Source organism: Cetorhinus maximus, chromosome 1, assembly GCF_964194155.1.
Source record: "Cetorhinus maximus chromosome 1, sCetMax3.hap1.1, whole genome shotgun sequence".
In the NCBI taxonomy this organism is placed as follows: Eukaryota; Metazoa; Chordata; class Chondrichthyes; order Lamniformes; family Cetorhinidae; genus Cetorhinus; species Cetorhinus maximus.
Window position 1 is genome coordinate 101,635,478 of NC_135879.1, and position 144,179 is coordinate 101,779,656.

Sequence of the window (144,179 nt, forward strand, 5' to 3'; positions counted from 1 at the left end):
GCTGTTTGGAAAAGCTGCCTGTTAAAATATGTCCAGTGAAGTCTGCTCAACTGTAGAAATGCATTGTATACAAGAAGTAGACAGTATAAAGTCAGGTCAATTTCTCAAGGGAAAACTGGGCCAGTGCAGTTACAATTCATCACAATGAGTATTCTGATGGGAAGATTGTGTTTGCACTCATCTTCTGGTGTCCTGAGACTGCCCTGGTTGCACAGCGCTACAAATGAATCTGAAAGATGACGTAGGAGGAAGAAACATTGAACTGGGTTCTAAAGAGAACACCTTATGGTTAACATCGCTATGTAGAAATCCATCATGTTTCGTCAGTTGTCAAGGTTTACTCATGTCTCACAAGATTGCACATGAAGAGCCAGACATCAATGCACCAAATAGGGTAACATTTTAGAGTCTTTCTTTCAAGAACCTGTGGGTACCACTGTTGAGATGACTTCACATATCACATCGCACATGCAAGTGCCAGTTTGCGTACAGGTAAGGAGAGACTTCAGGACAGTGAAATCTAAAGAGGAAATAGTGCATTTAGAACATAGGGCTTCAGTCATTACAGGCAATCATAAAATAAAGATTGCAGGATGAACAGGCAAAACCAACAATTTAGCAACGAGTGGTTATAGAAGGCAAACAAATCTGACCCCAGCTGGCTAGTTGCTACCTGGAAGGGAAAATTAAAATGTGTTATTGTAAGCTCATGTTATGCCAGAAAAGATGTGTTAGTGTAAGTTCATATTATACCAGAACACATGGTCAGCAAAAAGACGGGTAATGGCGAAAAATGAACAAAATTAACCAAATCCACTCATCCTTTTGAAACAAATCATCGCACCTACTGCCTCTTACACATCCCCAATCAAATCTGCTCTGGTACAGAAATGCATTGCAATGAAGAGATAAAGGTAAAGACAGACTTCAAGACAGTGAAATAAAGAAGAAATAATGCATTTAGAGTTTAGGACTTCAGTCAATACAGGCAACAATGAAATAATGATTGCAGGATCAACAAGCAAAATGAACAAATTCACAACAGGTGGTTTAAGAAGCAAGACAAATCTCACCCCAGTCGGTTAGATGTTATCTTGCAGGGAAAATTAAGATGTGTTTGGGTAAGGTCATGACATTCCAGAAAAGATGTTCACCAAAACGATGGGCAGTGGTTGAGAATGAAAAAAAGTCACCAATTCCACTCATCATTTGAAGCAAGCTCTTTGAAAGTGCTGCCTGCAATATGTGCTCAGGTGCAGAAAAGCAACACAAACAAGAGGTATACAGTGTAAAGTCACAACAATTTCACAACAGTGATCTAGGCCATTGCAATCAAAACTCCCCACAACAAGCAGAATGTACAGGGTTTTGAAGGGAACAATCTGTTTGCACTCTTGTTGTGGTGACTTTAGACTGGATAGGTTACACAGCACCGTGACAGGTAGCCCTCAGAAAAGAATCCTTTCTGAAAGTTGGAATATATTGGAAAGACAGATTGTTTTGGGAAGAATGCAGAGCACATTATAATGAGTCGAAGGAGATTAAAATCCATCATGACCTGTCAGTTGTCAAGAGTTCCAGTTTCCTCGCTAGTTTGTTCGTGAAGAACCGGACATTTATGCCCTTTTGAAACAAAACATAGCGCCTTCTGCCTCTTTAGATATCTGCAGTGAAATCTGTTCAGGTTCAGAAATACACCTAACTGCCCTAAACACCAGTCATATTGTATAAAATCATGTCCATTTCTCAATACAAAACTTGACCAGTGCTGTAACAATTCACCACAACAGGAATTTTGATGGGGAGAAACCGTTTAACTACTGTCCTGGTGTCCTGGGACTGCCCTGGATGCTCAGTGTTACAGAAGCGCCTGAAAAGTGATTAAGGCAGGAAAAAGGACTTGAACTGGGAAGAAAAGAGCGCACATTCTTGTTAGCATCACCGTGTAGAGATCCAACGTGACATGTCAGTTGTCAACGGTTCCAGGTTACTCACAAAGTTGCAAGTCAAGAGACAGACATCTATGACCCAAACATGGTTGCACTTACCAAAGCAATGAAAAAGCAAATGCTAATGTTCAGGCGACAATTGTCTGTATGGTGAAATGACCAGCCTAAATCGGACAGAAATGATATCAATGAAACATGTTCGAGCCCTAGTCAGTAGCTTAATCTACTTTGCTGACTTCATTAACTGCAAAATCAATGATGTTACAAAGTTAAGATCACAAATTTGCAAACTTACAGCTCCTGCACATTTCTTACTTTGCTCCTCCTTCCATTTCACTTCCAGACTGCAGTTGACTGCTTGCATGTAGCACCAATCCTTTATAATGCTTCAAAACTCAAGATTTAAATGCTGCAATTAACACTGCATTATGTGACCTTGGAATAGGTAACAATGAGTGTCTTTGATACCGTGTTGCCCGGATTTCAGTTCCTGACGCGCTAATCTCAGCGATTCAGTACAAATTAAATCCATGCTATTGCTAAAAAGGTCTGTTAGAACTTGGTGGCCAGACACATTTTGAAAATGGAAATTCAACCAAGTCAGGTATATATCGCTCCAACAAGAATGCACTTTCAAATATCAGAAAGGGAATGTGACCATTAGAGTCAAGTTTGCCACTCAGAGTCAGCATTACAGAAAAACTGAACTGTAATGTGTGATGATGATATGACAACCAAGGCACCACAACAAGCTGCACTTAGAGCCTGTGTTTTCAAGATGCTTTGAGTACCCCTGTTGAGCTGACTTCACAGTGCACATTTCATAGCAGTTCTCACAAAGGCAAACACAGACTTCAGGAAAGTGGAATAAGTGAAATAAAGCACAATTAGCTTGGTTAGAGCTTAGGACTGCACCTGTTACAGGCAATTATAATAAAAAAAGATTGCAGGATGAGGAGGCAAAATGAAAAAGGCAGACACATCTCACACACAATAATTTTGGCTGTTAACTGTGGGGAAAAGTAAGGTGTACTATTGTAAGATCATGTTATTCCAGAAACGTTAGTCACTGAAACAATGGGCAGTCGTTGGGAATGAAAAGAATTCACCACTTCCGTTCATTTTCTTGAAGCAAGCTGTTTGGAAAAGCTGCCTGTTAAAATATCTCCAGTGAAGTCTGCTCAACTGTAGAAATGCATTGTAAACAAGAGGTATACAGTATAAAGTCAGGTCAATTTCTCAATGGAAATCTGGGCCAGTGCCGTTACAATTCACCACAATGAGTATTCTGATGGGAAGATTGTGTTTGCACTCATGTTCTGGTGCCCTGAGACTGCCCTGGTTGCACAGTGCTACAAATGAATCTGAAAGGTGACGTAGGGGGAAGAAAGTTTAAACTGGGTTCTAAAGAGAAAACCTTATTGTTAGCATCACTATGTTGAGATCCATCATGTTACGTCAGGTGTCAAGGTTTACTAATGTCTCGCAAGATTGCACATGAAGAGCCAGACATCAATGCACCAAACAGGGTAACATTTTAGAGTCTACCTTTCAAGAACCTGTGGGTACCACTGTTGAGATGACTTCACATATCACATCGCACATGCAAGTGCCAGTTTGCGTACAGGTAAGGAAAGACATCAGGACAGTGAAATCAAAAGAGGAAATAGTGCATTTGGAACATAGGGCTTCAGTCATTACAGGCAATAATAAAATACAGATTGCAGGATGAACAGGCAAAACGAACAATTTAGCAACGAGTGGTTATAGAAGGCAAACAAATCTGACCCCAGCTGGCTAGTTCCTACCAGGCGGGGAAAATTAAAATGCGTTATTGTAAGGTCATGCTATGACAGAAAAGATGTGTTAGTGTAAGTTCATATTATTCCAGAACACATGGTCAGCAAAAAGACGGGTAATGGCGAAGAATTAATAAAATTAACCAAATCCACTCATCCTTTTGAAACAAATCATATCACATTCTGCCTCTTACACCTCCGCAGTCAAATCTGCTCTGGTACAGAAATGCATTGCACAGAAGAGATAAAGGTAAAGTCAGACTTCAAGACAGTGAAATAATGAAGAAATAATGCATTTAGAGATTAGGACTTCAGTCAATATAGGCAACAATGAAATAATGATTGCAGGATCAACAAGCAAAATGAACTAATTCACAAAATGTTGTTTAAGAAGGCAGACAAATCTCACGCCAGTCGGTTAGATGTTATCTTGCAGGGAAAATTTAGATGTGCTTGTGTAAGGTTATGACATTCCACAAAACATGTTCACCAAAATGATGGGCAGTGGTTGAGAATGAACGAAAGTCACCAATTCCACTCATCATTTGATGCAAGCTCTTTCGAAGTGCTGCCTGCAAAATGTGCTCAGGTGTAGAAAAGCAACACAAATGAGATGTATACAGTGTAAAGTCACAACAATTTCACAACGGAGATCTAGACCATTGCAATCAAAAGTCACCACAACAAGCAGAACGTACATGGTTTTGAAGGGAACAAGCAGTTTGCACTGCTATTGTGGAGTCTTTAGATTGGATAGGTTGCACAGGAACTTGACTGGTAGCCCTCAGAAAAGAATCCTTTCTGAAAGTTGGAATATATTGGAAAGACAGATTGTTTTGAGAAGAATGCAGAGCACATTACAATGAGTATAAGGAGATTGAAATCCATCATGACCTGTCAGTTGTCAAGAGTTCCAGTTTACTCACTACTTTGCACGTGAAGAGCCGGACATTTATGACCTTTTTGAAACAACACAAAGCGCCTTCTGCCTCTAAAGATATCTGCAGTGAAATCTGTTCAGGTTCAGAAATACACCTAAATGCAATAAACAGGGGGCATATTGTATAAAATCATGTCAATTTCTCAATACAAAATTTGACCAGTGCTGTAACAATTCACCACAACACGAATTTTGGTGGGAAGATGCCGTTTCACTACTCTTCCGATGCCCTGAGACTGCCCCGGATGCTCAGTGTTACGGAAGTGCCTAAAAAGTGATGAAGGCAGGAAAAAGAGCTTGTACTGGGATGAAAAGAGAGCACATTCTTGTTAGCATCACCGTGAAGAGATCCAACGTGACATGTCAGTTGTCAACAGTTCCAGGTTACTCACAAAGTTGCAAGTCAAGAGACACACATCTATGACCCAAACATGGTAGCACTTACCAAAGCAATGAAAAAGCAAATGCTAATGTTCGGGCGACAATTGTCTGTATTGTGAAATGACAAGACTAATTCGGACAGAAATGATATCAATGAAACATGTTCCAGCCCTAGTCAGTAGCTTAATTTACTTTGCTGTCATCATTAACTGCAAAATCAATGATGTTACAAAGTTAAGATCACAAACTTGCAAACTTACATCTCCTGCACATTTTTTTCTTTGCTCCTCATTCCATTTCACTTCCTGACTGCGGGCGACTGCTTGAATGTAGCACCAATCCTTTATAATGCTTCAAAACTCAAGATTTAAATGCTGCAATGAACACAGCATTATGTGACCTTGGAATAGGTAACAATGAGTGTCTTTGATACCGTGTTGCCCGGATTTCAGTTCCTGACGCGTTAATCTCAGCGATGCAGCACAAGTTAAATCCATGCTGTTGCTAAAAAGGTCAGTTAGAACTTGGTGGCCAGACAAATTTTGAAAATGGAAATTCAACCAAGTCAGGTATATATCGCACCAACAAGAATGCACTTTCAAATATCAGAAAGGGAATGTGACCATTAGAGTCATGTTTGCCACTCATAGTTAGCATTACAGAAAAACTAAAATGTAATGTGTGATGATGATATGACAACCAAGGCACCACAACAAGCTGCACTTAAAGCCTGTGTTTTCAAGATGCTTTGAGTACCCCTGTTGAGCTGACTTCACTGTGCACATTTCATATGAAACTAGCAGTTCTCACAAAGGCAAACACAGACTTCAGAAAAGTGGAATAAGTGAAATAAAGTACAATTAGCTTGGTTAGAACTTAGGGCTGCACTTGTTACAGGCAATTATAATAAAAAAAGATTGCAGGATGAGGAGGCAAAATGAAGAAGGCAGTCACATCTCACACCAACAGGTTGGCTGTTAACTGTAGGGAAAAGTAAGGTGTACTATTGTAAGATCATGTTATTCCAGAAACGTTAGTCAATGAAACAATGGGCAGTCGTTGGGAATGAAAAGAATTCACCACTTCCGTTCATTTTCTTGAAGCAAGCTGTTTGGAAAAGCTGCCTGTTAAAATATCTCCAGTGAAGTCTGCTCAACTGTAGAAATGCATTGTAAACAAGAGGTATACAGTATAAATTCAGGTCAATTTCGCAATGGAAATCTGGGCTAGTGCAGTTACAATTCACTGCAATGAGTATTTTGATGGGAAGATTCTGTTTGCACTCATGTACTGGTGTACTGAGACTGCCCTGGTTGCACAGTGCTACAAATAGATCTGAATGGTGACGTAGGGGGAAGAATGTTTGAATTGGGTTCTAAAGAGAATACCTTATTTTTAGCATCACTATGTAGAGATCCATCATGTTACGTCAGTTGTCAAGGTTTACTAATGTCTCACAAGATTGCACATGAAGAGGCAGACATCAATGCACCAAACAGGGTAACATTTTAGAGTCTTTCTTTCAAGAACCTGTGGGTACCACAGTTGAGATGAATTCACATATCACATCGCACATGCACGTGCCAGTTTGCGTACTGGTAAGGAGAGGCTTCAGGACAGTGAAATCAAAAGAGGAAATATTGTATTTAGAACATAGGGCTTCAGTCATTACAGGCAAAAATAAAATAAAGATTGCAGGATGAACAGGCAAAACGAACAATTTAGCAACGAGTGGTTATAGAAGGCAAACAAATCTGACCCCATCTGGCTAGTTTCTACCTGGCAGGGAAAATTAAAATGCGTTATTGTAAGGTCATGTTATACCAGAAAAGATGTGTTAGTGTAAGTTCATATTATTCCAGAACACATGGTCAGCAAAAAGACGGGTAATGGCGAAGAAAGAACAAAATTAACCAAATCCACTCATCCTTTTGAAACAAATCATAGCATCTTCTGCCTCTGACACATCCCCAGTCAAATCTACTCTGGTACAGAAATGCATTGCAAAGAAGAGATAAAGGTAAAGACAGACTTCAAGACAGTGAAATAAAGAAGAAATAATGCATTTAGAGATTAGGACTTCAGTCAATACAGGCAACAATGAAATAATGATTGCAGGATCAACAAGCAAAATGAACAAATTCACAACAGGTGGTTTAAGAAGGCAGGCAAATCTCACCCCATTCGGTTAGATATTATCTTGCAGGGAAAATTAAGATGTGTTTGTGTAAGGTCATGACTTTCCAGAAAAGATGTTCACCAAAACGATGGGCAGTGGTTGAGAATGAAAAAAAGTCACCAATTCCACTCATCATTTGAAGCAAGCTCTTTGGAAGTGCTGCCTGCAAAATGTGCTCAGGTGCAGAAAAGCAACACAAACAAGAGGTATACAGTGTAAAGTCACAACAATTTCACAACAGAGATCTAGGCCTTTGCAATCAAAACTCCCCACAACAAGCAGAATGTAAAGGGTTTTGAAGTGAACAAGCTGTTTGCACTCTTGTTGTGGTGACTTTAGACTGGATAGGTTACACAGCACCTTGACTGGTAGCCCTCAGAAAAGAATCCTTTCTGAAAGTTGGAATATATTGGAAAGACAGATTTTTTTGAGAAGATTGCAGAGCACATTACAATGAATATAAGGAGATTGAAATCCATCATGATATGTCAGTTGTCAAGAGTTCTAGTTCACTCACAAGTTTACACGTGAAGAGCTGGACATTTATGACCCTTTTGAAACAACACATAGCGCCTTCTGCCTCTGAAGATATCTGCAGTGAAATCTGTTCAGTTTCAGAAATACACTTAAATGCACTAAACAGGAGGCATATTGTATAAAATCATGTCCATTTCTCAATACAAAACTTGACCAGTGCTGTAACAATTCACCACAACAGGAATTTTGATGGGAAGATGCCGTTTCACTACTGTTCTGGTGTCCTGAGTCTGCCCCGGATGCTCCGTGTTACGGAAGTGCCTGAAAAGTGATGAAGGCAGGAAAAAGAGCTTGTACTGGGATGAAAAGAGAGCACATTCTTGTTAGCATCACCGTGTAGAGATCCAACGTGACATGTCAGTTGTCAACGGTTCCAGGTTACTCACAAAGTTGCAAGTCAAGAGACAGACATCTATGACCCAAACATGGTAGCACTTACCAATGCAATGAAAAAGCAAATGCTAATGTTCAGGCGACAATTGTCTGTATTGTGAAATGACCAGCCTAAATCGGACAGATATGATATCAATGAAACCTGTTCGAGCCCTAGTCAGTAGCTTAATCTACTTTGCTGACTTCATTAAATGCAAAATCTATGATGTTACAAAGTTAAGACAAACTTACATCTCCTGCACTTTTCTTTCTTTGCTCCTCCTTCCATTTCACTTCCAGACTGCGGGTGACTGCTTCCATTTAGCACCAATTCTTTATAATGCTTCAAAACTCAAGATTTAAATGCTGCAATTTACACAGCATTATGTGACCTTTGAATAGGTAACAATGAGTGTCTTTGATACCATGTTGCCTGGATTTCAGTTCCTGGCGCCTTAATCTCAGCGATGCAGCAGTAGTTAAATCCATGCTGTTGCTAAAAAGGTCTGTTAGAACTTGGTGGCCAGACACATTTTGAAAATGGAAATTCATCCAAGTCAGGTATATATCGCTCCAACAAGAATGCACTTTCAAATATCAGAAAGGGAATGTGACCATTAGAGTCATGTTTGCCACTCATAGTCAGCATTACAGAAAAACTGAACTGTAATGTGTGATGATGATATGACAACCAAGGCACCACAACAAGCTGCACTTAGAGCCTGTGTTTTCAAGATGCTCTGAGTACCCCTGTTGAGCTGACTTCACAGTGCACATTTCATATGAAACTAGCAATTCTCACAAAGGCAAACACAGACTTCAAGAAAGTGGAATAATTGAAATAAAGTACAATTATTGTGGTTAAAGCTTAGGACTTCACTTGTTACAGGCAATTATAATAAAAAAAGATTGCAGGATAATGAGGCAAAATGAAGAAGGCAGACACATCTCACACCAATAGATTGGCTGTTAACTGTAGGGAAAAGTAAGATGTGCTTTTGTAAGTTCATGTTATTCCAGAAATGTTGGGCACCAAAACAATGGGCAGTAGTTGGGAATGAATAGAATTCACCACTTCCGCTCATCTTTTTGAAGCAATCTGTTTGGAAAAGCTGCCTGTTAAAATATCGCCAGTGAAATGTGCTCAGGTGCAGAAAAGCAAGATAAACAGGAAGTCCCCTGTATAAAGTCAAGTCAATTTCACAACAGACATCTTGGCTATTGCAGTCAAAAGACACCACAACAAGTAGAAATTACAGTGTTTTGATGGGAACAAGCTGTTTGCACTCAGGTTGAGGTGACTTTAGACTGGACAGGTTGCACAGTGTCATGATTGGTAGCTGTAACAAAAGAATCCTTTCTGAAAGCTTGAGTATATTGGAAAGAGAACTTGTTTTGGCAAGAAAGTAGAGCATATTATTATTAGTATAACCATATAGAGATCAATCGTGACATGTCATGTGTCATGGGTTCCAGATTACTCACAAGGTTGTATGTGAAGAGCCAAGCACCTCTGACCCAAACAGGATAGCATTTAACACAGCAAAGAAAAAGCAAATGCTAATGTTCAGGTAACAGTTTTGTGTAATGCGAAATGGCAAGGTGAAGACAGATAGAGATGACATCAATGCAACATGTTCTAGTCTTAGCTACTAGCTGGATGTATGTTGCTGAGTCCATTAATTACAAAATCAATCAAGTTACAAAGTAAAGATCAAATACTTGCAAACTTAGATCTCTGGCACATTTCTTTTGTTGCACCTCTCTCTATTTCACTTTCAGTCTGTTGGTCACTGGCTGCATGTCACACCAATCCTTTATACTGCTTCAAAACTGAAGATTTAAGCTTTGCAATTCACACGTGATTGCTTTACCTTTAAGTAGGTAACAATGAATGTGTCATTCGGATTTCAGTTGCTGACATGTCAACCTGCAGCAGAAACTAGATGTATGGTATTGCTAAAAAGGTCTGTTAGAATTTGCTGTTTAGATTAGTTTAGGGAATATGGAGCTTCAATCAACATGTCATCAGTCAGGTATTTATTTATTTATTGCACCAACAAGAACGTACTTTCACAAATATCACATAGGAAATGTTAACATTAGGGTCACATTTGCCAGACATAGGCAACATTACAGAAAAATTGTGAACTGAATGATGATATATTGCTATGAGGAACAAGGCACCATAACAGGCTGCACTTCAAGTCTTTGTTTTCAGGAAACTCTGAGTACCACTGTTGGGGTGACTTCACATTGCAGTTCTCGTATGAAACTGCAAAATACCGTGAAGGTAAAGAAAGGCTTATGTGAAGTGAAATAAAGTACAAATAGTGCTGTTGGAGGTGAGGAATTCAGTCGTTAGAGGCAACATCCAAGCATGATTCCAGGATGAACATGCAAAATGTATAGATTGACACCAGGTGTTAAAGCAGGCCGACAAATCTCACCCCAATAGTTTAGCCCTAACTCGTAGAAAAAATAGGATGTGTAATTGTAAGTTCATATTTTTCTAGAATAGATGGTCACTATCAAGTCCAGGCATCTTTTTGAGGAAATTTGTAGCATGTTCTGCCTGTTAAAATATCTCCACTGAAGGAAACTAAGGTGCAGAAATGCATTGCAAAAACCAGAGGTACACTGTATAAAGCCATGTCAATTTCTAAATGGACATCTTGGCCATTGCAGTCAAAAGTCACCACAAGTTACACTTACAGTGTGTTGATGGACAGAAGCTGTTTGCACTCATGTTGTGATATCATTGGACTGCACTGGTTGCCCAGTGTTACAAATGGAAGCCTAAAATTAAGAATCTTTCTGAAAGGTGAAGTATAAGAGGTAACGGCAGGTGGGTGAATCGTTGCCCACCCCGCCACATGATTTGGCAAGCAGCTCATCAATGCAAACTTCATCAGCTTTCAAGCAGGACATCAGATGTGAGAATCCTCTCTGCTGATTAATGGGAAACTCGCCGTCTATCCTGCCCATCACTACACTTAGTCTGCCCTCCTTCTCTAAAATACATCTTGTTGTGGTCAGCCAAGAGTTGAGAAAAGGGGGAAAAATATCCCACAACTCTGTCTCCACTCGTAACACCCCATATTCGTGCCATCACGAAGGCCACCTATTTCCACCTCTGTAACATGGCCCAACTTTGTCCCTGTCACAGCTCACCTGCTGTTGAAACCCTCATTCATTCCTTTGTTATTTCTAGACTTGATTATTCCAATGGACTGCTTGCTGGCCTCTCATGTTCTATTCTCCATAAACTTGAGGTCACACAAAACTCTGCTGCCCATGTCTTGACTTACAACAGGGCTAAATCCCCTATCACCCTTGTGCTCGCTGACCTGCTTTGGCTCTTGGTCAAGTAATGTCTTGATTTTAAAATTCCCATCCTCATTTTTAAATTGCTCCATAGGTTCCCCCATTCCTGTATCTGTGATTTTGTCTGGCCTCACAAACCTCCGAGATACCTGTGCTCCTCTAATTCTTGCCTCTTGAACAGAAGAACATAGGAAATAGGAGCAGGAGTAGGAGCATCCCCGATTTTAATCACTTCACCATTGCCTGCCATGCCTTCAGTTGCCTGGCATATAAGTTCTGGTATTTCCTCCCTACGCCTTTCCACCTGTTCACCTCACTTTCCTCCATCAAGACACCCCTTAAAGCATAACTCTTTGGCCAAGCTTTTGGTCAACTGACGTAATATCTCCTTATGAGGATCAGTCCCATGATTTGTTTTATAATGCTCCTGTGAAGCTCCTTCGGATGTTTTATTATTCAGAAGTTGTTTCTTTGTATTCATCCATGGGATGTGGGCATCACTGGCTAGGTCAGCGTTTATTGGTGGTGGTGAGCTGTCTTCTTGAACCGTTGCAGTCCATATGGTGTAAGTACACCTACAGTGCTGTTAGGGAGGGAGTTCCAGGATTTTGACCCAGTGACAGTGAAGGAATGGTGATATATTTCCAAGTCAGGATAGTGAGTGTCATGGAGGGGGACTTCCAGGTGGTGGGTATTCCCATGTGTCTGCTGCCCTCATCCTTCTAGGTGGTAGTGTTCATGGGTTTGGAAAGTACTGTCTAAGAAGCCTTGTGAATTCCTACAGTGCACCTTGTAGATGGTACACACAGCTGCTACTGTGCATCGGTGGTGGAGGGAGTGAATGTTTGTGGGTGGGGTGCCAAACAAGTGGGCTGCTTTGTCCTGAATTGTGTCAAGCTTCTTGAGGACTGCTTTGTCCTGGATGATGTCAAGCTTCTTGAGTGCTGTTGGAGCTGCACTCATCCAGGCAAGAGTGGAGAGTATTCCATCACACTCCTGACTTCTGCCTAGTAGATGGTGGACAGGCTTTGGGGAGTCAGGAGGTAACCCCCAGGATGTTGATAGGGGGGGGATTCAGTGATGGAAATGCCATTGACTGTCATGGGGTGATGGTTAGATTCTCTCTTGTTGGAGATGGTCATTGCCTGGCACTTGAGAGCTGCAAATGTTAATTGACACTTGTCAGTCCAAGCCTGGACACTGTCCAGGTCATGTTGCATTTGGACATGGGCTGCTTCAATATCTGAGGAGTCACAAATGGTGCTGAACTTTGCGCAATCATCAGTGAACATCCCCACTTCTGATGGAGGAAAGGTAATTGATGAAGCAGTTGGAGATGGTTGTGCCGAGGACACTATCCTGAGGAATCCTGCAGTGATGCCCTGGAACTGAGATGATTGACCTCCAAAAACAACCATCTTCCTTTATGCTAGGTGTTGCTGCTAATCTTCCTTTTGTGTGGGAATGCTCCAGAATCTATTAGCAATGTCCAGGTGGAGAATCATTTGGCCTTCTTTGATATTGGTGTCAGAGGTGTGGGACTTCCTGACCACTGGAGCAGCAGCAGGGGTCACAGAATTAATTCCTTGTTATTGATTATTGATCTCCAGCTGCCATTTGGATTCTGCACTGACCAGATTGGTGAATTTATAGTGGAAGTTTTTGCCTTAATCACCCCTTGCTGGAACTCTGCATTTACAGTCTCTTGCAGTATTCCATAACTTTCCATTGAAAGAGGAGGCTTTTTCTGTGATAAGTGGGAAACTCCATCAATCCTCTCCTCTCCTTCTGGATGACCACAATTATGTTTACTTCTTGCGAAGGCACCTGCATACCAATCTAGCATTGTTTTGATCTCAGCATCATGCAAAGGGGCCGTATAGGCGAAAGGATTTAGATAGCTAACACAGCATGGCCATTAAGAACTAAGTGGATTCCCTGTCACAAGATGTGGTAACCACAATAGAGTACTACAGTCTATTTATCTAGAAGTGAAATATCTGTCTGTCTGTTTGTTTGATGGATGGCAAACACCTACAAAATCCCTGGGCCAATCTCAACCAAACTTTGTTAGATGATACCTTGGGCTATACCTTGGACCAAGGGGTATGTCATATGAGAGTTGCTATCTAACCACCTCCACTGGGGGTGGCCTTCTAGCAGGGGACACCATGGTCCTGCCCACACTGTGTCCCTGTTGAAACAATAACTCACACATGTTTTAATCAACCTTAACCATACATTCTAAGAAAGGATGCAACAAATTTATGTTACAATTTCCCGACTTTCTTTCATATTCCATTTGCTTTTTCTCTCATAGTTTATTTGTTTGATGTAAATTATGCTCTGATACACTACATGTTATGACTTGGTAAGGGAGCTATAGGCAGCATGTAGAGTCAGGGAAGATGAAGAGGCCAGAACAAAACAGCAAAAAGTTGACAGAAAGCGACAGGCAGAAATTAGAGAAAGATAAAATGAAGAAGCCAGAGCAAGAAGGCAAGAAGTTGACAGAGAGACAGAATGCAAGAAGAACCAGGTCAGCCATAATCTTATTGAATGGCAGACCAGGCTCGAGGGGCCGAATGGCCTACTACTGCTCCTATTTTGTATGTTCATATGTAACCAGTGCTGCAAGTAAGAGACCAAGGGCAGAATTTTACATCCCGCGGTTGGGAACGCACCTGACCAGATCGGACGTAAAACCATGCGAGATGACGTTGGGCGAGCATCCCAACGTCATTGCGCACTTGCGTGATTTTTTGCTCGGCGGGCACGCACAAAGGTTGGAAGTGCATCCACCGACAATTAAGTGGGCAATTAAACCCATTAATGACGCAATTGTCTCTGATTCATGGACCATCTAACCTAACGGTTGGCGGACAGGTGAATCGGCCAGGCAGCCTAAACATTTTTCATCAAACCTCATCCAAAGGGGGGATGAAATCTCCATTATGAAATAAAATAAAAATAAATATCGGTGGTCAGCATTTTTATGAGGAATGCTTTCAGGTGCCTGATTGTGATGCATGGACATTTTTTTTTTGCAGCTTTTTAAATCTTTATTTCATTATTCATAGGTCTGCAGCTCCCTGAGGCAGCTGTTTGCTTTCAGGGAGCTCTCTCACAGTTCTCACCCTCGCCCGCGGCGATGTCATTGCCCACCCTCTTCCTGCCCCCACCCCGCCAGCGCTGAGGTTTTCAGCACGCATTTCACACCGGCTGGCCTTAAATTGGCCAGTCAGCGAGAAATCGTGATCAGGGCCGATCGCGGTTGGGAGCTTGTTTCCCGGCCGCTCGCGGGCCCACTGATTGCATGTGCCCACCAAGAGTAAAATTCAGGCCCAAGGCTCTTTAAGGAAGCTTTAAGCTTTCACCCTCATCATAATTATGAGTCAAGCTCAGAATATGATATCTGCAGAAGATCAGAGGTACATGAATATCGTGGTGCAGCAAAGTGGAAAAGAGCCACCTTCAATGTGTTGTGGAAATGGTCAAGTATGATTGCCAATGGTAAGTGAGCCATCTGACCCACTGAATGGTCTTCTTATGGGAACAACGGCAAAATCAAAACGCTTCTTGAAAAATTTCAGAAAATATAGGATCACCAAGAAATCTCTTTATTTTAGCTCAAGAGGAAGAACTTCTAATGTGGTTTGTCATGAAATATTTAATGGCCAGGATTTTCTCTTTGGCGTGCGGGGGCTGGACCCACATGCCGAAGCGTAAAATGACCCATGGTGACGTTGGATGAGTATCCCGACGTCACCGTGCGCCATCAGGATATTTCGGTGGGCAGGCGCGCAATGATCTCCGATGCTCGCCTGTCATTAATTAATGACCCTGATAAGGCCCTTGAGGCAGTAGTTGTTGGGGATTTTTCGGGGCCCGTGCGATCTTCAGGTCGTCACACGTGTGCAACGGGCAGGCGGGTAGGACACATTTGTATAAACCTTATCCACTGGCGGGATAAGAGGAGCAAGTGAGGTCACGAATGTTATTTGTTAGATATTTAATGCTTAAACTTACTGCTATTTGCTTTTGTGAGCAGGAATACATCAAAACTCTTCACAGCTGCTTGGACAGGAGTAACAGGCTTCAGTTCAGGACTCTGAGTAAACATCATTTCTGGGGCCTTGCAGGTTTCAGGCAGCCTCCCCTTACCCTGGGAATGGGAGTTGTGCTCTCCACTGGAGGCACCTGCTCTGAGGAGGAAGGGAGGGCCAGAAGGGCGAGAAGGCCAGGAGTCCACATTCAGCCTCTATGGGAACCACCTTTGGCAGGAAAGGCGTAGGCACAAGGGGCGCAGGGCCAACAGGAAGTCCAAGGCGGAAGGGACCACAGAAGACGCCATTATCCTGCTGCCAAGCTTTACAGGCGGAAAAGCAGCTACTTCAATATGTCTGAGGTGCAGTGCTGAAGGAGGTTCCGTCTCTCAAAGGAGACAGTCACATCCACCGGTCAGATGATAGGCCCTGAGATCTGCAACAACTGTGTGAGTGGACATCCCATGCCAGTGGCATTGAAGGTCACAGCTGTCCTCAACTTCTATGCCTCCGGCACTTTCCAAGGGTCAGTTTGTGATCTTTGCGATGTCTCCCAATCAGCTGTCCACACTTGTGTCAAGCAGGTGACAGGCGCTCTGTTCAGGCGTGCATTGACTTTCATCCGCTATCGCTGGGATGAGGCCAGCCAGGCTGAGCGAGCCAGAGGCTTTACAGCGATTGCTGGCTTCCCCCGTGTCTAGGGTGCAATCAACTGTACACATGTGGCCATCAAGGCGCCAGCAGGTGAGCCCAGTGCCTTTGTCAACAGGAAGGGCTTCCACTCCATGAACGTGCAGGTAGTGTGTGATCACAGGATGCTGATTCTGCATGTCTGTGCAAGGTACCCAGGCAGCTCCCATGATGCCTGCATCCTCAGACACTCCCAGGTGCCGGGGCTCTTCAGTGCTCCAGCCCGGCTGGATGGGTGGCTGCTGGGTGACAAGGGCTATCCCTTCAGAAGGTGGCTCATGACGCCTTTCCACCATCCAGGAACAGAAGCTGAGCAGCGGTACAATAGGAGTCATGCCTTTACAAGGGCTGTGGTGGAGACAGCATTGATCTTCTCAAGGTGCGCTTCCGATGCCTGGACTGCTCGGGGGGTGCACTCCAGTACCCCCAGGTCATGTGTTGTTGACAGTGGTTGCATGCTGTGCTCTCCAGAATCTGGCACTGGAAAGGGGGGATGCAGTGGAAGAAGAAGATGTAGATGCAGATGCTCCGGCTGCACACGATGATTCCAGTAGTGGGTCCGAGGATGAGCACGCACAGGAGAATGCTAAGGGGGTAGGTGCTGACCCAGGCATACTCCAGGGAGGCAGGGACACCCGGGAGGTTTTAATCCAATGAACCTTCAGCTAGCCCACCACAGATGGACCTCCAACACAAGCCAGTGCTGCAGGCTCCACACTCGATACCTGAGTGCTAAATCCGTCTGGGTAGGAACATTAACTTAGGTCCTTGTCAATAAAGCCTAATGTCAAACAACTCATTCATTACATCATGGGTAACCATCCACCTGAAGAAATAAGGAATCACCCTGAACCATGCTCACATATCAAAATTTAATGATTTTACAAAATGAAGCACAAAAAAAAAAATTACAAAGGTGTTACACATCACACCAAGTGGTCATGAACTAATAGCAAGGCAACATAAAACCACCAATGAGAAACCCGTGGTGTGCCTAAGGTGCCTTAAGTTTATGCTTGCAGGTGCTACGTCTAGGTGCTGTCCCCTCGCTGGCACTGGCATCTGAGACAGCCTGCTAACTGTGCTGTCCTGTTGGCCCCAATGGCCTTGTTGGACATCCTCTGGCCTGTGGAGCTTTTGATGGCCCCGCCTGGGAGGAAGTGACCAGTTCCACAGCTGGCATCTCCCCAGTTGCCATAGAGGGGCGGAGGATCTGCTGCCCTCATCTGGCGTGCCCTGAGAGGAACCCGCAGAGACGACAGGCAACTGCTGCGCCGACGTGAAGTTGCTTTGGACCTTCCTGCTCACCGTAAATAGATGGGCACTGAGCTGGGAAACTTGGTGCCCAAACCATCTTCCACACTGGCACTTGCCAGCTGATGTCAATGCTGCTGCGAGGGCTTGCAGATCAAAACGCAACCCCAGGAGGCCCTGATTGTTCTCCTGGAGGAGCCTCTCCATGAAAATCGCCACTCTCTCCATGGAGGAAGCATGGCGCTTGGCCATGAGACTCATTGCATCGGCGATGGTCCACGTGGACTTCTCCAGCATTGAGACCATGTCACGCATACCCTCATGTATCTCTGCCAGATGCTCCCGCATACCCTGCAGCACTTCCAGCGTTTGCTGCCTCATGGACGACTCCAGAGGCCATTATCAGCCACCGACTGAGCATGTACCTGGTCCCCTGCAGTCCTCTGACTGTTTGCGCCCTGGGCAATCTCTGTCTCCACCCGCACCTCAAGTGAGTGTGAAGTGCCCTCACCGCTGTGCCCCGAGGCACTAGCCGATGATCTAATTCCCACCAAGGTGCTAGTATCTGCGCTGGTGCCTGCCTGGCAGAGATGGTGTGACGGTGTTCTGGGCCCTCAGGTGTGAGAGGTGGCCCCTCTGCCTCCTCCTCCCAGCCCTGCTCTGGTGATGCTGAAAGGAAGAACAAGGACATTTTATTAGTTAAAGTGGAGACAATGTCAATGTGCATGCCGCTCCCCCGGATCATTATGCGTTCATCCTTCCATAATCAATAGTCAACCCATGTTGCAAACTTCAATCACTGAACATTCAGCAGTGCCATGGCTGCTGGCACACACATGGTGACCTCAGTGCTTGGTAATCTTACCTCCCCGTGGCACCCCAGCCTCACCACCACCGATGGACCTGGGTGCATGGCGCCTCTCCAGATCCATCATCTCCTGCTCGTATCTGATCACGATGGCCAACTGGACCTGGCCCCCGCCAGTCCGCATCCACTCAGTGGCATTGTGTGCAGTTTTCTCCTTAAAAGGAGAGAAGAGCATTGATTAGTCCAGCCTGTATCTGGATTCCCATCACATCCCTGCCAACCCAGCCAGAGTGGGACATTGCAGGGCTCCAGTGCTTCATCACACCGCTGTTGCCGCACACTCACACCAAGGAGCCAGGGCTGATCCCCCCCATGCCCATGGGCTGCCTCCATCACATTTGGCACCACAGGGTCTAACTTTGCAAAACAAGGAGGCACAAGCACGTGGAACACCAAGGGCAGCAGATGGATGGTTGCCCCGTCACGTGGAAGCTCCCCTCCCAGCATGTTAGCACCCTGACTTTGACGTGTTTCGCAGTTCCAGCACTCTGCCTGGGTGCAGATCCTGGAGTTCGGCCCTGAATCTATTCTCTGGGTGTCAGTATCACACATGCTGCAGGTGCAGAACCCCTCTCAGCGCTACCCTCTCAGGGTGAACTAGGCATGGGCAATATCTGCTGGCCTACCCAGTGAGGGAAACATGCCGTGAAGGATTCAATGCTGTAACTACACTCAGAGTTGTGAGGGTGGGGGGTGGTGGGGGGCCTTGGGGGGAAAGGCTACCGGCAGTGTTAAGTGACATCTGCCAACATGGTACTCACCCTTCCTGAGTGCAAGAGGTTGTTGTATCGCTTGCGGCACTGGACCCAGGTGCGTCGCACCACACTCTGGGAGCTGACTGTCTCTGTCACCTCCTCCCAGGCCCGTTTGGTCAGGTGGAGGGGCCTCGGAACGAGGATCTCCTGCCGTGCTGCCACCTCCTCCAGGAGGGCAGCTAGGCATTCATAGGAAAACCGAGGGGCACACTGCCCTGCTGCCCTACCCTCCGGCCTGGCCTGCCCTCCAGCAGCACTCTGGTGAGCCCTTCTACAGGCCATGATGAACTGCCTTTGCAAGACTACCAGTGATTCATTTAAACAGGCCACCGGGTCGCCATTGGACCAGGCGGTAATTGCTCTCCCGCCGCTGCCCGCCCACTCCCAATATCCTCGGGAGCCGCGCTTCACACTGGGCCACCCGTGTAAAATGGCGGCATGGAGCTGATCGTGGGTGGCGATCTGCTCCGCACCTGCCCAGGCCCACTCCAAACCGGCCCGCCCGACAGGGAGAAAATTCTCTCCAGTGTTTCAGCAAAGACTCAAAATTCAGACTGTGACTGAAAATGGAAAGGGTGTTGCTACAGACATTACCTTTGACACTGATGGTGAAACATTGAGGGAATAGGCATAGATGTAAGTTTTGATTCTGAGGAATTTTAGAGTGACACAGAAGATGTACAGAATGATTAGTAGAAATCATATAGTGAAAATTGTAAATCTAATTTAACTAGTCAAATCAAGTAAAGCAAATGAAAGTATACTCATTGTGAAAAAATATTTTGTCAAATAGCTTTGAGCATAATAATTTTGTGTGAAATTAGGTGTTTGTCTTTCATATTTGTGGGATTAAGATGATTAATTAAAATATTTGTGTGAAAGAAAATAACAAATTGAATTGTTGTATGAAATCTGTTGGATATAAGAAATACTTCAAACCAGTTACTTCATTGAAACATTTTCATGGTCTAATTTTCAGTTTTAATAACCATCTCATTCAATTCATATGCCTGTACAGCAAATATCCCAGTTTATTACTTCATAAAAGCACTTTCTTTATCTTATTTTTAAAATCTTGTTTCTTACTTTCATTCCTTTATTTTCCTGACATAGGACGGGTAACCCAGCTTGTCTATTTTAATAATAATCAGTTTTTACCTGACCAGACTGTTTTGATTGGTCAATTTAAAGGGTGTGTCTGTTGGTGGGTTTATTTGGTGGGCAGTGCCTGGTGCACATGGAGGCACACGGGGCATATTGAAAACTGGAGCATGTGATGCACATGTGGCTGCTGTTGTGTGAATTTTCAAGCACCACAGAGATGTGTAGAATATCGAAGTTTATTCAAGCATATGAAGGGGAGAAATACTTAGTGAACTAAGTCCTTTCTCAAAGAATCAATGGCTACGGTAGCCATATTTATACTGCCCCCTAGTGTAACCATATTATTCCGGCTAACCCACTTAACAACTGTGAAATTCAATAAACAAGTCAGAGTTTCCGTGACCATATGATTCTGGCTAACTCAATTAACGACTGCAAAACTCAATCCATTATGATTAGCCAATTAATTGCAAAATCAATAAGCAATTTATTGACCCATAGTTGACCCCCACCAATGCCAATGATGGTGAGGTGAGTGAGTTGGTGGAGAATAAAAGCAGCAGATGGTAAGGGGAGCCCAATAAAAAAGCTACCCTGGCTGGAGAGAGGGATGGGACTGAGCGGAGGGATGGGTTGGCATGGGAGGGTGGATGGAATGGGACAGGGATGGCATGCGAGGGATGATATATGAAGGATGGAAAGGCATGGGAGAGAGGGGATGATATGGGAGGAGTGGATGAGATGATGGAATTGGTTAAGTGTGGCACAAAGGTGGGGACAGATATTTAATACAACTTATTATTTTGAAGTTATTATTTGTGCTAAAGACAAAGTTTCCTTAGATTTGAATGAAAAGGTTTTAGAAAAGCAATCAGGTAAGAAAACAGAAGAGTTAATTCTGTGGACAAAGGAGATGATAACAGTCGATACTCTCCAGAGTTTCCAAACATTCTAATTTCAAGGGCATGCCACAGCACAAACTTAGATTCAAGGAAGGAACAGTTATAATGTTGCAATAAAACTTAAATCCTAAATAACAAGGTTAGTAGTTAGGAAGCTGCTTTCTTCAATGATAGATGCTGGAATTATAACAGACAGATTTCAAGGAAGCACAGTGTTTATTCTTTGAATAGTATTGAGCCTACCAGATGTTAATCTACCTTTTTAACTCAGGAGAAAACAGATCCCGATTAGACTTCCATATTCTGTGACTATAAACAAGTCACAAGACCAGGCTTTTGACAAGATTTGTATTTATATTCCTAGGCCTGTTCTTACACATGGATAGTTTTAGGTAGCTTTTCCTAGCGTGAGAAGTTTTGGTTCAGTTAAAGACATTGATGAAAGAATAATTAGAAATTCTGTATGTGAAGAAGCACTATTGCAATAAAGATATAATTTGACTACAAATGTTTTGCGGTTCTCTACAGATAATCTATTACTACCCTGTGGGCCAATAGAAAGTCGCATGCTTAGATACCCTACTCTCAGTCAGGCACATTGTAACTATTATTCCAATAGCTCCTCTACAATTCCCACTTTTAATTGTTGCATCTTTTATCTTGGAGGCTAATTGTGCAGACCTTGAATCCAGTGGTATGAGCTTTCCCCTTTGCTGTAGGGGGTGGTCAGGAAATGGAGAATGTATGATCATTATCATGAACCCAGTGTCTGTTAAGATCAACTGTTGTTGACGTCCATCAATGACAACAGGGATGATAGTCAGTTACAACAACCACACCAACAATAACTTTCATTTATAAAGCACTTTTATTTCCCAAGGCGGTTTACAAGCATTATCAAATAAAATTTGACACCGAGCTGCATAACGAGATATTAGGACTGATGGCCAAAAGCTTGTTCAAAAATGTGGGTTTTAAGAGACGTCTTAAAAGAAAAGAGAGGTAATGAGGCAGAGAGGTTTAAGGGAGGGAATTCCTGAACATAAGTCCTAGGGAGCTGATGGTGGAGCAATTAAAATATGGGGTGTTTAAGAGGACAGAATTAGAGGAGCTAGGATATTTCAGAGGGCTGTGGGCTGGAGAGGATTACAGAGAAAGGGAGGGGTGAAGACATGGAAAGATTTGAAAACAAAGATGAAAATTTTAAAATCAAAGTGTTATTTGACTGAGAGCCAACATAGGTTGGTGAGCACTGGTGAGATGGATGAATGGGCCTTGGTACGAGTTAGGAAATGGGCAGTAAAGCTTTGAATGAATTCAAGCCTGCAGATGATAAAACATATAAGGCCAGCCAGGAGCACATTGGAATAGTCAAGTCTAGGAGAATCAAAGGCATGGATAAGGGTTTCAGTAGCAGCTGAGCTGAGGCAGAGGCAGTGCCGGGTGATGTTCAGGAGGTGGAAATAGGCAGGCTTAGTGATGGTGTGTCCATGTGGTAGGAAGCTCACCTCAGAATAAAATATGACATTAAGATGGTGAACATTTTTGGTTTAGCCTCAGAGGATAACCAGGGAAATGGATGGAGTTAGTGGCAAGGGAGTGGAGTTGTGACAGCAGTTGAAGACTGTGGCATTTGTCTTCCCACTATTTAGTTGGAGGAAATTTCTGCTCATTCATTACTGGACATTGGACAAGCAACCTGATAATTTAGAGACAGTGGAGGGGTCAAGAGAGGTAGAGGTGAGGCAGAATCAGCTACCATCAGTGTATATGTGAAAATGGATGCCATGTTTTCAGATGATATTGCTGAGGAGCAGCATGTAAATGAGGACTGGAAGGGGACCAAGGATAGATCCTTGGGGATACCAGAAGTAATGTTCTGAAAGCAAGAAGAAAATCCATTGCACTGTTATGATCACAGCTTATTCAAACTTTGCCTTCCACAAACTCTCCCTCAGATACTCATCCATGCCAACAGAACACCACTGCTTCACATGCCTATAATAAGGAGTCACCAACCTTGGATGTCTCCTCAGGTCTTCTGACTTCTTGCAAGCCTATTTGTTTTAAGTCTGCACCCTGCAGTCTTCTCTCTTTAAACTTGGAGCCTTCCTCTCTGCTCCTTACTGTCACTTCCACTGAAAAGGAACTTGTTCAGATTCCTGTTTTCTCCCTTGACTCCACTGTCTTCCTGGGATCTTTCTCTTTTTCTACTCCCTGGTTTTGGGTCTTTTCTTTTCATTCTGTGGAACCTGCTTCCTGCAGTTCCCTCTCCTGTGTCCAGCTTCTCTGGGCACCTGCTTCCAACTGAACTAAAACTACTTATCTGTTTCTCCCAGTCTTTGTGGGTCCCTCTTTCTGGACCCCTGTTTCTAGACAACAGCACAGTTTTTTCTACCTTGTGCTTGCTTTAACTTCCCTACAAGAGTCATAAAACTTCATCAGAATATAGGCATCTTTGAAAGTGAAACCAAAGCTTAAGTTTTACCGCTTTCTTAACACACAAATGCAAAAATACAAATTAAACTTAAACTTAAAGCTAAAACTCATCCTAACACCTGCAAATACAAACATAACTTACTTAAGCTATCTCTAGTTCCTACCAGCAAATATTCCTCTGACTGGCACTAGATAGATAAGAATGGAACCAGGTGGGTGCTGTCCCACCCAGCCTGATAATGGTGGGGAGGCATTGGAACAGAATTTCATGGTCAACTGCATCAAAGGTGACAGACAGGTTGCATATGAACATACAAAATAGGAGCAGAAGTAGGCCATTCAGCCCCTTGAACCTGCTCTGCCATTCAATAAGATCATGGCTGATCTGTTTGCATTTTGAGTTCCACATTCCAAGCTACCCCTGATTACCTTTGATTCCCTTGCTTAACAAGAACCTACCTACCTCCGCCTTTAAAATATTCAATGACCCCCACCTCCATTGCCTTCTGAGCAGAGAGATCCAAAGTCACACAACCCTCTGAGGGAAAGAGTTTCTCCTCATCTATGCCATATAAGGATGACCCCTAATTATCAAACAGTGCCCCTGAGTTCTGGGCTCACCCACAAGAGGAAACATCCTTTCCACATTCACTTTGTCAAGACCATTCAGGATCTTGTATACTTCAATCAAATCACCCCTCACTCTTCTAAACTCCAGTAGAAACAAACTCAGCCTATCCAACCTTTTCTCAGAAGACAAACTGCTCATTCCAGGTATCAATCTAGTAATTGTAGTAGTCGTTTATTCATTGTTTTATCCCTTTTTTTAATCCTTTTTTCCCAACCAACACCCACTCACCCCACCCCACCCCCAAAAAGGCCACCTGTCACTTTTTCAATGTTGCTCTTTCACAGAGTGCTGACCTTTGATCTGCCAATAACACATTCTGCTTTCTCACCTTATGCCACTATCAGCACCATCAGCATCTTCTTTAGTCTTCACCACTACCATTAACACCCCCTTTGTCTTGTGTCCACAACAGCTTTGTCAATCTCTCCTTAGCCCTCATCTATCGCTGACCTTCTACCCAGCTTCACCTGTTCCATCCCCCCTTAAACAGTATAAATGTCATCACATTTCTACTCTTTAGCTCTGAAGAAGAGTCATGTGGACTCAAAACGTTAATTCTGTTTCTCTTTCCACAGATGCTGTTAGACCTGTTGAGTTTTTCCAGCATTTTCTATTTTTATATCAATCTAGTAAACCTCCTCTGAACTGTCTCCAATGCATTTACAGAGGGACAAGGAAGGTTTGTTTACATTTTTAATGCAAGTAGGATGGTATTTGTGACTTTGGTTAGAGCCATTTCGGCACAATGGCGAGAGAAGAAACTTGATTGGAGGAATTGAAACATGAAGTTCTGAGAAAGAGAGGCATGGATTTGGAGAGGGGCAAGATTTTGGAGATGAAAAGGGGTTTGGAGATGGGGTTGGGATGGAGGGGTAAAAGGTTGTTTTTTGAGGAGAGTGATAATGGCGGAACATTTGATAGAAGGGAATAGTACTTGAGGAGAGAGAACCATTAACAAGATGAGCCAATATTGGAGCTAGGAAGAGAGGTTGGGTGGTCAGTAGTTTACTAGGAATAGGGTCTAGAGAGCAGTAGTTTGCTCTTGTCGACAAGATGAGTTAGAAGAGGGCATGAAGAGAGATAGGAGAGAAATGAGAGAAATGCAAATCCAGTGCTAGGATAGGAAGGGCACTTAGAGGAAGCTTGTCTGGGTAGGTTACAAGGAGCAAGGGAACAACCAATTCGGCCCAACCAATCCATCTTGGCGTTTATGCTCCAATTGAGCTTCCTCCCATCTTTCCTCATCTAAATCTATCATTGTGACCCTCTATTTCCTTCCCTCGCATATGCTCGTTTAGCCTCCTCATACATAAATTTATCTTAGTCACTTCAATTGCTCCCTGTAGTAGCGAGTTCCACATTCTTACCACTTTTCAGGTAAAGAAGCCTCTTCTTAATTCCCTATTGGATTTCATGGTGACTATCTTACATTGAGGCCTCTTTCGCACAAGAGTCAACATTCTCTCTGCATTCACTCTTCTCAAAACTTTTCATAAGTTTAAAGACCTCTATTAGGTCATACATTATCCTTCCATTTTCATGAGAAAAGAGATCCAGCCTATCAGTCCTCTCCTGATATATATATCCACCCATTTCTGGTATCATCCTTGTAAATCTTCTCTGCACCCTCTCCAGATGCCATTAAATCCTTTTTATAATATGGCAACCAGAGCTGCCATAGTACTCTAGGTGATTTAACCACAGTTTGATACAGGTTTATCATAACTTCCCTATTTTTCAATTCTGTCCCTTTAGAAATAAAGTTTATTGCTTGGTTTGCTTCTAATGGCCTTGCAAACCTATGGCATCATGTTTAGTGATTGGTGTATTTGTACTTTGAGATCTCTTTGTTCCTCTACCACACCTAGACTAGCAGCTGCCAAGTAATAATTAACATCCCTAAACTTGCTGCCAGAATAAACTACCTCACACGTATCAGTATTGAACTTCACTTGCCAATTATTTGTTCAGTTTGCAAGTTTATTAATGCCCTCCTGTAAATCGTTGCAGTCATACTCAGTGTTGACTGTCTCCCCAATTTGGTGTAATCTGCAAATTTAGAAATTGTGTTTTTGACTCCAAAGTCCAAACTACTTAAGCAAATTGTGAGCAGCAGTGGTCCCAGGACTGATTTGTGTAGAACAGCACTTTATTTAATTTTTTCATGGGGCGTGGGCATTGCTGGCAAGGCCAGCATTTTTGTTGCTTATCCTTAATTGCCCTTGAGAAGGTGGTGGTGAGCTACCTTCTTGAACTGCTGCAGGTCATGTGGTGTAGGAACACCCGCAGTGGAATTGGGGAAGAAATTCCAGGATTATGGCCCAGCGACAGTAAAGGGATGGCGATATAGTTCCAAGTCAGGATGGTGAGTGGCTTGGAGGGGAATTTCCAGGTGGTGGTGTTCCCATGCATCTGCTGCCCTTGTCCTTCTAGGTGGTAGAGGTCACAAGTTTGGAAGGTACAGTTGAAGGAACCCCCGTGAGTTGCTGCAGTGCACCTTGTAGATGGTACACAGTGCTGCCAGTGTGTTTCAGTGTTCGAGGGAGTGAATGTTGAAGGTGATGGATGGGGTGCCAGTCATATGAGCTGTTTTGTCCTGGGCGGTTGAGCTTCTTAAGTGTTGTTGGAGTTGCGCTCATCCAGGCAAGTGAGAGTATTCCAACACACTCCTGATTTGCGAGTTGTTGATGGTGGACAGGCTTAGGGAAGCCAGGAGGTTACTCGCTGCAGAGTTCCCAGCCTCTGACCTGCTCTTGTAGCCACAGTATTTATATGGTTAGTCCAGTTCAGTTTCTGGTCAATGGTCACCTCCTAGGGTTTTGATAGCAGGGGATTCAGCGATGGTAATGCCGCTGAATGTCAAGGAGAGATATTTAGATTCTTTCTTATTGCAGATGGTTATTGACTGGCACTAGTATGGTGTGAATGTTACTTGCCACTTATTAGACCAAGTCTGAATGCTGATCAGGTTTTGCTGCATTTGGACATAGACTGCTTCAGTATCTGAGGAGTCGCGAATGGTGCTGAACATTGTACAATCGTCATCAAATATCCCCACTTCTGACCTTATGATGGAGGGAAGGTGATTGATGAACCAGCTGAAGATGGTTGGGTCAAGGACACGATCCTGAGGAACTCCTGCAGTGATGTCCTGGAACTGAGATAATTGGCCTCCAACAACCACAACCATCTTCCTTTGTGCTAGGTTTGACACCAACCATTGGAGAGTTTTCCCCCTGATTCCCCTTGACTCCAGTTTTGCTGGGGCTCCTTGATGCTACACTCGGCTAAATGCTGCCTTGATGTCAAGGGCAGTGAATCTCATCTTACCTCTTGTGTTCAGCTCTTTTGTCCATGTTGAACTAAGGCTGTAAGAGGTCAGGAGCTGAGTGGCCCTGGGGGTCCCAAACTGAGCATCAGTGAGTAGGTTATTGCTCAGCAAGTGCTGCTTGATGGTACTGTTGATGATCCCTTTCCATCATTTGCTGATGATTGAGAGTAGACTGATGGGGCAGTAATTGACCGGGTTGGATTCAAACTGTTTTTTGTGGATAGGACATACCTGGGCAGTTTTCCACAAAGCCAGGTAGATGCCAGTACTGTAGCTGTACTAAGGGCATAGCTAATTCTGCAGCATGCCTTCAGTGCTATTGCTGGAATGTCGTCAGGGCCCATAGCCTTTGCAATGTCCAGTGCCTCCAGCCATTTCTTGATATCACGTGGAGTGAATTGAATTGGCTGAAGACTGGCATCAGTGGTGCTGGGGACCTCCGGAGGAGGCCGAGATGGATCATCCACTTGGCACTTCTGACTGAAGATTGTTGCAAATGGTTCAGCCTTATGTTTTGCACTGATGTGCTGGGCTCCTCCAACATTGAGGATGGGGATATTTGTGAAGCCTCCTCCTCCAGTGAGTTGTTTAATTGGCCATCACCATTTATAGCTGTATGTGGCAAGACTGCAGAGCTTAGATCTGATCTGTTGGTTGTGGGATCACATAGCCCTGTCTATTGCATACTGATTTGGCTGTTTGGCCTGCAAGTAGTCCTGTGTTGTAGCTCCACCAGGTTGACACCTCATTTTTAGGTATGCATGGTGTTACTCCTGGCATGCCTTCCTGCATTGAACCAGGGCTGATCCATCGGTTAATAGCGATGGTAGAGTGGGGGATATGCCAGACCCTGAGGTTACAGAATGTGGTTGTTTCCAATTCTGCTGCTGCTGATGGCCCACAGCGCGTCATGGTTGCCCAGGTTTGAGTTGCTAGATCTGTTTGACATCTATCCCATTTATCACAGTGATAAGGCCACACATGATGGAGGGTGTCCTCAATGTGAAGACGGGAATTGATCTCCGCAACGGCTGTGCGGTGGTCACTTCTACTGATACTGTCATGGGCAGATGCAACTGCGACAGGCAGGTCGGTGAGGACAAGGTCAAGTAGGTTTTTCCCTCTTGCTTGTTCCCTCACCACTTGGTGCAGACCAAACCTGACTGCTATGTCCTTTAGGATTTGGCCAGATTGAATAGTAGTGGTGCTACCCAGCCACTTTTGGTGATGGACACTCAAGGCCCCCGACCAGAATATATTCTGCATCCTCGGCACTCTCAGTGCTTCCTCCAAATGGTGTTCAAAATGGAGGAGCACTGATTCATCAGCTGGGTGGGTGGGAGGAGGCGGGGACCCGGATGGTGGATCGTAATCAGCAGGAGATTTCCTTTCCTATGTTTGACCTGATGCCATGAGACTTCAAAGGGTCCAGAGTCAATGTTGTGAACTCTCAGGTCAATTCCCTTCCCAATGTGTACCGCTGTGCCGCCACCCCTGGTCCTGTCAGTAGGACAAGACATACCCACGGATGGTGATGGTGGTGTCTGGGACATTGTCTGCAAAGTATGATTCCGTGAATATGACCATGTCAGGCTGTTGCTAGACTAGTTTGTGGAACAGCTCCCCTAATTTTGGCACAAACCCCCAGATGTTAGTAAGGAGGACTTTGCAGGGTCATCAGGGCTGGGTTTGCTGTTGTCTTTTCTGGTGCCTAGTTCAATGCCAGGTTTTCCTCCAGTTTCATTCCTCCTTGTAGACTTTGTATTTGTTTGATACAAATGACTGGCTTGCTCGGCCATTTAAGAGGGTATTTAAGAGTCAACCACATTGCTGTGGGTCCAAAGTCACATGGAGGGCAGACCAGGTAAGGATGGCTGATTTCCTTCCCTGAACTGCATTAGTGAACCAGATGACCTTTTATTCCCACTTTCCGTCGTGAAGTCAGCTAGCAATCCATTCTGCCACTTCTTCCCAGACTCCAAATCCTATCATGGAATATATTATCAAAGGTCATTTGAAAATCCAGATAAATTGCATGTACTGCATTAGTATTGTCTACTCTCTCTCTGTTACTTCAAAAAATTCAATAAGGTTGATAAAGAAAGATTTTTCCTTTTGAAATCTACGCTGAATATTCATTATTATTTCTCACTTCTAGATGTTGAGGATCAATGCTTACTTTTTTTTTAGTAAAGATAGCAATTTACAAGTGAAACACATTCAGATAGAATACGGCATATGTAAACATGCGTGCTCTCACTGTTCTTTACGCTATTTTTAAACTTTTTTAATATATATATTTCTTGCGCCCTCAAAAGCTTGAACCTGCATTTGTTAATTTGAATGGCTTCGTTTTGCCACCTGACCTAGCATGGGTCCCCCATTCCATCAGTCCTGAAGCTATGCTTCTCGCATGTAGCTTTCTCCCTTATCAGTTTGTTCTCAACCAGTATCAGTCTGGTTTTTAAGTGAAAATTGCAAAGGAGCAGCTGTGTCATTCATCATGCTTTTGTTGCTCAAACTTCTACAGCAAAAGGTTTTCTTTCTGGAAGACTTGTCAAGGTCCAGTCACTGTTATAACTAACCAAGCACCTTATCTTGCAGCAATTTTTTTTATTCCACATGTTAAACTAGCTTTTAAACTTCCCAGCTATCCTTGTATTGGGCTAATTTTCTAACTTCCCAGGTGCCTCTCTGCTTCTTGTACTTTATGTTCCAACAGCACTTCATGTGCTGTGACTTACAGGGCCATGGACCAAGAACTGAAAAGTGAAAATAGGCTGGATAGCTCTTTTTCCGGTTGACACAGAAACAATGGGCCAAATGCCCTCCTCCGTGGTATGAATTTTCTGTTTCTACGAGTGGAAGAGAAGCTGGCAAGATTAGTTCCAATCATTGGTCTTCCTTCTCTTTGCAGAGGGGGTAACCAGTGACACTGCCTTGGTTCGTTCAGTCAGTTGTTGGTGTTGGCAGAAAGGTTAGTCTATTTCCCTCATTGTTGCCCGAAGGGGAGGTAGTGGGAAAGAGGGTATTACATTTACTCTGGCAGTTAGCAGTGTAATTACTAATTTTCTGACATTGGGAGCAGCCATTGATTATCATGTTCCTCCTGCATTTTCCCAACTCCTGGCCCTTCTGCAGCCAATATTGCTTTCTCTGTGGAGCATTGGTCATTAAGTCTTTTATGGTTTCCCCAGGCCCAGGATTGCAGCCTCCCAGATATTAATTCACAGCGTGGCTTTATTAACATTTATGCCAAGGGTGGCCTTTACCAGTGAGTGCGATTGCAACAATAAAAGCCTGTTTGAAGAGTTCCCTAGTTAGCGATCATTGTCCTTGGGCTTGTGTCAAATCAATCAATGCCTACAGTCCATTTGAAAAAGCCTGCTTGAATTCCTTGTTCACCCTGATGACATTAATATGGTTCATACACAAGGCAAACATGATATCAAGTTTAACATCCTTTAAATGGGTGTCAGTGGCATGAATACTTGGATCTGGGGAGGTCTTAATTATATGTTGGCATGCTGTACATATCACCCTTTTCTGATTTGCTTCATTTAATTCTTGATGAACTGCACCAAAACCACTAATGTGACATGATTCTTCTCGAGTTATTACCTTTTCTAATTGGTCCCAATTCCTGGTCTGAAGACACGGTCTCTTCCCAAGACATGCTAATCACACAATAGAATGAATTATATTTGACAACAGATGTGATGGCCTTAACAGGCCTCAGTAATCCTTGTTTATCACAATCGCCAAAGTTCTTTAAACGACAGGTCCTCATTTTCCTGATCTTCAAAAATATTCCACTGCGGTTTATTAATCTATTTGATCCCTTAAATCAATTTATTGTCCATCTCCCATAGCTCTTTAAGTGAACCACACCTCACCACCCCATTTACCCCAGGACTCAAATCTAAATTGTGTGGGCAACAAAACATGCTAGCTGACACACTGTCTCCTGCAAATCCCCTCTACAACCGAGTTTAGTGCCCCATTTCTCTCTATAAGTCTATCTCTCACTTGTAATATTTTGACTCTGCAGTCTGAGTACTTGCAATTTTTGCTAATTACAAACCCTCCAACACCATGACACAGTGACATCAACCAGGTTTTCTTCTATTTGTCTCGTCATCTCAATTTCCCTGTCTTTTTTGTCTAACTTATCTTCCTCTGATTTCTCCTTTCCTTTCTAATTGCTTGTGTTTCTTACTTTTAAATTCAAACTAGTTAGCTGCAAACATAAGGGTCCTTTTGCTATGTTTAGCCGCTAGTTATTCCACACTTGATACTCAATCCATTTTATGGTCACTTTATAAGCCTGAACATGCTCTACAATCTTAGGATTGTATCCTTATTCCTTATTGTATTCCTTATATCCCTTTAGTTAATTTCCTAAAATGTTGTGAACAGTTGCAGCAAATTCTTGTAGGAATATGCATCTATCAACTTTTTTTGCTGTAGTTGAGACCACAAATAAAATCTTGAAATTATGTAACATTGATAAAACTGACATTAAAGTAATGCCAGGTTTCATTAACATATAAATGCATATAGGTTAGTTAAAAACGGTCATGGTTTGTACTAGATTCACGAGGAGAATAGTGAGTGATATTGTAATTTAAAAACAATTCATAATAGAAGGAGGAGGTTCAAGTGCGATATAAACAACAGCATGGACTGATTGGACCCAATGACCTGTTTCTGTACCATATATCCTATGTAATTCTATAGAAAGAACAGAAAACACTGGAAATACTTTGCAGGTCTGGCAGCATCTGTGGAGAGAGAAACAGTTTACGTTTCAGGTCTGTGACCATGCAATGAATTTCACATTTCTGGTACTGCATCCTGCCAAACATGATATGTATCCTGTATTCCTGCTGTGTCCTATTTCCAAACTAATTTCCAACCCATTTCAATTCCATATACTTTCATTTTTACAAGAAAATAATTGGCACTTTTCAAGAACTGGCTGCATCACTTTGACCAAAGCATAGTACCCCAAGGCAGAACTTAAATACCATGAACTTCCCCCTAAGCAATAACCACAGCTTCTTTTTTTATACTTGAAGGATTCAATTATCGATTTATTTTAACATTTCACTACAACCATTGTTGCACATATGAGAGATGGATTGTGCACAAGCTGTGAGAGAAGGTTTGATAAACTATTTGGGCTTTTCTGTCTATATCTGTGTTATGTTCAAACGCTGAAGGGTGCTCCCAATGTCAAATTTTCAAAAGGTCTGTCAGCATTTATAAAAGTTCAAATAGCCACCAGTTTCTTTCCTTCCCCTTTACATGCCCACTTTTTCACAATTTTGAGAGTTTCAGTAATTTTATGAAGCCATAAATCAAAACAAACTATCTTTTGTTCCACACTATAGACATTTTTTGAATTTACGGTTCAGCACCCAAACAGTCTCATGTCTCATTCATTTGGTTCACTGAATAACAATTGCAAGTAATGGAAAAATACAGCAGACTTAAAATTAACCACGCATAGTTGAATTTTTAAAGCATTAAAAATTTATTAGGTACTTTTCTGATCATCTGGAGAAAGTCTGAGGCAACAATTGTGCAGTACAGATTTCTAAAGCAAAGAAATAACATGTACAATATACAGTAGCTGCACTTACATCAATTCAGATCACAATTTTCCAAGAATTTTTGTCACTGTACAGAAATATTCTCTAGTTGTAGTTGAGTGTCTTGATTCAACTCAATACAACTTCATAGATCTGGACTTAAACAAAAAAAAAGCTGCATATAGGGCTTTATAGGAAATAGAAATAAGGCTGTTGCCTCTGGAATGTTGAACATACGAGGTTAAGCTCCAGAGATTAGGTTAACAAGTGCTTTTCACGTGCAATTTGTTTTCTGCTAAAGCTTTCCAAACACAGTATATTAGATATGAACACAAGGTGAACTAGGATTGTGATATGAGGCCCAATGGGCAATAAAGAAATATTCCGCTCAATGCTAAGTTTCTACAGCAGCACCCTAGTCCCTGAAATTCTATGTGCCTCCCCAAAAACAGCAATTCGTGTTCAGTTGAAGGTGATGGTCCACTGCTTCACACAAGCATCATGGGAAGTTGTCACCAGAGTGTGTTCATCCAACCAAGCAACACAGCTAATGTGATATAATCGATGGGTATCTAAGCGGAAAAAAAGCAAAAGCTTATATAAATTCACACAAGACTGGGGAGTTTCGTAAAAAAAAAACCATCAAGGCATCATCATAGTCCATATTTACAGAAAACAATTTGTAGTCCTACTTCAAGTTCATGCACTTTAAAATTGTGTTTTGCAATTTTCAATTTCAAGCAGGACAGTTGGTACTGAAAAAAAAAATCACGTTAAAAGCAAATAGTTGCTGTAGCAGTGTTCTGGACCATTAACCAAACAAATGAAAATACAAACACACTTTGTCATTCACTCAGGTTTAAAAATTGAATTATTATTTTCTTCTAAATTTTCCTCATGCATACTGCTGCATGTCTAAATTTAAAATTGGAAAGGTAGGTCACATGCATTTAGTACAATTCATATTTTCTTTTTTTTTAAACAATAAAACAAGTGTGTTAGCCTGAATCCAACTGCTTGCCTTCACCAAATTGTGAATTTTGGATTACAAATTTCACCACGAAATGAAAGTACCGCATTTCAACAAAAGCATACAGTAATCCATTTTGCTAAGTTACTCACTGGTAGAAATCTAGGGTGGAGCTTGATTTAGAAAAACAAAAATTGATAGACATCTGACAAATATTCAACCCGTAACACAGGTTTACATAACTTTATTAGACAAATATTTTGGTCAGGCAGGATCATCTAAACTTATGCTGAATGCAGCTTACAGTATTGTTGTACAGATAATAAACTGGTAATCCTTAATCCTGTAATTAGGATATTATTGTACATAATCATTTTCTGCAGGTGGATTTTCTTCTGTAAAAGTTGAGGGGATGAATTTCCTTAACCTGTTCTGCCAACATCATGGTACATGAGCAAGAGACCTATGTGGAAATTCATCCTCTAAGATTGTTTTTGTGGTAGAGATATTCAATCCTGGAAAACACTAAATGGAGAAAACACCTATCTTATTTATAAAAGAACAGAATTAAGCTCAAATGGTTAATCAATGCTTAATAGTTTCTAATTTTTTATTTAAAAATAAGGCAATTTGTCACATCGATAATCCAGTGGTTTAAGTACATTGTTCTTGCACAACTAAAACTGATTAGTCATTGCTCAGTTGTTCATAATGCCTTGTGTGGTGAGTTCTGGCAGTCTCAACCCAGATCCTCACCAAGATCACCTACAGTGCAAATATGCACTCACTTCAGAGAATGATAGTTAGTGTGATATGCAGAAATAATCAGTAAGTATTGCATTAAATGCTTTTCTCAGGTGGAGCTATAATCTACTGTTGTTGCAGAGTGCAGCTAGTGTTTATATTCTTTGATTTAGTGACTGATGGAGGCATTGGTGAGAAAAGTGTAAGTAGTGTCAAAACTTAAAATACTAACATCCATTATACTCTAGTAAATTTAATTCAAACTGTTCACAAGCATTAAAAAAGGCACACTTTGCAGCTCATTGAAAATACCTGGTATTTTGAATATTTTATTTCGATCATTCAGGGTCCAGATACAGACTAATCCATCCATCCCACCAGTTGCAAAATGTTGATTGTCTGGAGACCATGCTATGCAGAGAACTTTAGCGTGATGTCCATAGAAGCTATTTCCCTCCTGTTAAAATACAGGCATTGTTAGAATACAGCTTCTTCCCTTTCAATATAGAATAATTTTAGATGACTAGAGCGTCTACTTGATTGCACAAGAGTGTAGAAAATTTCTTGCAGTTTATCAATATTCTCAAAACTGAAGTTTCTTACTGGTGTGGAAATCTAAAATGGATAGAAACAACAACTTGCCACCTCCCACATTCAATTTTTTTTGAGGGCACCATGGTGAACAGAAATTTTACACCCCTTGTGTACCATGTCATTGGGCCTGAACTGACGCCAGGATTTACTTTCCTGTGGAACGTAGGGGAATACTCTTTTTATTTCTGAACTTCCTTTCCACAAAGATCCATCATTCCAGATCTCCTAAAGCACTGCTTTGCTCTATGGAGTCAACCTTGTTACAGGAGTGCCAGATTCTCTAGGAGGGGCAACATACCAATCGCTTAAAAAAAATCAGCTGGGTATCCGACCTAGCTTGAAAACTTTTAAACACAAAACTACCAAAGTTACTGAGAAATCTCTCAGGTAGTTTTTGCTAGTCTTGCATGGAATGTACACACTGTAGAGACATGTCCCATTGAGAAAGTGTTGACAAGGCTGCCTCAACTGGGTATAACTATTTGCAAATGGTCTTCTCACATGGATTTGAGTGTTGTCTCAATTTCGGATGGAATTTTTATCCACTGGGTGCACAAAACCAACCAATAGGTTGAGGGAGCATGTCTCATTAACCTACAGCACAGCTCCAAAATGGGAATGGGCAAGTACCTCTGGCCTGATCCCCACCATTGCTGGAGGCAATTTTTGCAAGACTTTGAGAATTCAAAGCAGATCTAATCTGCTTTCATTTCAGATTTTCACTGTGTATATTGCTCCATTATCAGACATTCTACATTAATTTTTTTCAAAATTAAAAAATCAAATCTGATAAATGATTTTTTTTGTCCTGTGCTCATTCCTCAACCTCCTTCTGAAAGTGGTCATAATTAGGGCACCATGCACACCCACTATATGGTTGCATGTGTGCTGTCTGCCTTCCCTTACTTTGCTCGAGTATTGTTCATCCGCAAGCCTAGATAGAAAATGTCAGAAAGCTATCCAACTGAGCCCAAACTAATCTACACTTTCCAGCAAGCTTTATAAGGTTCTGGTCAGACCACATTTAGAATATTGTGAGCAATTTTGGGCCCCATATCTCAGGAAGGATGTGCTGGCCCTGGAGAGGGTCCAGAGGAGGTTCACGAGAACGATCCCAGGAACGAAAGGCTTAACATATGAGGAACGTTTGAGGACTCTGGGTCTATACTCGATGGAGTTTAGAAGGATGAGGGGGGATCTGATTGAAACTTACAGAATACTGAAAGGCCTAGATAGAGTGGACGTGGGGAAGATGTTTCCATTAGTAGGAGAGATTAGGACCCGAGGGCACAGCCTCAGAGTAAGAGAAGACCTTTTAGAACAGAGATGAGGAGAAACTTCTTTAGCCAGAGAGTGGTGAATCCACGGAATTTATTGCCACAGAAGGCTGTGGAGGCCAGGTCATTGAGTGTGTTTAAGACCGAGATAGATAGGTTCTTGATTGGTATGGGGACCAAAGGTTACGGGGAGAAGGCGGGAGAATGGGGTTGAGAAACTTATCAGCCATGATTGAATGGTGGAGCAGACTCGATGGGCCGAATGGCCTAATTTCTCCTCCTGTGTCTTATGGTCTCTGGGTATATTTTTTCTCTACCCCCACCCTTTGCTTTTTAGCATTTACTTAAACACAGAATGGCAGCACTGGTACAACTTGTGGTGAAAATGATCTGGAAGAAAGAGAACGTCACAGGAATGATAAACATTTCCCCTGGTGACCATCTCTGCTTAGTTACGGAAAGAACTTTATTTGTTAAAAATTAAGGTTATAGCAAAGGTTGCCTCTCTATTTGTCATAGCACATTACATACAAAGGCAACTCAAATACTGGTGCGCTACAAGGCAGTGCCAGAGAATTATGGTTTATGAATTACCTAAGCTATAGAACCATAGAAAAGTTACAGCACAGAAGGAGGCCATTCGGCCTATCTTGTCCATGCCAGCCCGAGGACACTCAGGTGCCCTTTCTAATGAGAAAAGGCCTTGATTACTTTAATCCATCTGATGGTTTAATCAATCATAAATGTGAACAACTATAGTAAATTTTACTGAATATACAGAAAGTACAATTTACATTTTAGATTCTTCGGCATTCTACTTCATCCAATAAACAAACTTAATTTGCATTTATTTGTATTGAAGTGATGCATGAAAGATGAGTTCAAAGACTGAAGAGTCTGGATTCAAGGCTGAACGCAGTAGAAGTGATAGGGCTAAACAGCACCATAAAAAGCTCTTATGAAGACAAAGATCTTGAATTTGGTGCATTGGGTAAAGTGGGGTGGGGGATCATTTTGTAGGTCTATTGGTATGAGTATAATGGAGCAGGTGGAACATAGTGTAGGACAGCACAATTGATCAAATATTGGACAGGTCTTACAGAAGGTGAAGGATAGAAGGCCAACAAGAGAACAGAGCCTTAGTTGTGAGAAAGGTATGGATAAAAGTTCAGTGGTAATGAGGTAGGCGAAGGGGCGAGTAATGTGACAGTCTTGGAGTTGGACAGAAAGTGTTTGAAACTCTACTCTAGGTCAAACACTATGCCAAGGTTCTGCACATCCTGGTTGAGGATGAGCATGGAAAGTTAATCTTACAAAGATTAAATATTGAAGCAGAACATTTTGTAGCAAGAAATAAATCTTGTTAAATTAACTTTGGTTTTCTATGTGCCTAGACCTCCACAGTCACGTAGCCCATAAACTAATCAAAACTTAGTCTATAATACCATACAACAATCCTGTTCAGATGTTACAACACTACAGGGCAAGAGCCATTTCTAAACTTATGCAGAAAATAAAATCACCTTATATCCATCTGCAACAGTAAATACTGTTATGGCTTTATTTGTAGAACAGACAGCAAGGGCCGCACCATCAAGTGAATAAGCCATAGCAGTCACTTCTGCCAAATGCCCTGAAGCCAAAACACAATCTTTTTGCAGTGTAGTTCCTTGAATAGAATACAGATGCACTTTGGAATCCTAATGGTAAAGGAAAACATGTACAACAGTTTGAAAATTGTTATGAATTATGCAATAGTTTCCTGTAATGAGAAAAACTAATAAAACAGCCTTTTAAAAAAAAAAGACAGGAAACAAATGATATTGCAGTGTTTGCAATCGTCAGGCCTTTGCATATTAAAAATATTTCACTACATTCTAGTGCACCATGATGCACTTTTCTTATGAACAGATGTACACTTAAAATGAATGAGAATTATTTTAAATGTACCTATTCAATTATCAAAGTTAAATTTTAGCATCAACTTCAATAGTCACAGAATTTTAAAAGATCACTAATTCAATCCTAAAGGGAAATACTAGCAAAATTAAATTAATTTGCAGAGGCTGAATATTTCAATAGAACACTAACAAAATTAGTGCATACATTAATATGTCATGGTAAAATTAATACTTGTGAACTTTTATTACAAGCATATTACTCCAATTTTAAAGAAATAAATATATTTTTATATATGGTGCATATTTAAAAATGACAATGCATTTCTAATGCACATTTTGGCACAATTAAAGCTCAATTAAACAAGCAACAAGTTTCTATAACAGGTTTACTCCGCTAAAATAAGCTCCAACTAAATTTAAATTTTTTTTCGAACAATGATAAACAAAAGACATATCTTACATTTCCTCCCACGGCCACATTTACCCCTCCAGGATGAACTGCTACACATTCCGGTTCATAATCAAGGTTCTCAATCATAAAAACTTTCTTCTTGTCCTTTAGTAGCACAATCTGAACAGACAAGCATATTTAGTACCCTCTTTACACAAGTTCTTGGTTGCAGTTTGAACATTAACACAAATTTAAGAGTCACAAGCTAATTGATCAGTTTTAACCAGCTAGAAATTATTAGCTAACAAATCTACATTTGTTTCCTTTCCCATTGAACTGGAGACAGAATGAAGCTGTCACCAGTAGCACACACTATACATTTTATGGATGCAAGATGTACTGCGTGTGATAGTCATACATGTGGCTGCAGTTCCATATTCTGCTATCTGCTGTTAAGATTAGATTTTATGTGCCTTGATGAAAAACTTGAACATTCCAGTTCGCATGAGATACAATTATACATTACAAACATGCTTCGGATAAAGTTAATCAATCTAAAAACCTTTTAAAAATACTGTTACATATTAGATGTAAAACCTTGTATTATCCTCAAATAGACAATATTTTAAAAAAATTACCTGCCCAATGCAAGTGACCACTGTATAGCCACCAGGACCAACTGCTACATTCTTGGGTTGGGTATCCATCTTTAATGTGTCTTGGGCGCTATAAATGATATTCAGTGAGAATATACTAAGTAGATATAACATGGATAGAACATATAGAGCAATATTATTAACATTAGACAGTGAAAGAATGATATCATAAGTGAATAAATTCTTGGGGGCAAAATTCAATATCTTCCAAAAACCTGCACAGGGATTGTGATGTGTAATTAACCCATGCCCATTAATTGCAATGCAGGCAGCACTCCAACTTTGTGTTGCCTACTCGTTTCAATTATTTCAGCAGCCATCCAGTGCTGACCATGCTGCTGGTCATCTTTGGCTGATGCACCCAGGCAATATCCAGTTAGCACTACATAAAGCTAAAATAAAAACAAAGTGCTCAGCCAGTCTGGCAGCATCAATGGAGAGAGAAACAGAGTTAATGTTTCAGGTCTGTGATCTTTCATCAGAATTGGGAAAAGCTCAAAATCTATTACATTTTCAGCAAGTGAAGGGGTGGGGGTGGTGGAAGGTGGGAAGAAGTCTGTGATAGGATAGAGGGCAGGAGAGAGTGAATAATTGGACAAGTAAAGAGACACAAAGATGCGTCTTGAGTACATGTGAATGGCAGGATAGCCAAAGAAAAACAGAAATAACCAACCCAGCAAAGAAAAATGAAACAAAGTGGGGGCAGAGGTTATGATCTATCTGGAAGACTGTAAAGTCGAAAAACGAGGTGTTGTTCCTCGAGCTTGCTTTCAGCTTCATTGGAACAGCTTCACTGTAGCAGGCCAAGGACAGAAAGGTCAGAGTGGAAGAAGGTGGAGAATTAAAATGACAGGAAACTGGAATTTCAGGATCATACATGCAGACTGGACAGAGATGTTCTGCAAAGTAGTCACCCAGCCTGCAATTGGTCTCCCCAGGTGTAAAGGAGAGCACATCTTAAGCAGTGAATAAAGTTTATTAAATTGAAAGTAGTACAAGTGAATCGTTGTTTCACTTGGAAGGAATGAGTTAAAAGGGGTGCTACGTCTCCTGCGCTTACATGAAAAGGAAGAGTTGCTGGGGTGACTGAGGAATGGACTAGGGTGTCACAGAAGGAATAGCTCCTTTAGAATATGAAAGGAGAGGGAAGGGGAAGGTGTGTTTGGTGGTGGCATTATGCTGGAGGTGGTGGAAATGTCAGAAGATGATCAATTGAATATGGAGGCTAGTGGAGTGGAAGGCGAGGACAAGGAGAACCCTTGCATGAAAAAGAATGGATGTGATTGTGGACCGTGTCAATCACAGGGCAGGGTGTTGTTGGAAATCTTCAGTTGAGGTAAAAGGAAGATGTATCGAAGCACTAATAGAAGGTTGCATCATCCGAGCAGATGAGACAGTGCTGGAGAAACTGTGGAAATGGAATAGTGTCCTAACAGAAAGCAGGGTATGAGGAAGAGTAATCAAAGTAAATGTGGGACTATAGCAAGTATTGTTTGATAGCCCAGCCCCAGACATAGACAAAATACAAGGAAGGGGAGACCTTGAGTCGCTTAAGCTAGCCTACACCTCTTAAAAGATATGTGGCTGGAGCAAGTGCTGGCAGTCATGCAGGAAGTATGACCTGAGAAACATTAAAGAATGTTACATGGGGAAGAGTAAGTTCCAAGGTTCTTGGATTTTTAAAAAATTCATTCATGGGATGTGGGCTTTGCTGGCTGAAACTCCTCCAGCATCTGCCACAGCAATCCCCATAGACTTATAGCAATTTAAAATCACAGAAAGCACAAAATACCTGCAGAATCAAAGAATTAAACCAGCAACAAATCTGTAAGTAGTTGATGATCCCTTTAAATAGTGATTATTTGTGGGGTGGAGAATAATTCCTGCTGCTTAATGTACTCCAAAATGGCACCATGTCAAATTCGTGTTGAATGTTGATTGACATCATGATTTACCTGTTATGCATACTCAAGCACATTAACAACCTCACTAATATGGCATTCGGTTTAATCTGTCTCCTGCGCGTGCATGCCATGAATACTACTTTGGAGCTCTAAGGGTACTCATAGCACCCAAAAAACAGATGCAAACAATATTAATTGCTCACTGCTTGACTCTTAACAAGAAAGTATTAAGCAACACACATTTTTCAGTGATCAGCGTACATTATCTTCCTTCTCCCCATCTCTGCAGTCTTTGACATGGTCACCCATATCATTCACCTCCAAAGCCTTTTCATTTCCAGCAATGGCTTCCCTTCCCACCTGGGCAATGTAAACCTTGGATCCACAAGGATTCATCCTTAGTTTCCTCTTCTAAATGCTGCCCCTTGGTGACATTATGTACACAAATGAGATTAAAAATGGTAGATGTGGAAACAATCTCCCCTAGCAGTGAAGTCCAATTGCTCATCCAATTTGTTGTTTGCTAAATCTTAAATCTCAAATCTCCTCTAACTAAGCATGAGAAGCTATCTTTTTTGGCTCCCACCAAACTCAATTCCATTGTAACTCCATTCCCGGCCTGCACCAGAATGTTCATAACCATGACATCCTGCTTGGCGCAAAGATGATTTCTCAACCCCATAGTCTATGTTAAGGGTATTAATCAAGTTCAAGTAGTTGTTAAGAAGAGACCTTGCATCATCAAAGGGGATACCACTCAGCAAAATTTCAGATTTTAAAACAGGGGATACACTAGTTGAAGACAATAAAACATGCACAATGTAACAGGATCTTACTTGTATTCTTTCTTGATCAAATTTGTGAAACGCACAGTATCATCCATACCACAACTGACAAGCTCATTTGAGTCATTGATCACCATAGATGAAACCTGGTTCGTATGTCCTTTCCCTGCAAAAGTATCATTCTCTCCGGTTTGAGCAATCCAATCATGTGAGACCTTAGTAGTCAAGGAAATATAAAACAGAAACTTTGCCAAATACAATCAAAAGCTTTGCATGACACCTGAGGGGAGAGGTACCATTTAAGTGTAGTGTTTCTGGATTGATTCCAAGTTAAATAAAACTGAAATGTATTCAGTTGAGCACCAATGTTTCTTACTGCAATGGAAAAGTTTTGGGAGTGAATAATATTCAAGTGTTGTGTTTTAAAACACAATTCACACAGGTAAGAAAAAGAGCTATAGGTTGCAGGCATTGAAGATGTGTTCAAAAGTCTGGTGCATGTGGGCAAAATTAGGCTGGGTTTCCTGACTGGCCTACTAATGAAACACCAACCAGGAAAGAACAAACACACACAGGTTTCCCACAGAGCAAAGTAACAAAAAATCATGCAGCCAGCAGCATCCAAGTAAAAAGCTTGGTGTAGTGAGGGCTTATCAAACTCTCAGCCAGTCAGGAGCAGAAAAAAAGCCTGCTAGTAGAGGAAGAAAGCATAATTGTATCATTTTTGGCAATATGACATGGCAACAATCCAAGGACATTTTTTTTTTAAAAGTCTGCCTTCAGAAAGGTAAGTTCATACTTGTGAAATATATTTAGTTCAGACCACAAGGTGCAAAAACAGAAAATGTTGGAAATACTCAGCAAGTCAGAAACAGAGTCAATGACCTACTGAGTATTTTCAACATGGTTTTGGTTTCATCCATAGTATTCTATTTCAAACTCTAGGGGAGTCCCGTTGTAACACAGGAGTGGATAATGCCATTGTATAATTATATATTACAGGAATGACCAACAGAGTTTTTTTTAATTCTTTCATGGGACGTGGGTGTCGCTGGCAAGGCCAGCATTTGTTGCTCATCCCAAATTGCCCTTGAACTGAATGGTTTGCTCAGCCATTTCTGAGGGCAGTTAAGAGTCAACCGCATTGCTATGGGTCTGGAATCACATGTAGGCCAGACCAGGTAAGAATGGCAGATTTCCTTCCCTGAAGGGCATTAGTGAACCAGATGGGTTTTTACAAACAATTGATGATAGTTTCATGGTCACCATCACTGGTGAGTGTTTAATTCGATTTTTACCAACTGTCAAGGTAAGATTTGAACCTATGTCCCCAGAGAATTCACCTGGGCCTCTAGATTACTAGTCCAGTGACATTACCACTACGCCACCATCTTCCCCTGACAGAATAATATCTGAAACTTAAGCAGTAAAACATTATCTTAATAACAACTGACCCACAGCATTACCTTACAGTAAGTTAAAAAGCTACCAATGAGAGTGCCCAGTAAAATTATAAAGAAACAAACGGTAAAGCAGTGGGGATCACTCCTGAAGGCTCATTCCTGAAGTCTACTTCATGAAGAAGTTTAAAATGGTTCGTACTACTTACCTAAAGCCAATAGGAATCAGAGACTAACTCAAAACTTTTATAAAAAGAGCATATATAGTTTTCATTAAATATACCAAGTATATAACTTTAGGGAAGGCTAATATTTCAATTTTCAGGCAATTACATTTTCAAGTAAGGCTATAAATCTTATGCTTTGGCAGAGAAGGAAGCAAAAATACATTTTACTATATTGCCTAAATAAAGCAGTGCATATCAACTTAGAAATTAATTAAAAGGCTAAATGTGATGACAGCAAGGCAAGTAGGTGCTTTATTTCTCAAATCTAGCTCCTTCCAAAGAAAAGTTCCCATGGTTGTTAAACATCAAAGTCAATTCCTAAAATTGCTCCAATATCTAGTGTCTGCAAACTGACTTGTGTAAACTTCAACTGATTAAAGCCAAGGACAATTGTGTAGAGCAAAAATAAGAAATTCAAAATAAAAGCAGAAACAGCTAGAAACACTTAGCCGGTCTAGCAGTTATCTGTGGAGAGAAAAACGGAGTTAACATTTCAGGTTGATGATGTTTAGTTCTAACAAAAAAGGTCATTGACCCGGAATGTTAACCCATATGCTACCAATCCGCTGAGTATTTCCAGCATCCACAGATTTTGCTTTTGCATGAAGAAATGCAAACATTGGCAACTTTAATCAAGAACTGAAGCAATTGAAAATGCAGATATTATTTCTGAAAAAAAGTCATACAAAAATTGGGGAATTGAGAAAAATAAAAAATGGAATCATTTCATCTAACAGGTTCTAAGTTATATAGTTTGATATTTTGGCAGGTAACTGAAGCCGTCAAGTTACCAGACCTTAGATATGCCCTGAAAAAGGATATTGATATGGCCATCATGGCTGCCAGAGAAGATGGAATGCCGCCCATCACAGGTGTGAACAGTCAAGGACTGAATTGACTTGCTGTGCCCCTATAAAGTAAAACAGCACAATCAAAATATTTTTGGACACATTTGTGGAATTACAATAATTCCCATTGCATTTATGCATGTAGTAGCTTTTACAACTAATATCAACTGTATAATTCAGTCAAAAGTCAAAAGTTAATCAAATAGATGAAAGAAAGGCTAAAATGCAGCAAGAAAAAAAAATGCATCACAAACAGTACGAGATTGTTTGACACTACAGATTGAGTATCCTTTATCCGAAATCCTTGGGGCCCATCACACTTCAGATTTCAGATAATTTCGGTTTTTGGATACCGCATATAGGATTAGGCCTACTTACATTACAATAGCCTAAGCCCCGTCTAGCTATAAGATAAAAACAAAACTCTTCTGGAAATCTGAAATAAAAACAGAAAATGCTTGAAAAGATCAGCAGGTCTGGCAGTATCTGTGGAGATTGAAACAGTTAACGTTCCAAGTTCATATGACTTCTTCAGAGCTAAAGAGAAGTAGAAACGTGATGGGTTTTATATCGTTTAAAAGGGGGTGCAGCAGGTGAAGCAAAATAGGTGGTCAGGGATAGGTGGGAGCTCAGGAGAGATTGTCCATGACATCTTTGTCAATCTCTCCTGAACTCCCACCTATCCCTGACCACCTATTTTGCTCCACCCCCTCTTAAACAGTACAAAATTCATCACATTTCTACTTCTCTTTAGCTCTGAAGAAGTCATACGGATTCGAAAAGTTAACTGTTTCACTCTCCACAGATACTGCCAGATCTGCTGAATTTTTCCAGCATTTTCAATTTTTGTTTTATATTATCCTAGTCGAGCTATAGTCTAAAGTAAGTAAAATGGCTAGAAAAGTAAGATGCATCACTGAATAATAAATACAGGGGTACATGTAATAAGCTCCCACTCGTGGCGCCATCGGCAATTCTGCTTGTAGGAGTGTCGGCGAGGTTTGGGTCGTGTCGCGTGTGGACAAAACTAAATTTCCTGTGCTAAAGGTCGGGTGCAGTCAGTGAGGTTTGTGTCAGCTCAGGTCAGGAACTTCCTGCGCTAAGGTCGGGTGGGACCGGCGAGGTTAGTGTCAATCTGGTAGTGTCGTCTCGGGTCAGGGATTTCCTGCGCTAAAGGTCAGGCGAGGTTTGTGTCAGCTCGGGTCAGGGATTTCCTGCGCTAAGGTCGGGTGCAGTCGGCGAGGTTTGTCAGCTCGGGTAGTCTCGGCTCAGGTCAGGTACTTTCTGCGCTAAAGGTCGATAAGGTTTTTGGATGTGTTTAGTTTTCAGATTTATGGATAAAAAGATACTCGACCTATAGTTAGTAGCTGAACTGCAAATGACAAATGGGTTTACACAGAGCAGCAGCTGAGCAGCATAGAACTGGATTCAAGAGCTATGCTGACTAGCCAATCTTGGCCAGGACTACAACTGACCTCTTTAGTTAGCATAAGTAAATTGTCTTGGTTTGGTTTTCTATTTTAATCACTAATAAACCACCCTGGAGAGAAACGTGGGGGCAAACCTCAGGCAAGAATAAGATCGAGCTTGAGTGTGATAACCCACGATCTTGAATGGTCCCCTGACAATCACCATTAAGACATATACATTAATAATGGCTATTGAGGGCACTGGTCACACCTCGTGCTCATGAAATCATAGCCCAGCAATAACTTCAAGAACAGAAGGGAGAAAATGGGCAAAAAACAAAATGAACAGATATTTTTGCCTGCATTTCTGAAATATTTTCCTTAAACTAATGCTTAGAAATGTTTGAGAGGATGCAAGAATTACTAAACGATTACAGTTAGAGCATTAAATGCCCTGGGTAAATATTTCTCCACAGAATTCTCCAAATATTAGCTTTAATCTCAAATATTTGGTTTAATCTCAAATATTCATTGTGCTTTCAAGAATCTATAGAAGCGGACAAGATAAACGGCCAAAATTCTTATGGAAGTTTGAAAAATAGATGCAAAGGCATCAAAGCTGCACAGGTGATATATTGTTACTCCTTAATTTTTATTGGGATTTTCTTCAGCAGAATGCACTCTGGTCAGTTAATGATGAACAATTCACCTATTACTGCTAGAGAAGGAATTTAAATGGTTGTTGCAGAGTATCTGAATCAAAGATTGCTTTCTGGGGATCCCAGGGATTATTTTTTCTTTCATAGGATGCGGGCGTCACTGGCTAGGCCAGGATTTGCTGCCCATCCCAAATTGCCCTTGAGAATTATTACTTCAATTATGCTGAGAACAGCATCTCTGTCCAAGCATAGGCAATGCCACAGCTTCAGCAACTAGCATAAAGAGCCTAGAAAAAAATGTAGGTATACTTATAATCACTTTATAAAAAAGTGGCAGCAAGCCACTAAACCAAATTTCATATAGCAATCTTCCATTTGAAGTAGGCTCTTTTGCGGCTCAAACCAGAATGTTGCCTTCATAAACGTATTAGTTCTATTGTTGTTCAGGGCACAACCTTTAATTTATATTCAATGGGTTTGAAGAAAGCTGCCTGCAAGCTTAAACACCACAGGACAGTCTTGATGTGCACAGTGTAGTGTACTGGAACATTTGATAAATCTCATCCAAATTGTAGTTATTAAAGAGTTTGGAGCTGTAGTACATTTTACCAAAGATATGGGAATCCCTTTAAGTCTGCTACATTGCACTGCCTCAAACACTTGTAAATGTACAGCTTTCCCCCACTTACGACATTGTTCAAAAATACAGTTGCATCCTATGAATTCTCCACAAGCACTCTAGGACAGGCCCACTAACAATTCCATTTGAATCAATCCCAGCATGGAAGTATTATTTTCTGTTCTGATGAAACATTAACTATTTCCCTCTTCTCAGATGCTACCAGACTTGAGAATTTCCAGCAATGTGTTTATTACAGGTTTTCAGCATTCATGGTATTTTGCTCTAGAAACTATTAATACTGTACAAAAGTTTATAAACTGAAAGAATTATGAAGGAATGCAGACAGCTCAATTTAATATGCCTATTAAGAGATGAAAAGTGTTAATCTAACCCACCACTCTCAAAAAAGGTTGGAGCAGCGCAACTCAAAGGACGAATGCTCTTCATGTTTAATATCCAGCACTGGGAAAATCTAAGATTGATACTAGCAGGTCATCAGCATACTAGCATTTCACAGATGCAATGGTGCTCAATATCATTCCATTAGCCTCTCTCTTCTGAATCTGCTTCAGGGAGATTCAAAGGTTTAATTACAGTCCAAAACAGCTAGGTCCACGGTGATACCCATCTAAGAAAACTTAGTTTACTCTTGGGCTTAGAGTTACATGAAAGCTCAGTTTTTTTGGAAACAGGCTAATTACTCATGATCCTTATTGGGTCCAAGAGGTCACATAATTAAACAACCCTCTTGGGATTACATTACCAAAGTGAAAACAGTGATTCATGGCAAACCCCAAATGCCTGCTGTAAAGCTAAAGTTATCAGACCCAGCAGTAGAACATTATTTCAGACGATGCACTGCTGAATAAGAGAGACATGATGTCAATGCTTTTTAGCTTGCACTCATCAGATGCAAAGGGAGCAACAAATTATATAGCATGAGAAAAAGGTGCTGATTGGTTGGCTAGTCGACGCTGATTGGTCGAGGCATTTCCATGGAGAATGCATCAGGGAACTATTATCCCCCATGCTTTTGTTTAATTCAAAAATGTGCAATTGCCTGGAGTGTTCCTTTTGCCCCCAGAGGACAGGTTGCTGCATGTGAATACACATAGCTTCTAGCAAGCATAAGTGAGCCATATTGCACCGGTACTGAAATTCATATACCATGTTGTTCATTTGTTGGCAGGCAGAACATCTTTTACATTATTTCAGATTATTCGCTCTGTCAGGAACTAAGAGTATCGAAACCTACAGATAACATAACCCCTTCCTCTGTAAACTATCGATTTTCTTGCAGGATGAATGGCCCTTGGTGGACAATGAAATAACTTTTCCTGAGTTTTAATGGTAAAAATTCTTAAATGACAAGTATTACCAATTATAATATATACAAGATATATTGGAAGAAACAATTATTTCCACAACATACAGAGAGCATTTTACTAATAATCTTCCAAACACATACAAAACAGCGTCAACAAGCCAAATCATAGCATTATATTCCACAATGTCCTCTGTTGAAGGACAATGTTTCTCCAATTTTTATGGCTCAGGAGAATTCTGGTCATAATAATCTCTATATAAATAGTAACATGAGCCCAAGAGGGTTTATTTCTTCATAAAGTTAATCTTCAGTAAAAATGATTTTGTAGGAACATAATGGGATAAAATATTTAAAAATCACAGCAAATTAAGGAAGAACATCTTGACTCAGACGCATGCTGTCACGTACAAAAAACTAGCTTCATGCAATAATTTCCATGTGCTTGTGACTAGGCAATTGAAGTTTTAAATTTGAATTTTGCATATTTTTAGACCAATAGACAAACAAGGATGTGCATATAAACTGCTGGAACAACACTGAAAAAAAGATAGGTAGCTTAGAATCCCCAACCCCAGCTGCAACTTCCTCACCACTGCACGCATACTCCTACCAGATCCATTCTCCCCCTGCACCCCTACTCCGACTGCTGCCTGATCCATTCCTAACACTTGGTCTATTTCAGCTCTAGCCTGTATTCTAAATATTTGAACTGCAGCCATCCTTTTAAAGTTAGCGTACTAAAATCTGTGTTTAATACACAGAAACAACACACAAAAGGTTTTTGGTACCTTTTAGAATTAAGCTAATTCATTGTATTGTGCACAAAGCTAACATACTCAGGGTACGGTGGCTCAGGACTGGATAAAAACAGACTGCATAGGCAAAACAAGCCTGAAGCAAACAGGAAAAGCAGTTAATTTGGTTTTGAGAATGTTTTTCCATTCTTCCCCCACTTTTCCTTCCAACCATCAAACGCCCTCTTAGTTCTCTGATAACAGGCTAAAGATCTTCTCAGAATCATATCTCCGGAACCAGCTTCCAGAGTATGACTCTCCTGATTTATATGCAACACAGCATCCTCTTAAGTCACAAAACAATTAGTGGAGTTTTGGAAACTGCTGGGCTCGTTTAAGGTGATGGAGGCTCTGGGTTTAGGAGGTTCAGCCAAAGAAACTTTGGCAAGAGGTGAAGAATGAGGGATGATCTTTTTGAAACATAAGACCCCGAGAGGATTTGATAGGGTAGGTATCAAGAGGATGTTTGACTTGTGGGAGAGACTAGGACCAGTGGACACAGTTTACGGGTAAGAGGTCTACCATTTAAGACAGAGATGAGGGGAATTTTTTTCTCTCTAAGGGTTGTTAATATGTTGAATCCCCCTCCCCAGAAAGCAGTGGCGGCTTGGTCATTGAATTTATTCAAGGCTGAATTTGACAGATTTTTGATAGACAAGGGAGGCAAGGGCTATGGGGGAGAGGGGGGCGGGGGTAATGGTGCAGATGGCAAAGTGGAGTTCGAACCACAACTGGATTAGTCATGATCTTACTGAATGGCAGAACAGGCTCAAAAGGCTGAATAGTCTACTTCTGCTCCAAGTCCGATGTTCCTATGCAAGTTTGTGCTAGTTCTTTTTCCAAAGCTTGATAAATAGCTGGGCAGAATAGGAATTGCAATCTTAGGGTAAGTCTAACTGAAAAGATCAAATAGCCCACATGATACAAAGGCTGTCATGCTACTGGAGGCAAAAGGCGCTGTGAAAATCAGCCAGCCAGGGCCAACCAGTGCAAATGTAGAAACTAACAAATGTACTGTGGAACCTTTCCTCGGTTCCCTTTTGAGGGAAATCAATACACACTAACATAATTTTTCCTCGGAGGAGGAAATAGGCGATGCACGGAAGACTAATTAAACAAACAAGCTCTCAGTTATGAAGCTTGATTTGCTGCTGGGAGGGTTAATTGAGTAACAATGACTTGCAACATACTGTAGGATATGTTTTAACGGTTACTTTGCAACAGTGCCTTAAAGATGAATTTGCTTGCCTGCTTGTAGCATTTGTAATATTTGTAATCATGGGCCAAATCTGGTTTCCTGATCGAAAAGAGACTGAACGTACAACTGAAGATGCGCATAGGGGTCCTGCGTACCTATGTGGGAATTGCCCAGGGAGTTTAAACTTCTGATGGGAAATTCCCTGCTCCCTGGGACCCTGTACGAATTTCTCTGACTCTAAGCTAGAATTGGAGACCTCTGACAGTTCCACTGTATGTACCTGGATAGTTACCAAGGAAATAGCAGACAGACTGAAACCTGGTATAACACCTGGGTAACTACACAACTGACACCCCCAATCATCCCTCTGACATGACTACCACCGCAGCCCCTGCAGCCGTACACCCCCCCCACTGCATAACCAACTTTCCCCCCCTAACTACACCCCCACAAACAGGCCCGAGTACCACCCTCCAGCCAACCTCGCCATTCGATTCAATTATCCATTCGCTAACATTCAAAAATTGGATCTTTAAACTTATCATACGGCAACCTGTGCCGTAAAAAGGGGCTGTGTCCTATCTTCCCCTGACTCTACTCTGCTCTGATGGAGTTACCCAGGGGATGGCGCGCTGCGCATTTAAATGCACAAGAGTCGAGCCAGGAGAGTCTTCAAGAACAGCAGCTCTGCAACAACAACTCGGCAATGACGCTGCTCACAAGATTCAGGTCTTTGTGTTTCAGAGTTAACAAAGCAACTTTTAATTCGAGGGGGCTTGGGGCAAAGGGGGACCAAGAGTGGGGACCAAAGGGAAAACAGCACAAGTACAACTTTTGAGAATATAAAGTGTTCCCAAGCACTGTATTTTATCAAGGCCCACATTAAAATTACTTCCTTCCCACCTAGTTTTATGGGAGGGTGCCATGAAAAGTATGCAATTTTAATCCAGGACAAAACAAAACTCTGGCACAAGAATGGTAAACATGCAAGGAAAATATAATTCTAGGTATAGTACCAAAATAATTACTTCTTGAGTAGAACAGCTTTTCATACAATAGGTCAGTGTGTTAGTAATTCTTTACAGCTGCTTTAACGACAATTTACAAATGGTTCCTGAACATATCAATGGCCAAAATCAAGGGTCACAAAAAAAAAGTTTAGCACCTCTGAACCAAGACACCATGACGAGAGCATTCTCCCAACACCACAGATATCAGTGCTTGGATCCAACCCATGAATAGCAATTCAATACCTTGAGAACACGGAGAGGCTTGCTGGGATTTGCTTTATCCAGATAGTTGATATAGCCAGAAAGTGAAATACTCAGCAGATGATTATTCTGCCACAAGCATCCCAATTGTTGGTCCATTACATCAGAGCCCATAGTGAATGTTGTCACTGCAGTGTTGGCTTCAACATCCCATAGTTTAACAGTCTTATCACCAGAAGCAGAAAGTAGGTGTTTACTATCAGGGCTCCAACTAATCTGTGGAGGACAAATAACATAGAAATTAAAATATGGTGTTTCAACCAATTAAAACGTTAACTGGCTGGCAGCTTAAAATAGTTGCTAAAATTACAATGAAGTCAACATACATATACAAGTTTCAAACTGCACATTGAACTGAACTTTTCAGCTAAAAGATCAAGATTTCTCTACAGCAACAACAGCTTCAATGTATTCCTTTAAAAAAAACTAAGGTGAATAAAAACACAATAGTAAGCTAATTCACCAGAATTTTATCAAATCAGCAATCAGGAAAGAGGAATAATAAAAATCTGTAATTATTCATTTAATATTTGTCTTTCAGTTCTGAAGTTAAGCTGCATTTCAAAGTTATACAAAGCAACAAACACTAGCTTTTAAGTAAATGATAATGGGAACAGTTGCAAGTTCAATTAAGCCTAATGTAACAGACTGGTGGGCCTTAAAACAAACTTACAGCATATACACCTCCACTGTGGGCGCTGTCACCTCCAAGGCCAAATAACTGGCTTCCATCCTTCCCATCATAGACAAAAATCTATTTTGAAAAATATACACAAATCAATGAGTACATCAAGTGGAATACAGAAGTATTAAGAAAAGCTTAAAATCAGATATTGAATTTTTGCACAAATCTCTGAATTGCATTTGTACGTCGAGATATCTAAATAAGACCTGTGAACTGAATGACAATTATAAATACAACAATGAAAAAAACATAAAAGTGCCAAAATACATCTAACCCCCTCCACCCCACCCTGCCTAGTTAAAATAAATTACCTATACAAGAAAAGCCTGATTGATGTACAGAACAAAAAATTGGACACTACATAATCGCAGCATCTGTTGGTGCTTTGCACTAACACAGAAAGTCCTTCGCAAGTTATAATTCAAAATGAAGCCTGCTATTCCAAATTTGATTTAAAACCTTGTTAAAAAGTAGCTTTAAAGACTCATCTTAAAACTATGTGAAACACTAAATAACTCTTGAAAGCACAACTTTCCTTACCATTTATTCAGTAGCCTCCAACTGTCACCCCAAACAGAAAAACTAGTCAAAACTGCAGAGCTTAGTTTTTCCACACATTGCAAAAGGGAACTGAAGCAGACACATAACCTTTGTATATGTAAATTGATTTGTGGCCAATTGCAGGCAGCAGTCCAGGCACGATCAAAAAAATGAGAAGCAACATGGTGCCAGCCATGCAAATTAGGTGCAAGATTTTGGGCCCAATAAATGGCTAGGAAATGTCAATTTATGCTTAAATAAGGGGGTAGGGAGCATATTTTGCATGACTTAAAGGATGTGACACGATATTTTTAAAAAATTAATTCATGGGATGTGCGCTTTGCTGGTTGGGTCAGCATTTATTGCCCACCCCCAGTTGCCCTTGGGAAGGTGGTGGTGAGCAGCCTTCTTGAACCGCTGCAGTCCATGTGGTGTGGGTACACCCACAGTGCTGTTAGGGAGGGAGTTCAAGGATTTTGACCCAGCGACAGTGAAGGAACAGCGATATATTTCCAAGTCAGGATGGTGAGTGACATGGAGGGGAACTTCTAGGTGGCGGTGTTCCCATCTATCTGCTGCCCTTGCCCTTATAGATGGTAGTGGTCGTGGGTTTGGAAGATGCTGTCGAAGGAGCCTTGGTAAATTCCTGAAGTGCATTTTGTAGATGGTACACACTGCTGCTACTGTGTGTTGGTGGTGGAGGGAGTGAATGCTTATGGATGTGGTGCCAATCAAGCGGGCTGCTTTGTCCTGGATGGTGTCAAGCTTCTTCAGTGTTGCGGGAGCTGCACTCATCCAGGCAAGTGGGGGGTATTCCATCACACTCCTAACTTGTGCCTTGTAGATGGTGAACATGCTTTGGGGAGTCAGGAGGTGGGTTACTCGTCGCACTATTCCCAGCCTCTGACCTGCTCTTGTAGCCACAGAATTTATATGGCTAGACCAGTTCAGTTTCTGGCCAATGGTAACCCCCCAGGATGTTGATAGTGGGGGATTCAGTGATGGTAATGCCATTGAACATCAAGGGGCGGTGGTTGGATTCTCTCTTGCTGGAGATGGTCATTGCCTGGTACTTGTGTGGTGCGAATGTTACTTGCCACTTATCAGCCCAAGCCTGGATATTGTCCAGGTCTTGCTGCATTTGGACATGGACAGTATCTAAGTCATGAATGGTGCTGAACATTATGCAATCATCAGCGAACATCCCCACTTCTGACCTTATGATGGAAGGAAGGTCACTGATGAAGCAGCTGAAGATGGTTGGGCCGAGGACACTACCCTGAGCAATTCCTGAAGTGATATCCTGGAGCTGAGATGACTGACATCCAACAAACACAACCATCTTCCTTTGTGCTAGGTATGACTCGAGTCAGCGGAGTGCTTTCCCCCCCACCGCTGATTCCCATTGACTCCAATTTTGCCACATTCGGTCAAATGCTGTTTTGAAGTCAAGGGCAGTCACTCTTGCCTCACCTCTGGAGTTCAGCTCTTTTGTCCATGTTTGAACTAAGTCCGTAATGAGGTCAGGAACCGGGTGATCCTGGCAGAACCCAAGCCGAGCATCAGTGAGCAGGTTCTTGCTAAGCAATTGCCGCTTGATAGCACTGTTGATGACCTCTTCCATCACTTTACTGATGATCAGTAGACTGATGGGGCAGTAATTGGCTGGGTTGGATTTGTCCTGAATTTTGTGGATGGGACATAACTGGGCATTTTCCACATTGCCATGTAGATGCCAGCATTGTACCTCTACTGGAACAGCTTGGCACAAGGCATGGCAAGTTCTGGAGCACAAGTCTTCAGTACTATTGCCAAAATATTGTGAGGGCCGATAGCCTTTCCAGCATCCAGTGCCTTCAGACGTTTCTTGATTTCACGTCAAGTGAATCGACTTGGCTAAACATGGGCATCTGTGATACTGCGGACCTCAGGAGGAGGCCGAGATGAGTCATCCACTTGCATTTCTGGCTGAAGATGGTTGCAAATACTTCAGCCTTATCTTTTGCACAGATGTGCTGGGCTTCCCCATTATTAAGGATGGGGATATTTGTGCAGCCCTCCTCCACCAATGAGTTGTTTTAATTGTCCATCACCATTCATGACTGGATGTGACAGGACTGCTGAGCTTAGACCTGATCAGTTGGTTGTGCAATCGCTTAGCTGTCTATCGCTTGCTGCTTATGCTGTTTGGCACACAGACACATGGAAACACCACCACCTCGATGTTCCCCTCCAAGCCGCTCACCATCCAGACTTGGAAATATATCGCCGTTCCTTCATTGTTGCTCGGTTAAAATCCAGGAACTCCCTCCCTAACAGTACTGTGGGTGTACCTACACTACATGGAATGCAGCGGTTCAAAAAGGCAGTTCAGCACCACCTTCTCAAGAGCAATCAGGAATGAGCAATAAATGGTGGCCTAGCCAGCAACGCCCACATCGCATGAATGAATTAAAAAAGTAATCCTCTGTTGTAGCTTAACCAGGCTGACACCTCATTTTTAGGTATGCCTGGTGCTGTTCCTGGCATGTCCTCCTGCTGTTTTGCAGTTTTGCTGCTGCTGGTGGCCAAAGGCACCTCATGGTTGCCCAGTCTTGAGCTGCTAGATCTGATTGAAATTTATCCCATTTAACACGGTGGTAGTGCCACACAACACAATGGAGTGTAATCTCAATATGAAGACAGGACTTCATCTCTAAAAGGTCTATGTGGTGGTCACTCCTACCGATACTGTCATGGACAGAAGCATCTGCGGCAGGCAGGTTGGTGAGGATGAGGTCAAATTCCTTTTTTTGCCTCTTGTAGGTTTCCTCCCCACCTGCCGCAGACCCAGTCTAGCAGCTATGACCTTTAGGGCTTGTCTAGCTCAGTCTGTACTGGTACTACCGAGCCCCTCTTGGTGATGGACATGGAAGTCCCCCACCCAGAGTGTATTCTGTGTCCTTGCCACCCTCAGTGCTTCCTCTAGGTGGTGTTCAACATGGAGGATTACTGATTCATCATCTGAGGGTGGGGCTGGAGGGGGTTGATGGGGGCAGTACGTGATAATCAGCAGGTTTCCTTGCCCATGTTTGACCTGATGCCATGAGACTTCTTGGAGTCCAGAGTCGATGTTGAGGACTCCCAGGGCAACTCCCTCTTGACTGTATACCACTGTGCCACCACCTCTGCTGAGTCTGTCGTACTAGTGGAACAGGACATACCCAGGGATGGTGATGTTGGTGTTTGGGGCGTTATCTGTAAGGTATGATTCCAAGAGTATGGCTAGGTTAGGCTGTTGCTTAACTTGCCTGTGAGACAGCTCCCAACTTTGGCACAAGCCCACAGATGTTAGTAAGGAGGACTCTTCAGGGTTGATCGTGCTGAGTTTGCTGCTGTAGTTTCCGGTGCCTAGGTAGATGCTGAGAGGTCTGTCCAGTTTCACTCCTTGACTTTCTAGCGGTTTGATAAAACCAAGTGGTTTGCTCAGCCATTTCAGATGGCATTTAAGAGTCAACCACATTGCTGTGGGCCTGGAGTCATATGTTGGCCAGACCAGGGAAGGGCGGCAGATTTCCTTCCCTAAAGGACATTAGTGAACCAGATGGGTTTTTATGACAATCAACAATGGTTTCATGGTCATCATTAGGCTTTTAATTCCAGATTTTTAGATCTGCCATGGTGGGATTCAAATTTGCATCCCCAGAACATTACGCTGTGTCTCTGGATTACTAATCCAGTGACAATACCACTATGCCAATGCCTCCCCATTGTTGTTTACTTTGAGATAGTAAAGTCAAATATTTATTTTTGTTGTCAATCAGGATCAATGATTGTCGTTCGACAAATACATTATATTGCCAACATTTGCAAGGTTTGTGCTTAAAGTGTACAGCGGCATTTTATGAAAATATTTTCAATTATGATCTTAACAATACATTAATATATTAGAAAAGCAAGAAAAGTTTACTCGGCCAAGAGCGCCAGCTGGGTGTAATATTGACTGACCAATGATCACATTTTAAAATATCTGTTATTATATTTCTATATGCATGATACTTGCATAGATACTATAATCAATGCACGGCATAAATATGCTCCTTGTAAACACAAATTTGTTAAAGTGTTGTCATCTGCACAGCTGAACGTATATTTTTCTTCCCCTAAGTAGTTCACATCATAGAGGAATGACAATCCACTTCGCTGAAGACATGAATTGGGATAAATAATTTAACATTCACAGTAGCCATTTCCCAGATTTTATTGAAACTAAAGAAACAGATCCCATTACTGTATCGTAATTAGATCGGCTTACCTTACTCTTGAAAAGCCACTGACGCAAATTGTGACTGTTAATAGATTAAATACTGTGCCTTCACGAACGTACATACTGGACCGCTACTGAGGTTTTTAAAAATTACCATCACCAATACAAAATTTGCCCTTTGTCAGCATGCAAATTCAGGAAGCTGAAACTGATCTAATGACATGTTGAGACAGAGTTCATAGCACTGAAATTTTCACCCTGAAGCAATGTAAGCAGTGAGCACATGCAACCTCAGAAATGAGATACTATACTCTAGAATAATTTATGTTTATTCTTACCTGCCCATCTGCACCAGCCGAAGCAAACTTGGTCCCATCAGGCGAATATCGCACACAGTTAACAAACCTTGAATGGTTCTGTGGAGAATCAGAGAAGCAAGTCCAGAAAATGTATTTCATAAGTACGAGATAAGACACTTTTTTAGTAGTTGTGATTTCAAGTTTTGAAGTAGCACAAAGATCATAAATAAATTTTGCACAACAAGAAGTCATATCTGCCACAAAACAGGCAGTAAAACACATGGTGAATAATTCTAGATTTCTCCATACCATTAAATACCTTTAATATTGGGAATGAAATAGGGAAAGAAGCCCAACACTATGATGGCCTGGGACAAATGAAACTCAACTAAACATTGACAAAAATGAAAAATTTTCATAGAAACTTCCCTATCCACATGGCAAGCAACATATGGTGGGAATGCCAATAATTATTACAAGAAACAAGGTCAAAACGTTTGCAAATATCTTCAGTTAAGTGCTGAGTTATGTTTCTATTCTATTGCTTCTCAAGGTTCTCATCATATTTGTGAATGCTCAGCCAATTCAAATTACATTAAACGGTTGAGTGCTAAAGATCTGCATTCCATAACTAGATGAACCTCAAATAAGACTGTTCCAGGACAGCAATGACACTGGCATCTACCCAATAAATGAAAGAAATGCCCAGATATTGCCCCATTCACAAAGGAATGTAACCTGAATAATTCCATCACAAAAAAACCTCCACTCAATCCAACTGGGAGCTACTGTGGGTCAGCAAGCACAGGGGTTATGGGTGAATGGCATTTGGTAAAAGTTAGAATACAGAGAGATCAAGTTTACAGAAGGTTTAAGGTGGAGGCTGGCCAGAAGAGCACTGGAATATAGGAACAAGTGTAAGCCATTTAGCTGCTTGAGCCTGTTCTGCCATTTAATGAGATCATAGCTGATCTATAACCCAATTCCATATACTCACCTATGCCCCATAGCCCACAATACCGTTAGCTAAGGAAAACCCATCAATCTTAATTTTAAATCTAACTGATTGACCATCAATTGCCATTTATGGAAGAATTCCAAACTTCTACTACCCTTTGTGTAGGAGTTTTAAAAAAAAAATTCTTTAATGGGATCTGGGCATCACTGGTAAGGCCAGCTTTCATTGCCCATCCCTAATTGCCCCTGAACTGAGTGGCTTACTAGGCCATTTCAGAGGGCAGCTAAGAGTCAACCACATTGTAGATCTGGAGCCATATGTAGGCTAGACCAAGTAAGGATGGCAAATTTCCTTCCCTAAAGGACATTAGTGAACCAGATAGGTTTCTATAATAGTCCATAGTTTTGTGCACAGCTGGACAAATTTCAAGTATTTAAACAGAAACACCTTTCCGACTCCTCTAATTTCATGAGTTACGCAGCCAGAGATGATTTCACCAAGCCCATTACTGTCTTCTACAATTACCAAATCAGCAAAATACATGTACAACCAAATTCCTAAATAACAAAGCAAAGTTATAGATTCTTATTTAACCAGTTTTTATAAAGACAGATTTAAACATTCATATTAGCTGACAGCTTCCTTAATGGTTAGAAGTACAAAGTATGAGTAAAAATACAAATAGCTTCTTTCCAGGGAGGCTAGTTAATATGCTCAAGTGCAAAATGTTTAGAACAGGGACAGCGAAATATTAAACTCACTTCCAGCTTGTTTAACAAAATATCACTGGAATGCTAAAGTACAAAAATTTCTGCATAAATTCAGAATTTAAAATAAGTGAGGGTTACAAAATTTCAAAATATCACTTTTTGCACATGTAAAAAGTTTTTTTTTAAATCAACTGTTGGAACATAACTTATGCCAAGTTACTGCAAAAAAAATTAAGGGAAAATTCCAACTTTTATGCTTTACTTTGTTTTGAGGATTGTTTACTTGAAGGTTAGTTCTCAATATTTTTGACACACGTGGACAACGGGAGGGGGGAGGGGGAGAGAAACTCAAACAACAAGTCTTGATATGCTTTGTGAATGAGCAGTTGCTGTCAAACCTAAAATTTGGGTGTTGCTGGCATAAATGCTTAAGAGCTACACCCTACTACATGGAATTTCTTCAGTTGAAAGTGATGATTCTGGGATAAGTTCAAATCTGAAACTGGCAAAACGCCTCTGATGTGAAACCCTGTTTTGAACAAATTCCATTGAACAAATTCAAATTAAGTTATTGCAAATTTTATTTTTAACATTATCAAGTCTCATTACTAGCACATTTTCAACTTAGTGGCGAAAGTTAACAGTCAGAACGCTGTTCATAAATATTTAGGAGAAATTTTATCAAGTTTCCATCTCTTTTACAGCCAAAGCTCAGCTGAATGCTTATTCTAGATTCTTTATTTCTACATCTCCTTAGTAATCTCTAATCATGCTGCTTTGCTTGATTTATAAGATTTCTACATCAGTTGGGATTTGTTTTCTGAATACATAATTTTAGCCAGCCAATTCTGTTCATATGTTATGTACTTTTAAGCTTATTGCAGAAGAACATGAGAAATAGGAGAAGTAGGCCATTTGGTCCCTTGAGGCTGCTCTGCCATTCAATAAGATCATGGCTGATCGGACTGTGGCCTCAGCATCACTTTCCTGCGTGCTTCCCATCATCCTAGACTCCCTTGTAGATAAAAACTGTCTAACTCAGCCTCGAATATGACCCAGTCTCCACTGTTGTCTGGGGTAGTAAATTCCAAAAGATTAACAACCCACAGAGAAGAAATTCCTCATCTCCGTGTTAAATGGGAGACCTATTTTGAAACTGTTCCCCTTAGTTTTAGATTCCCCCATGAAGGGAAACATCCTCTCAGCATCTGTTTCAATAAATCATCACTCATTCTTCTAAACACCAATGAGTATAGGCACAACATGCTCAACCTTTCCTCAAGACAACCCCTTCATCCCTGGAATCAACCAAGTGAATCTTCTCTGAGCTGTCTCCAAAGCAAGCATATTCCCCCTTAAATAAGGAGATCTAAACTGTACAGAGTACTCCAGGTGTGGTCTCACCAATGTCCTGTACAGCTGTAGCAAGACTTCTCTACTTTGACACTCCATTGCCCTTGCAATAAATGGTCAATATTCCATTTGCCTTCCAAATTACTTACTGTACCTGCATGCTAACTTTTTGCAATTTATGTACCTTTTGCGATTTATGTACGAGGACACCCAAATGCGCCTGTCCCGCAGCATTCTGCAGTCTCTCACCATTTACATAACATTCTGCTTTTCTATTCTTCCCAAAGTGGGAACGTGATTTCGCCACATTATATTCCATTTGCCAAATTTTTGTCCTATCTAACCTATCTAACCTTTTTCAAATTCTTTAGATCCTCCTCACAACTTGCTTTCTTACTTACCTTTGTTCCAAATTTGGCTACAAACACTCAGTCTCTTCATCCAAGTCATTATTGTAGATTGTAAATAGTTTTTGATTGTAAACAGCACTAATCTGTGTGGCCCTCCGCTAGTTACAGTTTGCCAAATTAAAAACTACACATTTATCCCATCTCCATTTCCTGTTAGTTAGCCAATCATCTATCCATGCTAATATATCACCCCCAACACCATGAGATCTTATCCTAAGCAGTAACCTTTTGTAGCACTTTATCGAATGCCTTTTGGAAATCCAAAATCACGTGTACTGGTTCGCTTTTACCCACTCTACTTAGAGGGTTCTTTTGAGGATATAACAAGTTGGGATATATGGCTTCCTTTTCATAAAATGATGTTGACTCTGCTTGATTGTATCCTGATCTTGTAAATGTCCTGCTACTATTTCTTAAGAATGGATTCCAGAACTTTCCCCAAAGACAAATGTTAGGCTAATTGGCTTATAGTCTCCTGCTTTCAGTCTCCCTCAGGAATGTTACATTTTTAGTTTTCCAATCTACTGGGTGCTGTCCAGAAGCAAGGGAATTTTGGAAGATTACAACTAATGCTTTTTGTGCCTAACACAAAGACAAATGCAAAATGCTTGTTCAAAGTTTCCGCCATTTCCTGGTTTCACATTGCTTATTGCCCCGTCTCACCCTCTAAGACACCAACATTTACTTTAGCTACTCTTTTCTTTTTTATGCACTTGCAGAAGCTCCTGTTTTTATATTTCTTGCTAGTTTACTCTCACATTCTAATTTCACCCTCTTGATTTTTTTTCCCCCCAGTCATCCTTTGCTGTTTCTAAAAGTTTCCCAATCTTCTGGAGCGCCACTAATTTTTGCAGCATTGTACAACTTTTATTTCAATTTGATACCATTTGCAAATTCCTTAGCTAGCCATGGAGGGTTCATCCTTCTTGTCGTCTCTCAATGACATAGATCTTTGTGGAGACTTATGAAATATCCCCTTAAATATCTGCCTCTGTTTCTCTAACATTTTACCTTTTAAGCTATTTTCTCAGTCCACTTTAGCCAACTCCATCTTCATTTCTTTGAAACTGCCTTTAACTTTAAGACCCATGTTTCTCACCCTCAAACAGAATGTGAAATTCTGTCATGTTATGATCATTCTTGCCTAGTGGATCCTTTACTATGAGATCATTAATTAATCCTGTCTCATCACACATCATCAGGTCTAAAATAGCCTGCTCCCTGGTTGGGTCCAGAATATAATGTTCGAAGAAGCTAACAGAAATACACAACTCAACCTCAAGCTACCTTTGACAGTTTGATTTATCCAATCTATATGAAGATTAAAATTGCCCACAATTATTGCAATACCTTTCTTATAATCCCCCATTACTTCTTGATTTATACTCTATTCTACACTGTACCTATTGGTAGGGAGCCTAACTGACTACTCCCAGTCACCTCTTTCCCGTGCTATTTCTTATCTCCACCCAAACTGATTCTACATCATCTTTCACGCCAAGACCATCTCACTACTGTACTGATCTCATCCTTTTACAGAGCCACCTTCCCATAATTTTGAAATGTCAAATATCCTCGAATATTCAGGTCTCAGCCTTGGTCACCTTGCAACTACATCTCTGTAATGGCTATTATATGATAACCATTTATTTCCATTTGTACTGTTAAGTCATTCATCTTGCTACAAATACCCTGTATGCATTCAGATAAAGAGCCTTTAATCCTGTCTTTCTATAATTTTTCTCTATTAACCTACTTGCTAGTGCATTCTTATGTATGTATATATGCTCTATCTCTTTGTCACACTCTGGTTATCATTATCTGCTCTTGGCTATTGCCTTATCCTCTCTCATTAGCTTTCTAAGTCACCCCTCATGTGAATCTCCTCCCTAACTATTTAGTTTAAAGCCCTCTCTACAACCCTGGTTTTACAATTCCAGGACACTGGTCCCAAAGAAATTCAAATAAAGCCGCTCCCAACTGTACAGCTCTTCATTCCCCAGTACTTCTGCCAGCATCCTGCGAATTGAAACCCATTTCTCTCACATCAATCTTTGAGCCCTACGTTCAATTCTCTGATTTTACTTATCATCTGCCAACTTTCTCATGTCTGTATACAGATATGACTCCCAAGCGTGACAGGCAAAGTACTAGGCAACTTATCAAATATGTAATAAAACTTACATGAACCTAATGTACTCTACAAAAATGAAACTGCAAACCACTTAAAATTCAGGAACTTTGTATCATGTTGGATTTATAATTTTTGACAACTCCACTGCAAAGCTCAAGACTGGTGTTCACTAAAACATTTCATAACAGCTTTGCAATTATAAGAGGTCACTTACATTAATTGTAAACTTGAATTTCAAAGGAAGTGCTTCAAAGAACACGCAGCTGTAATCGTCACTGCCAGTCACAACTCGGAAAGGTCGATTTGGCTTAAAAGCTATGCTGTTTACAACTTTGCTGTGGCCGGTAAGCGATCCAACAGAAGTTCCTGTGTCCCATTGGAAGACTGCTCCATATCTGCAATAATTCAAACATGGTCAATACTCTTATTCAATATAAACAAATAAGTGTATGTGGTTTACTTCTCCAGCGTGCTGGCCCAGCGAGCTTTCATTCCTGTATGTCCCAACAAAGTCTGCGCAGCTTCTCTAGTAGTTCTCCTCCTCTGCCCTCATGTCATACTGGACATTCCCAGGATTACATTCTTGCCCAGCTTGACCCTTACTTCTCTTCGGCAGCATCATTCACAGATGGAAGAGTCAGCTTTCACATGTATGCCAATGACACTGTTCTCTCTCTCGCTAGCACTATTCTGGCCACTGCTACTGTCTGACTGCACAACTGATTAAGTCTTGGATTCATAAGAGCTTCCTTCAGCTCAAAATTGTTAAAAAAAATTCAAGTTACCATGTTTTGCTTCCATAAAAAACTGCAATTTACCCCACCTACATTCTCCTCTCAGTCACCTCACTTGGGCTGAACCTTATATTTCGCAGTTTGAGTCTTGTTAGACCTCAAACTGAGCTTCAAATCCCACATCCTAACTACCATCAAGACTATCTACTCCCATCTCATCATCACTCATCTCCACCCCCATTTACTTCACTCCCATTACCAATGAAACCAATGTCCACAATTTTAATCTTTCCAGGCTCATTTGCTTCAATGCTAACTTTGCCCCTTAAGAATTCCAGCTTATTCAACATTGTTTGTTCTAACCTGCCCACCAAGTCCTTTTGCCCTATCCTCATCAGCTTCCATTCCCCCAACATATCAATTTCAAAACCGTTGTCCTCAAGCCTCATGCCTGCCCCAGATGCAAGAACACAAATAGCAGTAGCCCATATGGATGCTGAGCTTCTCCGCTATTCAATAAGATCATGGCTGAACTCATATCTATTCTACTTTCCTGTCCTATTCCTAAATCCCATCATTTTCAGAGCAAGAAAAATCCATGAAGTTCAGTCTTGAACATACTGACTGATATACTGATGATCGACAGCCCACAGTGGCTGAGAATTCCACTATAAATGAAGAAATTTCTCAGTTCTAAATGGTTAATCCCTTATCCTACTTCTAGACTCTCCTGCCATTGAAAGCCTCTCAGCATCCACCATGCCCAAGTCCTCTACATGCTCTAATTTTTCTAGTCTATAGAAAATATGGGCTCATTCTGCTCTCATCTCTCCACAAAGGATAGCCCTTTGACCCCAGGAGATAGCCCTTTGACCCCAGGAATCAATTTAGTGAACTTGTGTTGCATCTTCTCCAAGGCAACTAAATTCTTTCTAGGTAAAGAGACCAAAACTATACACAATACTCCAGGTGTGATGTCACTAAAGCCCTATATAATTGAATCAAGTCTTCCTTACTCTTATCCACCAACCCCCATTGAAATAAAAGCAAACATATCATTGGCTTTCCTAATTATTTGCTGTTTACATGTTATTTTCTGTGACCTGTTTACAAGTTTCCCCAAGTCTCTCTTGATAAACCTTTACTCGCCTTTCACATTTTGAAAATATTCTGCTTTTCTACTCTTGTCAAGCCAAGTGGATAATTTTCCACATTAATCCCCGTTTGCTATCTTGCCCAATCACTTAACCTGTGTCACTTTGTAGCATTGCTTTCCTCCTCACAGCTCACTTCCCCATTTAGCTTTGTATCTTCAGCAAACTTGGGTATATTACACTTGGTCTTCTCAATGTCAGCAGTGGATCAGTTAGTAAAACTCTTGCAGGTTGCAAGTTCAAGTCCCTTCTAGTGCTTGAGCTCAAAAATCTAGACTGACACTCAAACGCAGTATTGAGGGAGCGCAGCACTGTTAGAAGTGTAACTTATCAGATGAGGCATTCAACTGAGGACCCGTCTGCCCTCTCAGATAAACGTAAAATATCCCATTGCACTATTCTGAAGACTAGTTATCCCCAGTGACCTGGCCAATATTTACCTCTCAAGCAACATAGCAAAAACACATTATCTGGTCATTGTTACTTTGCTTTGTGCAAATTAGCTGGCGTATCTCCTACATTACACGAATGACTACATTTCAAAAGTACTTCAGGTACTTCACTGGTTGTAAAGTGCTTTGGGACATCCTGAGGTTGTGAAAGATGCTACATAAACGCAAGTCTCACTTTCATTTAATTCTTTGATACAGATTGTAAATAGCTGAGGCCCAAGCAGTGATCCTTGCAGCACTCCACTAATTACACTCTGCCACACTAAAAATGACCCATTATTCCTATACTCTGTTTTCTGTCTATTAACCAATCTTCAACTCATGCTATTACCCCAACCCCATGCGCCCTAATCTTATGTAACAATTTGTGTGGACCTTCTCAAAATCCAGAGACTATATCCATTGGTCCCGCCACCATACACCACACCATCCATGATCAATCCTGCTAGTTAGATCCTCAACTAAAAACTGTGCTGACTCTTACCTAATCATAATTTTCCAAGTTTCCCTCTCACCACACCTTCAATAATGGATTCTAGTATTTTTCCTGATGTCAGGCTGACATATGTAATTCTCCACTTTCTCCCTCCCTCTCTGTTTTGAACAGTTGGATTACATTTGCTACCTTACAATACACAGGGGCTGTTTTAGGATCTAGGGTATTCCACAAGATCAAAACCAAAATGCATCCACTACCTCTGCTACCTCTTTTAAAACTCCTGGGTGTAGGTCATCAGGTCCAGGAGATTTGTCGAATTTTGTCTTTATTGATTTCTTTCGTGCTTTTCTATTACTAATATTAATTATGTTAAGTTCTTTACTTTCATCAGACCCTGGTTCCCCACAAGTTCTAATATCTCCTTCATTCATCTGTCGTCACAGAAGACTGCTTTTGTTTAATATCTATATTATTTCCTTATTCCCCATTATAATTTCTCCTCTGTCTCTAAGAGACCCATTTACTCTCATTAAACCTCTTCCTCTTCACATATTTGCAATAGCTCTTATAATATGTGATTACACTTCTTGCTAGGTTACTAATTTTCTCCTCCAAGCCTTGGATCATACCTTGATTTTTTTTAAAAGCCCTCCCAATTTTCAGGCTTACTACTCTTTTCGGCAACATTGTCATTTTCTTTTAACCTAATACTACCCTTAATGTCTCTAGCCATGACTATTAATTTTCTACTGGAGTTCTATTCCTCAAGGGAATGTATAGTCATTGAAAATTATAAATTATTTATTCACATGTTTGCCATTGCTCACCTGTCATATATTTTAATCTAACTTCCTAATCTACCTTGCCAATATGCCCTTCATACCTCTGATTGGCTTTGTTTAAATTGAAGACCCTACATCCAGACTGAACCTCATCACTCTCAAACTTAGTATGAAATTCTATCAAATTATGATCTCTCTTTCCCAGAGAACCTTTAACTACAAGATTGCTAATTAACCCTGTCTAACTACAATACTATATATAAAATAGACTGTTCCCTAGTCATGTTGTTCTGGAAAACTCTCAAATGCATGCCATGACCTCATCCTCCAAGCTACTTCTACCTATTTGGTTTGCCCAATCTATATGAAGATTACTGTTTCCATCATTATTGCATTACTGTCGTCAAATATTCCTTAATTTTCTGACTTATACTCTGTCCAACACAATGATTACTATTAGGCAGCCTATAAGCTATTTATACCAGCATTTCCTGTGTTCATTATTTAAAAAAAATAATCACCCATTATAAATTCTATGTCCTGATTTTTTGGGCCAAGATTCTTTCCTGCTACTGCCTTTTCTATCAGGTCTACCTACCTCCTTTCCCGTTTATCTACCATTTTTAAAAGTCCAACACTCTGGAATATTTAATTCTCAATATTGGTCAATCTGCAAAATCTCAGTAATGGCTACTGGATCAAACATATTTCTCTCTATTTGGTGTTAGCAATTCATCTGTTGTTATGAATGCTACACACATTCAGACATAGTGCATTTAATTTTAACTTTAGTATTTTTCCCTGATGTGGCTTTAGTTATTAATGCCCCATTGTTGTTGATAAACTCTGTCCCTTCTTGAAAATCTATTTGATTTTACCCAAATTGCTATTCTGCTCCAGCCTCCTCTACTGAAGTTTCAGCATGCATCCTCTGTTCTTGACTCTCTGCACCTTATAGAAACTTCAGATGCTTCCCATACATAATCTGAAATGCTCTCCCTAAACTCAATCTTGCCATCTTCCCTTTGTCTCTTCAGACATCTCTTCAAAAGTTCTTAAACTCAAAGTCTTCACTTTGATCCTAGAAATGGGAGCTAAAGTAGGCCATTTGGCCCTTTGAGCCTGCTCCAACACAACAAAATTATGGCTGATTTTATAGCTCAATCCCAGCTTCAGCACTCTCTGCACATCCCTCAATTCCCTTAGTTGCCAAACATCTCTCTGCCTTAAATATGATCAACGATTGAGCATCCACAGCTTTCTGAACTAGGGAATTTCAAAAGAGTGAAGAAATTTCTCAATAGCCAACCCCTCCTTCTGATACTGTGACCCCATGTTCTGGATTCCCAAGCCAAGGAAATAAACTATTCAGTATCTACCCTATCAAGCCCCTTATGAATTTTATATGTTTCATTTAGGTTCACCTTTAAATTTCTAAACTCCAAGCATATAGACCTAATCTACTCAATCTCTTCTCATAGGACAGTCCCCCTCAACCCAGGAATAAGTCCAGTGAATATTTGTTGCACTCCCTCTGAGGCAAGTAATCTCCCTTAGGCAAGCTGACTAAAATTGCACAGTGCTCATGGAGTGGGCTCACCAATGCCCTGTATAATTGTAGCAAGACCTCTTTACTCCTATGCTCCAATCCCATTGTAACAAAAGCCCATATAGCATTTGCCTTCCTAATTGCTTGCTGTACTTGAAATGTTAACTTTGAGATTCATGTACAAGGATACCCAGGTCCCTCTGAATGCCAGTGTTTCCCAATCTCTCACTATTCAAGAATATTCTGCATTTTTAATTTTTCCTACCAAAGTGAATAATTTCAAACTTGGCCACATTATATTCCATCTGCTATGTTCTTGTCCACTCACCCAGCCTGCCTACATCACTCTGCAGCCTCTTTGCATCTTCACCATTTACTTCCCCACCTAACTTTATATTGTCAGAAAACTTGGATAGTTTATTCTCAGTCCCCTCAACCAAGTCACTAATATATACTGTAAACAGTATACATTCCATGAAATCATCCTCCACAGTATTATTGAAAATTCTGCTTGCCCGGTCTATATGAAGATTAAAGTCCATGATTACTGTATCACTATTAATACACATGCCTTGAATTTCATGATTTATACTCTGCCCAACACAATTACCATTAGGGAAGCAGATTCAATTGTGGTTTTCAAAAGGGAATCAGATAAATAGCTGAAGAGAAAAAAAATGCACGGCTACTGGGAAAGGGCAGGGGAGTGGGGCGAGCTGAGATGCTCTTGGAGAGTTGGCATGGACAGGATGGGCTGAATGGCCTCCTTCTATGCTGTGACCATCCTATAATTTTATAAGCAACTCCCAAATCTTTCTTAGTGTCTGTCAGCTCCACCCAAATTGATTTTACTTCTTGATTTCTCAGCCAAGATCCCCTCTCTTTGCTATCTTTATCCAATCCTTCATTTTTAAAGCTACCTCTCCTCTTTCTCCATTTTGCCTATCTTTGAAAGTTAAGTATCCTGGAATATCTGGTTCCCAACCTTGGTCACATTGAACTAATATCCATGGTTGATTTCAAACAATACATTTTTGTGCTATTAATTCACGTAATTTGCTACAAATGCTTCATCCAGATAGTTTCTTTAGCTTTGACTGTTCCTAATTTTTCCATGGCATTACCTTAGTTACTAATACCCTATAAACTTTGTTATTCTTTGTCCCTTCCTGACTCCCTCTGTTTATTTTCATCCAAATTGCTGCTCAGCTAGAGCCTGGATGTTTACCTTGCTACTTTTGAATTTACCCTTTCCTGTACTCCCAACATCACCCCACCTCAACCCTTACTCCCTTCTCCTATTAGTGCTCAGTGCCCAGTTATTTTTGCCACTGAAGTGCGTTGGATGTGTTTCATATTAAAAGTTACCTTAAGTGTTGGAGTGTATTGCAAAATCATTAATGGCTCTTTATAGTTAAGCATTATGCTAATGACCCAGCAGTCAAAAATGAAAACATGCTACTGCAAACTTTAAGGCCGAGATGTTTTATATTTTAACTCAAATAACTGAAATAGAACGATTGAGCCCTTTACATGGGACCAATAAATGCACATATAGGTTTCCATGTTAAAACTGCACTTTGCAAACAAAAACTGTTAGAACAGACAGGATGAACTAGTACAAAAACAGAATTACCCGGAAAAACTCAGCAGGTCTGGCAGCATCGGTGGAGAAGAAAAGAGTCGACGTTTCAAGTCCTCATGACCCTTCAACCTGCTGAGTTTTTCCAGGTAATTCTGTTTTTGTTTTGGATTTCCAGCATCCGCAGTAGTTTTTTGTTTTTATCTCTAGGATGAACTAGTATCTAAGCAAGATGCTTTTTACTTAATTATCATTTATTCAATACTTCCAAGCAGAGAAGCCATCTTGAATACAAAGGCATTTATGTAGTTGATGTCAAACTGAAAGCAACTGTAAATCACTTTTATAGAGTGAAAGACCTAAAAGCTGGTATGTTCTTCCAAATAAAATTTAAAGAATTTATTTTAAGAGTATGCCCCATAATTAGCCATTATCCCCAATCACTCCTTCAAATTGGACATGAGTAAAACAATTCCCTAGGCTTTGGAAGCTAAACCACCTAACTTGGAGTATTAATTAATTTTCCTATACTACTGGAGCAAGGACTATAAGCACCATAAAAACGAAGTGCTGGAAAAACTCAGCAGTTCCGGCAAAGAGTTAATGTTGAGTCCAATATGGCTCTTCGGCAAAGAAGGATCATATTGCACTTGAAACGTTAACTCTATTTGTCTCTCCACAGGTGCTGCCAGACCAGCTGAGTTTTTCCAGCACTTTGTTTTTATTGTAGAGCTCCACCATCCACAGAATTCTGCTTTTATTTTAGACTATAACTACCAATTGAGTAGTGCAATTTTTTAAAAGGGAAAGGATTGACTTAAAATATTTTGGCACTAAGTAGCATTATTCAATGTTCGGAAAGCATAAGATCAACACAACAGTCGTTCAGGCTGCATTTCTATCTAGTTTTCACTTCATTTTTTAGAGAAGCACCCTGAGCTTTGTGCACCATTTCCCCATAGTGGCACATAGCAAATACACCAATTAATATTACAGAATGCAAACTCTTTTGTAGTTTAATAGAAGTTACAGTCAGTTTGAGATTGCAGTTTACATTTGTTGATTGGACTGAATATTTTCTGCAAAATAACTTGTCTATATAGAATTCACTTCCATTTTTGTCCCATATGCAATTGCTGCTAATTCCATAAGGAAGATGATCCATATATAGCTGCACTGCTAACTACTTTCCATAATACATTGTTTAATTAAGTGATGATAGCAAATTTCTGAGATGTCTCAATATGATTAGTTTCAAAGTAACAAATTTGATTGCTAATCTCAAAATAAACAGTGTACTTCTTAATTTCAAGATGTTCCCAATGCTGGAAATACCCAGGTCAGGCAGCATATGTGGAGATGAATATAAAGAGTTTGGCACTGAGTCATGGAACTAGAAATCAGAAAAAAGTTGTTTGAAGTACAGAACTTAAGTATTGCTTAAAAAAAGAGACGTCAAAGGTTTTCATCTTGCACTCATCAGGACACTTAGCAAGAATACCAGTATAAGGGGAAAAACAATAATTTATACTTGTGAAGAGAATGCTGATTGCACCAGAGTCCACTTGCCAGCCAATCAGCGCACTCTTCACGTACAGTATAAATTGTTGATTTCCCTTATATTGGTATTCTTGTGAAGTGTCCTGATGAGTGCAAGACAAAAAGCTTTGACATGCCTATTTTTTCAGCAATAAAAAAGTGTCCAGCTTTTTAAAAAATAAAACGTTCTTTAAAGCTATTCTTGCTCCCAGTTCAGTCTCTCTATAAAAGTTGCAATCACCCTCTTTTTAATGGAGGAATTTCCAAGATAGTAATCAAATATCTCTCCAGAGAAGCATTTTTAAGAAGTAAATAGCCCCTATTTAAACATACTTCAACAAAACATTTGATATCTTTTACAATCTGAACATAACAGTATACTAATTCTGCACAAAGTCAATATGTCTAAAAAAAATACACAATTCACTTAGATGTCTTCACTCTTTCTTAACCTGTAAAGAACACAACCGGTTCCTTACTTTACAATTTCAAGACTTACATTTCTTTTCCTTTTCCAGCAACCGCAACTTTTTGACTATCCCCAGACCAACAAATATCTTTGATTACTCCTGCAAAGGGTTGGTACTCATACTTCATTAGGTGGTCCTTCTGGGTAGTATCCCAAATTCGAATTTTTCCAGAAACATCTGTTATAATACAAAAAAAAACTTTAATTGATGTGTAACACATCAAATAAAAAAGCATAGAAAAGCCCTTAATACTGGTGGATTGGCTAGTAGCCATAGACTGATAGGTTTTTTCTTCTATCTAGGCTCAGTAATGGTAACCACAAAACTATCAATTGTCATAAAACCCCACTGGGTTCACTAATGCTATTTAGGGAAGGAAATCTGCCATCCTTTTATGATCTGGCCTCCATGTGACTCCAGGCCCACAGCAATGTGGTTGACTCTTAACTGCCCTCTGACATGGCCTAGCATGCCTGTCAGTTCAAGGGCAATAGGGATAGGCAACAAATGCTGGCCTTGCCGCATCCAATGGAACAATTAAAAAAGCTTCAGTACCATAATATTATTCTAACATGAAACGAGGCAGTTTTAAAGAAACTGCACACCCGATATTCCAATCTTGTATCCCCATCCTGCTGGAAAATCCGTGTATGCACAATTGCCATTATTTTTTGTGAAAGGAAAATTGCATTTGACTAATAATCAGAGTTCTTGAAGTGGGGAACCTGTGGATGCAATTTACTTAGATTTCCATAACGCATTTGATAAGGTGCCATTTCAAAGGTTACAACACAAAATAAGAGCCCATGATGTAGGTGGTAACATATTAGCATGGAGAGAGGATTGGTTAGCTAATAGGAACATAGCAAGGATAAATGGGTCATTTTTGGGTTGGCAAGATGTAATGAGTGGAGTGCCACAGGGATCAGTGCTGGGGCTCAGCTACTTACAATCTATATTAATGACTTGGATGATGGGATTGAATGTAAGGTAGCTAAAATTGATGACACAAAGATAGGAGGGAAAGTAAGCTGTGAAGAGGACATAAGGAGTCTGCAAAGGGATATAGATTGGTTAAGTGATTGGGCAAAAATTTGGCAGGTGGAGTATAGAGTGGGAAAATGTGAACTTGCCAGTTTGGTAGGAATAATAATAAAGCAGTGTATTATTTAAATGAGAGAGAATCCAGAGTCCTGAGGTATAGAGGGATCTGGGTGTCCTAGTACATGAAACACAAAAAGTTATATGCATGTATAGCAAGTGATTAGGAAGGCAAATGGAATGTTGTCATTTATATTCCATTCCTCTTGCAATAAAAGTAGGGATGTTTTGCTGCAGTTGTATAGGGAATTGGTGAGACCGCCATCTTGAGTACTGTGTAGAGTTTTGGTCTCCTTATTTCAGAAAGAACACAATTGCATTAGCAGTTCAGAGAAGGTTCATTTGACTGATTCCTGGAATGAGGGGGTTATCCTATGAGGAAAAGTTGGGGCTTGTATCCATTGGAGTTTAGGAGATTGAAGGCTGATCTTATTGAAACATACAAGATCCTGAGGGGCTGACAGGGTGGATGCTGAAAGGATGTTTCCCCTTCTGGGAGATTTGAGAGCTAGGGGACACAGTTTAAAAATAAGAAATCTCCCATTTAAAGGAGGAAATGAGGAGAAATTCTCTGAGGGTTGAGAGTCTTCTCCAGAGAGTAGTGGAGACAGGGTCATTTAATATTTTTAAGACTGAATTACATAGATTATTGATTGACAAGGGGGTGAAAGGGTATGGGGCCAGGAAGGAAAGTGGAGCTGAGGTAACAATCAGATCACCCATTATCTTATTGAATGATGGAGCAGGCTTGAGGGGCCAAACTCCTGTTCCTAATTCATATGTTCTTATTGATTTTGATTCAATGCAATCCCCAAAAACAATATACACCTTTATAAAATTATGCTCAACTTCCCTGCTGAGTCACAATGTGACCTCACAATGGGAGAGACATTCAAACTTAATCCATTGGTTTTCACAGGTCACACTAGCCTTACAAGCCAAACCAGAGTTACATGTGGAGGAGATTATGGTCAACCCATAGATAAAGTTCATTCTCAGAAAAAACTCATTTAAAAATTGAGACTTGTCTATCCAGATTTCCCAAAAAATCAAAAGGATCCATAATTTACTGTCAAAACACAATGAGACTATAGTTTGCCACTAGTTATGCTCAAATGTTACAGAAATTTTTAATGAGGACAGAAGCCAGGTTATAGGTCAGGAGTAGGTCACCAGCCCATTGAGTTCTCTACCTCAAGGGTAGAGGATATATTTAAGGCTGAGATAGACAGATTTTTGGTGTCTCAGGGAAACAAAGGATATGGTGAGTGGTGGGAACGTGGAGTTGAGGCAGGAGATCATCCATGATTGTATTGAATGAGGAAGAGAGTCGAGGGGCCATACATTCTACATTCTTATGTTATGAGTCTACTCCAGCATTCAACAATATCATAAAAGCAAAATTCTGCGGATGCTGGAAATCTGAAATAAAAAAAGAAAATACTGGAAAAACTCAGGAGGTCTGACAGCACCTGCGGAGAGAGAAACAGAGTTAACGTTTCGAGTCTGTATGACCCTTCTTCAGAGGCTCTGACCTTCTCCTCTCTGAATCTGAAGGTTCTGTACTCATCAAAGGACTCTATTTCATACCCATACGCCCCCAATTCAATGAATTTCGGGCTCGGCACGTGGTGAACTCTTCTTTCACTGCCTTTGGCTCTGTGCTCATTTCTGTGGACACAAGTCCTCCCCCCGTTCAACGGATCCTTTCACCTGCCTCCAGTATTCTCCCTCCACCTGGACCCCTCCCTCTGGCCTCTTACCTGCTCTTGATCTTTTCATCAAGAACTGTCAGTGTGGCATTGACCATCTCAATTTCTCTGCTCCTCTCACCCACTCTAACCTGTCTCCTTCTGAACTTGCTGTATTCCGTTCTCTTAGGTCCAACCTGGACTTTATCAAACCTGCCGACAAGGATGGCGCAGTTATTGTTTGACGTACTGACCTCTACCTTGCAGAGGCTGAGCGCCAACTCAGTCACTTCTTCCTACCTCTCCCTGGACCATGACCCCCACCACCAAGCATCAGGCCATTGTTTCCAGGACTGTCAGTGACCTCATCTCCTCGGGAGATCTTCCCTCCACGTCTTCTAACTTCAAAGTCTCCCAAACCCAGAAAGCCTGCTTCTACCACCTTCCTAAGATCCACAAACAGGATTGTCCCTGTAAATCCATTGTGTCAGCCTGCTCCTGCCCCACGGAACTAATTTTTTCCCATCTTGACTCCATTCTCTCTCCTTGTCCAGTCTCTTCCCACGTACATCCACAATTCCTTCAACAATATCATGGCTAATCTGCAATTTAATTCCATATACCAGCCTTTTCCCCATATCCCTTAATACTTCTGGATAACAAAAGTCCATCACTCTCAGGTTTTAAAAATTTACAATCCACTTAGTATTAACTGCATTTGCGGACGAGTGTTCCAAATTTCTACCACCCTTTGTTCAGAAGCATTTCCTAATTTCACTTCCGAAAAAGTCTAATTTCTAGGTTGTGTTCTAGTCTTAAACTCCCCAGTATGCAGAAATATGGTGAATAAGGGAAACAGATAGCGATCCAACCACAGCTTTGTTTAGCCAAAGCATGACTTACACTCCTTGTTTTCTGGACCAGCATAATTTTTTGATATTTTCGGTACTTGATTGTGATCATATTTGATTCGTGTGTTGGACCCCAATTCTCTAAGGACCTCCACTGTTTTTATTTTTTCACCATTTAGAAAGTACCCAGCATCATCCTTTTGTGGTCCAAGCGGGTGACCTCACATTTTCTGACATCAGAATCTATTTGCCATTCTTCTGCCCACTTATTGCCCATCTATTCTGCTCATAATACCACCTATCCAGATTTGCTGGTGACAAAAAGATATGTGGCTTTCTACCCCAAAGTCTTAATAAATACAGTGAATAGTTGAGACTACAACATAAACCTTTGGGGCACACCACTGGTCACATCCAGTAGCTGCCCATTATCACTACTCTGACTCGTACCATTCAGCTAGTTTCCTAATTTGCCTTCAATTCAATAGGCTTTAGTCTCTTATGAGGAACTTCATGAAATGCCTTCAGGAAAGCCATATAAATAACATCCATATACATTACCCCATCCACAAACTACAACCAACTCTTCAACCAACCTACCCTCTACAGGTCTGTGCTGGGTCTCTCTGAGCTGACATGCTTCAAGGTATTCAGTCACCTTGCCCTGAGCAATTTCCTGACACATGTTAAATTCAACATGGAAAACTAAAAGTTGCTGCTTGAGATGCTTAGTGAAAATAGGATAATAGGATCTTTTTCACTGGCTCACCACTGAAATACACTGAATAGCATGGTGTTACTGCACTTGAATGGTAGATAAACTAAACTTGTCACAGAGAATTAGGGTTGGTCTGAAGCAAGGAGCCTGTTTTGGAGCCATTTAAGGTCCAGACATATTTAAGCCTGGGTTAAACTAGAAAGATATTCTTTTAATCATGTTCTAAGGGCGAATTACTACCAAGGAACTGCATTGGCACTGAAAATTATTTCCAAGTGCGGAATTGGATATTTTAACTTAAATAAGCTTTTCCTTTGTCTCAATCTCTCTTTCTTTGTGTATCCAGTTTGACATTTACCCACTGATTACTCTTTCTTTAGATCCTTGTGCTGGGATACTCCATTCACTCAGGTCCCAGGTTCCCGGTTTCCCTTGCTGACATTACCAGCTCTCAAATTCAGCAACCTGCCGCTAACCTGAACATGCAAGAACAAAACCAAAAGACAATGTTGGATTCACTCCTACAGCAAATTGTGGCCTCATAATCTTTGAAACTTCTAGCTGCTTGGGACCATTTCCAGACTCCAGTGTTCATGGATCTTCTTAACAAAAGATGTTAAGTATTCAAATTTTCTTTTAAATCCAAAATTATTGCTCCATTGTCTCATCTGCATCTATTCTGCCCTTCAAGCATGGCTGATTTGTACCTCATTAGGGAGCAGTGACGTAGAGGTAATGTCACTAGATTCCTAGCCCAGAGGCCCAGGTTAAAACGTTGGGGACATGGGTTCAAATTCCACTGTGGTAGCTGATGGAATTTAAAGTCAATAAATTATTAAATTTAATAAATCTGCCATTGAATGGTGACCATGAACCAGATGAACCAGATGGGCTTTAGGACAGTGTCCTGTAGGGAAGGAAATTTACCATTTTTAAACTGGTCTGGCCCACTTGTGACTCTAGACTCTCAGCAACGTGGTTGACTCTTAAAATGCCAAGCAAGCCACTCAGTTGTATCAAACTGCTACAGAAACGTCAAAAAGGAATAAAAACAAATGGACTAAGAACCAGAAATGACAATGTCACACCCAGCCCTGACAACCCTACGAAGTCCTCATGACTAACATTTGAGGCCTTGTGTCAAAATTGGGAGAGCTGTCCCAGACTAGTTGAGCAACAGCCCGACAGTCACATGCCCTGAATCATAACTTACAGCCAATATCCCAGGCACCACCAACACCACCCCTGGATATAGTCTGTCTCAAAAGCATGACAGACCCACCAAAGGTGGTGGTGCAAAGTTATACATTCAGGAGAAAGTTAGCCTCAGAGTCTAACGGCATCAGGTCAAACGTGGGTGAGAAAACCACCTACAGATTACCATCTACCGCTCTCCCTCAGCTGATGAATCAGTACTCCATGTTGAACATCACTTGGAAGAAGCAAGTGATGTGGCAGGGAGACAATGTACTCTGGGTGAAGGCGTCAATGTCCATTACCAAGAGTGGCTCGGTAACACCATTACTGCCCAAGCCCTGAAGGCATATCTGCCAGACTGCTCCGGCATCAGCTGCTGAGGGAAACGAGGGGAAAAAATCTATTAGATTTTGTCCTCGCCATTCTACCTGACACAGATGCATCTGTCCATAGCTGCACTGGGAGTGACCACTGCACAGTCCTTGTGGAGATGAAGTCTTGTCTTCACGTTGAGGATACTCTCCATCACAGTGAATGACACTACCTCCAGGCAGATCGAGCATCTCAAAACTAGATATCCATGAGGCACTGTGGGCTATCAGCAGCACCAGAACTGCTTTCAGCCAGAATTTTCAACCTCATGGCCCAGCATATCCCTCACTCTACCATACTGTCAAGCAAAGGGATCAACCCTGGTTCAATGAGGAGTGCAGGACAGCATGCCAGGAGCAGCACCAGGCATACCTAAAAATTAGGTGTCAACCTGGTGAAGCAACAACACAGAATTGCTTGCATGCCAAACAGCAGAAGCAGCATGCGTGACACAGAATTAAGCGATTCCAAAGACATGAATTGTGATAGACAATTAAACTAACCAGAGGCTCCCTACTCTTGATGATGGGGAAGCCCAGAATTTCAGTGCAAAGGGCAAGGTTGAAACATTGGCAACCATCTTCAGCCAGAAATGCAAGTGGATGACCCATCTCAGCCTCCTCCTGTGATCCCCAGCATCACAGATGTCTATATTCAGCCAATCCAATTCACTCCATGTGGTATCAGATAACAGCTGAAGGCACTGGATACTGCAAGGGCTATGGGCCCTTGGCAGCAGTCCTGAAGATTTGTGCTCAAGAATTGGCCACACCCTTAGCCAAGTTATTCCAGCACAGCTACAACACTGGCATTCACTTGACAATGTGAAAAATTGCCCAGGTACATACTGTCCAAAAAAAGGGCAAATCCAATCCAATCAATTACCACCTCATCGGTCTACTCACGATCATCAAAGTGACGGAAGGTGTCATCAATAATGCTATCAAGTGGCACTTACACAGCAATGGCCTGCTCGCAGATGCACAGTTTGGGTTCCTCCAGGGCCATTCGGCTCTTGACCTCATTACAATCTTGGTCCAAACGTGGACACAATACGAGTTTAGCTCAAGGAGAGGTGAGAGTGACTGCCCTTGACATCAAGACAGCCTTTGGCCAAGTGCAGCATCAAGGAGCCCTAACAAAGTCAATGTGAACAGGGGAAAACTCTCCACTGGTTGGAGCCATACCTAAAGCAAAGGAAGATGGTTGTGGTTGTTGGATGTTAATCATCTCAGTGCCAGGATATCACTGCAGGAGTTCCTCAGGCTAATGTCCTAGGTCAAACCATCTTCTTCTGCTTCATCAATGATCTTCATTCTATCATAAGGACAGAAGTGGGGGTGTTCGCTGATGATTGCACAATGTTCAGTATTATTCACAACTCAAGGTACATGCAGCAAGATCTGAACAATATTCAGGCTTGGGCTGCAAGTGGCAAGTAGCATTTGCACCACACAAGTGCCAGGCAATGAACATCTACAACAAGAGAGAATCCAACCATCTCCCCTTGATATTTAATGGCATTATCATCACCAAATTCCCCACCATCAACATCTGGGGGTTACTAGTGAGCAGAAACTGAACTGGACTCGCCATATAAATATTCTGGCTACAGGAGGTCAGTTGCTGGGAATTTTCTGATAAGTAACTCACACCCTGACTTCCCAACATTCACAAGGCACAAGTCAGGAGTGCGATGAAATACTCTCCACTTGCCTGGATGAGTGCAGCTCCAATAACACTCAAAAAGCTCGACACCATCCAGGACAAAGCAGCCCACTTGATCAACACACCATTCACCACAGGCACACAGTGGCAATAGTACTACCTACTTGGCAATTAAAGTACATTTTTAAAAATAATTTGACCCAGCAAGCATGGGCATATGCTTTTGAGAATGCAAATAAAAAATTCAGTACTGTACATTTACTTTGAATGTTTTAGAAGAAAAGATTTGACTTCAAGATCTTTTAGTACCATTCCCACTGAGTTGAAGGGCCATTTTAAACGTTAACTCAGTGAGGTACTACTGTTTATCACACAAGGGTTTTTGAAAGATTTTATTTGTTTATGGATGGTGAAATACATGCAGCATAGGTGACAGAGCAGTCACACACAAAATAAGGAGTGATAAAATGGAGATAGTGAAACAGGCAAGAATACTTATATCTCCTTCAGCGAGCAGTGCCGGAGCAGGTCAACATCAATTTTTCCATCCTGTCAAAAATATATAGCAATTTTCTATTTTTTTTTTAATTAAACAAAAATATGTTACATTTTCTCCATCAACTCTATTATAACACCATACCTGTAAAGCCCAAAATACATCAAATAATGTGAAACATCACTCCAAGAGACAAAATCTTTGTGCCACAAGCAATTCATTCAGTAATTAAATCACAAAACAGAACATTATTTGATATTGTATAATAGTATCAGACCTCCCAACTTTCAGCAGTCTCCCTGCAAAACATTTTTCCAGACTAGGCATTACCTATGACATACAAATTTACATTAAATATTGATCAATAAGTATTTATCATGAGGAATCATGGAATAATAGGATGATAAAAAAGGTAGTCCAAAATTATACTGGTTTGCTATGAACTTTCTTTTCAATTGAAGAATCAGCAAGACAGGCTTCAACATTAAAAAATGCCACTATTTCTATGACAAAGAGATTGATCTTATTTACAAATGGCAAACTAAATGCAGTACCAGAAAGAAATTCTTTCTGCAGCATGTAATAAACAGTGCAATCACAGTTTTGAGCACAGTCCAACTGACGTACCTCCTGAGGCTATGTAAAATCCACTAGGTGCATACTGGGCAACCTGAACTTGATGAGCATGCTCAGTGTATATATCAGCAATTTCTGGATTCTGAAACAAGAAATTTTTTTATTTTTACACATTCTGAATTTTTAGAATATGCACACTTGCAAATTAAACAAGTAAAAAGAAAAGGCATTACATCAATGTTCCTTATGATGACACTTTTGTTATTGGTATAAAGAAAGTTGATTCCTTTCGGATCACCTCCAAGGACCTTTGAAACACCTCTTTCCACTTGAGGGAGGCTAGCAAACACTTTGCCTGTTGAGAAATAAGGAGAAAAACTGAGAAAGCCACAGCATCTCAAAATTCAGCAATAATGTCAAACTTAAAGTAAAATGTGCAAGTCTACCCTCTCCTAGATCTGAAATACCATGATTATAATCTCAACTTTTAATATGAACTATTTGGTGAATAGATGATACTCTTAATTTATTCCAGAAACTAAGGTCTCCACCACAGTGCAGAAAAAATGTTTATAGAAGCTAGGGTGAGGATGAGAAATCTTTTGAATAACGAAGCTGCACAATTATATGACTATGTAGCTGGGTAAATCTCCTATTCTAAAAATCAACCATCATTTCTGAACTTCGATATTATAAATTCACGGGCTGTACATTTCTTTCAGTTAGCCAGTACTGAAATTCAGCTCAATTCAAAATCCAGCATTCGGGTACATCAAGATCTTCATAGTTTGTGGAATAGGTTACACAAGAACAGTAAGTAGTAATGTTAAGAAAACTATCAACATTTTTCAGTTTGGTTTGGTTGTTACCACCATCTTCTCTTGGTCAACATTATGGGTTTGAGTTTATTACCTATGTTGATAACAAAGGAATGCTACGTGGTCACAGATGCAATCCTGCAGAAAAAAAGCTGAAAACTAAGGTCCCATATACTTCTCAAAAATCTTGTTTAAAGAAAAGTGATGTCTTTGGCAAAATCTCTCATCCAGTCAATATCACAAAAAAGTCCATACTGCATGAAACACTAATACTGACATAAGCCACCATACAAATGCATGCATATAAATTCCCTGATTTAGTGAAGAGTTCTAGACTTATGCAATTTCATTTTCCCAAGTTGCTCATCAGCTGTGGCTCAGTGATAGCACTCTCGCTCCTTGACTGAAGCTTGGGTTTAGGGCCAACTCCAGAAACTTGAGCACATAACCTAGACTGATATTTCAATGCAGAAATTGAGTATGCTGCACTGTCAGAGCTGACATCTTTCAGAGGAGATGTTAAACCAAGTTCCCATTTGCCTTTTGAATGTAAAATATTGCCTGGCATTATTCAAAGAGCAGGGAGTTCTTCTGGCCAAAATTTATTCCTCAATCAACATCGAACATTTCATTTCATTCATCATCAATTTTGAAAGCCTGTGAGCAAATTAGTGGCCACATTTTCCACACGAGCGAATACACTTCAAAAGCATTTAATTGATCGTAAAGCACTTTGGGATGTCCTCGGGTCACAAAAGGCACTATATAAATGCAAGTCTGTCGAAGATTAAGCAAAGCCAAAAAGCTATGCATGCAAAATACTTGGAATATATACCCATTTAGAAGTGGAAAGGCCTCTGGTAGTTAAGTAAATACGTATATGCTTCCAAAATTGGCTTATGGCTGGAGCAAGCACTTGAACTTTTCAAAATACATGAATGAAGTTTGCTTACTAACCCAGCATTAGCATAGTTATAAGCAGAACAACTTAGGTGACAAATTATGATCACAGAGAATACTGACTGCTCATGCTCCCATGCTCCCACCCTAGTGTTTTGCTACTTGTATACATAAGGTACTAAATATGACCACTATTGAAGACAGCTCTTCAGTATCCCCTGTAGTTGTAACAGTTGCAGAATATGGATAATACAGTAACAAAAACAAAAACTGCTGAAAAAACTCAGCAGGTCTGACAGCATCTGTGGAAAGGAAGGCAGAGTTAGCGTTTCGAGTCTGTAAGACTCCTCATCAGAACAGCAGTTTTTGTTTTTGTTTCAAATTTCCAGCATCCGCATTTTGCTTTAATGGATGATTACAAAAGACAACTACTATATGTTTAGGCCAATCCCTTTCTTATCGGAAACTTTTTTTTTTCGAATGGATCCTTGGGTTAAGTTGGTTCTGAGTGCTCATATTAAGCTATTACCATTCAGATATTAGTTTTCATGCAGATACTTGTATTCTACTTCCTGAGTGTGTAGACAAAAGTGCAAGATGTGCTATATTTGAACTTTCAAAATCATTTTCTAAAAGCTTTAGTATTGAAGGTCAAGGTTCATGGTATTAGAGGTTAACTGATATGGATACAGTATTAGCTAAAGGATGCAAGACTAGAAAGATCATTCCTTATATTGGCTAGGTTTGGTTCACGGTAAACCCAGACACCCTTGTTAGGATTTGTTCTTCAAACATAAATGTGCATAAAGACTAGTGACAATATTTACCTCTTTAAAAAAAAAATCAAATTTGACTGCATTACATACTGTAAAAAACACGAAAGACAGGTTTTAAGACAACAAGACGTGGTGAGTACAGCCCATTGTTGATAGTGACTAAAAAAGCAGAAATATGCCCCAAGCTGTAACATTTACTATGGAACAGAACAAATCTCTACAACATCTACAATGGATAGTTTAGGTATTGCAATGCTGATAACTAAGTTTAACAGATTTTTAAAAAAAAATCACAGGGCATGGATAACACTTGTGGCAGCATATACTCCTCCACTCCAGCCACTGAGTTGGTGACCTGTCTTATTTGGCAAGTAAACCTTGTAGGGATGGTGTTGAGTAGGGAAGTTCAGATTACAGGCCCAGCAATGATTCAAGAGTCATGATCTCACTCAATGGTAGAATAGGCCGGAAGGGCTAAATGGCTGACTTCTATTCCGATGGTGATGTGATACAACGTTTAGACCATGGCTTAAATAATGTACCAGCAATAATTATCAAAGCTAAATTTTCACTGATGACACCTGTGGCAAAATAATAGTTTGCATTATACTGAATATTTGGAAAAGTGTTTACAATTACTAGGAGTATTGAGCTGTGTGGTCTGGAATAAATCTTTCCCAACAACTATGTAACTCTGAGTACATTCACAGTTCTTGACTTTTTTTTTCCAGGAGTGGGACATGAACCCACTACCTTCTGACTCAAAGGCGAGGGTGCTATGAACTGAGCCACAGCTGACACCTCCAATTACTAGGCAGGGACTTTTAAGTAAATTGTATTTTTCCTGAATGCTCCCATTCCTTGCACAATTATTTTATTGCAAACAGGATCTTTACATTTTGGTGCATGTGACAAGATAAGTTTTATGCATTACCGGAAGTGATCAGTTGTAAGTTCAAAAATATTTTAATACATTGTTACCAAAACAGATAACACAAATAGAAGTAACAAGCAATGGATACAAAATAACACGATGATTAGCAAAAGGATACACGATTCAACAGTTTGAAACATTTCCTGGGGTGATTTTACTCAAAAAGGAATAGTTTTTGAATTATCCACCAATTGTCGAAAAAGTTTAATATGTAATTGTACTCTACTGGAAATCTATTATACTTAAATCTAAATAAAAATTAAAGATGACAGTACAGAAAGTGTGCATATAAAAGCTAGGTGGCTCTGAACTTTAATCTGCATGTGGGCGGGGATAAAGATCGATCTCAAATTATCTGTTGAATAAACCACTAAAACATGTAACTATTCTCGGGAGATGTGTCCTTCGCCGAATACATTTCAGGTTGTAAAAATGAATATATAAAGGGAAAAACAGGACACTTGTTAACTCCCTAATCACAGCGTATTGAATTTGCTGACCAACCCAAAAGATACGCCCTTCCTTTTGGTTACTCCTGAATTAGCAGAAACCCTGCAGCGGCTGGAATGCACTGTCAAGTTTGAACCAGTTTAAAACGAAGGGGCAAATGAGAAAGAGGAAGGGAAGGGTAAACCGCCTGCACACACAGAGAGACAGGCGGGTGAGGTTCCACTTTACGTTTGCCTCTCTCTCCTGGGAATCCCGGCCCAGCACGGGCCAGGGTCAGCCTCACCCCAGCTTTCTCCCACCTGAAGGCTCCGCTATCACAACCCCCATCGCTAGAGACAGAACCCGGACCGGTAGTACTCGCCTACCAACACTTACTCAGTTCGTAAGGCATCTCCGCTCGCTGAGCTGCACACACCGGGAGCCGGTACAGACAGGGCAGAGAGCAGGGGCGACTGGTACTCGGTCGGTAACACTGAACACAACCTCCCTCCGCCTCCCCTGGACACGGCCTCCTTTCCTTGCAGGATTCACAGACAGGGCGGAGGCAGTGAGCACTGCAACCCGGAAACAGGCGCTCGCTCCCTCACTGCCTCGCCGCTTTGACCAAATATAGTCAAAGCCGCTTGATCGGCCGCGGCTCTGAGCCCGAGCACAAACCACCGCCTCCTCCATCGCCTGACGCAGCGTAGGTGACGTCAGCGCGCGTTGCAGTCGCGCCACGCTCTTGGGTAACCCGCGCTGAGATGGGGGGGGAAGGTCTAGCTCGTGCCCACTGGCCCCCGTCGGGTTGAGGAGGATGTATCTGTGGCCCAGCTCGAGCCGGCTGGAACATTGGGAGAGCAGCACCAGGTGCTTGTGCAGCTTTTCAGGAATGTAGTTCTAAAAAGGGGAAAGCGAAATCCCACCGGGGGTTCCTTGCAGGCTGTTCCTGAGAGCTTCCTCTTTGCCTTTTATGGAATAGAACTTCTCTGGGGCCCTTGCAAGGCAAGTAACAGACATGGGGGCAGACTCACTCAATAACTTGCACTTATAAAGTGCATGCATCAAGACGCTTCATAATCAGACCAAGGACATCTTAGGACAACCGATCAAAAGCTGTCAAATTAAGGAATGTTTTAAAAGAGAGGCTTGCAAAGCCAATTTCCGAGCTTAGGGCCCAGATAGTTGAAGGCATAGCTGCCAAAGAAGGGCCAAAAGGAGTTGGAGAGGGTGGGGTGTACAAGAGTCCAGAGTTGTCGAAACACAGTTTTCGGAGGGTAATAGGACAGCAGTTTATGGTCTAAGAAGGAGTGAAACCAAGGACGGATTTAAACCAAAGGGTAAGAATTTCGAATTCAGGGCATTGGCTGACCGGGACCAATGTAGTTCACGCCTGGGATGAAAAGTGATTGGGACTTGGTGCCAGTTAAGTTAAGCAGAGGTTTGGATGAGATTGAACTATTTATATGTTTTGAGTAAAAAAATGATAGGAAAGAATTGAAAAATTCAAGACTAAAAGTTACAAAAACAGGGATTAGGGTTTCAGTTGCAGACAAACCCTGCTCCACAGACTGGAAGAGGATTTGACATAGTATCACCTGGTGTATTTGAGTGTGTGGAAATGTGTGTATTTGTGGGTCCTAAATGGAAAAAATGGCCTGGACCCCTTTTATTGTTTCAACTGTTATTTGGGAGTTCAAATCGAACTTTGGGAGGGGGAGGCAGAGAGATGAGACAATAACAGTGGCAGGAAGTCATCTCAGTTTCCAAATATCCTGGCAGCTCACCAGTCAGATGGGTAGGAATTGTGGGGTCATCATTGACCAGGAATTTAACTAGACCAGCCATATAAATATTGTGGCTACAAGAATAGAAGAGGCTGGGAATTCTGTGGTGAATAACTCACCTCTCATCTCGCAAAACCTATCCAGCATCTACAAGGTAGAGGTGTGATGGAATATTCTACATTTGCCTGGATGAATGTGGCTTGAACAACCCTCGAAAAAGCTCAACACTATCCAGGACAAAGCAGCCCACTTGATCAGCACCCAATACCACACCTTAAGCATTCACTCCCTCCAACTCTGACACAGTAGCAGCAGGGTGAATCACATTCAAGATACACTGGAGCAATTCACCAAGGCTCCTTCAGCAAGACTTTGCAAACCCTCAACCTCTGCCATCTAGAAGGCCAAGGGTAGCAGTTGTATGGGAACACCATAATCTGCAAATTCCCCACTAAGCCACATACCATTCTGACTTGGAACTATATCGCTGTTCCTTCATTGTCACTGAATTATTCTGGATTACCATTCCCAGCAGCATTGTGGGTGTAATTACGTCAGATGGACTGCAGCAGTTCAAGAAGATAGCTGGACAGCACCTTCTCAATGGTGATTAGGGCTGGACTCAATAATTAACCAATTACTGCCCTCCACCTGTATATACCTAACCTTAATTTATTCAATTAAAACTGGGACCTTGCCAGAATCTAGGGAATTTTGGAAGATTACAACCACTATCTCTGCAGCCACTACTTTTAAGATCTTAGGATCCAGGGGACTTATGATATTCATAGAGTGTATTTGGGACAGTTTCCTAGAACAATATGTTGTGGATCCAACCAGGGATCAGGCTATTTTGGACCTGGTAATGTGTAATGAGGCAGGTTTAATATATGATCCCAGATTAAAAGATCCCCTAAGAAACAGTGACCATAACATGGTAGAATTTAGCATTCAGTTTGAGTGTGAGAAACCTGGGTTGGAAACAACTGTGCTAAACTTAAATAAGGGTAATTACAAAGGAATGAGGGCAGAATTGGCTGGAGTGGAATGTGAAAGGAGTTTAGCAGAAAAGACATTTGATGAACAATGGCAGACATTTAAGAAAATTGTTCATGACTCACGACAAAGATATATCTCAGTGAGGAAGAAGGATTCTAGGAAGGGGATAAATCAACCATGATTAATCAAAGAAGTTACGGACAGTATCAAATTGACAGAAAAAACATACAATGTGACAAAGATCAATGGTAAGCTAGAGGATTGGGAAAGTTTTAAAAACCAACAGAAAATGACCAAAAGAAAAATAAAGAGGTCGAAAATAAACTTTGAAGCTAAACTAGCAAGTAATATAAAAACAGAGAGTAAGACCTTCTTTAAATATATAAAAAGGAAGAGAGAGGCCAAAGTCAGTATAGGCTGGGGAAATAATAATGGGGAACCAGGAAATGACAGAGCAGTTGAATAAATACTTCGCATCAGTCTTCACGGTAGAAGACACTACCAGCATTCCAAAAACACAATGATCAAGGGGCAAAAGTGGGGGAGGAAATAAATACAATAACTATCCCTAGAGAAAAAGTACTAGGGAAACTAATGGGGCTAAAGGCCGATAAGTCCCCTGGACCTGATGGGTTGCATCCTAGGATATTAAAGGAAGTAGCTGCAGAGAAAGCGGATGCACTGGTAGTAATCTTCCAAGAATCCTTAGATTCTGGAAAAGTCCCTGAGGATTGGAAAACTGCCAATGTAACATCCTTATTCAAAAAGGGAGGGAGACAAAAAACAGGTAACTATAGGCCAGTTAGCTTAACATCCGTCATTGGGGAAATGTTAAGAGTCTATTGTAAAGGATGTAATAGCAGAGCATTTGGAAAGGCATAATATAGTCAAGCAGAGTCAGCATGGCTTCATGAAGGGGAAATCGTGCCTGACAATTTTATTAGAATTCTTTGCGGAGGTAACAAGCAGGATAGATAAAGATGAACTAGTGGATGTAATATATTTGGATTTCCAAAAGGTGTTCGATAAGGCTACTTAATAAGATAAGAGCCCAAGATGTTGGGGGTAGTATATTAGCATGGATAAAGGATTGGCTAACTGATAGAAGACAGTTGGGAAATGGGGGGTATTTTCAGGATGGCAGCATATAGCTATTGGAGTGCCACAGGGATCAGTGCTGGGGCCACAATTATTTACAATTTATATTAATGACTTGGATGAGGGAAATTAATGTACTATCGCCAAGTTTACAGATGACACAAAAATAGGTAGGAAGGCAAGTGGTAAGGATGACACAAAGAGTCCACAGAAGGATATAGACAGGTTAAGTGAGTGGGCAAAATGTAGCAGATAGAATATATTGTGGGAAAATGTGAGGTTATGCACTTTGACAAGATGAATAGAGGAGCTGAATATTACTTAAATGGAGAAAGACTGCAGAAAGCTGCAGCACCGAAGGATTTGGGGTTCCTCCTGCATGAATCCCAAAAAGTGTGCATACAAGCTCAGGTAATAGGGAAGGCAAATGGAATGTTGGCCTTTATTTCAAAGGAAATGGAGTCTAAAAATAGGGAAATCTTTCTAAAACTATACAAGGCACCAGTTAGACCACACCTAGAATACTATGAACAGTTTTTGTCCCCTTATCTAAGAAAAGATGTACTGGCATTGGAGGCAGTCCAGAGAAGGTTCACTAGGTTGATTCTGGGTATAGAGGGATTTTCTTATGAGGAGAGGTTGAGTAGGTTGGGCCTGTACTCATTGGAGTTTAGAAAAATGAGAAGCGACCTTATTGAAACATATAAGATTCTTAGGGGGCTGGACAGGGTAGATGCTGAGAGGTTGTTTCCCCTTGTGGGAGCATCTAGGACCAGAGGACATAATCTCAGAGTGAGGGGTCACCCACTGTAAGACAGAGATGAGGAGGAATTTCTTCTCTTAGAGGGTAGTGAATCTGTGGAATTCTTTACCGCAGAGAGCTGTAGAGGCTGGGTCATTACGTACATTCAAGGCTGAGGTAGACAGATTTTTAATCAGTAGGGGAATCAAGGGTTATGGGGAAAAGGCAGGAAAGTGGAGTTGAGGATTATCAGATTAGCCATGATCTCATTGAATGGTGGAGCAGACTCGAGGGCCAAATGGCCTACTTCTGCTCCTACGTCTTATGATCAGCCCTTAGTTCCATTAGTTTTCCTAGTCATTAATAGTGATTGTTTTAATTTCCTCCCCACCTTTGCCTCTTCATTTCCTAATACTCTAGGGATGCATTTTGTTTCTTTTACCATGAACACAGATGTTAGAGATCCAATTGTGGAGTGGGGCTGGGAACTACAACTCCTGACATGCCTCTGGAGTTGCTGCACAACGGCGAACTGGAAGCGGGCGCCTCAGGCTGCATGAAAAGAGAAAAATGAAAAAGCGGCATGAAAACCTGGATCATGTGATCGGAAACAGAGCACCATAATCCAAAGGGAGAGGGGACAGGGAGAGGTCCCAGTTAAGAAGAAAGAGGAGCAGAGAAAAACACTCCAAGCATAAAAAGGGCTGCAGTTGGCAGAATTTAAGCAGTGAGAGCACAAGAGAGTCCCTTGTTAGGAAATAGAGATAGTTTAAGTCAATTATTTTGGCATTTGAGGGTGTTAGGAATGAGTTTTAGTGTTAAAGTTTAAATTTGATTTGTATTTCTGCATTTCTGTGTTAAGAAAAGGTCAAGTTGAGTTTTGGTTTCATTTTAAAAGGTACCTGCATTCTAATGAGTTTTCCAACTGTAAGGGGAGTTGCATAAACACAAGAGTAGAAAAAAATGGGCTGTTGCCTAGCAACAGGGGCCCAGAGAAGCAGGACCCTCCCACTGACACACACACAAGAAACTGGAAACAGCAATTTGATTTGGAAGCTGTTTGAGTTCAGTCAGTTTTGAAGATAGCTGTCAAGCAGAAGCAACCTAGAAGGAGCAGACAGCCAGTACCAAGCTAAAGTTCGTTGGAAGTAGCTGCCAGAGAGAGACTGGAACAAAGGGACAGATAACCAGTCTCAAGCTAGAGGAGAAAAGTCCCAAAATCCAGGGGCATGGAACAGGAGAAAGTCCCAAGCAGCCCTTCTAGTCAAAGGAAGGACATGAACTTGGAAAAGTTCCTGCAGTTAAGAGTGAGGAGCAAAGAAATGCTCAAAGCTTAAAGAGGTAAAGGCTTGTGAGAAGCAAGAAGGTCAAAAGAGACAACTGAAGTTCTGTAACTCTTTGCTATGGGCATATTATGCAGTGGTGTACTGTTGATAGCTGAGTCAGTGAGAAAGAGAGTACGTGGAGGAAAGTTTGAATGCATGTGGTGACCCAGGGAAGAGGAACATTGGAAGGGGAGTTTGAAACCCTGAAGGTGAGCCCTTGAAGAAGGCTTCTGAGAGAAAGTGTTGGTTTGAGAGAAGATTCCAAGGCGAGTTCTTGGAAAGTGGAGATTGGAACTCTCATGTGAAAGACGGAGTTCAGTGAGACTGGTTGGCACATGCTGTGACAAGAGTCTGGGGGAGTTGAGGAGAGATGCATAGCATCTGTTTGGGATGACATCTGTCAATTGGTTTCAGAGTGTGGTGTGTCTTGCTACAGGTCGCCAATTGGTTTACATGGACTGTACTAACTGTGAATATTAGAGTTTAAGATATCTTTTATAACTTGTGTTATCCTTACAAATCTGTATATGTCTGTAAAGGTATAGCTGTGGGTGGAGGAGTATTGTAACATAGTTTACATTTTCTTGTTTAATAAATGTTTTATGCTTTTGTTAAAAGTTCATTAGCTGACTCCGTTGACTCTGTTCAGTAGCCCCTCTGCACGTATCTAAACAAACAAATAAAAGTTATGTTATATCAAGCTGGGTTCCACTCTGGGATCAGGCTTGTCCAGTGGCAACCTCAGCTGGGGATCATAACACCCTGTCGATCAAAGAGGACTCAGGAGAAGCCCTGGTGATCGAAGGGGGCTCTGGAGAAGAAGCACTGAAGATCCAAGAAGACACCAGAAGGTTGGTGACTCCGTGCTGCAGACCACTGGGGCAAATATAATCCTTTGGAACAGTAGTGTTCTGCTTGGTGCAGTCAAAGAGCTAAATTTGTGCTGGTGAGTTGGTGCTGATGTGCAGTCTTGGGAATTGAGGGGAACGGAGTCTCGGGAGACGAGATTGAAACCCTGTGAGTTGGGCCATTGTTGAGGCCGCCTCAGTTAAAACAACGTTTGGAGAGAATTCCAAGGCAAGATCTTCAAAGGTGAAGACTGGAATCTGTCATGAGCGAGAAAGAGTTTTAGTGAGATTCATTGACTCACAGAGTTTATTGATGTCTGGGTGGATTGTTGAGAAATCAGTGGAATCTGTCTTTGTTGCATCTGCCATTTGTTGTGTAGTGTGGTGTGTTTGGCCATAGTTTGCCTGTTAATTCACATGTACCACACATTAACCTGAATGTTAAGAGTATAAGTTGGAAATTGTAAATTGTTTCATCTTTCTGACCTTGTACAGTAAAGATTATTTTTGTTTGTTCAAAACTCATGGAATCTTGTGGCTTTATTCTGAGCAAGTGCCTTGAATCTCAAAATTTGTGCACTTTAAACAAAAGGTTAATGGTCCCTAACCAGATTATAGCAAAAACTTGAGTGTCTGGTCCAGGATCGTTACACAGGTACAAAATACTTGTTCACTATCTCTGCCATTTCTTTGTTTGTCATCATTAATTCCCCAGACTCAGACTCATCCTTTATAAGACAGGATTTACTTCAGCTATTCTCTTCCTTTTTAGATGCTTGTAAAAGCTCTTACTGTAAATTTTTACATTTCTTGCTAGCTTATTCTCATATTCTAATTTCTCCCTCTTTTATTATTTCTGTCATTCTTTGCTGGTTTCTAAATTTTTCCAGTCTTCTGGCTGTAGTTTAAAGGGTTAATAGCTATTATGCTAATAGCTAGAGTGCATCATCAGTGATCTCAGATGATGCCTGATCACATGTACGTGGAACCTGTGGGATGAAGATTCTAATGGAGCTCTGCTAAAGTCTCTGTAAATAGTGAATAAATGTTCACTTGTTGGCAACAGCATGGTTTCCAGCTGTCTTCTGTTGAAGACACCGAGAGCCCGGTTGTGATATTAATACACTAGCCTACCATTAATCTTTGAAGTATTGTATGCCTCTTCATTCAATTTGATACCTTCCTCAGTTAGCCATGGATGTTTATCCATCTCATATATTCTTTTGAGAAAGAAAGATTATCTTTTTTGAAAATTACAAACTATCTCCTTATACGTGTGCCACTGTTTATCTACCATCTTACCTTTTAATCAACTTCCCCAGTCCACTTAAGCCAACTCTGTCTTCACCTGTTTGTAATTGCCTTTATCTAAGTTTCAGACCAAGTTTCTCACTATCAAAATGAATGTGAAATTCTATCATCATATGATCATTTTGCCTAGAGGATCCTTTACTATGAGGTCATTAATTAATCCTGTGTTATTACATATTACCAGGACTAAAATAGTCTGTTCCCTGGTTGGTCCCACAATATATTGTTCTCAGAAACTGCCCTGACTATACTCAATGAACTCATCCTCAGGGCTACATTTGCCAATTTTATTCATAAAGTCATGAAACTATCATATTTTTCACAATATTATTGTGGGATATTGTAAAGTAGGTTCTGTCTGTGGGACTAATTTAATTTAATTAGAGATGGATAGACTGTATGGTTTAAATTATCAAAAGAGGTGTAAAAATGCATTTGAAATGCAAATGAATGAGCTGTGCTAAAGTTAGCAGATAGGATGTGAATGAAATTTTCATTTTAAGACAAGTGGAGAGAGGTTTGGTTTTCAAAGAGATATGATAAGGTTTTTATGACTGACAAGATAAATAGGGCAAAGGCTATTACGTTGATTTTTCCCAAAAGTGTTGACCATAATGATAACATGAAAGGTTTTTATATTATGGGGAAAGTAAATTCCAAAGACATGGTGGAGCAATGGAATTTACAAATCAAAGAAGGATAAGTATATTTAAAGGAGGATTGGAAGGCTATGTGTGGTATCGCCACGTGAGATCTGAAAGACACCGTATGAAACGGTCTTGAGGAAAAGCCTCTAGTCACTTTGCAGAAGTCTGCTGTTCCAGTAACCAAAGTTGTGCTAAAAGCCTTTGGAATTCTACTGGCAAGTGGGTGCTTATGGTAAACTTGCTGGATTATCTGTATAAATTTAAAATCTATTTTGGACTGTTGCCTTAAAGGGGGTGTGTAGTTGGGAGTCTGGTTAAGCAGGAATTTTGGGAATTGTTATAATATTAAGTAACTATGTAAATAATCATGTGTATGGGGAGAATTTTCTCCCCGTCGGAGGGGGGGGTTGTGCGGGGGTGGGCGTGCAGCTGTTCATCGCCCCCAATTGGCTGGGCGCTGCCATTTTATGTGGGCGGGCCAATTAAGGCCCGCCTAGCGTGATGCACGCCCCGAAGCGCTGAGCGCTTCCTGTGCGGGCAGGGTGGGCGGGGCGTTGCCTGAGTCGGGGAGTGCGCTGTTTCGTGCATGCATGTGAAAGAGCACAGAGATCCTTTCATGTATAAAACATCGAATAAAGGTAAAACAAAAATTTAAGGACATGTGCCCTCATGTGAAACTGTCAATTGAGCTGGGACATGTCTATTAATTTTATTTAAAAAAACACGTCAACACGCGTCATTTTACACCTCGGCAAGCGGGCCCTGCCCCCACTCACCAAGCCGAAGATTCTACCCTATGTGTTTTATTCCTTTGTTAATAACTGTCTTAATTTTTTAAATTTCTAAAGGCGTTAGTGGACTGATTACTTCTGAATTCAGTGCCAAACCTCGTAATAAATACAAGTTGCAAAACCATTGTGATAACGTGGCCAAGTTTCTCTTGTAGACTTGGTTAGCCTGACAAATACCACCCTCCATATCATAACAAAATTGGGGGCTCTTTGCAGGATTTTTGAAATTCCTTGATTGGCTTGAAGTTGGTGAATCATAAGGCTACGAGTATGCGAAGAACATTGAACTCAGAAGTTGATGTTGAGGGATTTGAAGTCGTGACACTGCAAGTATAGCTTTAGCCATTGATAAGACTTTTCTGGGAGTAGAAGATATAATCCTGGTTGGTTTACAAAAAGTAACTAAGGCTAAGTTAACAGAATTGCCGGATAAATTGCAGTTAGGATTAACTGCAGGGGCGAAGAAAGCAGATGCAGTTGAGGTAATAGCACAGCATTTGTAATTGGAGGGGATACCTGAAACTGAGTCACAGCTGGAGGCAGTGAGATTTCAGTTACAAATAAAGAAGCTTGAACATGAACAAGCAATGCAAATGAAAAAACTTGAATTAGAGGCAAAGAAAAAGAAAACAGCATTTAAAAGGGAGCAAGCAGAAAGGCAGAAGAGAGAAAGAAAACAGGAAAGGGAATTGGAGAAGTTAGCAATAGAGGAAAGAGAAAAGGAAAGGGAAAGAGAATATGAGCTTAAGAAGGTGGAAGTTAAAAAAGAGATCTCGGATACTGAGGAAGGTTCCGATGTGGAAATAACCACTTTTAACCCAGTGGGGAGTTGTTTAAATTTGTGTAGGCTGTTTCAAAGCTTGAGGAAAGGGATGTAGAGGTGTTCATTATTTTGTTTGGGAAGATAGCTAAGCAGATGAAATGGCCATAAGAAATCTGAACATTGCTTTTACAGTCTAGGTTGGTAGGTAGAGCTCATGAGGTATATGCATCATTGTCAGAAGAAGTATTGGTGGATCATGAGGCAGTATAGAAGGCTATTTTGAGTGCACATGAGTTGGTTCCTGAGCCGAAATTTAGGAATGTAAGGAAACAGCTGGGTCAGACTTGTATTGCGTTAGAGAGTGTAAAACAAAGCAATTTTGACTGGTGGATATAGGCCTTAAAGGTAGAGACAACATATGTTGCTCCCAGAGAAGTAATTATTTTGGAAGAATTTAAAGATTCAATTCCTTCAGTAGTTAGAACTCATGTGGATGAACAGAGGATTAAAATGGCAAGGCATGCAGCAGAGATAGCTGATGATTATGAGTTAGTCCAGAGATCTAAACCTTTTCTTCATCACTCTTTTAAACCTGAGAAGAATAGAATGTGGGAAGGTGAAAGAAAGGCAGGTAGTCAAGGGAAGAGAAGGAGCAGTTGGAAAGTTTCAGGAAGTTTCTCTTCAGACCAAAAAGGAAGGTGCTGAGGGTGGAAGTGACACTTGAAAACTTAGGTGTTTTCATTGTAATAAAGTTGGGCACACAAAGTCAATGTGTTGGAGATTACAGGGAAAACCTATTGCAGTAGTTAGAATGCAGCAAAGTTCTGAAAATAAGAGTACTGTGGGTTCAGAGATCCAGAAGCAGGAAAGACTAGTGGATTGTGTACAGGTGAAGCAGGAAGAATCAGTGATAGGAAAAGAACTGGGAACGTATTCACAATTTACCCAAGGAAGTGCTGAAGGGCAGGTTACAGAAATGTTTAAAGATTTTGTATGTGAAGAGAAGTCTTTTCATGTGTACAGGGTGGAGCAGGCAAAGATATTACATTTTTAAGGGATACAGGTGCTAGTCAATCCTTAAATATTATGGGGTAGTGATATTTGTTGTCCAGAGGGAGTATTGCGAGAAAGAGTGGTAATAAGTGGTATTCATGTAGATGCTAAACCTATTCCATTGTGCAAGGTATATTTAAAAAGTAAGTTGAAAACAGGTGAGGTGATTGTTGGAGTAGTGGAAAAATTGCCCAATGCAGGGGTTCTGTTTATCTTAGGTAATGATATAGCTGGGTCACAGATATTAGTGATGCCTACTGTAGTCAAGCAGCCGGTGGAGATGCATTCAACAGAGGTGTTGCGGAAAAAACACATCCTGGATTGTTTCCAGATTATGTAGTAATGAGATCACAAACTCACAGGTTGAAACAGGAGGAGGAGGAATCTAAAAGACAGGGAAGGGATGCTGATATCCAATTAGCTGGATCTATCTTTGAAAAGATTGTGCAGCAAGAGAAGGTTGAAGAGAATGAGGTAGAAGTGTTTAGTTCAGTTAAATTAAATTTGTAGAGTTATAGCAGAAGGATTTACCAATAAAGAAGTTATATCAGACAATTTATTCTGAAACAGAGGCAGAATGTATTCTAGAATGTTATTACCTTAAAGGTAATGTATTATGAGGAAGTGGAGGATGTCTCATGTTCCAGTAGATGAGAAAGGGGAGAAATGGTCATCTTTCTGGGTTATCTGTATAATTTTAAATCTACTTTGGATTGTAGCCTGAAAAGGGGTGTGTAGCTGAGAGTCTGGTTAAGCAAGAATTTTGAGAATTGTTATAATATTAAGTAACTGTATAACTATAATCTTGTGAATGTGCTTTTTTTGTGAATAACTTTTAATTTAATTTTTAAAAGATGTAAAGGTGTTAGTAGACTCATTACTTCTGAATTCAGCACACACACCTCATAATAAATGCAAATTGCAAAACTGTTGTGATAGTGTGGCCAAGTTTCCCTTGTGGATGTGGTCAGCCTGGCAAATACCACCCGCCGTATCATAAAGTCTATGAAGATTAAAATTGCCCACAATTATTGCAATACCTTTCTTATATGCCCCCATCATTTCTTAATTTATGCGTTATCCTACAATGTAACTACTGTTAGGGGGCCTATAAACTACTCCCACCAGTGACTTCTTTCCTGTGGTATTTTTTACCTTCTGCCAAGCTGATTCTACATCTTGATCTTGCAGGCCAAGATCATTTCTCATTACTTTACTGATCTCATCCTTTATTAACAGAGCTACCCCATCTCCTTTACCTTTCTTCCTATCTAGTTGAAATATCAAAAACCTTTGAATATTCAGTTTCCAGGCTTGGTCAACTTGCAACTATGTCTCTGTATTTGGCTACAATATCATATACATTTATTTCTATTTTTGCTATGAATTAACCTATCTTGTTAAGATAAAGAGCCTTTAATTTTGTACTTTTTCCATTTTATCCTACTCTAACCCTATTGGCTAGTACTCACGTGCTTGTATGCTCTGTTACTTCCTGTTATACTCTGGTTATCATTATCCATAGCACCACCCTGCACTATTGCCTTGTCCTTTCTCTTTAACTTTCTAAATTTCTCCTCACCTGAATCCTGCTCACCCACACTAGTTTCAAGTCCTCTCTACAGCCCTAGGTATTTAATTTGCCAGTACACTGGTCGCAGTGCAGGTCAGGTGAAGCCCACCAAAATGGAACAGCTCCGTCTTTCTCCAGTACTGGTGCCAGTGCCCCATTAATTGAATCAATTTCTATCACACCAATCTTTTGAGTATGCATTCAAATCTCTGAACCTATTTACCCTATGCCAATTTGCTCCCGGCTCTTTGTGGTTCTGCTTTTTAAATTAGCCCCTAGCTGTTCATGCTCCCTTAGAAAAACCTCTTAATAGAAAAACCTCTTCTTTCTTAATCCTATCTATGTCATTGCTACCGACGTGGACTATGACACTGAATCCTTCTCCTCCCCCTCCAAATTCCTCACCAGCAATTTAAAAGAAAAGTATGATTCCACGGAAAGCCTGAAATAAAAACAGAAAGTGTTAGAAATACCAGGTAGTACTCTGCTCCTCTACTGCATTTAAAATCTTAATTTTTCTAAAATATCCTTTCCTTATTCTCCATTCCAAAATGTATTACTTCACATCTTCAGTATCTGTCACGTAGCTACCTATTCTAGTAATCCTTCTGTCTTTCTACAGGCTTTCATGATACTCATCCCGATTTGGCATACCTTCTCCCTTCCCGCAATTTAGATAGAGTAGATATGCAGAAACTCTTTCTACTTACAGGAGAGTCAGCAAACACATGACACTGATTTAAAATAATTGTCAAAAAGTCCAGGAAATGGAGAATTATTTTTATGCAGCGAGTTATGACCTGCAATGCATATCCTGAAAGGGTGTTAGAGAAAAAATCAGTAGTACATTTCAAAAGGGAATTGGAAAAATATACTTGAAAAGAAAAAAATGCTATTGTGAATTTGCAGGTGAGTGGGATAATTGGATTGCTCTTTCAAAGGGCCAATAGAAGGATGATGGGCCTGTCCTGTGCTGTACAAATTCGATGAATTTAGTGTCATCAGCAAATTTCAATATTGATCCATCAATTCCTAAGTGCAGATCCCTTATGTTCCATCTAGAATACTACTCACTACACCTTTACCTCAAAACTTCCTTTTATCCCTATTTTTTGCTTTCTGCCTTTCAGCCATTTCTGTACCCAAATGGTCCCTATGGCAAATCCACTTCAATATACCAGGCTCTTTTTATTTTTCAGGATGACATGCATGAAAATAAATTAGAATCAGAAAAGACTGGCTGGGATACAAATTCATCTTGGGTAGCAGCGTAAAACAGGCAGCAGTGAATCAACAGTCCATTTTGCACACTGACAATGTTATTTTCCATTAAATTCATACATGATCAGCATCCCATAATGGTGGTGAATATAGAGTGCCCACCTGGTGTTGACAAATGAATACTCCCATTGTATCTTCCATGTCTCATTTATGCATTCTCCCAAAATGGTTGTTCTGTCTTCCTAAACAAATACCATAGTTACAGCACCAACATTTGAAATACAGCCAGTGCTCATAAAAGTCTGCTGGAAATTATTTACCAAGCCTTTACCTGTTCGACAAGACATGCTTTATGCCTCCTTTAATGGTTATGCAGTCCTCCAATTCTGCTCTCTTGTGCATCCCCAATTTTAGTCATTCCACCATTAGTAGCAGAATTTCAATTGCCTAGGCCCTAAGCTCTGAAATTATTCCTTCCTTTAACACTCCACTTCTCACTCTTCCTTTAAGATGCTCCTTGAATCCTACCTTTTTGACCAAGCTTTTCATCATTTGTCCTAATATCTTCTTATGTAGCTTGTTGTCAAAGTTTGTTTGTTTACACTTTGGTGAATAGTCATAGGATGCTTTGCTACATCGGATGTGCTGTATAAATGCAAATTGTTGTTGTTTGGCCAGCTAGGCCAAAATGCCAGCTCAGTACAACTGGCCACTGCAGGGATTGAATCAGCCATTTTGGCATTGTTAACTCATGCTCTAACTGATGTTACCAATTAACCTGATTGTTATGAAAGCCATATTGTAAAGCTCACAGTACATAGAAGCTGTACTTTATTAACTATATGACTTGATTTCAGCACATAGAGCAACCTAAGGGAGGTGTCAGCTGTGGCTCAGTTCATAGCACCCTTGCCTTTGAATCAGATCATTGTGGGTTCATGTCCCACTCCCAGAAACCAAGAACTGTGATTGTACTCAAAAGAGTTGCAATCTGTGACTGTTGATAACTCGATAGAGCAACCTAAGCTACTGATTCCACCAATTTAAATGGGGTCATGTGCAGGTCACATAATTATCCCCACCCAATGGGTGACACATCACAGCATTGCATGGCAGGGCATGTGGAGGTTACAAATTGCAAGTAGTTAGGCAGTGTCAAGCCCCCAATCCCCCATTTAAGGCAAAAAAACCAGCAATGTTTGGGGCTGTCAAGGGCTCACTCCTGGCCTGTATACATCTAACTATATTTGTTCAACACAATGTCAGAGTATGATGGTACCAAACGAATTAAAATTTTCAAGTCAGAAGACAAATCCTTTCAGTCCATTTAATTTCATTCTTTGATAATATCAACCCAACCAGCTTGCCTAGATGAATGCAGCTCCAACAACACTCAAGAAACTCAATACCATGCAGGACAAAGCAGCTGACATGATTGGCACCTTGTCCAGCACCTTAAACATTCACTCCCTCCACTATCACACATAGTGATAGCAGTGTATTATATCCAAGATGCACTGCAACAACTTGCTAAACTTTCTCTGAAAGCCCCTTCCAAATGAATGACCTCTACCACCTAGGAAGGACAAGGGCAGCAGATGCATGGGAAAAACACCACCTGCAAGTTCCCCTTCAACCCACACGTTATCCTGAGTTGTAACTATATCTCTGTTCCTTCATTGGCACTGGGTCAAAATCCTGAAACCCCCTTCCTAACACTGTGGGTGTACCTACACAATATGGACTACAGCAGTTCAAGAAGGCAGTTCATCCACAACTTCTCAAGGGAAATTAGGTATGGGCAACAAAAACTGGCCTTGTCAGCAACATTCACACCCCATGAATGTATTTTTTAAAAACTTCCCATCAGAAGCTTGCTATTTACTTGTTTCTTAACTTAGAGCAATGCCTTAGCCTCTTCTATATAAATACACACTTCCTGATAGCTGTCCTTCACAACTCTGTGCCCTCATCCTGTTACATAGAAAGATTTATGGCACAGAAGGAGGGGCCTCAACCCACCGTGTCCATGCCAGCCAAAAGAGAACTAACTAGCCTAATCTCACCTTCAGCTCTTGGTGCCTAGCTCTGTGCTTTACGGCACCTCAAGTGTTTTTTTAAATGCAATAAGGGTTTTTACCTCCACCACCCATTCAGGCAGTGACTTTCAGACCCTCTCTGTCCTCCGGATGAAAAAAATCATTACTCAACTCCATTCTAATCCTTGTTACAAATGCAGAACTTTACAAGATGGTTGTGTTTTAAAATGTTGCCTTTAACTTAAGGTGGAATAGAATGCCCTGGATGGGGGGAGGGTGGTCATACTAAACCTCTGTGCAGAGAAAGGCCAATGTGATCTGGTTGTTATGAGGAAAGAAACCCAAACCAAAATCTATTGAAAATCAAGTGACAGTTTTCACACCTTGACACAGAAAATGAACAGCTGCTTTTTGAAGAGAGACAGAGGCAGAGGGACAGAGAGAGAGACAATGCAGCTATTGCTGTGAAGAGCAGGAAAAAGACTGTTTTTCTGTTAACAGCCAAGCAGGATGCTGGTGAGAGTTGGTCCTTTGTTCGAAAAGAAGATGGAACAGATGGGACTTTGAGATTTAAGGAACAAAGAATCACCAAGGTGGGCCTTGCAGGTGGATGTTAGTTCTGGAATACTCAGGCTGAGTGAAATTATTTTGAAGGGGCGCTGAAAGATTTGACGTGGCATGGCAGGGAAAAGTGAGCCTGCTAGAAAGCTGTGCATAACTTGGAACTTGACCTTGTAATATTATTTATCTGCTAGGAGTGCGGTGCACAGTGGAAGGTGTGGTAAGATTTATCTCAGTTACATTAGTTAGTTAATGTGAAAATACCTTTTCTTCAGTTCAATATATTAGTTTTCTGTTAAGTAGTGTTTGATTTATGTTGATTTTATATTGTTTGTTACAGTTGTGGTGGAACAGAATGTAACACTATATATTTTTATAAAATATATCCTCATGGCTATTTCTTAATTTTAAACTGGACCTTTCAGCTGACAAACTATTAAGATGGTTGACCCAGTGTCTGTGAGTTATTGTCTGTGACTCAGCAAAACAAAAGAAACCATGTCGCAGCATCAGAAATGTCACACCTCGTTATTTCTGAGGAGCTAACAGATCACCTGGGGACTGCAAAGCCCAACTTCAAAGAGACCTATGTGAAAGCCATTTGCATTCGATAGACCAGGCTTGCCAGTGGAGTCAGAGAGTCTACTAAGACAATGGCCTCTCAAACATTCCTTTTAGCCCATAATGGTGGGGATGTTAGCAATCCTTAAATCCAAGCCGAATTCTGGACATTTGATAAATATCCTTTGTTGAAGACCTTGTGGAGAAATAGGTCACATGACCTAAGATTCTGGCTTGTTGAACAAGTTAATACTGCCTTCCTGAGCTGCAAAACAGTCTGCTGCTTTAACATATGACTAGCAGGCCGCACAGAAGGAGCTCTGGCCAGGCAGGACAACTGGCCCCATCTACCCTGCCTCTGCTGAAAGTTCTGTACCATTGCCTACAAACTGATTAATCTCTACATGCCTATCTCATTTAGTGAAGTCAACACCATCAGAAAAGTGAATCTTACACCACCGGTTTTCAGCCCACTGACCTCCATGAAGGAATTCCTCATGGCACCTTGATTCTGGGCTCTGGGCCTCCTGAACCAATATTTATTTTTTCTGTGGTCTCTGTACTGTAAAACCTTCTTTTCTCTATCCCTCAATTTACTGTATGTGTGTGGAGGCAGGCATTGCAGACCCTCTTTTTTTATAGTTTTTGAATGTGTGCAATAAACTAACCTTTTGAATTCATCCTACCTCAAGTTTGCTGTGGGGTTCTTAGTAGGAATTGGATCACACAAAAACTGAGGGGTTGGGAAAATGCCACCGTTTATTAAAAAGGAACAAATGAAAACACCTTTCTGTTTACAGATGGCTGGTGAGAGGAAAAGTTAGTGCTGTTTAAACAGATCCCCCCTCCTGTCCGTAATACAGTAAGAGTCTTAAAATGTGAAATCTTGTCCTTTGGTTATTTCCATTAGTCATTTGGGAAACTCATCTCTTTATAAAAGTTTTTTTGTCTCTAAGGGGATTGTAACAACCTTCTACCAATTACTTTAAATGTATATGCACTGGTTTTTGACCTCACTGGTCCTTCATATCCACTCTAACTGGGCCCCTTAATTTTATACACCTCAGTTAAATCTGTTCTCAGCCTCTTACATTCAAAAGAAAACAGCCCCAACCTATCCAACCTTTTGTCATAGCTAAAATTCTCCATTTCAGGCAATATCCTCATAAATCTCCCCTGTACCCTCCCTTGTGTGATCATATCATTCCTGTAATGCAGTTACCAGAACTATATGAAGCACTCTAGTTGCAACCTAACTAGTCTTTTATACAGTTCTAGCATACCAATTTGCTCTTATACTTTAGACTTCAGTCATTAAGGGAAAGTGTTCTGTATGCCTTCTTGACCTTCTTATCTACCAGTCCTACTACCTTCAGGGATGTGTGGTCCTGCACTTCAAGATTTCTCTATTCCTCTACACTTCTCAGGATCCTACCATTTATTGTGCATTCCCTAACCTTGTTTGTCCTCCACAAATGCATTGTCTCACAATTCTCAGGGCTGAATTCCATTTGCCACTTTTCTGCCCACCTGACAGTCAATTCATATCTTCCTGCAGTCTACAAGGATGCTAAACACTTCGATATTTTCTCCCTCACTATGTTTATCCCATCCAACATTTCATACTCTCCCTCTTTAACTACTTTGTTTCCTTCTTTTGTGAAAATATTTTTTCTTATTTTTTACGGGATGTGGGCATCGCAGGCAAGGCCAGCATTTATCGCCATCCCTACTTACCCTTAAGAAGGTGGTAGTGAGCTATCTTCTTGAATTGTTGCAGTCCATGTGATGTAGGTATACCCAGTGTTGTTAGGGAGTTTCAGGATTTTGACCCAGCGACAGTGAAGGAATGGTGATATATTTCCAAGTCAGGATTGTGAGTGGCTTGGAGGGAATTTCTAGGTGGTGGTGTTCCCATATATCTACTGCCCTTGTCCTTCTTGCTGATAGAGGTCGTGGGTTTGGAAGATGCTGTCAAAGGAGCCTTGGTGAGTTGCAGCAGTGCATCTTGTAAGTGGTACACAGTGCTGCCACTTTGTGTCAGTGGTGGAGGGTGTGGATGGGGTGCCAATCAAGCGAGCTGTTTTGTCCTGGATGGTGCTGTGCTTCTTGAGTGTTGGAGCTGCACTCATCCAGGGAAGTGTAGAGTATTCCATCACACTCCTGACTAGTGCCTTGTAGATGGTGGACAGGCTTTGGGGAGTCAGGAGGTGAGTCACTCTCTGCAGAATTCCCAGCCTCTGACCTGCTCTTGTTGTATTTATATGGCTAGTCCAGTTCAGTTTCTGATCAATGGTAATCCCCATGGTGTTGATAGTGGGGAATTCAGCGATGGTAATACCATTAAATGTCAAGAGGAGTTGGTTGGATTCTCTTTTCTTGGAGATAGTCATTGTTTGGCATTTGTGTGACAGCAATGTTACTTGTCACTTATCAGCACAAGCCTGAATATTGTCCAGGTCTTAATGCATATGGGCAGGGACTGCTTCAGCATCTGAGGAGTCACAAATGATTGTGCAATCACCAGCAAACATCCCACTTCTGACCTTATGATGGGGTGAAGCTCATTGATGAAGCAGCTGAAGATGGTTGGGCCCTGAGGAACTCCTGTAATGATGTCCTGGGACCAAGATGATTGACCTCCAACAACCACAATCACCTTCCTTTGTGCTAGGTATGACTCCAACCAATGGAGAGCTTTCCCCCGATTCCCATTGACTCCAGTTTTGCTACGGCTCCTTAATGCTACACTCGGTCAAATGCTGCCTTGATGTCAAGGGCAGTCACTCTCACCTCAGCTCTTGAGTTCAACTCCTTTGTCCATGTTTGGACCAAGGCTGTAATGAGGCCAGGAGCTAAGTGGCCCTGGCAGAACCCAAAATGAGAATCAGTGAGCAGGTTATTGCTGAGTAAGTGCTGCTTGATAGCAATATCGATGACCCCTTTTATCTTTTTAGTGATGATCAAGAATAGACTGATGGGGCAATAATAGGCTGGGTTGGATTTGTCCTGCTTTTTGTGTACAGGGCATACCTGAGCAATTTTCCACATAGCTGGGTAGATGCCAGTGTTGTAGCTGTACTGGAACAGCTTGGCAAGGGGGGGCAACTAACTCTGGAGCACAAGTCTTCAGTATTATTCCTGGAATGTTGTCAGGGTCCATATTTTTGCAGTATCCAGTGCCTTCAGCTGTTTCTTGATATCACGGGGAGTGAATCTAATTGGCTGAAGACTGGCATCTGTGATGCTGGGGATTCCATGAGGAGGGTGAGATGGATCATCCGCTCGGCACTTTTGGCTGAAGATTGTTGCAAATGCTTCAGCCTTGACTTTTGCACTGATGTTCTGGGCTCCCCCATCATTGAGGATGGGGATATTTATGGAGCTTTCTCTTCCAGTGTGTTGTTTAATTGTCCACCACCATTCACTACTGGATGTGAATAGACCTGGATAGGGGGAGGCGATGGTGTAGTGGTATTGTCACTGGACTAATAATCCAGAGACCCAGGGTACTGCTCTGGGGACCTGGGTTCAAATTCCACCACGGCAGATGTGGAATTTGAATTCAATATTAAAAAAAGCTGGAATTAAAAGTTCAATGATGACCATGAAACCATTGTCGATTGTTGTAAAAACCCATCTGGAAATCTGTCGTCCTTACCTGGTCTGGCCTACGTGTGACTCCAGACCCCACAGCAATGTGGCTGACTCTTAATGCCCTCTGAAATGGCCTAGCAAGCCACTCAGTTGGAACAAACCGCTACAAAGACACAAAAAAGGAATGAAACCGGACGGACCACCCGACATCGACCTAGGTACCGGAAACAACAATGGCAATCGCAGCCCTGCAAAATCCTCCTTACAGCTGTGGGCTAGCGCCAAAATTGGGAGAGCTGTCTCACAGACTAGTCAAGCTAGTCTCACAGACTATTCATCCTCACAGAATCTACCTCACAGAAATATACCTCATCGCCAAGACAGACCCAGAAAGCACTGTGGTATAAAGTTGGGAGGGAGTTGCCATGGGAATCCTCAACATCAACTCCGGATCCCGTGAAGTCTCATTGTATCAGGTCACACATGGGCAAGGAAACCTCCTGCTGATTACCACCTACAGCTCTCCCTCAGTTGCTGAATCAGTACTCCTCCATCAGTGCTCCATCACTTGGAGGAAGCACTGAGGGTGGAAAGGGCGCAGAATGTACTCTGGTTTGGGGACTTCAATGTCCATCACCAAGGGTAGCTCGGTAGCACCATTGCTGGCTAAGTCCTAAATGACATAGCTGCTAGACCAGGTCTGTGGCAGGTGGTGAGGGGACCAACAAGAGGGAAAAACATACTTGATCTTATCCTCACCAACCTGCCTGCCACAGACGCATCTGTCTATGACAGTATTGGTAGGAGTGACCACCGCACAGTCATTGTGCCTTCCTGCCTTCACATTGAGGATACCCTCCATTGTGTTGTGTAGCACTGCCACTGTGCTAAACGGGATAGATTTCAAACAGATCTAGCAACTCCAGACTGGGCATCCATGAGGTGCTGTGGACCATCAGCAGCAGCAGAATTCTACTTGAACACAATCTGTAACCTCAGCCTGGCATATCCCTCACTCTACCATTACCACCAAGCCAGGAGATCAACCCTGGTTCAGAGAAGAATGCAGGAGGGCATGCCAGGAGTAGCACCAGGCATACCTAAAAATGAGGTGTCAACCTGGTGAAGCTATAGCACAGGACCACTGGTATGCCAAACAGCATAAGCAGCAAGTGATAGACAGAGCTTAGTGATCCCGCAACCAACGGCTCAAATCTAAACTCTGCAGTCCTGCCACATCCAGTCGTGAATGGTGGTGGACAATTAGACAACTCACTGATGGAGGAGCCCAGCACAGCAGTGCAAAAGATAAGGCTGAAGCATTCGCAACAATCTTCAGTCAGAAGTGCCGAGTGGGTGATCCATCTCGGCCTCCTCTGGAGGTCCCCACTGCCATAGATGCCAGTCTTCAGCAAATTTGATTCACTAAACGTGATATCAAGAAACGGCTGAAGGCACTGGATACTGCAAAGGCTATGGGCCCTGACAATATTCTGGCAATAGCACTGAAGACTTGTGCTCCAGAACTTGCCACGCCTTTAGCCAAGCTGTTCCAGTACAGCTACAACACTGGCATCTACCTGGCTATATGAAAAATTGCCCAGGTATGTCCTGTACACAAAAAGCAGGACAAATCCAACCTGGCCAATTACCGCCCCATCAGACTACCTGCGATCATCAGTAAAGTAGTGGAAGGGGTCATCAATAGTGCTATCAAGCGGCACTTGATTAGCAATAACCTGCTCATTGATGCTCAGTTTGGGTTCCGCCAGGGCCACTCAGCTTCTGACCTCAATACAGCCTTGGTTCAAACATGGACAAAAGAGCTGAACTCCTGGAGCTGGACTCCTGAGGTGAGGTGAGAGTGACTGCCCTTGTCTTCAAGGGAGCATTTGACCGAGTGTGGCATCAAGGAGCCCTAGCAAAACTGGAGTAAATGGGAATCAGGAGGAAAACTCTCCGCCGGTTGGAGTCATACCTAGCACAAAGGAAGATGGTTGTGGTTGCTGGTCAGTCATTTCAGCTCCAGGACATTACTGCAGGAGTCCCTCAGGGTAGTGCCCTAGGCCCAACCATCTTCAGCTGCTTCATCAATGACCTTCCTTCCATCATAAGGTCAGAAGGGGGGATGTTTGCTGACGATTGCACAATGTTCAGCACCATTCACAACTCCTCAGATACTGAAGCAGTCCATGTCAAAATGCAGCAAGACCTGAACAATATCCAGGCTTGGGCTGACAAGTGGCAAGTAACACTTGCGCCACACAAGTGTCAGGCAATGACCATCTCCAACAAGAGAGAATCCAATCATTGCCCCTTGATGTTCAATGGCATTGAATCCTCCACTAACAACATCCTGGGAGTTATCATTGACCAGAAACTGAACTGGAGTAGCCATATAAATACTATGGCTACAAGAGCAAGTCAGAGGCTAGGAATCATGTGACGAGTAACCCACCTCCTGACTCCCCAAAGCCTGTCCACCATCTACAAGGCATAAGTCAGGAATGTGATGGAATACACCCCACTTTCCTGGATGAGTGCAGCTCCTACAACATTGAAGAAGCTGGACACCATCCAGAACAAAGCAGCCTGCTTGGTTGGCACCACATCCACAAACATTCACTCCGTCCACCACCGACGCACAGTAGCAGCAGTGTGTACCATCTACAAGATGCACTGCAGGAATTCACCAAGGCTCCTTAGACAGCACCTTCCAAACCCACAACCACTGCCATCTAGAAGGACAAGGGCAGCAGATAAATGGGACACCGCCACCTGGAAATTCCCCTCCAAGTCACTCACCATCCTGGCTTGGAAATATATCACCGTTCCTTTGCTGTTGCTGGGTCAAAATCCTGGAGCTCCCTTCCTAACAGCACTGTGGGTGTACCTACACCACATGGACTGCAGCAGTTCAAGAAGGCAGCTCACCACCACCTTCTCAATGGCAACTAGGGATGGGCAATAAATGCTGGTCCAGCCAGCAAAGCCCACATCCCATGAATGAATAATAAAGAAAATGTGATTTATGTGACTGCAGGGCTTAGATCTGATCCATTGGCTGTGGGTTAGTTCAGCTCTTTCTATTGCATGCTGCTTTTGCTGTTTGGCATGCAAGTAGTCCTGTGTTGTAGCTTCACCAGGTTGAAGCTCATTTTTAGTTATATCTGGTGCTGCTCCTGGCATGCTCTGCTGCACTCTTGATTGAGTTAGGATTGACCCATGGCTTGATAGTAATGGTAGAGTGGGGGATATTCCGAGCCTTGAGGTTACAGATTGCGACTGTATACAATTCTGCTGCTGTTGGTGGCCCACAGTGCCTCATGGATGCCCAGTTTTGAGTTGCTAGATCGGTTCGAAATCTATCCCATTTAGCACGGTGGTAGTGTCACACAACACAATGGAGCATATTCTCAATGTGAAGACTGGATTTTGTCTCCACAAGGATTGTGCAGTGGTCACTCCTATCAATACTGTCATGGACAGGTGCATCTGCAACAGGTTGATTGGTGAGGACAAGGTCAAGTATGTTTCTCCCTCTTGTTTGGTTCCCTCACCACCCACCGCAGACCTAGTCTAGCAGCTATGTCCTTTAGGACTTGGTGAGCTCAGTCAGTAGTGGTACTCCTGAGCCACTCTTGGTGGACATTGAAGTCCCCCACCCAGAGTACATTCTGTGCTCTTGCTACCCTCAGTGCTTCCTGCAAGTGTTGTTCAGCAGAGAGGAGTGGTGATTCATCTGAGGAGGGTGGCTGGTGGTTATCAGAAGGAAGTTCCTTGCCTATGTTTGACCTGATGCCATGAGACTTCATGGGGTCCAGAGTAATGTTGAGAGCTCCCAGGGCAACTCCCTCCTGACTCTATACCACTGTGCTGCCACCTCTACTGGTGATGGTGGTGTCTGGGACATGATCTGTCAGTATGACAATGTCAGGCTGTTGCTTGACTAGTCTGTGGGACAACTCTCCAAATTTTGGCACAAGGCCCCAGATATTAGTAAGGAGGATTTTGCAGGCCTGGGTTTGCCCTTGTTGTTTCTGGTGCCTAGGTGATCTGTCCTCTTTCATTCCTTTTTGTAGGCTTTGTATCAGTTTTGCACAACTGAGTGGCTTTCTGGGCCATTTTAGAGGGTGGTTAAGAGTCAGCCACATTGCCGTGGGTCTGGAGTCACATGTAGGCCAGACCAGGTAAGGATGGTAGTTTTCCTTCCATTAGGGACATTAGTGAACCAAATGGCTTTTTATGACAATCATTTTGTGGTCACTATTACTGATTTATAATTCCAGATTTTATTAATTAAATTCTACCAGCTGCCATGGTGGGATTTAAACCCTTTTCCCCAGATCATTAGCCGGGGCCTCTTGATTACTAGTCCAGTGACATTACCACAATGCCACCGCCTCCCCAAATGAAAAGTATTCATTAAGAATCATGCCCTTGTCTTCCACCTCCACTCTGAAGTCACATTTTTGGTCTCGAATTGCCCCTACTCTTTCCTTAATTAGCCTATTGCTCTTAATGTATTTGTAAAACATTTTAGTTTTTCTTGATGTTACTTGCCAATATCTTGTTTCGTGTTCTCTCTTTGTTTTCCTAATTTCCTTTTTAAAATTCATCCTGCACTTTCTATACTCCACTAGGTTTTCTGCAGAACTGAGCTTTGGCATCTGACATAAGCTTTCACTTTTTGCCTGATCCTACTCTGTATGCTGTTGAAATCAAGAGGAGTCCAGATTTGGGAGTCACACCCTTCTCTTTGTAACTCTTCTTTATCTCCTCCTTGAATACCTCCCACTACACTGACACTGATTTACCTTAAAGTAGCTTCCAGTTCACTTTAGTCAAATGAGATCTCATGTTGCTCTGAATGGAAATAAGGGAAGCCTGTATTTTAATGTTCTAAATACAGCTAAATCAGAAAGAAAGATTGCTGCAGGCTTGCAATTTTGCATCCATATATAGAACTTGACCTACTGCTCATAGTTACGAATTTCTGTGCTCTGTAATGTAGTCTTTGACACATAGTAGAAAGGGGGCCAAAATATAAATCTTGAAAGTAGTTTAAAATTCACAAATAACTACAGTTGATTCATTGAGATTAAGAAACATCTGTATCATCAATAAAAGATTTACTGTCTAATGCTGTATATCTATGGCAAAAAAAAATCACTCTACTGGTGCCACAAGTGCAGTAAACATTACTGCTGACAACCTGTACTAGTAAACAAGGGCACCTGTGGCAGTTATTCATACAAGCTGGCTTTACATTGGCTGCACTGTAACTGCGTCTGGTGCAAACTCGTCCTTTATATATTTTAAACTAGGTACAGTACTCGGCGCACCATTCCTAGCCTCTGACCTGCTCTTCATTTCCTCCCAAAACACCACACTATTTCACAACTACAGCAAAAAGCCTTTGCACTGTTTATCAAAGGCTGAAACAAAATATTACTATGACCACAGAAAATACAAAGAACCAGAAAAAATCAAGTAAGTTAAAACCTGAAATCAAGTCAGAGCTCACAGTAGCCGTTTACTAATTTGTCATTCTACTGTTAGTGGATGTTGATCACGAATCGTAACTCTAGTTGATTTTGCCACCTCCCGCCACCCAAACCTTCAAGCGTTTAGACTAATTGTACCGACCCTACCACTGCTCCGATTGAATTCAGCTAAAATGACTAGGGGAGCTTATTTATGGTCCAGTTGCGCATTTGATAATGCGATCATCCATCCACTTAACCGTTGGGGAATCTTTCACATCTTTCTTGATGGTTGCTCCCTTAGGAGAGAGTTAGATAAACACTGAAAATAAAAAAGATTGGGAGAATAAGGGGAAAGAGCAAGGAGTTGGGATTAGTAGACCTAACGCTCCACTCCCTCCTACACCATTAGCCTTGTAAGGAGTGGTAGGAAGATTCCATCCCTTAAAAGGCACCAGAGAATTCGCGGCGCGGTGTCGGGATCTGACGTCTTGAGTCCTGACATAATTTCTGGCATACATACCCGCTTCAAAACTAGTTTTTGTTTTGGGTTCAATGCGTTTTAGATGTTGACGTTTTGAAACAATCTCTCACTCTTTCTATTACTTCGAGTCTTTATATGATATTTCAAGACAATAACCCCATATCGGTGCATACCTAAGTTTGTCTTTCCGGCATCCGTAGTGTTGTACTATTTAACTGAAACAGATAAACCAGATTAAGAAGTGCAATCAACGATTTTTCCCCCCGGGTTTTATTTTGTGTATTTACCTGCAACATGATGTAAAGTTTGTCAAATTTCATCCACAAATGCACATTCAGGTAGTGAATAGTTCCAACTAACTTCTAATTGTGATTTACCGCCTGCAATAAATTATGTAACCGAGGGCGTTGAAATTTGACATGTAAGTGGAGGTATTTCTTGCTATGTAACCGATGCGTTCATATGTCAGAAAATTAACTGCAGGAAAAATAAACTGCACTAGACAGACCACGAGATGGCCTCAGTGTACCAATTTTTTTTACACTAAAAATGACAATATACAGAATTTACATTCTGATACATAAATAATGCGTCTAGGATGAAGTGGAGGTTCTCCTAATCTGCTGCCATAGAAAGATTAAAGGGAACGCCCAGCGAAGCAGATACGCCGTTTCTCTGCCGATCCTCCACCAAAGTTACGGCCGATCCGGAGAACCCTGCGGGAAATCTGAGTCCACAAGGGCAGGATTTTCGCCTCCATATGGGGGAGGGGGGTGCGGGCAGCGGGGAGCGAAAATTCACGCTGCCGGCTGGCGTGCCGATTTGCTGGCACCATCCCACCCCCGGGGCCATTTTCCAGGAGGCGGGATTGGCGGCCTGAGTGCCCCTGAAGCATTGTGGAACAAGCCAACTGACTGGAGGTTGCCTCCTGGCAGCAGAACAGGAAGCTACGGCTCTGGACAGGCTTTGTGCCTGCCTGGCCACAGCTCCCCCTCCACAATGGTGGCCCGGCTGCTGAGGTCATTTTTGTTGTTTTAAATGTTGCAGAGAGGGTGCTTCCCTTTCTCTATCACTCGGATTGCAGGCTGCTGCTCCTTCCGTGCTGGAGGGCCTCCAATTGGACCCCCAGCTTCAAGAGCCCACATTGTCCTTAATTAGATGGCAAGCCTGCCCTCTGCCCACTGATTAGCCTATTTGGGGAAAATCATTGCCGGGCGACTGTTCCCCACACAGTGCATGGTTGGGACTCTCATTTGATCCCGATGTTGGGTCCTGACCGAAAGACAAAAACCTTCCCAAGAAGACTTCAACCCCACTTGATTCCCGTCCCCTACAGGCTATCCTCGAAAATCTGATGTTAGACTGAGTCCAGGGGCAGAATTTTGCCCTCACCGGGCGGGCTCGGCATAGGCAGGCCTGACCGCGATTTCACGTTGTGAAACGCGGCTCGTCACTGTCCAGGAAGGGCCAAGCGGTGGTGGGGGCCTGTAGGCCGCTGGGTTCAATGGCGGCCCGGTAGCCTGTTTAAAAATGGCCCAGGCAGCTCCAGAAAGGCTGCCAGGGAAGGACGTCTGTCTGCCGTTGCAAGGATGGAGTCCAGTGTGTCAGCAAACGCCAGGCAGTTCGGGGGGCACTCGGCGCCCCATTTTTCTGACAAATGCCTCGCTACCCTCTTGTAGGAGGTGGCTGCCAGGACGGACACCCTTGTCCCCAGAGATGGGAAGAGAAGGCTACCGCACACCACACAGAAGGCATGGGAGGAGGTGGCAGCCCGGGTGAGCAGCCACGATGTGGTGTGGTGTGGTGGACCTGGGTGCAGTATTAGAAGCATTTAAGGACCTGCTGCGCTCAGGAAGAGTGAGTACCATGTTGGCATGGGTCAGTGTGTTGAATTTGGGCTGTACCCTGTGCAGGGGTGTTAGAGTCTGAGTGCCAACTGTCAATCACACCGGCGCTGGCCAAGGGGTTGAGCCCTAGCTGCTTTGACTGAGTGCCTTGCAACTTGAGGGCTACAACTCGGATGTGCCCTGCAAGGTGCTCCTCAGCTGGGGTTGGCCAGGCTGCAATGGTGCTGCAGGTACCGAGTGAACTAATCAATGCTCCTCTGTCCTTTCAGGAGAAGACATCCCATAATAATATTGAGAGGTCGCGGACTGGTGGAGGACCCCCGCACCTCCTCATCCTCATGCGATATGAGCAGGAGGCATTGGAGCTCGAGAGGCACCATGCACCTTGGTCAAACAGCCGTGGTGAGGCTGGGTTGTCAGACAAAGGTAAGAGTGCAGTGCACTGATGTTAGAATTTTGGCTTGTGCAATCATTCTAGTGCAGTCTCTTTATTGATGTGAGCCTCGAACCTGGAGTCCCCATTCATCATTGAAAGACGAAGGCACCATGATGCAGACCTCCATTGTCTCACCAGGGTGCCTAGCATGCACTGTGACAGTGTGATGACTTTAACTAATGACATGTCCTTCTTCTCCCTTTTAGATTCGCCAGGTGTTCGCTCTCCGGATCCTGAAGGGCCACTCCTGACACCGGAGGACCACCATGCTCCCCAAGCATCTGCGTCACACCCGCTCTCTGAAGCAGGCACCAGCGTAGATACCAGCACCTCGATGGGCATTAGTTTGGCGGCTAGTATCTCAGTGCACATTGGTGAGGGCAATTCACACTCACTTGAGGTGTAGGTGGAGACAGAGAGTGCCCAGGGCGCTGGCAGTCGGAGGACTGCTGGGGACCAGGACGATGCTCAGTCGAAGGCTGATGGTGGGCTTCTGGAGTCCTCCATTAGGCAGCAGATGCTGGACATCCAGCGCGGTGTGCGGGAGGATCTGGCGGATATCCAAGAGGGTATGCATGCCATGGTCTCCCTTGTGGAGGAGTCCCTGCGGAGCATGAGCACTGCGTTGACCCTCATGGCTGAGCACAATGCCTCCTCCATGAAGAGAGTAACGACTCTCAAGGAGAGGCTGCTCCAAGAACAGAATCAGGGGTTCCTGGAGTTGTGCTTGGACCTTTAAGCCCTGACACAAACACTGACCTCAGCTGGTCATTGTCCACGTTTGAGATGGATGGGGCACCCAGCATCCCAGTTAGGTGCCCGTTCATTAATGACAAGCAGGGAGTTCCACAGCGATCTCACATTGGTGCATGAGCAGCTTGTCGTCTCTGTGGGCTCCTCGCAGGACGCTCCGGATGATGGCAGCAGCTCCTCCGCCCCTCTGCCAGTGACCATCGCATCTGATGAGGCAGCGGCAACTGGGGAGATGCCAGCTGTGGCACTGGCCACTCCCTCCCAGGCGGGGCCAGCACAGGCTCCACTGGCCAGAGAATGACCTCCAAGGTCATCAAGGACAACATGACAGCATATTCAGCAGTCTGTCTCCAATGCCGGTGCCAGCGAGGAGGGAGCACCTGGACAGAGCAGCCGTAAACATAAGTTTAAAGTACCTTAAGCACAAGAAGGACTGGTCACGGGTGATCTTTTATTCCCCAATTTTTTTTTTCTTTTTTTAATGGTTTGACTACCAACACGGTTTTTTTTCTGTTCAAGACTATGTGAGTTCCAACATAAAATTACATTTGCTTTTGTGTTATTGGCCTGAGTATCCTTCATTTATTTTGTAGGTGCAGGGTAGGCCAGTATGTAATGCTGGATGTGGGTGGCTCGAACCTTTATTGCACAGGCACTGAGTGTATCTTAGGGGCCAAGGAAAGGGTCATTTCTGCGATCCACGATGGAAACGGCAGCCCTGGCATGAGATGGTAGCTCTTACTTGGCAGCCTAGCTCAAGGAGCATTGGATCAAGGTGTACCTGCCTCCCTGGAGGTTACCGAGGTCTGACTCCACACCCTCAGCGTTCTCCTCATCATGCTCCTCTTCTGACTCACTACTGGATTCATCTCCTGTGGCCTGTGCAGATGCATCAAGATCCTCTTCCTCCAGTGAGTCCCTTCTTGCCAGTGCCAGATTGTGGAGAGCACAGCATGCAACCACTATCAGTGACACCCGCTCTGGGGGGGTATTGCTGTGCGCCCCCTGAAGTGTCCAGGCATCGGAAGCGCATCTACCATCGCCCTTATGGAGCCATGGCTGCTGTTATACTGCTGCTCGGCCTCTGTTCTTGGGTGGCGGAGAAGCATCATAAGCCACCTTTTCACCCAGAAGCCATCCATCTTGTCGGGCTGGAGCACTGAAGAGCCTTGGCATCTGGGAGTGTCTGAGGATGTACGCGTCATGGGTGCCGGGAACCCAGCAAACACCGCAAAGTCTCTGGCTTGCTCAGCCTGGCTGGCCTTGTCTGTACGGAAATGAAGGGAAGTCAATATCCACCTGAACAGAGTTTCTGTCATCAGCTTGACGCAACTGTGGACAGCTGATTGGGAGACTCAACACAGATCCTCCACTGACCCCAGGAAAGAGCTGGAGGTATAGAAGTTGAGGGCCACAGTGACCTTCAGAGGCACTGGCACGTGGTGTTCACCCACACAGTCGGAGCTGATCTCAGGCCTGATCATCTGGCAAATGGAGCTCATGGTCTCCCTTGAGAGGCAGAGCCTCCTTCGACATTGCACCTCAGACATATTGAGGTAGCTGCATTGCTGCCTGAAAACTCTAGCAGCAGGATAGTGGTGTTTTCTGTGGCTCCTTCTGCCTTGGACTTCCTGCTAGTCCTGCGCCCCTTGTGCCTGCGCCTCTCCTCCCACAGGTCCCTCCCCTGGAAGCTGCATTGGGACACCAGGCCTGCTCTCCCTTCTGCCCCTATGTTCCTCCTCAGAGGAGCTGCCTCCAGTGGAGATCACAATCCCCATTACCAGGGAAGGCTGTCTGATACTTGGAAAGGTCCACATGGTCCGAATCCTCGGGGGTCTGGAAGACACCAATGAGTCCAGAAATGAAGCCTGGAAATGCTAAGAATAAAGCTCCGATCAGAGTCTCAATTGCCACCAGCATCAGGTTATTGCCAAGTCTCAATCAGCCACCAGCAGCAGGTTATCTCCAAAATTCCTCACTACTCACAATGGCAATGCTGCTGACCTTATCCTGCCCGTGGATGAGGTTTTGTAAAGTGTGGCCTGCCCACCTGCCTGTTTTGCCCGTGCAATGAGTGAAAAAATCGCACGGGCAATGTTAAATCATCAATTTGGTTATCAAGAGCCTTAACTGGCTTGTTAATTAATGGCAGGCACGGCTCCAACTCCTGTGCGCCCACCGAGTGAAATATTGTGCGTCATTTTATGCTCGAGCGGGTCAGGCGCAGGCTGAGTGAAAAATTCTTCCCCTGGACTAATTTCCCGCAATTGGCAATGTTTGCACGGGCTGCAGATTTCCAGCTGCACCTATCTCAGTCTTGTTCCACTTCATCAGTTTTTTCTTTTGCGGCCATTGGGAGTTTTAAAACGTATCTTTCCATAGGATGTGGGCACCCTAGCAAGGCCAGCATTTGCAGCATGTTTTGCTCATGAACCTCATGGTTTGTTCAGCCATTTCAGAGGGCTGTTAAGAGTCAGCCACTTTGCTTTGGATCTGGAGTCACAAGTAGGCCAGACCAGGTAAGGATGGCAGATTACCTTCCCTAAAGGACAATGGTGAATGAGATGGATTTTTATAACCATTGCTGATAGTTTCATTGATACCATTACTGAGACTAGCTTTCAATTCCAGAATTCATTGACTGAATTTAAATTCCACCGGGTGCTATGCTGGAGTTTGAACCCAGAACATTAGCGTGGGCCTCTGGATTACATTCCAGTGACATTACCACCATGCAAGCATCTCCCCAAGATAGAAACTGGGGACCAGGTTGGAGAATCTGTAAGCTATTGATGCAGATTCAAGTTGAGTATTCCTGAGAGAATTATGTAATAGTCCTGTTCTAATTTTGTAATGAGGAGATGGAGATAAAGTTTTGTAAACTATTGTAATCCTCTGTATTTTCTATTGTCTATCTGCTACTTTTAAGAACTGCACACTGTAGATTATAGCTTAAATTGTGCTTTGAAAGAGTATTCTACTGCATTCTAATGGCAAGGAGCTTACAACTGGGTTTGTCAAATAGCCAACAATATAAGAACATAAGATCATAAGAAAAAGGAGCAGGAGTTGGCCATTTGGCCCCTTGAGCCTGCTCCACCATTCAACAAGATCATGGCTGGTCTGATTGTGGCCTTAACTCCACTTTCCTGCCTGCCCCCATCACCTTTGACTCCCTTGTAGATGGGAAATTTAACTCAGCCTTGAATATGCTGAGTTCTACTTGCATAGTCTAATGAGTTCCATGCTTAAAACATCCTCTCAGCATCTACCTTGCCACGCAACGCAGAATCTTATATGTTTCCATAAGTTCACCTCTCATTCTTCTAAACACCTATGAGTATAGGTCCAACCTGCTCAACCTTTCATCACAAGCAAACATTTTCAACCCAGGAATCAACCTAGTAAATTTTCTCTGAACTGCCTCTAATGCAATTACATCCCTCCTTAAATAAGGATGCTAAAATTTTGCACAGTATTACAGGTGCAGTCTCACCAGTGCCCTGTAGAGTTGTAACAAAACTTCCCTAATTTTATACTCCACCCCTCTTGCAATAATGGCCGACATTCCATTTGCCTTCCTAATTACTTATTGAACCTGCATACTATTGTTTCGTAATCCCTCTATGCTGCAGCATTCTCCAGTTTCTCGCCATTACATAATATTCTGCTTTTCTATTCTTCTCATCAAAGTGGACAACCTCACGCTTTCCCATACTTCATCTGCCAAATTTTTGGCCATTCACTTAACATATTTATATCCCTTTGCAGACTCTTTGTGTCCCCCTCATAATTTGCTTTCCTACCTATCTTTGTATCATCAGGAAATTTAGCTGCAGTCTGCTCTGTCCCTTCATCCAAGTCATGAATATAGATTGTAAATAGTTGAGGCCCCAGCACTGATCCCTGTGCCACCCCAGTAAGGAGCACATGAGGAGACAGGTGACTATGCCAGAGTGAGGTGGAGACCAAGTGTGTAGTGAATTAGGTGCACATGGGAACTCGGTGCACGTGGGAAAGAAATGTGGTATACATAGGAATTATTCTAAGTTAATTAAGAAAGTAGTTAAATTAAGCTAACTAAACAACATAAGAGAGCCCATAGAGCAGCAGTATTTCAGAGAGAGAGAGCCCATAAAACAGTGGAGTGCGAGCCGGGAGTTTATAGATTAAATCTGTTAGTCACATCACAGGAGTGCCTAAATCAGAGCTAATGTGCATGTATGTGAATGCACAGAGTGTGTTCAATAAGATTGGTCAACTGCAGACACAGGTTGTTACATGGAATTATATTATTGCTATAACAGACCTGGCTCAAAAAAGGGCAGGACTGGGTGTTAAATATTCCCAGGTACAAGGTATTTAGGAGAGACAGGAAAGGAAGAAAAGTTGAGGGGGTGGGAAGTGGTGGGGGGAGAGTGGAAGTATTGGTTGAAGATAGCATTACAGTACTGGAGAGAGAGGGAGTTCTAGAGAGGTCAAGGACAGAATCTCTCTGGCTAGAGGTAAGGAATGATAAAGGTGCAATAATATTGATCGGTGTAGTATATAGACCACCAACTAGTGGAAGGGATGTAGAGAAACAAATCTGCAAAGAAATTACAGAGACGTGCAAGAATTATAGAGTAATTATAATGGGGGACTTCAATTATCCAAATATAGACTAGGATAGGAATAGTGCAAAGGGACAAGAGGGCCAAGAGTTCCTAGAATGTGTTCAAGATAATTTTTTGCAGCAGTATGTTTCTGGTCCAATGAGAGGGCAGGCACTGTTGGACCTGGTTCTGGGGAATGAGTTGGCCCAAGTGGATCAACTATCAGAGAGAGAGCAGAGAGAGGGGACAGTGACCATTGTATCATAAGGTTTAGGTTGGACATGGAAAAGGACAAGGAACAATCCAGAGCAGCGATAATTAATTGGGGGAAAGCCAACTTCGATGGGATGAGAATGCACCTGAGTCTTGTGAGCTGAAATGAAATGTTGGAAGAAAAGACAGTGGCTGAACAATGGGCTATCTTCAAAGAAAAAGTATTGCAAGCAATGTCGAGGTATATTCCCTTGAAAGGGAAAGGTAGAACAAATAAATCCAGAGCGCCCTGGATGATGAGAGAGATAGAGGTGAAGATGAAAAGGAAGAAGTATGCGTACGACAGATGTCAGGTAGAAAATACAACGGAGAATCAGGCTGAAAGAGAATCACAAGGTCTTCTATAATCATATAAATACTAAAAGGGCAGTAAAAGAAAGAGTAGGTCCGATTAGGAATTACAAAAAGAGGACTTGCACATGGAGGCAGAAGAAATATATAAATTACTTGAATGAAGGGATTGAAGGGATAGTTGCCAGATTTGCTGATGACACAAAGATAGGTTGGAAAGTAAGTTGTGAAGAGGACATAAGGAGGCTACAAACAGATGTAGATAGGTTAGTGAGTGGGCAAGAGTGGGCAGATGGAGTTTAATGTGGGAAAATGTGAAATTGTCCATTTTGGCAGGAAGAATAAAAGAGAAGCATATTATCTAAATGGTGAGATCGCAGAGCTCTTGAGGTACAGAGGGATCTGGGTGTCCTAGTGCATAAATCACAAAAGGCTAGTAATGAAGTACAACAAGTAATTATGAAAACTAATAGAATGTTATTATTTATTATGAGGGGAATTGAATACAAAAGTAGGGAGGTTATGCTTCAGTTGTACAGGGCACTAGTGAGACCACATTTGGAGTATTGTGTACAGTATTGGCCACCTTATTTAAGGAAGGATGTAAGTGCATTGGAAGCAGTTCAGAGAAGGTTTACCAGACCAATAGCTCGAATGGGTGGGTTGTCTTGTGGGGAAATGTTGGACAGACTATGCTTGTGTCCGCTGGAGTTTAGAAGAATAAGAGGCGACTTGATTGAAACATATAAGATCCTTAGGAGTCTTGACACGGTGGATGTGGTGAGAATGTTTCTTCTTGTGGGAGAATCTAGAATTAGGGTTCACTGTTTAAAAATAAGGGGTCGCCCATTTAAAACAGAGAGAAGGTGAAGTTTTTTCACTCAGAGGGTTGTTAGTCTTTGGAACTCTCTTCCTGAAGAGGTGGTGGAAGCAGAATCTTTGAATATTTTTAAGGCAGAGGTGGATAAATTCTTGGTAAGCAAGAGGGTGATAGGTTATAGGGGGTAGGTGGGATGCATATTTCAGGTTATTATCAGTCCAGCCATGATCTTATTAAATGGTGGAGCAGGCTCAAGAGGCTCAATGGCCTACTCCTGCTCCTTGTTTGTATGTTTGGAGGTATTAAACAAGTACCTTGCATCTATCTTTACAAAGGAAGAAGATTCTACCCAGGGTGAGGTGAGAGAGAAAGCAACTGGTATGCTAGAAGAATTTACAATTGAGGTTTTAGAAACGCTATCTTAAAATTGATAAGGTACCAGGACTGGATGAGATGCATCCAAGGGTACTGAGGGAAGTGAGAGCGGAAATTGCAGGGTACTAGTGATAACCTTCCAGTGTTTTTTGGACATAGGGGTGCTGCAAGAGAACTGGAGAATTGCAAATGTTACACCCTTGTTCAAAAAGGGGTGTAAGGATAAAGCTGGCAACTGCAGACCAGTCAGTTTGACTTCAGTGGTAGGGAAACTTCTGGAAACTATAGTTCGGGACAAAATCAAAAGTCACTTAGACAAATGCGGGATAATTAAGTAAAGCTAGTGTGGATTCATTAAGGGAAAATCATGTTTAACTAACTTGCTGGATTTTTGTGAAGAGTAACAGAAGGTTGATAAGGGCACGCTGTTGATATGGTGTATATGAATTTTTAAAAGGTATTTGATACAGTGCCACACAGTAGACTTTAAGCAAAATTCTCGCTCATGGAATAAAAGGGAGAGTAGGCACCTGGATAAGAAATTGGCTGAGTGACAGGAAACAAAGAGTAGTGGTTAATGGATATTGATTTGAGGAAGGTTTGTAGTGGAGTTCCCCAGGGTCAATGTTGGGACCCTTTCTCTTCCTGGTATATATTAATGACCTAGACTTTAGTGTTCAGGGCATGATTTCAAAATTTGCAGATGATACAAAGATTGGACACATTGTCAACTGTGATGAGGATAGTCTTGAACTTCAAAAGGACATAGACATGTTGGTGGATTGGGCAGACAAGTGGCAGATGAAGTTCAATGCAGAGAAGTATGAGATGATTCATTTTGGCAGGAAGAATATGGAGAGACAGCATAAATAAAGGGAGAAACTCTAAAGGAGGTGGAGGAACAGAGGGGCCTCAGTGTATATGTACATAAGTCATTGAAGATGACGGGGGATGTTGAGAGAGCAATTAATAAAGCATATAGTATCTTAGGCTTTATTAATAGGGGTATTGAGTACTAGAATAAGGAGGTCATGTTGAACTTATATAAGGAACTAGTTTGGCCTCATCTGGAGTACTGCATCCAGTTCTGGGTGCCAGGATGTGAAGGCATTGGAGGGAGTACAGAGGAGATTCACAAGAATGATTCCAGGGATGAAGAACTGTAGCTATGAGGATAGATTGGAGACGTTGGAACTGTTTTCCTTGGTGAAAAGAAGGCTGACAGGAAACTTGAAAGAGGTATTCAAGATCCTAGGGAGTATGGACAGGGTAAATAGTGAGAAACTGCCACCACTCAAGGAAGCATCAAGAACTAGAGGGCATAGATTCAAAATAATTGGCAAATGGAGCAAAATGATGTGAGGCAAAATTTTTCCACCCAAAGGGTGGTTGGAGCCTGGAACAAACTTTCTGACAGGGTGGTGGAGGCAGGTTCGATCGAGGTACTCAAAAAGGAATTGGACAGCTATCTGAATAGAAAGAAAGTGCAAGGTACAGGGCTAAGGCAGGGAGTGGGAGACTAGGTAGAATGCTCCTTCAGACAACCCGTGCAGACTTGATGGACCAAATGGCCTCCTTCTGCACTGTAAAGATTCTGTGACATTGGTTACAGTTTTCCAACCTGAAAATTTATCCACTGATTCCTGTTAGTTAGCCAATCCTCTATCCATGCTAATATATTATCCCAAACACCATGAGCTGTTATCTTGCTTCCTTTATGTGTCACCCTACTGAATGTTTTTGGAAATCCAAATACTCTACATCTATCCTATATCCACCCTGATTGTTAAACCCGCTCATAAATTTGTCAGACACAATTTCTGGTTCATAAAACAATGTTCACTCTGCTTCATTGTATTCTGATTTTCTAAATACAAACATAAAAACATACCAACAAGGAACAGGAGTAGGCCATTCAGCACCTCAAGCCTGCTTCGCCATTTAATAAGATCATGGCTGATCTGATAGTAACCTGAAATCTGCACTCCACCTACCCCCAATAACCTCTCACCCCCTTGCTTAACAAGAATCTATCCACCTTTGCCTTAAAAAAATTTAAAGACTCTGCTTCCAACACTTTTTCAGGAAGAGAGTTCCAAAGACTCACTGCCCTCTGAGTGAAAACATTTCGCCTCATGTGTTTTAAATGGCGATCCCTTATATTTAAACAGTGACCCCAAGTTCTAGATTCTCCCACAAAAGGAAACATCCTCTCCACATCCACCCTGTCAAGACCCCTCAGAATCTTATATGTTTCAATCAAGTTGCATTGTACTCTTCTAAACTCCAGCAGATACAAGCCTTGTCTGTCCAACCTTTCCTTATAAGACAACCCACCCATTCCACATTTTAGTCTGGTAAACGTTCTGCCACTACTTCCTTAATACTTCCAGCACTTTTTCAATGACCGATGTTAGGCTAACTGGCCTATATTTTCCTGTTTTCTGTCTCTCTCCTTTCTTGCAAAGTGGTGTTACATTTGCAGTTTTCCAATCCGCTGGATGTTAAACTCCTGACACTGAGTTGGTGAAGTAGAAGACCAGAAGCCAATCTTTAATCTGTTTTCGATTTACTCATAGAGTTAAACATTACAACTGTAGAGTTCCTAATTCCACTCACACACCAATGTCAATAAGTATCTCTTTACACATGCTCAAGTAATCAACCTATCAATGCCCTCAATCCATATATATTTAACTTCATTTATACAATTAACACTGCGTCTTTTCCTGAATCTAGGGAATTTTGGAATGTTACAACCAATTCAACCACTATCTCCGCAGCCACTTATTTTAAGGTCTTAGGATGCAAGTCATCAGGTCCAAGGGGCTTGTCAGTCTATCGTTCCATTAGTTTTCCTCGTACTTTTTCTCTAGTAGTAGTGTTTTTTTTAAGTTCCTCCCTCCCTTTTTCCCCTTGATGTTCCACTATTCTTGGTTTTTTTTTTGTGTATTCTACTGTGAAGACAGATACAAAATACTTGTTCAAAGTCGGCCATTTCTTCCTATTATTAAATCCCCAGTCTCATTCTCTAAGGGACCAAAGTTATTTGTTTCCTTTATATATACTTCTCTTACTGTCTGTTTTTATATTTCTTGTTAGTTTACTCTCACATTCTAATTTCTCCCTCTTTTTTTAGTAATTCCTTGCTGATTTCTACAATTTTCCAAATATTCTGGCCTACCACTAATGTTCGCAGCATTGTATGCCTTTTTTTCAATTTGATACCATACTGAACTTCCTTAGTTGGCCACAAATGGTATGTCCTCCTCATAGAGTCTTTCTTTCTCAATAGAATATATGTTTGTTGAGAGTTATGAAATATCTCCTTACATGTGTTTCTTATCTACCGCCATACCTTCTAACCTATTTTCCCAGTCCACTGTGGCCAACTCTGTCTTCATACCTTTGTAATTGCCTTTATTTAAGTTTAAGACACTAGCTTGAGACATGTTTCTCACCCTCAAATTGAATGTGAAATTTTATCATATTATGCTGAGTCTTGCCTGGAGGATCTTTTACTATGTGATCATTAAGTAATCCTATCTCATTACACATTACCAGGTCTAAAATAGCCTGCTCCCTCGTTGTTCCAGAACAGATTGTTCTAAGAAACTGACCCAAATACACTCTATGAACACATCCTTAAATTGTCAACTTGATTCATCCAATCTATATAAAGATATAAAGATTAAAATAAAGATTATAGGTTAAATTAAAGACTATAAAGATTAAAATCACCAATGATTATTGCAGTTCTTTCTTATGAGCCCCCATTATTTCTTGATTTATACTCTGACCTACAATCTAGGTACCATTAGGGAGCCTAATTGACTACTCCCAACAGTGACTTCTCTCCTTTGCTTTTTCTTATTTCCACCCAAGCTGATTCTGCATCTTGATCTTCTGAACCAAGATAATTTTTCACTACTGTACTGATCTTACCCTTTATTAACAGAGCTACCTCACCTCCTTTTCCTTTCTCCCTATCCTTCAAGAATGTCAGATAGCCTTGAATATTCAGTTCTCAGCCTTGGTTACTTTGCAGTCATATGTCTGTTATGGCTACCACATCATACCCATTTATTTCTTTTTTTGCTATTAATTCATCTTTCTTGTTATGAATACTGTGTGCATTCAGATAAAGAGCCTTTAATCCTGTCTTTTTACCATTTTCCCCTACTCTGACACTAATTGCTGCTGCAGTCTGTCCCTTTTTGTCACACTCTGGTTATCATTATCCATATTGCAACCCTGTACTATTGCCTTATCCTTTCTTGTTAATTTTCTAAATCTCCCCTCATATGAACCCTCAGCCCCATTATTCAGTTTAAAGCCCTCCCTACAGCCCTAGTTATATGATTCGCCAGGACCCTGTTCCCAGCATGGTTCAAATGAAGCTCCTTTTTTCCCCAGTACTGGTGCCAGTGCCCTATGAATTGAAACACATTTTTCCCACACTACACTTTGAATCATGCATTCAACTCTCTGATATTATTTACCCTATGAAAATTTGCTCATAGCTCAGGTAGTAATCCAATGATTATTACCTTTGTGGATCTGGTTTTTAATTTAGCCTTTAGCTGCTCATACTTCCTTAGCAGAGCCTCAATTTTTTTTTAGTTCTACTATGTTGCTGGTACCTTCATCAATCATGACAACTGAATCCAACATGAATAAATGTAGTACACTCCAGCCCCGAGAAAATGTCCTTAACCCTGACACTGTAGAGGCAATGCAGCCTTCAGGACTCATGCTCTTGGCTGCAGAGAACAGTCTTTACCCCCATCATGTCCAGTATAGGCGTGAAGATATTACAAACTTTAAAGCTATATTTTTAAAAGTTGACACTAAAAGTTGTTTATTTTATGATGGCTGTAGCATATCATGTGACTTGGCAGTACTCTGCTCCATATAATTCCGAAACTCAATCAAATACCTAGTTAAAATAGGGACAGTCACAGCCACTTGTAAGATTCACTCATCTCATTGCTTAAAGGGTGGACCAAAACCTATAGAAAATGGAGTTTGCAGACAACTCATGTTCGTGCTTCACCAGGGGCATTGAAACTCAATGGGTCTTAGAGGAATGTGAAATGGATCCCACCGATTTTTCATTGTACTGAGATGGCTCCTCATCCCAAACACAAAGTATTACACCCAACTCTACCTCACACCACTTCTGTCAACCCCTTCACTGTGTTTAAATTGTCAGACTGCCTGTCCAACATCCAATACAGAATTAGCTAAGATTCTGTCCAACTAAATATTGGGAAGACCTAAGCCATTGTTTTCTGTCATTGGCATGAACTCTGTTCCAAAGCTACCAGCTACTTCACTATTCCGGCAGCTGAACGAGGCCATTCTCAGCCTTGGTATCATATTTGAACCTGAGCTGAACTTCTGATCCCATATCCTCTTCATCACTAAAATCACCTACCTCTCCCTCAGTAACATCACCCATAGGAACTTAGGAGCAGGACTAGGCCATTCAGCCCATTGAGCCTACTCTGCCATTCAATGTGATCATGAATGATCATCCCCTCCAATACCTTTATCCCACACTATCCCCATATCCCTTTACATCATTGGCATTTAGAAATCTGTCAATCTCTACTTTAAACATACTCAATGACTGAGCTTCCACAGCCCTCTGGGGCAGAGAATTCCAAAGATTCGCAACCCCCTGAGTAAAAAAAAGATCTCCTCATCTCGGTCCTAAGTGGCTTCCCCATTATTTTCAAATTGTGTCCCCTGGTTCTAGACTCCCCAACCAGGGGAAACATCTTACCTGCACCTCTTACAATAAAGGCCAACATACCATTAACCTTCCTAATTGCCTGCTGCACCAACATGTTAGCCTTCAGTGACTTTTTGGCAAGGACAACCAGGTCATTTTGTACATTTGCACTTTCTAATCTCCTGCCATTTAAGAAATATTCTGCGCATCTGTTCCTCCCACCAAAGTGGATAAACTCACATTTCGCCATATTTTGCCCATGTTCTCGCCCACTCACTAAGTCTGTCCAAATCCTCTTCAAGTTACTTTGCATCTTCCTCGCTACACACATTCCCACCTAGCTTTGTGTCATCCATGAACTTGGAAATATTACATTCATATGAATATACAAACATACAAAATAGGAGCAGAAGTAGGCCATTCAGCCTGTTGAGCCTGCTCCACCATTCAATAAGATCATGGCTGATTTGTTTGTATTACTAATTCCACATTCCCATCTATCCCCAATAACCTTTAATACCCTTGCCCAACTACCTACCTCCGCCTTAAAGATATTCAGTGACCCTGCCTCCATCTCCTTCTGAGATAGAGAGTTCCAAAGTTGCACAACTCTCTGAGAGAAAAAATGTCTCGTCATCCCTGTCCCAAAAGGGCACTCCCCTAATTTTAAAGCAGTGAGCGGAATCATTCGTGCCTGCTGGCTTCGGGTATGCTTGGCAGCGTAAATTGACAATATGGTAAGAAGGCCAAAAATCGGTTTCACAACGTTATGAAACCAGTTTGTGATTGTCCGCTCAGCCTGTCGATGGCAGGCCGCGTTCCCCACCATCAGACATTGGGAACCTCATTGTAATACATTTGCATATCATTATAAGCCCAGTCCGCCGGACTCAACCCGCCCCTGCTGGATCGTCCATGCACGTCAGCATTATTACATGCCGGTGTAGAACATGCCTTGACAAGTGTGACGTGCAGAAGTTGAGACTTACCGCCAGGGCCTTGCTCACCTCGCGGACATCCAAGGAGCAGAAGATGCTGGAGCCTGACAGCAACAGCACACTGGAGGAACGTCCATGGCACACTGGGTGGATTTGCATGGACACGGCTCTGCTGCAAAGCAGACTACAGAAGTTGGAAAGTCATCATTGAGGGTCTGTTCACAACAGATGATGGTTGAGGGGGTAGAGAGGTAGGCCCAGCTGTGAGTGGGAGAGGAAGATGTACTTGGGGGTGGGAGACGAAGGTCTAGGATCGACTGGGAGAGGAAGAGGTGTCACAATGGAGTGAGGTTGGGAGGGGGGGGGTGAAATGAAGGTGTCTGGATGGGGTGAGGTTGGGAGTGGGGGAGGGAGTATGGTGGAGGAGTGGGTAACGGGAGAAGAAAGCAACTGGGGAGGTATATGTAAGGTGGGTGTAAGGTGTAAGGGAAGGAGTTTGGAGGGGGGAAGGGGTGCGGAGAGGGCAGGGAGTCCAGGGGAAGGAAGGAGTGTGGAGAGGAGAGAGTCCAGGGGGAGGAAGGAGTGTGGAGAGGGGAGGGAGTCCAGGGGGAGGAAGGAGTGCGGAGAGGGGAGGGAGTCCAGAGAGAGGAAGAAGTGCAGAGAGGGGAGGGAGTAAGGGTGGAGGAAGGGGGAAGGACTAATAATGGTGGAAGAAGTGAGGCTGGAGGAAGAACGCTGGAGGTCAGATTCAGGAGAGGGGGAAGGACTAAGAGTGGCAGAAGAAGTAAGGGTGTCTGAAGGAGTTAGGAAGGCGGAAGGACTAAGCAGGGGTGAACTCCAGTGGGGGAGGACCAAACAGCGGGAGGGCAGGGGAAAGGGGTGCCAAGGGGGAACGTCCAGGTGAATGTGCAAGGGAAAGCTCTGATGAGTCCATGACTGCCTCCTGGGGAGCGGTGAAGGTGGGCGTGAGAATGACCAAGGGCAGAGTGATGTGGGAGGGTGAGAGTTCGACGGTAGCGGTAGAAGGGACGGCGAAGGGTGGAGAATTGGAGGCAGACACAGACCCTGAGGGTGGGAAAGAGGAGGCCGGGAAGGTGAATGTGGATGGGGGTGGGTTTTTCAGGAAGGAAGGGACCATGCATGTTAACCTGGACATCCCCGAATGAAAAGAGTTGTGGTTGGTAAGTCATGGAGGGGAGTCACCATTAGCACATATCTTAGCTAATATCACCACCGTCAACACCTCTTTGTCCTTTTGTCTATGACCATCTTTTAGCAATCTCCACCTATCACTGGCCCTCTATCCAGTTCTAGCTGTCCCATCCCCCCTTAACCAGCTTATATTTCACCTCTTTTCTATTTTTCATTAGTTCTGATGAAGAGTCATTCGGACTCAAAATGTTAACTGTGCTCCTCTCCGCAGATGCTGTCGGACCTGCTGAGTTTTTCCAGGTATTTTTGTTTTTGTTTTGGATTTCGAGCATCCACAGTTTTTTGCTTTTATCCCCTGTATCAACTCTGTTAGTAACATCTTCAAAAAACTCCCACAGGTCCGCCAAACATGATGTCCCATTCATAAATCCATGTTGACTATGGCGAATCAGATCATTATTATTCAAATGTCCATTTATCACATTCAATCTCTAGCTCAGCTCATCTGCTGCTGAAACCCTTGGATACCTTTGTTGCATCTAAATTTGACTATTCCAAGATACTAGAAACATAGAAAGTAGGAGCAGAAGTAGGTTATTTAGCCCTTCGAGCCTGCTGTGCCATTCACTATGATCATGGCTGATCCTCTATCTCAATGCCATACTCCTGCTCTCTCCCCATACCTCTTGACGCCTTTAGAGTCTAGAAATCTATCTATTTTATTTTTAAATATATTCAGTGACTTGGCCTCCATAGCCTTCTGTGGTAGAGAATTCCACAGGTTCACCATCCTCTGAGTGAAGAAGTTTCTCCTCATCTTAGTCCTAAATGGCCTATCCTGTATCCTGAGACTGTGACCCCCTGTCCTAGACCCCCCAGCTAGAGGAAACATCATTCCTACATCCAGTCTGTCCAGCCCTGTCAGAATTTTATATGTTTCAATGAAATCCCCTCTCATTCTTCTAAACTCCAGCGAATACTAGTCGACATAATCTCTCCTCAGACGACAGTCCTGCCATCCCTGGAATCAGTCTGGTGAACCTTCGCTGCACTCCCTCTATGGCAAGTATATCCTTTCTTAGTTAAGGAGACCAAAATTGCACACAAGGTTCCAGGTGTGGTCTCACCAAGGCGCTGTACAGCTGCAGTAAGACATCCTTGCTCCTGTATTCAAATCCTCTTACAATGAAGGCCGACATACCATTTGCCTTCCTAACTGCTTGCTGCACCAGCATGCTTGCTTTCAGTGATTGGTGTACAAGGACACAGAGGTCCCTTTGTACATCAACATTTCCCAATCTAACACCATTTAAATAATACTCTGCCATTCTGTTTTTCCTACCGAAGTGGATAACTTCACACTTGTCCATATTATACTGCATTATACATTCCCATGTATTTTCTCACTCACTCAATTTGTCTAAATCACTTTGAAGCCTCTTAACATCCTCCTCACCACTCACATTTCCACCTAGTTTTGTGTCGTCAGCAAACTTAGAATTATTACATTTGATTCGCTCATCCAAATCAATGATATATATTGTTAGTAGCTGGGGCCCCAGCACTGATCCCTGTGGTACCCCACTAGTCACTGCCTGCCACTCCAAAAAAGACCCATTTATTTCTACTCTCTGTTTCCTGTCTGTTAACCAATTCTGAATCCATGCCAATATATTACCCCCAATCCCATGTGCTTTAATTTTGCACACTAACTTCTTATGGTTAACTAACTAACTTACTTAAAAGCTTTCTGAAAATCCAAATACACCACATCCACTACTTCTGCCTTATCCATACTACTAGTTACGTACTCAATAAACTCCAGCAGGTTTGTCAAACATGGTTTCCCTCTCATAAATCCACGTTGACTTTGTCCAATCCAGTTGATATTTTCCAAGTGTCCTGTTATCACATCCTTTAAAATAGGCTCTAGCATTTTCCCTACTACTGATATTAGGCTAAACGGTCTGTAATTCCCTGTTTTCTCCCTCCCTCCTTTTTTAAATAGTTTAAGTAATTTTTAAACATTTGCCACCCTTCAATCTGCCGGGACTGTTCCAGAATCCACAGAATTTTGGAAGTTGACAACCAACACATCCACTATTTCCATGGCCACTTCTGTTAGTACCCTGGGATGTACAATATCAGGCCATGGAGATTTATCATCTTTCAGTCTCATTAATTTCTCCAGCACTGTTTTTTAGTAATACTAATTTCTTTCAATTCCTTCTTCTCACGAGACCCTTGGTTCCCTAGCATTTCTGGAAAGTTATTTATGTCTTCCTCCGTAAAGACAGAACTAAAGTAGCTGTTTAATTACTCTGCCATTTCCTTGTTCTCTATTATAAATTCTCCTGTTTCGGACTGTAAGGGGCCTACAGTTATCTTCACTAATCTTTTTCTTTTTACATATTATAGAAGCTTTTACAGTCTGTTTTTGAGTTCCTTGAAAGTTTACTCTCATACTCTATTTTTCCCCTCTTAATCAATCTCTTGGTCCTCCTTTGCTGAATTCTAAACTACTCCCAATCCTCAGGCTTGCTATTTTTTCTGACATCTTTATATGACCCCTCTTTGGATCTAATACCTTAATTTATTTTGTTAGCCATGGTTGGGCCGCTTTTCCTGTTGTATTTTTGCACTGGAAAGGAACATATAATTGTTGCGATGCATGCATTCATTCCTTAATTATTAGCCATTGCCTATCCACCATCATGCTTTTTAATGAAGTTCCCCAATCCATCGCAGCTAACTCACCCCTCATACCTTCATTGTTATCTTTGTTTAGATTTAGGACCCTAGTTTCGAATTGGACTACTTCACTTTCCAATCTAATGAAGAATTCTATCATGTTAAGGTCACTCTTCCCTAAAGGACCCCACACAACAAGATTATCAATTAACCCCTTCTCATTGTGTAATACCAAATATAGGATAGCCTGTTCCACAGTTGGTTCCTCGACGTACTGGTCTAAAAAATATCTTGTACACAGTCTAGAAATTCGTCCACCACGGTATTATTGCTACTTTGATTTGCCCAATCTATATGTAAATTAAAGTCACCCATGATTACTGTAGCACCTTTGTTACATGCATCTCTAATTTCCTGTTTAATGCTGTCCCCTACCATACCGTTACCATTTGGAGGCCTATAGGCAACTCCCACTAATGTTTTCTGCCCTTGTTGCTTCTTAGCTCCACTCAGACTGATTCTACATCTAGAATTTCTGAGCCAATATCCTTTCTCACTATTGCACTGATTCCATCCTTAACTAACAATGCCACCTCACCTCCTTTTCCTTCCTAAATATTGAACACCCTTGGATATTCAGTTCCCAGCCTTGGTCATCCTGCAGCGATGTCTCTGTAATCGCAATCATATCATACTCAGTTACATTTATTTATACTGTTAATACATCTACCTTATTGCAAATGCTCCATGCATTCAGATAAAGTGCATTTAGACTTGTATTTTTAATATTTTTACACAGTTTTGTAATATTACCCTATTTGCTGCTAGCCCTTGTTTCCTCTGCCTTCCACTTTTGCATCTTTCATTTCTACCTTTGTTTCCCTCCCTTATGTCTCCCCGCTCAGGTTCCCATCCCCCGCCACTCTCCCCCAGAGCACTAGCAAATACCCTTGCAAGGATTTTGGTCCCAGTCCTGCTATGGTGCAACCCGTCCAGCTTGTACAGGTCCCATCTTCCCCAGAATTGGTTCCAATGCCTCCGGAATCTAAATCCCTCCCTCCAACACAATCTCTCCAGCCACGCAACCATCTGATCTATTCTGTTCCTGATCTCGTTAGCACGTGGCGCTGGGAGTAATGCTGAGATTACTACCTTTGAAATCCTGCTTTTTAATTTATTTCCTAGCTCCTTATATTCTGCTTTCAGGACCTCATCCATCTTTTTGCCTATGTCATTGGTACTAATATAGACCACAACCTCTGGCAGTTCACCCTCCCCCTTCAGAATGTCCTGCAGCCGCTCAGTGACATCCTTAACCCTGGCACCAGGGAGGCAACGCACCATCCTGGTGTCACGTCTGCGGCTGCCAAAAGTTCTATCTGTTCCCCTTACAATAGAATCTTCTATCACTATTGCTCTCCCGCTCATTTTTCTCCCCCACCTGTGCAGCTGAGCCACTCGTGGTGCCATGAACTTGGCTCTTGCTACATTCCCCTGAGAAACCATCTCCCCCAGCAGTATCCAACGCGGATGGACTCAGGGGGTTCCTGCACTACCTGCCTAGTGCTTTTACTCTGTCTGGTGGTCACCATTCCCTTCCCCTATACACTCTTTACCTGCAGTGTGACCACCTCACTGTATGTGCTATCCACGAAGATCTCAGCCTTGCGGATGCTCCACAGTGACTCCAGCCACAGCTCCAGCTCTGAAACATGGATTTTGAGTAGCTGCAGCTGGAGACACTTCCTGCGCACATGGTCACCCTGGACACTGGAAATGTCCCTGACTTCCCACATCACACAGGAGGAGCATTCCATGTGGCTAAGCAGCAGTTAAATCATGCTGTTTGATACGATCCGCTAGTCTTTGGGATGTTTAGCCTACACACCTAGCATCACACTGGCACTGAATGCTTGGCAGTTAACTGTCAGTCATCATCATTGGTGCATTCTCCACGGCAATGCCACTTGCCAACTAATCAGCACTCTCTTCACATACAGTATAAATTGTTGCTTTCCCCCTTATATTGGTATTCTTGCGAGTGTCCTGTTGAGTACCAGATGCAAAGCTTAGACATGTCTCTTTTTACAGCAATACCCAAGTTCTGTACTACTATTTACTCCCTTTACTTTTACTTCCCCTAATTTACAAATACTGAATATATACTAGGGACCTACTTTTTATACTTTAAACACTACTTAATCTGAACTAAAGACCAATTTCTATTTTAAAGCCTGGGCAGTAGAAATACTCACCAGGTCCTACTTACCAAGGCCTCCACTCCTCCCACCTCACTCCCGGTCCAGATCTGGTCTCGGGCCTGGTTCCCCTTGCTCTTTAAGGCTGCTGCTCCTCTCACATTATCAAATGCCAAAAGCAAAAACAAAGGAGCATCTCTTTCCCTTCCTCCCTTAATCACCCAATCCCAGCACTCTATTTTAAGTCACACTAAATTGGCTGGCTTTATATGCTCCTAAGCCAGAAGCTCACTAACCCAGTCACAGAGGAACCAGTTTCAGTTGCTTTCTTAATTAAGAACATAAGAAATTGGAACAGGAGTAGACCATTCGGCCTTTCGAGCCTGCTCCACCATTCAATAAGCTGATCTTTTGTTTCAATTTCCACATTCCCATCTGACCCTGATAACCTTTGATTCCCTTGCCTAACAAGGGACCTCTGCCTTAAAAATGTTCAATGACCCCGCCTCCACCACTTTGAGGCAGGGAATTCCAAAGTCGCACAACCCTCTGAGAGAAAAAAATTCTCCACATCTCTGTTCTAAAAGGGTGGCCCCTAAATTTAAAACAGTGCCCCTAGTTCTGGACTCACCCACAAGAGGAAACATCCTTTCGACGTCCACCTTGTCACTACTGTTCAGGATCTTGTATACTTCACTCAAATCACCCCTCACTCTTCTAAACTCCAGTGGAAACAAGCCCAGCCTGTCCAACCTTTCCTGATAAGACAATCCACTCATTCCAGTATCAACATAGTAAACCTCCTTTGAACCGCCTCCAATGCATTTACATCCTTCCTTAAATAAGGAGACCAAAACTGCACACAGTATTTGAGGGTGCAGTCTCACAAATGCCCTTTATAATTGAAGCATAACATCCTTACTTTTATGTTCAATCCCTCTCGTAATAAAGGATAGCATTCCATTAGCCTTCTTAATTACTTGCTGCACCTGCATACTAACTTTTTGTGACTCATGTACTAGAACACCTTGATCTCTCTGCACCTCAGAATTATGCAGCCATTCTCCATTTAAGTAATACGCTGCTTTTTTGTTCTACCTGCCAAAGTGAACAACTCCACATTTTCCCACATTAAGCTAACTAAGCATTAAATTAACTAAGCTCAGCTGCTCATCCAGTGCTGACCGTGTTAAAACCCAGCTTAATGCTGGGAACTTTAGAATTTAAACTGTAGATTTCAGTTAAATTCTAACTACAAACAAAGTTAGATTTTTACAAAAAGATTTTAAAAAATTAGGACTCCTTACTCACCATCCACCAGCAACTAGTCCAACACTCTTGGTTGATGCCGAACTTGCATCCTCGTAAAATGGAGCACATTCAAGACTCTGCTGTTCATATCCTAACTCATTCTCAACCAAGTCCTGTTCACTCATTATTCCTGTGCTCACTGACCTACATTGGTATCCAGTCCCCTCTCCACTGGTTGCAGTCAATCATCGCAGTCCCAGGACATTGCTGCAAGAGTTACTTAGGGTTGTGTCCTTGGCCCAAACATTTTCAGCTGCTTCATCAACGATCTTCCCTCAATCATAAGGTCAGAAGTGGGGATGTTTGCTGATGATTGCACAATGTTTAGCATATTTGTAACTCCTCAGATACTGAAGCAGTCTGTGTCCATATGCAGAAAGACCTAGACAACATTCAGAGATAAAAACAAAAAACTACTGTGGATGCTGGAAATCCAAAACAAAAACAGAATTACCTGGAAAAACTCAGCAGGTCTGGCAGCATCGGCGGAGAAGAAAAGAGTTGACGTTTCGAGTCCTCATGACCCTTCAACAGAACTCAAGGGTCATGAGGACTCGAAACATCAACTCTTTTCTTCTCCGCCGATGCTGCCAGACCTGCTGAGTTTTTCCAGGTAATTCTGTTTTTGTTTTATACAACATTCAGGCTTGGGCTGATAAGTGGCAAGTAACATTTATGCCACACAAGTGCCAGGCAATGACCATCTCCAACAAGAGAGAATCCAAGCATCTCCCCTTAACATTCAATGGCATTACTATCACTGATACCCCCAAAATTAGCATCCTGGGGGGTTACCATTGACCAGAAAGTAAACTGGACTAGCCATATAAAAATTATGGCTACAAAAGCAGGCCAAAAGCTGGGAAATCTGTGTTGCCTAACTAACCTCCTGACTCTCCAAAGCCTGTCCACCATCAACAAGGCACAAGTCAGGAGCATGATGGAATATTCCCCACTTGCCTGGGTGAGTGCAGCTGCATCAACACTCAAGAAGCTCGACACCAACCAGGACAAAGCAGCCCGCTTGATTGGCACCCCATCCACAAACATTCACTCCCTCCACCACTGACACATAGTGGCAGCGGTGTGTACCATCCACAAGATGAACTGGAGGAACTCACCAAAGTTCCTTAGATAGCACCTTCCAAACCCATGCCCCTACCATCTAGAAAGACAAGGCAGCAGATACATGGGAATGCCACCTCCAAGTTCCCCTCCAAGCCAATGACCATCCTGACTTGGAACTATATCACCGTTCCTTCACTGTTGCTGGGTCAAAATCCTGAAACTCCCTAACAGCACTGTGAGTGTATCTACACCACATGGACTGCAGCGGTTCAAGAAGATGGCTTACCATCATCTTCTCAAGGGTAATTAGGGCAATAAATGCTGGCCCAACCAATGACACCCATATTCTGTAACAGAATGAATAAAAAAAAATTCTTGAAATCCATGGGGAGGTTGATAGCAAACTTCAGTCTTGACAAGGCTGATGGTAAAACAGAGCAAATTATCCAGAAATTTGTGGTGGTTTGCAACCCACAGGGTATCTGCTCTTTGCCACATATTGCCTTCTTTTTTCCCTCACACTAATAATAGTGCATACATTATACTCACTGATATTTTATCAGCAAATTCTGGAGACAAAAAAACTGCATGTCCACAACAGGTTATGTAGCAATATCTCCCTCCCTCACCTTCCACCCCCAATTCTGCTCTGAACATAGTTGTTTGACCTGCTTCTTATATTATCAGTCACTTACATTTGACTTTTGGCTTCTGTACAACGTAGTCTAATTGGTAAGACAGCTTATGTGTAATGCAGGTAAAACATTGCAATTTCTGGAATAACATTAACCATTTTATTTGGTTCAACAACCTATTTCCCAACTCAAAGTGCCATTCATTAAAAATAGAACTGTTAAGTGTGTTACGCTGGCAATGCTCCAAAGAACAACTGTGGACTAGTAGCTGACTTGTCAGTTCACTAAAGCAATCTGAAAGAAAACTAAATGTTACACACCCTCTCTACAATAGCCCTCAGGCAAGCAAAAATATGTTTCGAAACTAACCTGTTTCCTTGAATTTCAGAAATTCCAATCAAAATTCCATTGTATTGTCAAACCAATTATCACTTTCAGATGAAGCGGAACTAGCAGGGAAGGGGTAAGTGAAATAGAGTATACAGATGTAATTCAGCCTCCATTTTAAAGCCATACATTCTATCCTTATTTTTGTTTTCTTTTATTCATTCATGGGATGTGGACATCGCTGGCTAGGCCAACATTTATTGCCCATCCCTAATTGCCCTTGTCCAGAGGGCATTTAAGAGTCAACCACATTGCTGTGGGTCTGGAGTCACATGTAGGCCAGACCAGGCAAGGACAGCAGATTTCCTTCCCTAAAGGACATTGTATTTCCATTTATTATGGCCACTTCCTACATAAGCTTGTGCCCTCCCACAAGTGTTGGGCGAGGTAATGAATTTGTGGAAGAAAGAGGAGAGAGGAAAGAACTGGGGGCGAGAGAAAAAGGAGGAGGAGGAGGAGGATGAAGAGAGAAGGAGAAAGGGACCAAATAGTGAAGGAGGTGTTAGGTGTTGGACATGCAGGTTGAGGGTAGATGTAAGGAAATGTACGTTTGGTAGGATATTGGGAGAGATTAGGGCTGGGATTTTCCATGTCCACTGGCGTGGGCGTGTTTGTTGGCATGAGCAGACAATATGGCGAGAAGGCCAAAAATTGGTTTCACAATGTCGTGAAACCAGTTTGCCATTGTCCGTTCCGCCCGCCAATGGTGGGCTGCCTTTCCCACCATTGAATGTCAGGAACCTCATTGTAATACATCAGCATATCATTATAAAGCCAGCCTGCTAAAATTGTACCCCCCTGCTGGATCGTCCACCCACGTTGGCGTCACAACAGCATATAACAAGCATGCATTTGACGGGCTGCACTTTGGGGGGAACTTGGAAGTGAGTATACAGTAATGTTGCGAAGTGTTCACCTGGGTCACCTGTTGGACTTTAAGGCTGACATGCTTTGTTGGGGGGGGCGTGCAAGGGCTGCCCTGCAGTTGAGGCGACTTGGTGGGGGGCAAGGGCTGTCCTACGGTTCAAGGTAGTGCACAAGCACGAGTGGGGTCGGGCAGTTGGGTGAGGGAAGCCACCACGCATTAGGGAAACCTTGTATAAAGTGACCATTCCTCTGCAGCTGAGACAGTTCAGAAACAGCCACATTGATATGATTGGAGTTGGTGGCTGTCCTCTTTTGCAGTGCGTTGGCACTGACCACCGCTGCCACCGCCTCCCAAGCCTGGTTGGTCATGCTGCTGCCCATCCTGCGGCCAGAGCAGGGTTAGAGGACATCGTGGCAGGCCTCCATGGCATCCAAAAGGCATTCCAGTGACGCGTCATTAAACCTGGGGATTGCAGTCTTTTTGCCTTTCTTGGACATCTTTCCTGCAGTGGTCGTGGGCTGGAAGCATTGAGATGTTTGCATGCGTCTGGACTTTAAATATGGTGCCTGCAAGTTGATGGCGTGGCAAGGTGATGGCGTGGCGGGCGAACGAGAGTCTGCTCACCATGGAAATGGTGTGTTTCCTGGGAATACAGAATTAATGCGGCAGGTTTGGAATGATACGGCGTGTAAAGCTGCCACTGAGTACAAATCTGGGACGATTCCACCCTAGGTGTTGAAAGTGTTAATTAGCACTGGCTTTGGCTAGAATTGGTGTTCTCTTTAATGGCTTATTTTTTGACCAAATGCTGGAGGCAAAGGATAGATATTATTTGGAGCGCTTTGGTTGTGAAACTGCAAATGGATGTCAGGGAACAAAGAGGACAGCTGATGATTTATGGAAATTTGCTGCAGAAGGGTGGAGAGAGAGAGAGTGGGAAAGGAAGGCTATATAAAAGAGTAAATGAGAAGAGAATCTTGTAGAGGACTGGAAAGAGGGCACCAGGGAAGGTGTATGTGAACCAAGCAGGAAATGTGGAATGACATTACATCTTCAACCAAAGAGCAATGGGATAGTATAACTCTGTAAACTAGTGCTTAAATGCCACATTGTGTCAATAAAATCATAAATGTTACCAAAATGATGCCAGCTTTGAATAGTCAATCAGAGAGTCAAAATTGACTACAGAGTACAGGGGACAAGTTAAGTGGTTGAGGAGCTATGATGCTTTGGGAATGTGGCGGTGGTCAGTGGAGATTGGGTGATCTGTGGATGGAGGAAATTAAATGCTGTTCAGTGGATATTGGAGCAGGACTTGACTTTGGGTTGGGTGGGGGGTGCAGGGCGGTTGTGGGTGGGGCTGGGGCATAGGTGGTGGGTGTTATGCTTGATATTGCGCTTCGCGGAGTGTCAGTCTCGTGCTGTAAGAAAGAGATCTGTGTGTTTTAATGCATCACTCTCTAAAGTTGCATGATCAATGCTTTGCAGCTATAGCTAAAGCAAACAAAGTTCTAAGTTGTATGCACAGGAAAAATCATAGCACTTGTGCCTGTACAAGACCTTGGTCAGGCCTCAGTTAGAATACTGTGTCCTTTTCACATGATAGGGAATACTGAGTCTCTGGAAAAGCTGCAGAGGAGGCCACATGATTAATTCCCAGTCTAAAATACCTTAAGTCCAGATAGGTTCAAAAAAGTTGTGTCTGTATACTTTAGAAAAATTTAGACTTAGGGGCAATTTGATTGAAATTTATAAAATAATGAAGGGATTCAATTGTGTTTATGTGGACCAATTACTTCAACTGGATAGGTTAAAGAGGACCCAAAGGTTATGCTTACAATTTACGTAAGGACAAAATTTGGTTGGATGGAAAGTGGCTCTTATTTTCCCAGAGAATAGTGGAACTGTGGAACTGTTTAGAACTCCCGGGTTGAATTCTGATTCAGCATATTTGTTCAAGCTAGAGCTAGACTTGTTTCTTGCTGGGGAAGAGTAGGGATCTTGTAATCAGGGTCAATATGATCGCCTGGACTAGTTTAGATCATCTCAAAAGATTGGAGAAGAATTTTCCAGATTTTATTTCCCTAATTGTTCTCAGTTTTTATCTGGTTTTCATCTCTTTCAGGAGATTACATGATTACAGGTGGGTGGAAAGTGTATGTATTGTGATGCATAAGGCATTACAGTTTTATGGGAAGAGTATATAGGCCATAAGATTCTTTTCCTGTCCATCATTTTTTTGTGTTTTTGTACTCCCCTGGCCTCCCATCCTTCACCCTCCACAATTGTCAGCTCATCCAAAACTCGACTGTACATATCCTATGCCATGCTAAATCCCACTGAATCATCATCCCACTTACTGACCTACATTGACATTTGGTCCCCAAATAGCTCCAATTTAAAATTCTCATTGTTATTTTCAAATCTTTCATGGCCTTGTCCCTACACATATCAGTAATCCTCTCCAGCTGTACAACCCCCTAGGAACTCTGCATTCCTCCAACTCTGGTCGTACCATTGGCAACCGTACATTCAGTCATCTAGGGCCCAATGCTCTGAAATTCCCTCCTCAAGCCTCTCCACCTCCTTCTTCTCCTTTAAGATCCACCTACTTGTCTACATCTCTTTGACCAAACATTTAGTCAGCCCTTCTAATATCTCCTTAATCGCTTGGTCTCCAGTTTTAATCTGATTACGCTTCTGTGTCGCACCATGAGATGTATTTCTTAATTAAAGGTGTATGTGAATGTAAATTGTTGGTGTTGTAAATTGGGAATTGGTATGATATTCTTTGGGCACAGTGGGGAAGATAATTGCTCTACTTGGTGTTGGGGGATGGTAGATTAGTATTGAAATTGTTTTGGAGATAGACATTGTGGCAGATGTGAGAATATGGGCTTTGTGTTCAGTGAGGTGAGAAATGATGCATGGAAAAATAGTAGGTCAGCTTGTTTGTGGGCTTTAGAAAAATGACTCATTGAGAAGCTAAAAGGATTACAATTCGTGCAATAGGTAGGAAGTTGAGTTTTACGTTATTTGGCTGATGCTGATGTGATTAAAATAATAGCAATTTCTGGACCTTTCTAGTTTGATTCTGCTCCTTATTTCATCCTGCCAGCAGAGAAGTAGTTTTGAGATGTGGCAGTTTAAGGCAATCATATAGCAATAGGCTGCACCTAATTCAGATGATTTAGTATGACTATATTTGAGTTAAATACATTTTGTGTTTGGCTTGACTGTATGATAATTTTTAACAGTGATGAATGTGCACATAAATTTGTATTTGTACAAGCAATTGGTTCGTGTTTGAAGTCATTCTAGACTTAGGCAACTTTGGCTGTTTACATTTGCAAACAATGTTAGAGCTAACTAATTCACAAATATAATGATATATCAATTAAAAATGTGGATTTACAATATATCTAAATCTTAAGCATGGTTCTTGATGTATGCAAAAAGACAGGAGGGCTGATTTTTTCAGATCATATTATCACCAGGGAAGCTTATCCAGCACTTGTGATGTCAATGATTTCTCACTGTTTTTGGTCGGAAAAGCACCAACAACGCACCCCTAATTTCCCAATATATGCTGTGATTGACTGAGTCTCCCTGCTGGTGGTACAAGCTCAGAAAATTACCCCGGAGACTCTTTTACATAATTAGCAGTTTTCATTTGCTGCAAAGCTGTTATCCGTGATGTTTAGGGCAAACACATTTAAAAGCATATTGTAGCAGCAGACTTTGCTGTCAGTTTTAAATTTATTTATAAAATAAGGTTATTTATATCTTGCAAACTAGAGGCATCACAAAGTGAAACATTTTACATTACAAATGGTCACAATTCTTCAAAATCAACCTTTAGAGTTTCACGTAAAACAACATCCAATTATTTCATGGCTGAATAAAACAGCATCAACTTGATCCATGGCAGATGGCCCCAAGCAATTTCAATGTAGTTGTAAACAAATTTGTTGTCAAGTAATGAAACCATAGTCATTAACGTTGTTCAGACTAAATCAACACCATAATAATTTACAATAAAGAATCAGTCCCAGTGGATAACGCTTGTTAAAAAAAGATCAATTTCTAACGAAGTTAACATTTATCCCTTTATGTCTTGAACATTAAAAGTCTTGTATCAGCACTTATTTGCTTTTGTGTAATGCTTTACTTCCCATAACACCACAGTTCCACCAAATGCCAGCTTCCCATCCACAATAATGCCGATACACAGAATCCCATACCTCCCACCATAGAGTGGTGCCAGATCACAGGACGTTCCCCCTTCTCCCAGTGGTGCCAGATTACAAGACACACCACCACCACCCTCACCCCCTGATTTCTTCCCAACCCCCTCCTAATGCAACTCCTCAATGCTTCAAACACTCATTGTGTTGTTGGGAACACATTTGGATCACACTGTCCATTTCACATCAGTAAGCAGTGCAAGTTGAATTCCTTCCCTCTTTATGCCAGTTTGACACTAGTTGTACCTGTTTTTAAAGTTCAGCCTCCAATCACTGACGACCTTCCTTTGTATTTTATTTTAAGATGATTTTGCATCAGCAACAAAGTGTGGGCTGTTGAAGTCTAATGTCTGACATGCGAGGGCTGGTTCCCTGATCAGGTGCTACTGGTGAGGAGCAGCTTTTGCTGGTTGAGAAATTATGGACACAGCATCTTGGTTTTCCCATCTGTTCATTTAACTAGTCAAGGAACTTTGCAAATTAGAATGTGCCTGTCAAATTCAGGCTTCGTCTGAAAAGCTTGCAGCATTTTTAGATTGTTTTGCTACTGTAACAAAGTGTGACACTGGAAGATGATAGCTAGTGCTCTGTAGTACATACAAAAAATATATAAAAATAGACTGGCAGATCTCTCACAGTGTTGCTCACAGAGAGCTGTCAGACATGCTATTTTATAACAATTCAGCAATTTTTACTTGCTAGGAGAACTCCCAGAGAAATTGCAGCACTACTAATTCCATGCCTATTCTTCCCGTTCTCCAGAACTCTTCCAACTAGACAGGCTCCCATCATTCAACCACCCACAGCCCAACCACCCATGCTAATAAACTTCATTCATCCATCCCAATGTTGCTAAATGTTAAGGTTCTGAATTTCTGTGGGACTTCTTCTGATCGCTTTGCTGACAGGTCTGCAGAACTCTGGAGAAATAGCATAAATATCAATTTTAACTATTTTCATTGTTTGTCCAAAGGTTCCATCATTCTGCAGCTGAAGTTTTGGAAAGAGATTAGTAACGTTTCCATTGGAAATGCAGCTCCAAAATACCAACCAGGGTTGTTTGTGCTGTCTTGTTAGCTTTAAAAAATAGCAAAGTATAAAAATTCAATATAAAATACATAGATGTATCCAAAAAATCCCATGACACTTTTTTGAAGAAGTGCAAAAGAGTTATCCCTGGTGTCCTGGCCAATGTTTATCTCACAATCAACTACACAAAAACTAATTATCAGGTAATTATCACATTGCTGTCTGTGGGAGCTTGTTGTGCATTAATTGATTGCTGCATTTCTTACATTACTTCATAAATATTTAATTGGCTGTAAAGTTCTTTGAGACATCCAATACTTGTTAAAGGCACTATATAAATGCAAGTTTTTATTTTTCTTTATGTATAAAAGAATGGTGGACAGAGATGTGGCCTGAATCTTTCAGGAAGGCCCAAGGTCCCACTACCAGGACCAGAAGTGGGTATTGCTGGTGCTTGAGTCAGTGTGGGGGATGTTGGAGATTGTATTTCAGTCACAACCAGGAGGCAGAGGAGCTGTCCACTCAGACAGTACAAGGGGCGTGAGATCATGCTGCTGGAAGTACTGGCACTGTATTTAAAGGGCTGCTAGCCCTCTGTTAATTCGATCCACCCACAAAAGCAGAAAATATTGAAGCACTGAAGAAGAAGGCAACATGAGGAATCATTGAAAGAAGATCCAGGTGGCCCCATGGTTTGATGATGCCTCCCTGTAGTTTTTCCTCCAGGCTGCTCAGGCAAAAAGGTAAGTCCTCTTCACCGGTACGGGCGGAGGAGAGCTGCCTGCCTGACCAAGGAAGTCTGTACGGAAATCACAGAGGAGGTCAGTAGCCATGGGGTTGTTCCTTGAACCTGGCTGTGATGCCGCAAGAGGGTTAATGACCTCATGCCATCTACCAAGATGAGTATACCACACCTTACATGTGACTATGCATGAATGTGAGATCGGTAGAAAGGGCATGCCCACCTAGTCACTGGCAATGGCCAGGCAGCAGCATTG

At 41.9% G+C, this 144,179-nt stretch overlaps 1 protein-coding gene and 1 long non-coding RNA gene across 2 annotated transcripts; one reads left to right on the forward strand and one right to left on the reverse strand.

Annotated features, from left to right (window-relative positions):
• Nucleotides 1-33,019: 33,019 nt before the first annotated feature.
• wdr1 (WD repeat domain 1) lies at nt 33,020-85,335 on the reverse strand. Its single transcript, XM_078544799.1, has 15 exons — nt 85,038-85,335; nt 81,018-81,139; nt 80,836-80,926; nt 72,144-72,291; nt 63,628-63,808; nt 57,888-57,965; nt 52,752-52,832; nt 52,061-52,294; nt 44,773-44,860; nt 42,375-42,531; nt 39,617-39,704; nt 39,048-39,158; nt 38,210-38,386; nt 35,128-35,272; nt 33,020-33,673 (listed from the first exon to the last, which is right to left on the reverse strand). Exons 1-15 carry the CDS (start codon nt 85,051-85,053, stop codon nt 33,564-33,566), a joined length of 1,827 nt encoding a protein of 608 aa, XP_078400925.1. The 5' UTR covers nt 85,054-85,335; the 3' UTR covers nt 33,020-33,563.
• Nucleotides 85,336-85,419: 84 nt separating this feature from the next.
• LOC144682391 (uncharacterized) lies at nt 85,420-91,214 on the forward strand. Its single transcript, XR_013577020.1, has 2 exons — nt 85,420-85,981; nt 89,721-91,214. It is a non-coding gene; the product is annotated as an uncharacterized LOC144682391 (long non-coding RNA).
• The last annotated feature ends 52,965 nt before the right edge of the window (nt 91,215-144,179 follow it).

Coding starts and splice junctions, on each gene's coding strand:
- wdr1 (XM_078544799.1), bottom strand. Junction 72,292..80,835: donor ATTTTACATAGCCTCAGGAG/GTACGTCAGTTG, acceptor GTATTATAACAG/ATGTTTCTGGAAAAATTCGA. Junction 63,809..72,143: donor GCTGGAAAAGGAAAAGAAAT/GTAAGTCTTGAA, acceptor GAATTATTGCAG/ATATGGAGCAGTCTTCCAAT.